The sequence below is a fragment of the Chamaea fasciata genome, unplaced genomic scaffold (assembly GCF_029207755.1).
Source record: "Chamaea fasciata isolate MVZ Bird 193981 ecotype frontalis unplaced genomic scaffold, bChaFas1.0.hap1 SCAF_15, whole genome shotgun sequence".
NCBI lineage: Eukaryota > Metazoa > Chordata > Aves > Passeriformes > Sylviidae > Chamaea > Chamaea fasciata.
This window is the reverse complement of record NW_027094100.1, coordinates 4,531,985-4,676,163: the sequence shown is the minus strand read 5'-3', so window position 1 is coordinate 4,676,163 and position 144,179 is coordinate 4,531,985. Positions and strand designations below refer to the sequence as shown.

The 144,179-nt window shown below is 37.3% G+C and overlaps 1 protein-coding gene across 2 annotated transcripts; it reads left to right on the top strand.

Annotated features, from left to right (window-relative positions):
- Positions 1-37,365: 37,365 nt before the first annotated feature.
- Positions 37,366-101,861, top strand: GABRG2 (gamma-aminobutyric acid type A receptor subunit gamma2). Of its 2 annotated transcripts, XM_066196863.1 has the most exons (10): positions 37,366-37,484; positions 61,743-61,891; positions 63,498-63,565; positions 64,327-64,547; positions 67,157-67,239; positions 67,856-67,993; positions 94,697-94,849; positions 96,401-96,606; positions 98,392-98,415; positions 99,861-101,861. In XM_066196863.1, the coding sequence occupies exons 1-10, from the start codon at positions 37,378-37,380 to the stop codon at positions 100,134-100,136; spliced, it is 1,425 nt and encodes a 474-aa protein (XP_066052960.1). In that variant the 5' UTR covers positions 37,366-37,377; the 3' UTR covers positions 100,137-101,861. The 2 variants fall into 2 exon arrangements, with proteins under 2 accessions (XP_066052960.1, XP_066052961.1); XM_066196864.1 differs by lacking the exon at positions 98,392-98,415.
- The last annotated feature ends 42,318 nt before the right edge of the window (positions 101,862-144,179 follow it).

Genomic DNA, 144,179 nt, shown 5'->3' with positions numbered 1-144,179 from the left:
GCTGTGCTAAAAAACCAGCAATGACTAATCCTTATTTTGTGGGTTTTAGCTGATGTGACAGTCACCTCCAAATGACTGTTTGAGTGCTCTTCACAGACAGAGCACCTGCTCCCACGCCCAGCGTGACTGTGGGGTGGCTGCCCACGGGCTTCAACACTGCTGCTGCAGAATTCACCCTAAACATCTTCTCATCTCCCTGTACTGCAAATGGGCTAGGAACTATCACCACCTTCAGACATACAGTAAAGCCACCATTCTTGCTGCACTAATTTGTCCATTTGAAGTATCTGAAACACCAAAACCCAGCAGCTTCTTTTGCTGAATGCAGTCTTGAAGTTCATCTTTAAAATAAGACTGGCTCACCTTCCTCAGCTTAGTGAAATGGAAGCAGAACCTGGCAAAAAAATCCAGAATTTGGCAAGGAAAGGGAAGTTTTTACTTCTGCAAAAGAACAGCTGAGCTTCTAAAATACCATTCCTTTTGGATTACATTCTCTAAACTCCCTAGATTAAACCAGGAATCTTACAGTGTGGCACTCCAGAAACAGCTATTGCTATAGCTTGCAAAAGATTTCCAAAACATACTTTTCTGTATGCCTGCCTGGCTCTTTTGTAAACGTGTTGTTTCTAAAACTAAGGAAACTGGTCTGAGAAGGGGTAAACTGATATATTTTGGTCATAGCTACATTTTTATTACAAACAAAAGTATCTGTTAAATCATGTGTGAGCTGCTAACTGGGATCAGAAACAGGTTTGCCCTGGCAATGGTGCTGCACAGAAGTGTTGGGAATGCCCAAGAACAGGATCAGGACATAAATGATTTATTTCAAGATTATATTTCCTTTTTTATTGTAAGTTGTACTTAATGTATCACCTTGCTTTGCAATTTGTAGTTTTTCTTCATACATGGGTATTTTAAGAAATTCTTCCCAACGTCTAAGTACAGCAACAAAAGAATTTTCATATGAAGTATCCCCAATCATCATGCATGGCACTGAGGAGCTGCATCTTGCAGGCCACACTTCTTCAGTTACAAATTGCTGCTGTGTTTAAAAAAAACTGGCACATCATGATCTCCTTCCCAGCCAAGCTGTGGGATGGGTGTGGGACTGGCTTTAAGTCAGCTTGGTGCTGGTTTGAGCTCTTGAGACTTAGAAAAAAGGCTAAGTGAGCTCAAAAGTTCATAGTGTGCCATGGAAAGAAAAGAACAGACATGTGGCCTACCTTTAAAGGGTTAGAATTCCCCTGGGGACCTGAGTCCGACAGAATTGCTTTCACCAAGAAAACCACCAATTTAGCAGTGTGGGCCTAATGAAGACATTTAAAGGAGATACAATGGAGGGTGCATGTGAAAAAGGATGTGCCATGCCTTACTCCAAGATCTCAGTTTCCAAAAGTGCTATTCAGTATTCATAAATCTCTCTTTCAAAGCCTACACACCTTTTTGGACATTCCAAGTTTCTCACTGCAAAAGAAAGTCTAGGGACTCCCACTCAAGCTCTGCCCAAGCTGAATCTTAGCACAGACACTTTCATCACTAAAACAAGGCAATCTTATAAGATAAGGCTTTCTGCTCTGGGATAACTGAAATACATTTTTGGAAATATGGGACCATGTCATGCTTATGAAAGCATACCACGAACATCTAGAGAATAAATTGACTCCTAAAACCCAAAGCAAACTAAAATAACACACTTGCTAGATGATCACATGGTTCAAGAGTTCCAGCTTTAGACTGTCTAAATAAGTAGGAGCAATGGGTGTGTCTGAATAGAGGAACAGAAAACTGAGCTTTCTGGACAGGTCTCAGTATATCAAGTGACAAGTGAGAATTCAGTGTGTGGTGTCTTTATCACCATTCACTGCTCTTTAAACTATGCTGCCTTTTACACTATGGACAAAAAACAGCAGAAAAACCATGAAGTCTGACAGGCTGTCTCAAGCAACAACTTCAGCAGCTTCCTAGTATTCTTTCAATTATCTATTTTTGGCACTATCTGCTATGGATAGAAAAAAAATAAATTCAGTTGACATTTCTGTAAAAACTCTGTCCCGTACATCTCGCTTTTAGATAATTTAGGGTGAAGCAGAGCTCCTTTAAACAGGGCCAGGGTGTGAGGAGGGGTCATCTGCAAAAGTGAAAGAAGTAGAACAAAAATGATATGAAATAATGCAAATTAATCACAACAGGAGCATGTGAGAAACTGGACACTCATGAAAAGAGTTAACACAGATGTAGTCTTCAAAAAGGCTCACTAGTTTTGTCAAACTAATGGCGCACTGATTTTAAATAAAAGTGTTTTTATAGCAATGAAATTTGTAATTGCATTAATCAGCTCATTTAATTGTCGACAACATTTCTACTAAATTAAATGAGGAAAAGTATGCATTTGCTAGAAATCACACTGCACAGAATCCTGTGGCAAAGATTCTCTGAGTCAAAAGTTGAGGCTTTATTTCTACCAAATTGAAAACTGAAATAAGGACCAGCCTGATTCAGGAGACTATTTATAAAATTGCACAGCAGTGACTTCTAGACATTAAATGTTGTTTATTGTCATGCAGGAAGTTATTATGCAGCACATACCTTGTCTTGACACTGCATGTGGGAATTGGAAGATTTTGCTTGTCTCAGCTCCATTCCAGAGGAATTCTATTCTTTAAAGAACAGAAGAGCCTAAAGCCAGGTCCTCTGCATGTAGGACAGCAGTTGAGAAAAGACACCATCACCTACAGGGTGCACTGAAGTGGATCTTATTTTACTTCCAGAATGTTATCTGGTGTTGGAACAGTTGTCAACCGTTATGTTTTCTCTCAATTGTGCAGTTCTTAATGCAAAGGCTGGAGTGACATGTGCAGAAAATCAAATGCTTTTCCCCCAGATTATGCTGCAAGGGTCTAAGAATCAGTTGTACAAGTGCTTTGAAACTGGGGAGATATAATTAACATTTGATGAAGAGGGACAAGACAAAGGGAGAACAAAGACACAAACAAGTGAAAAGATCAGACTAGAAAAAGGTCCTTTGCCCGAACAGAGAACAGAATAACATGAAGCAAACTGTCCTAACAGGAAATTATATGAAATAATATCCCTTACTTTTCATGCTGATCAGTCGAAGATACCAAGTTCATAGGATGAACTGGCAAGTGAGAAGCACATAGTAATTAAGTATTGATGGAAGTATGTAATTAGTAGGTCCTACTATATATGATTAGTTTAGAAATCAAAATAAGTCATCTCCTGCATCATTCTAGAATTGAAGTGACCCTTTTCAGTACCAGAATTGGACAAGTTAATTGTAGCAAACATTAGTTTAATTAATTATTTTAAATTATTTTAACAGATGAATTAATTGAACTGACATCTAAGCTATGCAAATTTGCTCATTTAAAATTATTTAGTGAATGATTTATGCACCATAATTATCCTGAATAAAGGTAAATATTTAAGTTCATCATCTAGATACCCTGAACATATTGACTGTGTAAACAGAATGACACAAATGTACCCTGACTGTTGGAAGTGGCCTTCTCTTAAAATGACTAAAGAGGAAAATTATATATTTTTCCAACTGAGATAATTAAATAAATGAATTCTACTCCAAGACCCTCTCTCCATGAATGAAGACTGAAGAATCAAGAGCCTTTCTCTTTATAGACAGCAGCTAAGAGATCTAAGAAGTTGTAAGACCTCACATTTGGTATGAATAAAGATTCTAGAGATGCATATTAGTTGTAACACACCCCTCTTCAATGCCAGAAAAATTATACTTCACGACTACCCTTTAACTCATTTCTGACTCAGCTTGTGAAGAATGTTTTACCACCACTTCTCAGAGACACAGAAGCACAGCTCCTGCACAACCACGCTCAAATGCCATGCTGTAGTCTGCCTGGTCTGGATTTAGTCCCCTTTTTCACCCTGTCTTCCAATTTATTTATTTAAATATTAGACCATTAGAGATCCTCATACACTGCTCTAGCTCAGTCAGTGCTTTCAATTTCAAAGAAAACTGAAAATAGAATTGGGCCTACTGTGATTTAGCTCAAAATCACCAGCTGTCTTCAAACTCTGACGTTAGGAACATATGCCATTTTTATTTATCACAGCCACCCTTTTGGAATATGTAAGAACCAAACATATGTACACATTTTGGCCAGGAAATTAAAAACACTCATGGAAGAAGTTAGTGAACAGATTTGACTTATGTTAAACCTGCTTTTTACCTTGCACTTCTCTCAGTATGCAAATCAGATAGTGATTATCTAAATAATGATATACATCACAGGATTCCGAAAGGGGTGGAGAAACTCCAATATAAAGCTGTACACGGTTCTTTTGACAGCTTTCAGCAGAAAGACATCAGGTATGAGCAGGCTTGTGATGGTGTCCATCTGTTAAAAAGCCCCTCAGAGATTATCACAGCTGGATGTGAAACAGCAGTCACCAGGGAGCTCTTATTTACACCTGTGATTGAAGTGCCCAGCAGTAATATTGTGATAAAAAACTGCTTTTGCCATAACTGGCATCTGTTTCTTTGCCAAATGTAGTCCCACTGATTCAAACGGCCCTAAAACTTACCACACGTTTGTACAAAATATGAGTCTTTAGTCACAGCTTGCAGAAATCACTTAATCATAATTCATTAGATTACAGTAACTATTTATTTTAACAAGATGTGATTATTTCAAATTTGTTTCAAGGTGACTCTGCTCTATATTGAAAAGAAATAAAGAAATAGAATAGAAGCCCAACAGTCTCTCCCTATCAACCTGCTCCAGGCTGCTGTACCCAGCCAGCCCATTCTTTTACTGGCGACAGCTTGAATTAAAACACGTTCTCCATATTTGTGGAGAAAATTTTGTCATCTTAGATTAAGATTCTGTTTTGTTTTCCTTACCCAGACCAGTGAGTAGAGGCACACATTCAGCCGAAGTGAAAAAGCACTGGGATCTATAGGACTGGAATCTAGAAGTCTTTATTATAAGCCAAATATTCGATTTAGTCCAGCCATCTTTTCATTGTGTAAATGCTCCCTGCATACAGATTTGACTTTGTAAAAAGAGCAGCTTTGCACACAAGTTCCCGCATGCTAATGCAGGCAGAGAGAGGATGCATTTGTGATCAGCTTCGTATGGCACTCAGTGTTTCCAGAGACACTCCCTCAAAAGAAAAAATCCCCCAGTTTTTGCACATACCTGAAGAGTATTAGAACAGTGGCAAGCATGGATTTCACTGTAAAATAATCTGCAGAAGAAATTCATGCTTTGCTCTGAAACATTACCAACATCATTGTCTCAGACAAGGTGTACTGAAGCCTTTCAGTAACATCGTGAGACATTTCAAATTAGGAAACACAGAGTAACAAATGCAGGAAAATTTTCCCATATTCCTTTTCCAACATTTTTTCCTCTTTCTTTTTTTTTTCTCTCCCCTACTCCCTCCCCCCTTCCCTGCTCCATACATCCACCCCCTGTTTTTCTTTTCTTTTATTTTTTTCTCTTTCTGTTAGCTCCATTAGGAGGAGCTCTTGCAGTATTTGGCCTAGATGGAATGCTGGTTTGTCTAGTAACATCCAAACTGATCATCACCCTGTAGGAAGGGACACACTAAGATTTAAAAGTCAGAGAGAATACATTGCAAGAAGTATGACTTCAACCATACAGCTTTCACTAACATTACTTGCAGACAGTAGACTGGCCAGTAAAAAGCAAAAACCCACTATAACAAAAACTAGTGCTAATATTTTTGTGTTTTAGGGCATGTGCACACCTTCAGACATTCCCACAACACATCAAGCTTCAAGCAGCATCACATATCTATTTACATATGTTCAGGAAACATAGATAAATGCTAAATCATTAAATACAGAAACAGTCACTCATAAAGCACAGCCTTTGCAGGACAACAGTGAAAATATATCTTCACAGAAAAGTAGCATGACATTCTGGCATTGCAACAAATATGACGGCACTGTATGGTTCAATTTCTGGTATATTTGCTAACTTGTTCTCCTTAATGGCACTGAATTGGCAAACCTCAATGGACAACATTCTAAAGGTTGTTCTGGCAGATGAAACGAAATTCATCCAGCTCCTACTAAACAAAGACAAGTTACAAATGTGCAAACTCTAATTTCTGCGCACTCTAAGCACAGCAGATAAGATCTCAACATATTTATGGGATGATGGGACAACATTCAGTTCAAAAACTGGTGAATTCAGCGCTACTGACTTCAGCAGACTTAAATTGTTAAGTAATGGATACTGCTACCCTGAGTGTGTGTTTCTACTTATTTGACTGACACAGCATCTGACACTTCTTGAAGAAGGAAACAATCCCCCACACAAAAAATTCAGCTTGTTATAAATGACTTGAACCCCGGGCGGGAATGAGTGAATAAAATTTAATTAAAACCGTTAAAATTACAAAGCAAAGGGAGGGGAGGGGGGGACAATGCTGGTAGCATAGTGAGACTCTTCCTGCTCACCAGAGGCTCAGCTCACAAAGTGGTGTCTCTGCCTTTTATGCACTGAGAGTAGATCAGCCTCATTAATATTCATGAGCAGTCCTTATATGTCCTTGCAGCACCTCCCGCAATCTGTAGCTTTGCCCATATATGGATACTTGGTCCTCCCAGTCTGTGGCTTTGCCCATATATTGATACTTTGCCCATCCCACAGCAAGTGGCATTGCTCATATATGGATTCTTGGCCCCTCCCACAGCCTGTGGCTTGCCCATATGTGGATACTTGGCTCCTCCCACAGTCCATGCCTCATCCTTTAATGTACATTTGGCTCCACCCACAGCCTGTCAATCAGTTCTTCCATGCCTTTCATTGGTGGAGCCCTTCTTGTATCCTGATTGGTCATGCTGCCCTGCCATGTTACCCTGCTAGGTCAGGCAGCAGCAAGTGTTGCCCGCTCCCTGCCTTCTCTTGAAAGGGGCAAATATAATCCTTCCCCAAATGTTTTTGGAACCCTGGCAGCCAGAGCTGCCAGGCAGTAACCACAAAAGGGCAGGGGAGGATTGAAGGGAGCACAGAAAAGGGTTCAAAACCACACTGGAACAACAAAAGTACATGTCAAAAGAACTGTAAACCTCAACAGAATTCCTCACCACACTTGATAATTCCTCCTTGTTTGAAGGAGCCAATCACCTTATTCATAACAGGCTGCTGAGCAAGTTGCTTCAGATATTGCAGGGCTGTGTGTAAATCAAAGGAGGAAGGATGGGAGATAGGAAATATGTAAATGTCAAATCGCATGCTTACATGCTAATAAATACATTATCAGAGAAGTGTAAACCTCTTCCTGAGTCCAGTCTACAAAATCTCTAGATGCAAGGGAACTTAAATTTGATTTAATATTTCAACAGCAAATTTCATAAAAATGTCAGCTTTGGTTGTGCTTGCATTCAATGACATGATGATTCTTTTTATGTAACTCCACTTGACAGAAATGAACCATTAGCTTCTTCAGTAAAATAACATTTATTGTACTTTTTGGAGAAAGGTAGAATACAGCATGTCATAAACTTGTCAGTCTGATGAAAATATTTAATATGGGGATGTTTCAGCCTGTGCTTGTTTTTTCAAAGTATCTTTTATGAAGAAGCCTACAGACTACTTTTTTAGGTCTGTCAAAATAAGGATCAATAGTAAGGAAGAATAGTGTGAAATAAACATTTGTGAGTACTGGAAAGCATTATATAAGTCTAACTACTCAAGCTTTTTCTTTTTCTCTTCCTTTTTTAATTTTTTTTTTTTTTTTGTTCAATCCTGATACTGTATCTAAGTCCATATAAAATTTCAGGGCAATAGACAGTTAATTTCAGTCTCAGGATAAGGATTCTCTTTCCACATCCTAAATACTGAAACATGGATCTCAGCTAGATTACAGAATGCTGCATAAGTGGGGAAAACTGAGAGTTAAATTTGATTTAGCAGTTCAGTAGCCTTAATATGAGGTTCCTACTGGTAATATCATTCATTTGCACAACCTTTTTTTGCTATAATTCTATAGAAAAGATTTCTAGTATTGTTCTTACTTGTCTCTAATTGCAAAAGTATAATCTGATAAAGAAAGAGTTGCCAGCTTACCTATGGACAAATACCTAAAGCTACATGCTCTGGACATTTTGTTCTCAGAAGTTATTGGCTTAGACATTGTACCGTATCACCTTGGGATACAGAAAATCCTTCTCTCTGTTCAATGCAGAAAGGCCTACTGTCCTTTATCGCCAGCAGCCCTTCCACACCAGCTCTAAATGATGTCTTACACAGTTACTGGGAAAGATCTACAGGCTAAGCTAGGGAAGGAAAAATTAGATCAAGTGTCTCTCAGCAGTTTTCACCCTCTTCAGCTCCTGCCATCTGCTGCATTACACAAAACCTCCACAGATCTCACAAATTTCAATGCTTTGATTCAAACAGGAATGTGATGGAGGGCAAAATTTCTGTCAACAGCTTCTCCCAATCTCTGACTATATTGTTCTTTTCTCTGAAAGACATATGTGTATATAGTAAGTAAATAGTGGGATTTTTTTTTACTATATTTGCACCATTTTAAAAGACATTTTAAACACATTTCTTCATCTACAGACTAAAGAGAAAGTGACATTTACCTCAAAGAATTTGTAAAAACAAAGTCTGCAATACTGAAGGTCTTGTTTCAAAGGCAAGAGTTTTCATAGTTTATCTCCAGTAACTATAAACAGCCCTGCAAATACATACCAAAATTTGAAAAACAATAAAACTAAATCCTTTCCACAGGGCAACAGCTATTAGGCTAACAAGGGCAAAGAATGATTTAAACTCTAGCTCTCCTAGTGAATTAATTTACTCCTGTTCGTTCAGAGCAAATTTTTAATGATGTGCCATAAGTTTTTACCTAATATAAGTAAATAACAACAATGTTAATTTTAACTTTCCAATGTCCCATTCATTTTAAAAAACTCCAAATATATTGGCTAGACATATATATTAATATAATTCAATAATCTGAACATAATTTCTTATATGACAAGTAATGAAGAAAAGGAATTACCTAGATGCTATTTTTCTCCTTGACTCAATACTGTTCTTCTGAAAACCCAGAGTAATTTAATGGTTGCTGGTTTTGAGACACTGTTTTCATTAATTAAATAAACACTTCACAAAGAGAAATATAATGAGGGATTCTATCCTGTGAGTCAAGCTTAAAGAACAGCCCAGTCATTTCTGCCATCAGGGCTGTGACTCTGTTGGTAAATAGTTTATGTAGTGCCATTGTCCAAGTACTATGGAATAACAGCTCCAGTCATAGGGGCATTTGCATAGCAGTGCTTTGATTTACCAAAAACCCCTCCAGAACGAAGAGGACAGTGATCCACTGCTGCCTCGCAACAATTAAAAGCTTTTGAAAGAGAATGATAAAATATGGTATCCTGAGAACCTCCACAGAGGCTTAGTGTAAAACAATTTAGCAACTAACTGGAAATAGTAGGACAATTCCTGTCTCAAAGAGCAAAGGTGGAGATGGTTACAGACAACCCTCTGAAACCTAATTTAAAAAAAAGTTAACATAACTGTGCATCATATTTCAAAGGGGTCTGTGTGTGAAATGCTGGAAGACAAACTAACAATGGATAATATCACCCTGCAAGTTCATCAGTAGTCATGGTGTTGTAGAAAACCATACTTGTTAACCATTTTCTGAAGTAAATTCAGAATATTTAGCTGTGACAGTTTACTTTACTAGAATTTTCATACCTCAGAGTTGATCTGGTAAAATTTAAAAATGGATATATGACAGATAAGTCTGTCACCACCATTCCATGAAAGAATTTGAAAAATAATGCAAACAAAAATCTGAGCTTAGACAGAGGCATGAGATCCCCTGAAACGTCTGCCTGAAGTACTTGTGCAAATATGATCACACCCAACAATCAATAGAGCATTTCTTAGCTTGAATATGTAGATTAGAGGCTGACATCACAAGTGCAGGATGAGATGACTGACCTCTTGGTTTTGACTGACTTCTTATGGAAAAGTTGACTGTAAAGTGAAAATAGAGAAAAGTAGCTTGTGTTTGATGAAATAGGGAAGGAAAGGCACATCACTAAAGTTACAGGGTAAGGAAAAACATTTGTGAGGCAAATTACTTTTCACAGTAGTATTCTGGATAACTCCATTAAGTGTTTTAGGTGAACGGTAATGTAAATTACAACAACTAGAGGCCAGAAGAAGAGACTGGAGAATAGGTTTACTGATTGCATAGATAAGAAAGCCTATCTTATAGTTCTTGGTTCATGGTAATCATTTCAACCTGGATGCAAATGCCTTGATAAAAGCCTGAGCAAAACAGTGATGCACAGGAGACAAATCAAAGAGCTGCTGTCTTTGAGAAAGGAGACAGCAAAAGGAAAACACGTATGTTTTTGTCTAAAGAGGAGATAGAGTTGTGTGTGAGGACAAGTCAGAAAAACATGTCATGATTTTCCATCGAGCAGGTGGAATCATGTCACACTGTCATTCTAGAGGTGGGTTGAAACATCTGTGCTTGTAAATAAGAACCTCCATAAATCTGGCACGAAGCTAGAAAATAAAATAGCAAAAGTTCTGGGAAATGTGTAAGAGACGTTGAGGAAATAAGTGGCAGCAGATCAAAGGTCAAGAGAAGAGGACAATGACAAATAGCACAATACATTTTTAATACATGGAAAACCAGAAACAGATTTTTTTCTCTAACATTCTTTTACAAAACTACAGGAATGCTTACTTATGCTGACTACAAGTTGTATCCTACCAAGTGACTTAATTTTTCTGCACTCTTTAATTATTACTGAATGACACTAATTCCGAGCCAGATCATCCAATTTCTGCAAATATCAAATTAAAGGCTTTCACTTGACCTTATTTTGTGACATTAAACATTTTATGCTGTTCTTTTACAGTAAACAGTGATGTAAAATGCATCATCAATCCTTGTGTGAACATTCACAGTGTCAACATTTATTCTTGTAGATGTGTGTACAAGCTACTTAACCCCTAGAGAAGATAAGCAGACATGTACATGAGAAATACAGAGAAAACTAATTATTTTGAAACATTTCACTAATTCTAAAAAATTATAAGAAACAACTGTCTGATTATACTATTAAGTGTTTGTCTTGAAGTAGAAGTGAAGGGACATTGCCTGAGGGACACACATTTCAAATGAAATGGGAATGGCAGTGGCAGGCCAGGCTTTCAAGAAAAAAAACTCCAAATCTGTTCACCCAAAGGGATGTTCACAGAGGGTATTAACATATTTAGTGATTTCACATTCCTTAAAAAAAAACTCATCCCATATGACAACCTCAGCATTTGGTAAAAAGGTTTCATTAGTCAAATTAGATGAGAACTGAAGAACTGGTTTTCATGAAAGTCTATTAGAACACTTAATCCCTTGAAGAATATTTTGACACCCTAAGAGCTCTTCTTTTTTTCCTTTAAAAAGAATGTTGGTAAATTCAATTGCCAAGTTAAGCTAAAATAAAAGAGAAACCAAGAAATTCTTATGAAAAATTGAATCCCATTATAAAAATATGAAAAGACAAATAAAGAAAAAGTATTTAAAACCACACAAAAACTTGAAATCTCCAAACAATCCCATTTATTACAATCTTAGGGCAAGTCTATTTGAACTAGGTTGATCTCAAAATCCTGATCTCATTCTTGAACATGAAGACAGACTTCTTCAGAGGCTGATGCAGTTTTGCAAAAGGATGTTAAGTGTTCTGGTGGCGAAACATAATCCTTTATAAACCTAAAGGAGATGAATGGGATCAGATCAGATGCAGCTGAGTTACATCTGCTGTGGCCACTGCTGTCCTTAGACACCAGTGATGGATCAGTAGGAATGGGCTGACCCTGCCTGTATTATTTTGAATCTCCCTCATCCTTAACTTGACTCTGGTAGCAACACAGAGCTTTGGAAAATGTAATTCCATGACACTGTGAAGCTTGGAGACACAAATATTACTGCAGAGTCCAGAAAGGACCATATGGATCCAGAGAAAGAAATTAAGAGTTACAGCAAAATCATGGGCAGAAAGCAGTCAAAAAGGAAAACAGGTGCAGTTCTACAGATTTTGAAGACAGCCACGATTAGCATGATACGGGAACCAAGTTTTCAATAACTATAGTTTCTAAATCTACATCATTTACAAAATCCAAAAATTACCTACTCATGAGAAAATAATTTTTCTAAGTTTGCTTTTCTTATCAGATTTTCTTTAAAAGGATGTTTATGCTCTACAGAAAATTATTTTATTTTTTTAAGTGTTAAAGTTACAATAGAGAAAAATCTCGTACGTGTCCTTCAAGCATCCAACTTCAGAGCTTGTTGCAGTGAAAAGGCTGGACTCTAATCATGTCTTGGTGAGATACCTACATGCAAATAAGATATACTTGAAAGTGAGTGAAATGATAGGAACAGGAGCAGGAAGGGTGTTGGTTTAAAAGGAAATCTCGCCCATGATGTTTACATTAAGAGTGACAGCAAAATTACGGAGTGACTTCAACATTCATAAATTTGGGTGGCTTCAGGTTAGTCAGCATAACAGACACAGCAGCAGTGCTAGACTGTTTACAGACATTAAAGTTCAAAGGATTCCTAGATCTACAGCAGACCTTTTTTTTTTCTGTAATTTTTTTAAGTAGAAGAAAAAGGATTTACAATATAATGCATTTCACATAATCTGCAAAGGTTGATGAAACTAGAAATCACTATTCTTATAGCCAGAACAAAAGATATTTCAAACCAAGCATGGAAAACCAATCACCTGTAAAACTCAGAAGTAAAATTTTGCTTACTTTCTGTTAAATTGTGCTGCTAAATCCCTGAAGAAATATCATAAGTCTAATTTGAATTGGTTTCTATAATATTTTTCTATTTCCCTTGTCTTTAGCAAAAAATGTTTGGCAACTCTGTTTTCAACCATGAGCTAAAGAATTCTCCAACATGATTTTCCTTTTTAAGCATTCCTTGATTTCCTATCTTGGTGCTAAAGCCTGTCCGTTTTGCTCTTAAACTTTCTAACCACAAGAAAAAAAATCTAAAATAATTTCAGAGGAAGTTGCCATCCATTATTTCCCAACTGGACATTCATTCTTGAGCAAAGACTTGCTATAAATGAGCATCCTGACCTGAACAACCTGCATCTCTCCCAAGGGTGAGGGACACTCGGCATTTGGATATACTCTCAGTGCCTCCATATGAAGTTGGAGGGGCAAAAGAAGTTACAGTAGCTTACAAACAGCAGAGAAAAGAGAAACAGTAATAGAAAGAAGAGATATTTGAAAGAGTAATTTTTGAATTTATTTTTCACTCGGCAGATGAAACAAAGCTGGTTTAGTTTTCATATCAGATCAGGCTTAAGTATAAAAAAGCCCCCATAATATATAAACCATGACAGTAAGGATAGAATTGCCTCTAAAAACCAGTAATGAAGTTATTTAATCTTTTAAATGTGAGAATGCACTCATTCCGTCTATTATTTTAGTCAGTGGGTTTCTTTCCCAAAATAGTAGCTTCAAGGAAATAATTTTGCCATAATTTAACATTTTCAAGACAAATTATTTTCTTCTTATAATAATTAACCATTTACCCCCCCTTAAAGTTCTGTATTATTTAACATTATTTATTAAATCAAATCCTCTTCCATAGAAATATATTTCTTGTTTCCCAGTCTTGCTGAACTTTTCCCTACCTTTGGATCATTTCCATGTGAAGTGGCAGGTAAAAATATTTTTCCCCCAAGTCTTTTCATTTAGTTCAGTGAATAATTACGTCCAAAGTATCCTAGAGGAGCACTTAAGCAGCATGTCTTATAAATATGTAATATTAATTAATAATTTTACCTTTATGTTTATTTATTATGAGAATTATCTGGAAAATACAAGAAAAATTCCAAAGTATAAGCCAGTGACTGGAAAAAACACAATTCATCAGCAAGTGACCTTTAATGTTGATTGATGATGGCCCCTGAAGGAAACTAAACTTCCATTTAAAAGTTAAAGAAAAATTAATTAAAATTTCAAGAGTTGTCTCATTGCATGCATGGCTTTATTCTACCAAGAACAAGTTTTGCCAAAGGAATGAATGAATCAGGCAGACACAGAAATCAAAATAAACTTTTGGGTGTCTATTATTTAATAGCATAGAATGTTCTCTCATCAAGGTCACCTTACTGTTGTATATCGTTGCTGAAGGGGAACATTAATCAAAATCACTGATGATGAATACTGCATCTTTATATATTAATAAATGAAGCTAAATGCTTGTTAGATTTTCCAGAATTCAATCACAGCTTTAAATCAAATATTACACTAAATACCCCAAACTGGCAGAGTGCTTTTCTAAGGCCAGTATCAGAATGCAAATTGAACAGAATGGTACATTAATATATCGTTCTGAGCTGAATTTTTTTAAACTTATTTTTTTCTATGAATTTCAATAACTTCAGTTTAATATTTTTCCCTGTTATATGATAAACTGATCAGCATTATCAGTGTTTCCCATGAATCGCATATCCTACGAATGGTATGTCCCTGTTAACCTTGGGCACAATCCTGTCACACGGGATGTGAGATTGCTATGGAACACCCCACAATTTCCATTTATGCTCCCTGTCCTTAGAAAAAATCATTTTAGAGCCAGTGCATTTTTCTCTCTTATCTTTTTCTATTAAAGTCAAGGTTGCAGGATTCTTCTTCTGATTGCTTGTATTTTTCTACCAAGATATGAAACATTGTTGTGCTCATCAAATTCAACCATTCCACTTTTCATTCAGTTCTCCATTGTGCTAAGTAAAGATTTAATTTTCTAGAGCATTAGCATGTTTCGTACCCTTACTGTCACGTGTGCAAGCCAAACAAGAGTCCCAGGGAATGACAACCCCACTGAAGCAAGTAACAGGCTCTAAAATAAATAAACCACCACGTTTGAATATTTAGAGGTTGTGTCTGTTCTCACTAACACTGTGTAGCATCTTTCTTTCATGCTGCTTCCCTCCAGTGTCTCTGTTTAGAATTCAGAGGAAGGGGCTGGCAGTCAGGATATCAGTTTACTCCTTGAGGAGCCTTATCTCAACTATATTCTCTGCTATTGTCTTGCTGGTGACTGAAGGCAACACATAGGCATCAAAACCCAGTCTGTTGTCCAGCTCCTATTGATTTCAACAGATTAATAGACTACCAGATGATAGTATCTCCATTAATATGGATTTACACTTAAAAATATCCCGTTTTTCCTGTGACAGACAGTACATCTCATCCAGACACACAATTTATTAAGAGTTCTGGAGCCCCAGTGAATGTTGCAGGTAGTTACTCTCTCAGTTCTTTATTTTTTTCCATGTTACATTAGTACTTGGGACCTAGAGTCAAATCTTAATCTCAAATCCAAAGTAGTGCATAACGAAAGACAGGTTCTGCTTTATCAGGAAGATATCATGCTCTGAAATGCTTTTACTAGGCTGTAAGAGCTTTAAGTGCCTCAAATTCTTAGATTTCCTAAGTAAATTCCAGTGCATCACTTTGTTCATTGAGGTTATTATGCAATGATATAAAAGTAGGGTCTATTTAAAATTTCTCTTCCTCCCCTGCTCTAAATAATGGCTCTAAATCAATCAGGTTCACCTTGCTCATTAATGTGGCTTATCTCTTATCCCTTGACTATTCAGCCTTCCTTTTTATTTTGTTAGCAGCTTCTTTTTTTTTTTTTTTAATCTTGATAAAACCATTTTGTTATATTCCTTTTTTCCCCTCTTCCTCTCCTAAATGAGAAAAAAGAATTATTTACCCAGTGCTATCATAAAACAGGCAGTTAATAGAAACTGTCTGCATTTTAAAGACCATTACCAAATGCTACATTTGCCTTCCTTGTACATCATCTCCCAAGTTCCAGGAAGGAGATCATGGGAGTGCAGTACAGCTGGGCAAGTTATTCAGGCAACAAGGACATTGCAGAGAGAGAGAGAGAAACTATGTAGGATATGATGGAATTACACTTTCTGCAGGCTGGACTTCCCTCAGAGCATTGTGAAAATAATTCCTATTTCTGTTACAAACGCTTCAGTTAAAGGAATGCAATACGTTGGGATATTCAGGTAAAATACTTCACTTATGTGTATTACTGTAGAATGGAATTTTTAAGAAAGAACTCATGAGAAAACTCTGAAGCAATTAAAATTAAGGAGTTTTGCCTATTCTATCAGAGCTGTACACAAGTCCTCAAAGCTTATCTGTAGTCCAGGGTTCTCAGTTATGTAAAATTTCCAATCTGCCACCCTTTTACAACACCATTGTGTCAGACCTCTGGCATCTGTAGAATATTGCTGGTCCCATACATAGGAATTAAAACAAACATTTTCAAAAACAAGAACTGTGAAATTAGGGGGGGAAAAAAAAGGGGAGGAAGCTGGCAGAAGGCAAAAATAAGGTCAGTTGTCAGATAGAGCCTCTTTGTCCCCTCCATCCTTCACATGGTCACCTGGACACTCTAACTGTTCTCGCAAATAAGAATGTTTTCCTTATTGAACTGCAAATGTGGGATCTTGTCAATACATGCTGAATAGTGTGCTGTTGAATTTTGTATCAGCTGGCCCAGCTCAACTCTGTTCCATACTCTCAGCTAGACATCTCCTAAAGACTCAAAACTGGAAAGCCCTTGTGCATTTAAGGAATCCTGCACTGCTCTCCAGGAGAAGCTCAAACTACCCCCATGAATTCCTGCCTGGGCACAGGGGAACGCAAGAAGAACATCTCAAATTTCTTTATTTCCTCAGTCACTCTGTAGGAAGAAAAATAGTAAGACAGAAAAATCACAAGTTGTTCCTAAATAAAAATCTGATAGAAATGAATGAATGTCATTGTCGATAAATTATCTGAGCTCTCAGATAAGTCACTGACCATCTGGCAGCTGACAATGTAGTAACTCATGAAGCTACTTTAGGGAAACTGTGGATTGAAATATGACATTCTTCATTTCTTTTGCTTGTAACTGACACATAAAACCGAACATCTTACAAATTCCGTCACAACAAATGTAACAGCTCCTTTCTTCCTCACCATCTTAAATTCATTTTTTAAATAGTACTTTTCAGCAATCCACAGTGACATGCTGTAGGTGGGCTAGTGGCTCAGAATAACTTTTACATACCTTCTGATTTCATGAAGCATTTGAAATAGAAGCCTGTAGGAGGGAAAACCCTTTGCTGATACATTAGTTGCAGGTCAGCCTGTATGTGGCCCTATATAATTGCAAGATGACAATGTTAACAGTGCTAAAATTAGGTATAACATTTAGGAAAAAATATGCATAAGAGGTTTAGCAGTTTCAGCTTTCCAGAATATCATGTGCTTGGCAGTTGATACCAAGAATACAGCAGATAATTTTAAACATAACCTAAAATTGAAATTGAGCTACAAAAAGAACAATCGAGTAACAGACTGCTGCAGACATTTGAACAATAATACTGTTTTCAGCCAACAGAATAGAACTTTTAATATGTATTTGTTTCTCTGATTTTTAAAAGAACTGATGAATTTAGATATTGACTAGTCAGCTCTGAAGACACAGACATAATAAAGCACTTAGAATTGATAGAAATTTTCTTTGACGAGTATGACAGCACTTGTCATTTTAGAAATTCCTTCCATAATTTTCGGAGTTTTCCAAAAGCTTGTGTTGAATTACATTGCTAAAAATAAAATTAAATAGACTTTAAGGCAAAAAGCAACAAAGGCTGAGTAAGCAACAGAAATACAAACATATTGTAATTGAAATGTATAAACACGAGTAAAGACATTCAGAATAATGCATAATTCAGGATTATGTGATGTAAAAGCAAAATCTCACTGATAAATTGAATACATCACTTGTTTTCTTAAATTCCTCAAATTGTATGCATTTACACCATGATATACATTTCTTTCACTCAGGCTGGCTGCACTGCTGAGTTGTGTGTAAGCCCTTGACTTGATACAGATGGAATTCCTCCTGCCTTTAGCTGTGGGCTAGGACTGCTCCACTCACAGACTGCTGGTCCCTTTGCTCACCCACTCTCCAGTGGGATCACAGACTGACAGGGCAGCATCTCACCCATCCTCCCTCAGGGATGCGGGAGCTGATGTGTTGGGAACTCTCTGGCCACCCTCTGCAGGTACTGGGAGTTAATTCTCTTGTCATAATCACAACTGCCTTTGTAAATGCTCTTGTAAGATGGGACTGGTGTGTCAGACATCTAGAAAAGGGGCAACAAATGTCATCAAAGTCAAACTCCTGCTAGGGCAAACAGGGCCAGAATTTTACTCCGTGTGTTCCAGTGTGAGGTTTCTTAGTAGGAATTTGAATTGAGAATTTGAAATAACTTCTTTTTATAAAACCAGAAATTCCAGCCTTTCTAGCAACGAACAAAAAAAACCCATACAAAATATAGAATATAGTGCTCAAATAGCATAAAATAGACACAGATGAAGCTGTTCTCTGTTCTCTGCTAATATAATACATGTCTAGTTTTCTTCCCTCTATGATTAAATCTTACCTGTCAAATTAATAAAGAGAATTTATCATTGTAGCAGCTACAGCTGTTTATTTGCAGAAAGTAAAATTCAACTCTCTTGCATCAGAGGAAAACAAATTTGCACTTGAAATGTCCTTTATAGTCTGATTTGCTGCTATTTCTCACACATGCCTGTTACTAAGAGGGTTAAGAGACCACATATTTTGTGTTTAATTAAAATTAGTAATATAGTGATTTATTAGAGGCATCATAATATCAATTGCCTCTTATGTTTTCTTATGATCTTCAATCAGATTGAACAAGAGGAGTAACAAGATGACTTCTTTCACTGAGTGGCACTTAATGTAGTGTGAGAAACATCTGAGTCTGAGACGTGAGTGAAAAGAATATAGTTACTGTTTCCTCACAGGAGGCTTTTAGAACAAATTTTTAAAATTTAGACACCATCTGATATCACAGGGATGGTTGATAACTCCAAAAGGAACCAATACCACCAATTCACCTTCATTTCCTTCTGGTCTGACTTGCAAAAATAATTATTCAGAGTTATTGTCAGAACTGCCCCTGGAAGCAAAATAATTCCTCACTGTGAAATAAAACCACAGAGAAATACACGCTACAAGTGATGGAAACATCTTCTTAGCAGGTAAAGAAGGAAGTAAAACTCCAGACCAATTTTCTTACACCTGGTATAGATGTGCCAAGTACAGAATATTATGTCTTGATTTGAAAGCTTCATGGAAAAAAGAAAATTACGTGCTTGTTGTGAAGAACAGCTCATTTAATCATCAAAATTACTTTTAAGTGTCACTTAATAACACAACTAAACTGATAGAGGAAATGGTGATTTGATTATAAGTGGCAAATCTGCATACAGTAACTCCTGTCATGGTGTCATAGTGTAACTAACAGGATCCAGCTTGATTTTGAGCTTAAGAGAGAGCCAGTGTAATCCTATGCACAGGAGAAAAACTCAAATAGTTAACAAATATTTCTGTGGCATTTATAAGCCTAATCTGATTTAAATTCCTACTATTTATTTTATCTCTATTACAATAGGACTCACGACTGAGAACAGAACTGGCACATATAGTTCATGTGTATATCCTGAACTGAATATTTTTTTCTGGGATCTTAAAATCAGCTTTGTAAAAACAGAGAAACATGTGATTATTAAATGTCTTTACGGGAGAGAAATGAGACATGCAAAGCTGGTGGCAGAAGAAGCAACCCAAATTATTTCCCTGTCCCCACAAAACATCCAGACAGTGGAAAAACTACAGGCCCACCTCGTCACTCAGATGAAAAGGACCAAAATATAAATCTTTTGTCCTCAGAGAATCAATCACACGTCCAGAGGTGGTTGCAGTTCTGTTACCTTCTTTTCTCTGCTCGGCCCATTACACAGGGGGTCATCAAGTATGGACTCTATGTAGAGTGTCAAAGCTGTGTGCACTTTTAGTATTGTGAATTTCATAAAAGAAGAGCTGATTGCTGGCACTGTGATCCTTCAAGGAGCAGTCAGAACAATACACAAATTAAGCAGCTGGTGTGTGGGCATCGATATCGTTTGCCCGAACATCAGGAATTATCAAGCAGGCAGCGGCCGGTTACTGCCTCAAAGTAATATTCAGCTTATGCCAGCAAAAGATTCTTTAGTATTAGTGCTTCCTCCTGTTACTTTTGCTTGTCCTGTTAACCAGCCGAAGACAAATGTATGGATAACTTTAGCCAATTTAACATGATAAGATACTTTATGCTTGGCTACAGCCTCTCCTGGAAACCCATTTTCTACTTGTCTTATTGGTTTACCTTTAGCCACATTGTAAACTTCACATTATTAATTTCCAATAATAAAAGAATTGTATCTTATAATTTAAACAAGTACATTTTAACTAACTTGAAACTAATTTCACTGAAACTTTACGTTACTTAGATATAAAAGAAAGGACACCTAAGAGAACTTAAAGTTTGCATTACTGAATTGACCTTAGCAGAACTTAAAATAACAGAACTTAAAATGAACAACACTTACATTTAACTTTGCTTAATCTTACTGATATTTCAGAAATTAATCTTAGCAGAAATTAACTTAACACTACTTAACCTTAACCTTAACAGAATCTTAACTTGGCAGAACTTCAAATTTACAAAAGGTAAACTTAACACCACTTAATTCAACAATTCTGAACTCTGACAGGAAACATTTAGGTTATATGAAAGCTTGCACTAATTCAAATTTCCTTTCTGTTAGATAGCTGAACTGAAACCATCATTTTTATGCAGTTTTAATAAAAAACCTGTATACAAAGGAGTTCTGAATTCATTGCTGAAAAACCGTTATGTTTAAAAAAGCCATAAGCATCATATGAAAGTAGAATGGATGAACTTGGAAAAAAGGTACTGTAAATTATTTAACAGATGAATGTTTTATATCAACTCACATGTTCCCTTGTATTCATTGTGAATATTTCATGTTAGTATTGATTTAGATTTGGCTCATAAAGTATTCTGCTGCCTAAAATCCTAGCAAGAGGTAGGAATATTTTTTCTTGAAGCATATGACTTGTCATGAAAATTTCTGTAGCAAATCTCTCTTCCCAGTCACAAAAAAGTTTATTTATTACAAGTTTATACACATTACAAGCTTATTCAAATTAATAATTTTTTAAAACTGTCATAAGCGCACTTTGAAATGTTTTGAAACTTTCCATTCTTACCCTCCTGCACAGAATCAGTCACTGGCATTTTAATTGCTAATGGAGTTCATGTGAGATTGGTAAGTAATCATGGGGAAAAATTGTGTTATTGCTAGGTTCCATTACAGTTGTCCAAAATGAAAAATTCTTGTAGTTAATTCATGTCTCCCTTGTTCTCATTATTGAAAATAACTATTCAAAATAGTGGAAAATAATCTATTTCTAACAAACCTGAATTATTACCAAGGGAAATAAAAAAATATGAGAGAGAAAACAAAGCTAAAACGCATGTAGGAATTCAAAAGCAACTAGAGAAGAAAAATGTAATCTAAATGTAACCAGTGTTTTCCTATTGATATCCAAAAATATGCAAAGACTCAATGCATCAGTCTCACTTTTCTTGCTGATGTGGTCTGATCATCAAATAACATCTGTAGAACTATGCATATTTGTTGTCACTGTGTTTACAAACCCTTTAACCCATGACTGAAAAGCAGAAAGGAGTTGATTTGGCACAAGAGATTCCTGACTCCAGCAGATGTTTGATAGATTTGCACACAGCAAAAAGTTTTAAGTTTCTAGAACTACAGGAACCAAATACATTCAGGACTGAAAACCTTCATGGCATGCTTTTTGCCCAGTTTTCTTTCACCAGTTTTCTTGAAATGCCTATCCAATCAAAGGGAATTAACTTAATTAAAATTAAAAATAAAGTGTATTGTTCCTTAACTATAAGAGAGTTTATAAAAGAATTTTAAGTATTAGTTTATTAACATGATATGAATCATCTATGGCAGTGAGGCACTCTTCTGAAAAAGAAAAATACACCTACAATAACTAACACAATTCAGGTGGTGACTCTGTGGATGATAACTGACCAGTTAAAGCGCTTTTTCTTCTCAGACCCACTGCTGGATCAATAATAGAATGGTAGATTCTTCACCTTGCCTTAGGGCTCGTTTATTGTGTTTCCACAAGTGTTTGTCTCCCTCTGATAGGATTAACATATATTGCAGGCTCAGCAGAGCCTGAACAAAGTTTACGGGAACATTTAAATCAAAACCAGTTATATTTAACAGATAGTGTTATTTTGTTCAATTGCTATAGGAAAAACATTGATTGTCTTTTGACTTCAGTTTTTCTTCTCCACCACTAGCCTAAATGGGAATTATTTTGCAACAAAATAAAATTAGCCTCCCTGGAAATAAGTCATTACCATTATTATGACCTTCTAGGAGGGAAGCACATGTAGATAAAAGTATAGTTGAAAATATATATACTTGTTTCAATTATAGTTCTCTTAGTGTCATAAAATGATATCAACAATAATATATAATAAATATGGCACACAGCTAATAAATCAGGCCAGATGTGAAAATATATATGTTTCTTAGCTAATAAATTAGTGAAGAACATTTGACTTCAATACAAAGTTTACCATCTAAAGATGCAACTTATACTGTGTTTTGGGCCTTAATGGATTCACGAAAATGCTCAACCTTTGGTAGGTATATGCTTATCATAGAACTATTTCTTTGATTTTAATTTCTTAACTCTTTCTTTGTCTTCTTTTCCTTATTATATCTGTCTGTGTATTTTGGCAGACTCATAAAAGGATGCAAGGACCTTGAAGGAGTTTTGATTTTGGGTGGAGGCCCCTTTATTTTTGATGTATGACTCTGGGCAGCAGCCATTCTGCTCCTGTGTGACAGGGATGGGGCCCAGGTGCTGTCAGCAGGAAATTCCTGATACTTCTGGATCTGCTGTTGCTCCCAGTGCCTGTGTGGACCATGCTGACCAGGCTGGACCTGCAGAAGCAGCACTTTGTGTCCTGCTCCCAGGCTCATCACCAGTAATCACACTGGTCAGTTTGGGGCACGAGTGGGGAAGGATGCTTTGACAAATCTCAGATATGGCTGATTTCTTCTCTAACATTAAGATACCCCACCTTTAATAATTCAGTTCTGCTCTAGGTTCAAGGCCTCTTATACCTAAATAAATTGAAATCTACATTGCATAATTCCAAAGATCATATTCTAACCTGTTGTCGAAATGCTGAGGACTTCAAAATGCCCCAAGGTTTTGGATTTCCACTTTCTTAGCAATGATGGGCTTATTAATCATTCTCTCAGATAATTTTCAGAAACATTGCATCTCTGGGACTCTCCTTTACACTTTTAGACATGACCTACATTATTTGATGTTATATATATGTTTGTGTTCTAATATGATGCCAATGACAATTTAACAATCCCCTGAGGATGTATCTAGGTTCCAAATACTCACACACATATAAAAAAACTTTTGTCTTGTCCCAGCTGGTATGTTGAACAACATTTCTCTCTTAAAAAAAAAAAAAAAAAACCAACAAAAAACCACACACAAAAACCCCAAAAACCAAAAAAAACCTCCACAGAACAAAACCAAAAACAAACAAACAACCCCTCCCCCCCCAAAAAGTGCAAGTGAATCTATTCTGTTTTTCTTTTCACACAATAAAATAAGAAATGCTCCCAGAATTCACCTGGAAGTTTCTTGGCAGTGTTACAAAAGTTTGGGTAGTAACTGAGCTCCTAAATAAAGAGTCAAGCATTGGAGAAGTCTCACATGACGTGTGGTAGACAGCTTCAAGCCAGAAACTGCAGACACTCCTTTGAAGACACGTTCAGGCAGAGTGTCTCTGAAGAATATTATTGTGCATTTAATTTGCAAATCAGCCGTGCAGATCTGATCGTATAAAATAATAAATGTTTTCTTTCAAAAAAATGCAAGTCTTAAAAAACCACACAGATACTCTAATTGTTGTAGGTATCCTTACAATTCCAATTTAACCAATTAACCAGTTTAATATTGAAATTGGCATTATTTAGCAGTGTAGTTTTCAGTTTTCATATCCATACAATACAGAGAGAGTATCAACAGAACACTTCTACTATTAAAAAGGTTGGTATTTATCTTTTTAGTTTCCCTCCTACCACTTTATATAATATAATATCTAAAAATGCTAACTTGGGCCATCTGTTCTTATTCCTATTTCCAGCCCACTCTTTTTTTTTTTTTTTTTTTTTTTTTTTCTGTTTCATTCCCCTAGTTAAACTGATTATAGCTCATTCTGTGACATTTTGCTACAGGGAAAATCCATGTTTATTTCCATACAATTTCATAGACCAAATCAAACAATGAATATGCAAATTCCAAAAATAGCAAGATTTTTGAAAAATAGCTGTGAAAAAAAAAAGAAAACTATCTATTTATAAAAACAGAACCAAAACGTTAGAGAGAAATTGTAATGGATGTTACAACATAGAACAAGGAGTATAATTAGGCTCTAGACCCTACGAAGGAATATAAGAGTCACTGCCCAGATCAACAAATAGAATAAAGAAAAAAATGATTTAATTACACTAAAAAAATGTTTGAGAAAAGCACTAGAGCTCTTTGAAGTTTTACATATTAATAGTTTATTCACTGCCAAAAGGAGAACAGAAGTGACGAGATATATTTGCATTTGTGGATGGCACTGAAAGGAAGAAAAGGGAGAATTCTCCCGACATTTTGCTTTCCATGTTGTTGGGAAGGACAAGGAAAAGTGGCAAAAAACATGCCATCACCTTGGCTGGAATTACCTTGGGATCCTGATGCCAAGAGTTCCCCAGCTGCTTAAACAAATTTCTGCCCATACTTTGAAGTAGTGCAAAAGGACCAGGGCTGGGAACATGATCTGACAGAGCCCATCTGAAAATTCAGTTCAACCACCCATAAACAAAATGGAAGGAAGTAACTAAGGAAATGTTGTTGTGCATAAATAACTTTGGGTAGTCATTTGCCTGTTTAAAAGAGCCTAATTTATTTGTTTTCCCAGAATTTCCTTTCACAGATGCTGCAGAGACTTTTTCTCCTCCTTCCTTCTGCAGGATTGTGACTGCAATGTCCATTAGGGAGGATTATTTTGAGAAACAGTCTCCCCATCTGTTGTCTCTTTTAAATGCCGTTAAGTAGTATTTTGCCTCCCTGGAAAAAAAACTGTCCACATATCCCATTCCTGCTGTTCAGCAGCAGCAGCAGCCTGGAATGAACACCTAGGAAGTGCAACTGAGTGGAGCAGGTTCAGAGAACGTTTGTTTAACTGAAGGTAAGAATGGTCTGACATTATAGAACATGATCCTCATAAACCCAAAGAGTGCACTGTACCCTGTGCCGGCAGTGATGCACAAGTATTGGGGTAGGTGCATCTTCCCCTTCCTGGGTATTTCAAAGCCAAACTCTGAGCAGTGGAGTGAGCTTGTCTATTTCAAGATGGCCAGTAGGATGATCAGCTTTAAAAGAAGTTAAAATTTCTGAATTTTTGATTTCCCATATCTTTTCTGAGGTGAAATTTCAGTTTTGATTCTAAATGTGTAATATTCACCACACATCTTTGTATTCCTAAAACCTGTAACATAGACCCTGATAAATAACACATAAATAAAGAATTGTTTTGCTCGTGATTATGCAAACATGTTTACTTAGAGGCATAAAAAACTGATTCCATTTTTTCCTCAGGATTCCTATGAAACAATATAAAACTAAGTTAAGTAGCACCTCTTAAAAACTCGACCAGTTTAATCTCCATTTGACTTCTAGCTTAAATGATGGTGCAGGTGCCCACTGCTAAACTTCCAGGCAGAAAAGCAGCAGGTTAACCTCTCTTTCTGGATTCACCCTGATATTTACTGCTGTTGACATCATCTGACAAAGATCAAAGTGTGCAGTCCATTAGTTTCTGGGCTTGTTCTTTGGGAGAAGTATGAAAGATTAAATCAATATTTGCTGAATGGAAAAAGATCAAAAGTTTCAGTAAAATAAATCTTGGTTTACAGCTCCTGAGACATTATTCTAAATAAAGAGGGATGTGTAACATCTCACCAGTAATTAAAAAGCACTTGAAGGCCTCCTTTGAATGGTCTCTTGCTGCATCAATTCCCTGGTGGATTCACTGCTTTGCCAGAGGAGAGGACACTTCATTTTTGAGGGGAAACATTTTTTGATTCTCCTAATCTAATTTCTACCTGATTTTATGTATCTGACAGTGACAATGGATAGAGGAATATTCAAAATGAAGTTTTCTCATAGTATTTGATTTAATTAAATTTTTCCTAATTTGCTTTATTATTAATATATATACATTAATATTTAGTTTAGTCCAAGCCCCTGGAATGATAGCACACACATCTTTTCAAACTAGACAATGCTGTCTCATCATGACTATCATATGATGAACTTTAATAATAGCACAATTGTTTAATAATTACCATTGCAATAATAATATGTAACTTTACCTGATTATATGTTACACTGTTTTATATGTTTAAACTTCTTTGAACTTTTTTTTCCAACATTTTTGCTTCAAAATGCAGTTTAATTGACTGAACTGCTAATGGGATTGTGTTGCAACATGAGCATAGCACTGTATGGTCTCATTAGTTGTAATAGCACCTCTGATAATAAAGCCTTAAGTGTAAAAGAATGAGGAAACTAAATGAGAATCCTTTGAAAATAAAGGCATTTAAGATAAATTATTTTAAACATTTTTTTCCATAAGAAGACATACAAATAGATAACATTCATAGCAGGCACAAATAAATAAACTAAAATATACTCCTGGGAATCTCCCAGTGATGGTACTTTACAGTTATTTCTTTAATTTTAATTTTTTTAGTGTAAAAGGAAAATTAACATAGTTCTTATCCATCTAGTTTAGCTAGAACCTTTGGATTTTGCATGTTGTTATTTATAAAATTGTGCACTAAAAGAAACTGGATGCAGCCCCATCAAGTGTGTGGATGACAGCAGCTAGGGCATGGTGTCAATGTGCTTGTGAGTAGGGCTGCCATTCAGAGAGGCTTCCTTTGGCTGAAAGAATAACACGAAATTCAGTGAGAATGGCGAAAAAGTACTGTTTATGGGATGGACTAATCTCTCCCCAAACAGAGCTGGGGACTGGGCAGAGAAACAGGAATCATGGCAGGGATCAAGGCAAACCTGAGGATGTCATCACTCACCTTTAGCTGGCCTTCATCAGAGCACATCTGGACCATTGTGTCCTTTTTGGGGGCTTCAAGACAAGAAATTGCACATTTATTCAACTGATAGACATGAGTGAGCCCCCAGAGGAGCCCCCAGCTGCACATGGAGCAGCTCCCTGGGGTCAGGAGGGGGCTCAGAAGGCAGGGCCAGAGAGATTAAGGTCGTTAATCAAAGGGGGAGAACAAATGATCCCCTCCCAGCACAATTAAAGATTAGAATAAATTGCACAGAGAGGCTGTGAAATCTCTAACCTTGAAGCTTTTCTAGACCTGACCAGCAAGGTCTGGTTTAAATTCAATGAGCACTGACACCTCCTATGAGCAGGAGCTGGATGAGGGATATCATGCCTTCCTCTCCTGCCTGTCTGATTCCCTGTGTACCCAGGCCTCAGGCTTCAGCCTGGTGATGTTACATTTTTCTATGACAGGTTTTTAGAGAGATTTTGTGTTCTCTGTCCCAGTTCTGAGAGCTTTATAGTGCTGAAAAGAGTCAAATACTGAATTCCTACAATTTCTATACTTCCTGTCACGGCATGGTCTCAAGGCAGCTTCTGAAGCTTTATTTTGTCTGAAAAAACAAACTCTGGTAGCCAGTTAAGGGCAAAGAAGTGAGCAGGAGCCTTCACAATTTCTTTAAAAATGAGCTTGGCTTATTAAGTGGAATATGTGGAACTACATCATTTCAGGGCTTTTCCCTTGATGCGTCACTGCTTATATTAGGAAATTCGTATTTTGGGGCAATAGGATTCTTAAAATCTTGAAACCATAGAGAAATATTGAAAGAGAAATCTTTTAACATAGGTAAAAGCTAGGATCTGGTCTGCAACCGAGATCATCACACAATCTACATTTCACAGGAGAAGGGATGATTCAGATGCATTCTTTTGTCACGAGTATATGGGCCATGTCACTTAGAGATGCAAAAATGCACTATATATGCAAACAGGAAAGAAGAATAAAAGACATGACTCTTGTAGTCCAAGCAGTTTGAAGAGATTTTCGATGCAGTTACTGCTCTGAGTATGTTGTAAGTTATACAAGATCAAATAGCACGAAAAGTAACAGGGTTCAAGATCTTCTTAGGAATATTTTCCTGAAAGTCATTGCTTAGTGGTGAACTTTCATGTCACAAAACTGAACTTAAGAGACAGAGATAGAGAGAGGCTACGAACCCAATATAGCATCCTTGGAAATCACTTTTTTCCTTCCATTTTCTTTTGATCTTGCAAGCAAAATACTTTTTTTTTTTTTTTCTCACCTAAATCATGAAAATTGCATACCTCTGTTTTTGTGGCAACAAAAGCATTCTTTGCCCCTTAGCCTATTAAATGAATTAATTTTCATTAGTTCTTTCAGATAAAAATATATGTATGAAACTGCAATTTTCCTTTTTTGTTTAAAAGCTTAACTGAACAACTCTGTTTCATTTCAGCCCATTATTTAGCTTATACAGAGCACTTATCTACCAGTCATAGAAAGAAACACTGAGAGCACTTCATGTTTGACCTCAGAAAACTGTTCCAGTGCTCTGGGATTCCTGCCATAAGGCATTTTTTGACTTATCCAAAGATAATTAATCTAAGAAGCTGTGATAAATCTCTATCATCCTACAAAGCAGAAACACCAGCTATTCATGGCTCATTACACCTGCACACATTTGAAAACTGGACGTAATTCCTCTCAGACTAAACTGTATTTACCCCCTTTTCTCATGTTTCCTTTGACAACAGTTTTCAAGATTTCTGGCCATTCTTTCTGAATGTTCTGATTTTATTTCACATCTGCTTTTGTTTTTTTAGGTCTAATCCTATTCCCACCACCCTCCTGCCTGTGGCTGTACTGAATATAGTAAGGATACTATTCATACAACCATCCAGATCATTACTTAATATACTTAGTAATAAAAATAATATTCCTCTTCTGTATCCAACTGCACTGAAAAGCAAACCACTGAAAATTATTGAGGAGAAATTTCTAGAACTAGATCAATTATCTTTATTTGCCCAGAAGAATGTCATAACGTGACACCAAAAGTCTAGAGTCAAACAATGTACCCCTGCTAGCACACATGAACTGGAATCAGGTATTACTCCCAAAGTGCATTTGCATCCACTGCACAGAAAGTGCAGATCCTTCCAATGCTGAAAGACGAAAAGAGTTTACTCTGAACAGAAACATGGCCAAACTATGAGATTTCATCTTTATCTAAGGTTAAAAAGATTAACCCAAAATAAACCAAGCTTATAGCTCAAATGCAGACACGAAAAACAGTCGTTGAATATTGTATTGAAAATTATGCTCTTGTGCATCCTTGCATTACAGAATTAATATAATGAGTTAGCATAAATCCTTTTTCTGTTTCTTCTTCTTTCTCAAAGAAAGAGAATGGACTGCCTCCTTCTGCATGAAGAAAACATTCTTTATGGCCTTTTACTTCCATCACTTCCTCTTTTTTGGAGGAAGAATCAAAAACCATTTGCAATGATTATGGAGAATGGACATGATATTCCCTTGGCAGGGCCAGCTGTAAGGCTTTCACAGACCTCAGCACCCTGGATCCATTCCTGATGCTGCTCCACTCAGCCTATATGAAGCCATATTTGTGTCCCAATGTGATCCTAAACAAATGGCAGGGAGATTTCCTCACAGAGGAAAGATTTCCTTTGGGAGGAGATGTCAGTTTGCTGCTGGAAATAGACTTTGAATATTGCAATCATAAGAAATAATGACACATCAAACTAGATCTTAGGATTACGTAAACTGTCTAAAGGAAATACCGAATCTGGCCTGGAAATACAGAGCTTTTGGATCAGTGTTAGCGAACACTAAGCAAAATGCCAGACCTATAACATATGTCAATACAGATTTTCTATACAAAAGGGATAACAACTACAGAAAGTCAGTGATGCTGCGTCTGATAGAAGGAGTGGCATCCCTGAGTGTCTGCTATCACACAGGCTTTGGAGACTGGTGTCTTAAATTATTCACTGCTGAGAAAATTCAGAATTTATATTGCCAAGTCTCACCTTTTTTTACTTTTAGATCTCACTTTCTTGTTAAGAGAGAAAACCAGAAACAGTAAAAATATCTTTACTGAAAATACAAATATTACAATTGTGAAAAGTGACATTCTGAGGCATAAGTTTTCTGTCCAGTGGTGGCCTTTTCTTGCAATAATGAAAAAGAAGGTTGCACCTCCTCGTGCAAAGCCCTGGGCTCAGACAACAGATTAATAGGCTCTTAATTTGCATCAAGGTTTGTTGAGGTTTCCTAAGCATGCATTTCAAACTGCTTCCTTTGGCCTCTTGTCAGGATTTCTAGACTACTCTTCTGAAAAAAAAAAAAAATCTATTCATGGAAAAAGTGATAAAAGACTTCTTTTTGAAAGAAGTAATCATTCTCTTAAGGTAACCAAGCTATTTTCCTCGGGCAGAAACCAAGCATCTGATTTTGATGTTCTTGCTGCATTATAGATTGGGAAAAACTAATACATGAATGCACCATATTTTCCTGGTCTGTGGGAATTTTCATTCTTCATCTGGGAATAAAAATAATACTGTAGATGTGCACAGTTTAAATAAACAGATTTAGCAGCCTCAAGAGCACTATTTCTTTGTAGTAGTAAATAAGAAAAATTATATATACAATGAGTTTGAACAAAAACATATCATTTACAGAACACATGAATCCTGCCAAATGTGAGTATACACCGATGAAATTATATTTGCAAGCATATTGGTCCATGAAATGTGCTCTTTCACAGCTGATTTGAAGAAGACCTGTTTAATTTCATTCCAATACACATATATTCAAGTACTAGAACACATTATGGAAAAGTACCCTTTCAAAATTTCTAACGTGTCTTTCCCTTTGGTATTTAGTACTGACTGTGCACATGGTATTCCTTTCTTTTCTCACTGCTAAATAGAGAATATATACAATTACAAGTTACATGCAGGTAAATATCCAGACCAAGATGCAAGTAGGTTGAATGGTCATGGGTAATAATCATATTTATGAGGAATAGAATTCAACTTGTCCCACTGAAAGTGTGAATTATGTAAAAAGGGTTCCCTTGTTCCTTCATGTAGAGATTCTGTCATCACCCCAGAGAGGAGTCCAGCATTGCCCACCCTCTCTCCACCCCAGCAGTGAGAGGGGGACAACTCCAGCATTCTCCTTTCCCCTTCACCTGGTGCTCTGCTGGAAGCAGAGTCTGGCTTCCTGGGATGGTTTCAAAGTGCTCTTAGACTCAGAGATTCAGCACAAGGCAAGGAGGAAGTTGCAGTTTGAACACAGGTTTAGATTTAAGCTCTTAGTATAAACTGTGTGAAATACCGCACACAAAGCCGATATGTGTGAACACATATTAATAAATGACACCTCAAAACTGTCCTTTGAAACTCCTGTGGAGCAGAAATTTCTCCTAAGCATTAATAAAACTATTCAGAAAAAAACCCCTTTAATATATTCCTCAGAATGTACCTTAACCTGGTGATTTCTTCACGTAAGAATTTACTGTGAAGGAACTGGGCCCTCTAGGTGATGTTACAGGGTGAGGAAGCTTAATCAGGTCAGGAGCAGGGAGATGGGGAATGCAGTTTGCTCCAAGAGTTCTATGATAACGCAATCTTAGATGTTTACAGCACAAAATAGCAGTTGGTAAGTCTGTTCCTGGCAGGAGCTTGTAAATCTAAGCACAGTGAGAGAGCTCTTAGCCAACAACTTGTTTTCTTTACTGTTTTAGCACAAGATCAAAGCACATAAGCAAACAGAGTATTTTGGGGTTGTGTTTCAGTTGTATTTAGGCTACCAGAATTTTTTAAGTCAAATACTTGGAAAGTGATTGCTTTGAATAGAAACCTGGTGATACAGATTGAATCATATCTGTAAAAATGTTCACTTTGTGTAAAATCCTGAAATACCACTGTATGCCTGTCTTAGGAAATACTCCTCAATTTTAATTGCTGAGCTTTAAAATAATTCTTTAAAAATAATTTCCCAAGCGGCACAAGATTTTGGCTTTTTTAATAAATGCAGTAGGTTGAATACTCTAAGAAGGTGGCTTCAGCTTGAAGGGTTTCTTGAAAGAATTACTATTTTCAACCTATTTAGTCTTTTTTTTTTTTTTTAAATTTTATTCTGACAGTTAAATGAATCATCTTCCAAATAAACAGGGCTGAAACAATGCTTAAACAATACTTTTTTTCAGTTAAATAATTAAATATACCTTAGAATCCTACTTCAAAATTCTGTGGCATCCATCCATGCTCTACGCAATCATAGGCAGTATTTCTGACTCAATCCAATATTTACCAGTGAGATTCAATGCGAAGATGAGACTATTTTTTAATACTATAACAAATAGTTATATTTAGGTTACATTTGGCAAGATAGGCAGAACTATATTTGGATACACCGTGCACTATACTTTTGAGTTCACCTACTTGGTACTGACATGAGTGTATGTATTTGTGCAGATGCAAAAATGGCGTTGGACTTGGTTGGCAAAGCTCTTTGGAAGGTCCAGATTTCATGTTGATTCAGTCAATAATCATCTCTAAACTATCATTTTAGTCTAGCACTTATCTAGTGCAGTTTTTGTTCAGCCCACCTCCATACCACTCCTTCACAGACTCACTGTATTTTGGGCACATGGATTAAAAGAGGACTAGGTGTCTGGGTATTCTAAATGAAATCCTCCCATGCAGAACAGTAATAAATGTATAAAACCATGACCTGCCTTTCTCCTAGAAGTGTTTCAAGATTAATTTTTAGGTTTTCCATGTTTTAATATACATTTGTACACCTATTGATGACCAGAAAATGTGTTAGAAGATAGACCATGGGAAAAAAAGAGAGATTATATCAGATCCTGGAATTCCATCAAAGAAATGCTTTATATTGGATGCTATTTTCCTCAGGAATTCAGTATTAAGGTATTTCCCCAGGGCTAAAATATGCTAGGAGAATCTCTGAAGAAAGCAAAATGTTATCGATGCTATAATTACTATTATAAAATATATATTTATATATAGCTTTATACAAGCTATTTTTAAAAATATGTGGGTTCATGCAGTTAAAAAGACTTTTTATTTATTTATAACTAGAATGTTTTATTTCAGAATAGGAACAATTTGAAACAGTAGTTAATGTATTTCTCTAAGCATCAAAACATTACTTGATATGTAATAAATAGTCTCATAAAGCACAGTCAGAGAAAATTTAACAAACTAGATGTTTCTTTGTTATGCCTTTAAGAAAGCATCCTCAACATGACCCATATAAACCAGTTACCTCTACCCAAATCATGTGCCCTATGAGAGTGAAATTAGCATCTTATTTTTGGTGATTTGCTTGTTTGTTTTTGTCTAAAGCAACACAAGGGACAACAAGCTGAAACAGAAAGAACTTCCAGATAGGAGCATGTGATAAAAGACAATGTGGCAAGATATTGACATTGAGAGTCCTTTTTTTCACTTTATGCATTTTTTGTAACACCTACTTTTGCATTTGCTTTTTTGCATCTATCTTTTTCTTCTTCCTTTCTGATGTGTGATCTAATATTTGATATACAGAAAATAAATAATTTTAGGGTAAGGAAAAGCCATGTTTTCCTTGGGCTTAAAGATACAGACACATAGGGAAATCATAGGAGCTGAGAACCCCCGTGCAAATGAGCCTAGTGTCTGCCAAATTTAACTAAAATACTCTTATAATATTCTAGTCTGATGCAGAATACATCTTTTTGGAACAACAACTTCTGTGTTTAATTTTTCTTCATAAGACTTTTTCAAAAATTTGAAATTATTTGTTGTGAAGATACCACATTTGTGCCCAGGGACAAGTTGCTGTGTGGGATTGGTTTATCACACAAAAGGTGTCGGGAAAACATTTCACACTAGGCAGTGTCTTCATGTAAATTTGATCCTTTGTGATAATTTATTATGATGGAATCCTAAAACATCAGTGTCTGATAGAGCTTGTGGGCACAGAAAGAAGAACACTGTGCTTCAAAGACAATGTGTCTTCAGAGAGAAAACAGCTGGGCACATTTTGATTTTCTATGGCAGTTCTTTCAGCTACAGATAAACAAAGTTCTTCCTAGCAGAGGTTATCAGCATAATATAATAATATTGAAATTCTTTAAGCATAAAATGTGGGTTTAGTCTCCCTTCCTTCAGACTGAGGTTGCAAAGAACTGCAAGGACATGTTTGCATTTAAAATTTCTTGGAGCCAAAATTGGTATTGCTTGATTATTGGTGGATAAGTTTTATGTATTGGGGTCAAGTATTTTTACATTGAAATGATCTTACCTAGGGAGCACTCAAAAACCTGACTTGGCCAATGTGTGGTCCACTGACTGTATCAGAGGCCAAAGATTCCAATTCCCACCACCTAAGTCAATGCCTAAATGTCAATTGCAGGCAGCTGAGATAAAAATTAAAGCTGACACATCTGGGATGAAAAATTGATCATAATATGGTGACGCAAGTTTTAATATGCAGAAAAATGTACCGAATCTTCAGAGTATGCGTGTCTATTAAAACCGCAGGTCTCCAATTACCAATGTGAACAGAAGGTACAGCTAGTAAGGTACCTTACAGCAATAATGTTATCAATGGTCTCCATACCTTAATAACCTCTAAGCAATCAAGCACTGGCATTATAGTTTCCAATTTTTTTTTTGGACATACCATCGATGTGATGGGAAGCCTGGAAAACTCTCTCAAGCTTTGACACCCATAGGTTTTTCTTCTAATGCAGATCCTTTGCCTCTCTCAGCAAGAATAGTGAGCTGACCCACTGGAATGAAAGTGTATAAGAATTTTGTAGGAAAACCAGGAGCTCTTCTCAGACAAGATTTTGCTAATGGAACAAATTTTCAGAAAAAAAAGTGGAGAGTAAAGCTGCTGTGCTTGTGCAGACGCGGTTGCTGTAGCCAAGACAATAAAAAAGTGTTTGCACAGTTCAAACTCTAAGCTATCAACAATTTTGATTCCCTCACCAAAATATACACAGCATTTTCATCTTTCAAAGGCATGTTGTGACAACTGATGAGAGAGATTACAGCAATAAAATCACAGAAGCGTCGTGTTTACAGGTAATGAATTGAACCATGAGCAAATGTGCATATTTGAACCTGCATACATATATATATATATATATATCTCTATATATATGTGTATATATATACAATATAAAATATCTTATGTTTTATATATATATATATATAAACACTGAGAGGAAGAGAGATATGAGGAAAGTATTTAAAATATTTCATAGCTTTCTCTGACTGAAGAGGCTGTTTTTCACAAGTTGGTGGAATAACTCAATTAACAATAAGACCATTGACTGGAAATATTAAGTAACAGGTTTGCAACTTGTTTCTTTGTTTGTAAACACTGATAAAAAATGCAGTAACTGTGTTAGATATTGGCTTCAATAATCATCTAACTATCCAGGAACCAAGATGTATTTAATTCAACTAATAATTGTGATCTATTGATTATTGTTAAAGTTAAATGCATTGTGTTTGGAAACAGAAAAAAATTAACTTGACGCCTGAAGGCTGGATCTATGTTTTTAGAGACTCTGAGAAAGCAACTACTGTAGCTTAATTCTGGTGGATAAATTTCATTCTGCATTTGGACATTGGGAACTAACAGATTGTCCCGGGTATTAGAAGATTCGAGTGGAATCCAAGTGTCAAATTTGGTTCAGACTAGACTAAGTCTAAGGATAATTATTTATTTCTCCCTTAAGTTTTAGAAAAGTGGGCTTTGGACTGAAAAAAAAGTGTTTCTGATCATTAAGTTTCCCCAATCTCCCAGTTCATAAATGTCATTGGGTAGACTTGTTATTGTCTGTATTTACTTTTATCTAGACAGAAAAAACAGGGGAGGTAAAAAAACCCCGTTATTGTAGGTTGTAGTCCAAGTACCTATTTTAGGATGAAGTGCTCTTACTTTAGGAAAACATGAGATTCCCTGAATTTTTTACTCCACTAGTGGTTGCTAAATTGCATTTTTGGGCAATAGAACTTGAGATTCTTCTTACAAAGTGTTCATCTTCCATAGTCCTCTAGTGTTTCCCCTCTGGTCACGAAGTGTTTCCTGTGTCTGTATAGCCTCATTTTATTAGGGGGAGGGGAGATAAAAACCTTGCATATTCCCCCTAATCCTATCACACACTAAATTGCCTCATTCATACTGACTCCACCAATGCTGCTTTCCCCATTTCCTGGGTTACTTAGCAACAGCCATCCCTCCCTTTTCCACTCCCCCATCCAACCTTTCATTTTTTTCCCCCTTTGCAATCACGATTTCCACGCTGTTTAGAAAAATGAGGATGCTCAGCAGCATTGGGCAAGCTTTTCCTTCCAACCTCCTTTTTTATGTCTGCCAAATCCTTCCCAGCTCCAAAATGAAAATCCAGACTGCCTGCATATGTGTAATCAAAGGTTAAAAAGCACCCTGGCTGACACCACGCATGTGTTAATCTGTGCTGCAGCAGAGTGCATCATTTCCACTTTGACCTCAGAGTTAATCTGCATTCAGGCAGCAGCTCCATTGCTTTTATTCTTTTTTTTTTTTTTTTTTTTTTTTTTTTTTTTTTTCCTCCCTCTCATTTTTACTCTTTGTTGCCTTATTGGATTTTGCTGCATGTGTGTCAGTGGTTCCGTAAATGTGTATGTGCTCCTTTCCTTGACTATTTTTATTCTGTGAGTGTCTGTGATTTTCGCTCTTTGTTTGGGTTTCATTTTTTTCCTTTTCTCCCAATTATATTATTTCCCTAGATTTGGAAGCTGCTGCCTGCCGCCTGAGCTGACGTTTTCTGATTATATCTGCAAAGGGCTTGTGTAGATCTAATTTCTCTCCCCCTGCATATTAATTCCCGCAGCTGGGCGCAATGTCTCATCCCACTGACGGGACCTGGTAGGGAGGAGGGAGAACTACTACCGAAAAAAAAAAAATTAAAGAAGGGGACGGATCCATCTGCAACCAAGAGGAAAGGGGGAAAAAAGCTGGGGGGGGGGGGTGGGGGGGGGCTGGAATAGAGATGATTCCTCCAAATCCAACAAGCCTGGGGAGCACTGCATTCTTGAATCCTGCATTTTCTCTCAAAATGATGGTGTGGGCACTTCTGTTCCTCTCTCTTATCCAGCGGTAAGATGTGCTTTCTGATTCTGTTTGGGAGGGTGGGGGGAGAGGGAGGGCTGGGGGGGGGGGGGGGGGGTAGTGAAGAATCTGCGAATTTGCTGAGCTGTCGTGAGAATGCCAGAGGTTTGGATTGTGGCATTGCATTCATCTATCTCTAGCAGCTTAGAATGTTTTATTTCCCTTAACAATTGTTGTCGCTCTGACATGGGCAGGGAGGGTGAGCGGCGGGTGCGTGTGATGGTGGTACACGCCGGGGTGTCCGTAGAATTTGGTGCCATATTAACGAAGCCTTTTATCTCGGAATTAATTGCTTGCCCCAGTGCATGGAGTCGTAGGGCAGCTGTGTTTTGCGGACGGCAATGTCCGTGCATCCCTGCTTGTTTTCCCGGAGCGGGCAGCCCCATCATGGCTGTGCGGGGCTGCGCGGCGCCGAGCGCGGGCAGGGCTGAGCACCAAGGACAGGGATGCGGGTCCCGAGCAGCTCCCCCCGGCTCCGCACAGCTCCCCCGGGCCTCTCACAGCCCTGCCGGGTCCCTCACAGCCCTGCCCGGTTCCTCACAGCCCGCCGGGCCTCTCACAGCCCCCCGGGTCCCTCCCAGCCCCCGGCCCCGCGCATCCCTCCCGTGCGGGCGGCCGCGGCTCCGCGGGGGATGCGATAGTTCTCGGGTTCGCATGAGCTGAACGTCTCCAGCAGCATCTCCCCGCACGTTCTGCTGGCAGACACCCCGTGCTTGCTGCATACGTGCATCATGCACCTCAATGCAAAGGGGTAAAAATCCCGACAGCACAGGAAGCAGGGGTTCGTGTGTGGAGGGCGGGAGAATTGCTGCAGTGCCAAGGTTTGCGCTGGAGCAGACATTCCTGCAAAAATGTGCGGACTGTGCATTTAACAGGTTTGGTGGGGAAATATCAGCACGGCAAAGTGTGTGTGGCCTTTCAAGTGGCGATAGACCGCTCCCCACAGCTGCATGAGCCATGTTGTCACTAATACCTTCGAGAAGTTAGTGCCCACTCTCTTTGCTGCTGCTAATGCTGGACTCACACAGGCTCCTCAAATTTACCTTCTTTCTCCTTCCTTCCTTTTACCTGGATACTACCATACCAAAAAGTGGGTTCCTTCTGTTTGTTTGGGGTGTTAAAATTTTTTCTTTAATTTTGTTGTTTAATTTAAGAAAAAGACAGACTTCATACCTGCAGTGGCAGGATCTTAGTTCTAAGCCAAATAAAAGGCCAAAATGATTGGCTGGGTAAAGGAAAAGTTGCTAGGTTTTCAAGTAACTTTTTTTTTTTAATGCAGAAAGAACTTTGTAAAAAATTCCTGTGAGAAGAAATTAAAAATGGTTGAAAATTCAGTAGAAAATGAGATAAAACTTGATGAGCCTACCATGAGGGTAGTATGGTGCTGGGAGTAAGACAAGTGTGAGGTATTTTTGACCCTTGTAGGAGCAGTTATGGTTACTACCTGAATACAGAAATGGAAAATTCAATCTTGACAGGATTTTATGACACAGGCTTTCATATTATTTTGACAAAAAACTTCCACTAAAATAATCCCAGATACTTATTTTAGCAGACTTCCCTCTTTTTACTCATCTTTCAGAGAAGCATCACTAGAGAGGAATTTTGCCAAAATTATTTCATAAGCTTTGAAAGAAACTCTTCATAATGCAGCTTAAAATTTTATCTCAGCAAAAAGTTCTGCATTCTGTTTACAGCTATCTAATAGCCAAGATGGTTTCCTCTGACAGCCTCCTGGCCTCATAATTTTAAAGAATAAATCATAGACTGAGAAATAATAGCTACAAGTAAAGGGAAAATTATTCTTAGTGCTTTACAGAAACATTTTTAAGGAGTCAATATGCATATATGATTTTAATTCTAACAATCAGGACATTTTTCTCTTCCCATTGTGCAAGAAGCCTTGTTATTAGTTTTGGAAACTCAAGGACCAAGACAGAGGTATAAAAGTTGAACTTAGATACCATTTATTTATAGTCAAGATGAAAAGTTTTCTTTGTTAAAAATTCATCAAACACTTCAGGAGGAGGGGAGTATCATTGTATTGTGTATCCCTTTTCTTGGACACTGAAATCCTGAAGGGCCAACTGAACACTAGCAAAGGTGCTCCATGTTAAACATCTGAATAAATGTGTTGGCATCAATCAGAATACACATAGACGTTTAAATATTTGCAGACTGTGATCAAAGTAATTGAACACATTTGATTACCATTACTGTGCAGAAGTTTGAACCCTATGAATACAAAAAATTACTGTATAGAGAAATTTCTTTCTGCAAAATCATTAATATTTAGAAGATTGAAGAAAAAAGAGGAAAGTTAAGGCATCACTCAGGCATTAATGGAAGTAGCTAAAATTCTAGCATTTACTTTAGTAAATCACGAACGAGATCAGCAAAAATGTCATTTTACAACACTATAGTACTTTACCTTTGCAGAATTTGTATCAGTTTTACTAAATGCACAAAGTACATCCTTAGAGCTGGGCACACTAAAGTTTTAGGAAGTGCTTTCTCGACATTCATAACTGGACTGTAAACTTCTTGCATAAAGTTCCCTCCTCATCCTACCCCTCAGGTTAGTGTAACAGCAGTGTGCAGTCCATCACATGGACTTGGACCTGTGCTCAGTGAAAATTAGTCAGATCAAGCTCCCAATTTCTGAAAATTGTACATAAAAATATCTTCGGATCAAGAGACAATTTAAAATTATTAAGAAAAATATATTTGTACGCCTGATGCAGTTTAATTGGAGCTAATTGTTTGATCGCCCTTATTGAATATACAACATGTATTTAAAACATTGTATGTAATAGAACTCACCAGCAAAGTTTCAAAATGATTTAAAGCTGTACCCTGCATACTATTTATATATGTGCTTTATCAGTTATTTTTGCAGAGCTTTAACAAATTGCCAGAAAAAGATACATAATACAGTGGAAATTAACGTTCAGATTGGAAATGTGGGATTTTCTTTTTTCAATTGTTTTTGCCCAAGTAGTTTAATGGCAATGTTTTTATGCTGCCGCTACATGCCTAAAATTGAAGACTGTCAAGACTGATCAAAAAACCCCCATAAGTAAAGCAATCATTTTAGCATCAAAATAGTCTGGTGCCTAAGGAAGTGCATGTATTTTTGTTAGTAAATTAATGAACATGGGTGTAAATAAAATTCTTTTGCTACTGTAAAGTGATGCAGTATAATAAGAAGGACTAAAAGAATATCCTTCAGATGGACAGTCACTTAGAATGACTGTAAAACTTGCTAATATCAGTTTGGTGTCAGTCCTGCAGCTATAGTTACTCATACACTTCCAATAGTTTCACACAGTGGATAACAGTAAGCCAGAGGTCCCATTACTGGAATAAGGAGTTGCTCAGCAAGAGGCAACTGGTCACCTCACCAGGATTGGTCCCCTTTAAAGAAGTGTCATGATAGAAGATGTGGATCTAATTAAAATATGACTTTATCCTTGTCTATACCGTGAAACTGAATATTTTGTATACTCCAGTGTTTGTATCAACGGAGCTAAAGCTGTGTGGACACAGGACCTGCACTGCTTGAGCATGTCAGGGGAACAAGGCCTATGAGTTTTTCATAGCCATGCTGCACTTCTGGCTGCTATGAGCTGTAATGCTGGGACACAAACTATTATTGTTATAAAAGAGTACCTAAACTACTGACCTAAAGTAGATTTTGAAATTAAGTTAAATTCTATGATTAATAACTTGATGGGGCAGAAAACCCCACTACAGTCACTGTTTCCCTACTTGAAAATATATGATTTAGAAATATGGATGAAACCCTTTAACTAACTTCTGCTGTAGTGACTAAACCACCTAAACAGAACCTGCATGCCAAAACTCACGTATTCCAAAATACTCCAGTGAGTATGGAAAGTGATGTTCGATGTCTTTCAGAAAGTTTGAATCTTTGAAAATCTAAAAAGTAAAAGCTGATAATAAAAACTATAGACGCTAACTATAGTAAAAATATCTGAGGAAATTAATCTGCTCTTTTAATATATTTCCCATATTATTCATATTATATGTCTTCTTCATGACCATCCAAATCATGCTTTAGGGTCTTTAGGGTTTAAAATGTTCATGATTAATGGTAACCTGAAAAAAGTATATTGTTGATTTGGGCTGTGTTTGCATTGTTTTCGTTTATGCTACATTCGCTCTATTGACATTTGTCACTAAATTCTGTAACAGTTGCACAAAAATTTAAAAGGGAAGAACAGGACTGAATGGATGAGATGAAAAGAAGCAAATGTCTTGTCAAGGGGAACTCTTTCCAAGTCTCAGTCCCAGTACAATTAAACTCCGATACGCTTAAGTAATGACCACCTCTTTCTCCAACAGAGAATTGAATTGTGAATTGAAAAATGAATTATTAAATTATTAGATAAAGCATTAGACACAGGTGACCAGTAACAGATGCACATACTTATAGGATGGTTGATTTTTTATGGTACTTTGTAGACATACATTCAAGTGAGCTCCAAAGCAGAGGCTCTTTTAAGGTCAGTAGCTCTGCCTCACCCTGTCCTGCAGAGAGAGATGCACTGGCTCATTTGAAGCTGGCTCAGTACCCTGCAGCCTTCCCCTTGTTAGAGTGAGTGTCAGCCACTCCAGCTGGAAAAGTTATATATATTCCTGCATATATATTCCTACCTTCTGTCGGGGCGATCATTTGATTACTTGTTTTTTAGCATTCATCAGGATAACTGGAGTGCACTGGGGTTCTCTGTTGGCACAGTTTGAACTGCAGCTTTGCAAACCACTGCACCTGCAGCCCCACTCACAGAAAACTTTAATGCAGAAAAGTAGGTGTTTTGTGGGAGAATGGCAGTGACTTGTGTAAGACTGCAAGTGAAGAACAGAGTGGAAGCTGGGGGCTTGGTTAATGTGAATTCAAGCTCAGAAAATCACAGACCCACTGAATCAGTAGGGTTGGAAAGGACCTCTGGAGATCATCCAGTCCAACCCCCCTGCTACGGCAGGGTCACCTGGAGCAGGTGACACAGAAGCATGGGTTTGGGATGTCTCTAGAGAGGGGAACTCCAGGAACCTCCCTGGTCAGCTGTTCTAGGGCTCTGCCACCCTTAACATAAAGAAGTTCTTCCTCATGTTGAGGTAGAACTTCTTGTGTTTCTGTTTATGGCCATAACTCCTCATCCTATTGCTGGGCACCACTGGAAAGAGTCTGGACACAGACATATAAATACAGAGATTAAAAAAAACCCACTACCTGATACAAGATGTCCGAGCTGAAGAGGGTTTTTTTCATCATCATGTTCCATAGCATATTTAGTGTTGTACTTTTTTAAACAGATTTCTATTGCAATACCGATTTCTTTTAACATGAATGATAAGATATAATTGTCCATTTTCCCAGTTTTGCCTACTAAGAAACCAAGATCCTATCCAACACCTAATGCTGAAAATCTCAGCAGTTCTGGGTGTCTTCTCACATGACAGGCCTCATCCTCTCAGTAATCCCTGTTCCCTTGAAGTCAGTCTGTTCCTGAAGGAAAAGCCAGGGCATATCCAGTACAGATTCTTGCAGGTAGTTTTATGCTCATCTAAGAACTGGGAAACAACCCAAAGTGAAAAAGTAAGGATCTTCAAAAAGTGTTTCTTACACTGCATAATGCTATTGCAGAAAACTCTCAACCTACATTCCAGATAACTGATTTACAATACCTCTAAATATTTTTCCTTCATTCCTTCTTTTTTATTCTATACAGATAATCTGCTAAAACTTTACACTCCACTTCAGCCAGCAGACTGTAATGTAAATTGATCTTAAGTGGCACATAAGTCTTTTCCTGGCCCTCTGGACAAAAAGGAATTTCTCCCTTCTTGAAAATGAGTTGTTTTCTGTGAATGGAAGTTCTGAACAAGCACCAGGGAGGCTTTTTGACAACACAGGAGAAAGAGATATATTCATGTTCTTTTCTAAAACGATATGACAGCTGATAGAGATGGACATCCAGATGTAAAAGTGGATGTAAACTTACTGGGCTCAAAGCAGGAAGCTGTTTACCTAGAACAGGATACATTGTCTATACAATGAATAAAAAGACTGCAGAAAGTACCACAAAAGAACCATAAATTACACAAGAAAAGAGTCCATCACCACAGTCAGGTAACTATAATTATTGTTAGGTAAGGAAGATCCTTTCTCAAAGAGCAAGACTAAAACTCATTGAGCACCAATGAAATTAGGGGCTACAACTGCCCCTAGGGAAAATATCCAACACACAAAAACCAGGGTGAAGAGATATTTTAGGTGATGGAGAGATGAGAAAGGAACAGTCTAAAGTGCCCATTCTAGATATATTGATCTTTTAGGACTCAATTTAATGAGTGACTTTTGATGACTTTAAATTCTTGCATTCACTGCATGCTTCCTTGTGATAATGGATTATGGCCTAAATTATCATGATGCTGTAAAAAGCAGAGCGTGAGAGTCTGAATTCACCTAGAGTGTACACTTTGTGGAGGTGTAATGTCTTTACAGGCATTTTGTTTATGTGAGCACCTGCCTCAGAAGAGCTCTGGTGCAGTAAGTAGGAGCTTTGCTGTTTGAATTTGGTCTGGTTTCCTGTTTTAATGTCCAGAAGTAATCTACTTAATTGATTCTTCTAATTAAGAAGAAATTTAGCTTTGCATTAAGACAAAAAGTGAAGAAAACAGCAAAGCAAAAAATAATATTACTTGCTTTTAAGTTTTTCATATGAAGTGCTGAGAACTTAATATCAGAATGTTTAACCATCTCCTTCAATGTGAGAAATTTCCTAAAGGACTATATATATATATATTTTTTTTTTTTCATCCATATGAAAAAAGAGTGGGTAGAGGGAGATACATATTTTCACAAGTTCCAACACCTGCCAACTGGCTCAGACAAACTGAGGTAAAAGATGGTGGTAGGTTGAAGAAAACTATTGAGAGAATAGTGAGGATTATATCAAGTATGATTCTGGGGTATTTGTATAGTTGTGACTGAAAATTAATATGCGAGTCTTGTCAGACTGAATATTGGATATTCAGTCTGACACACAGTGATATCCTCTTATTTATATAACAGTAATATTTTTAACACAACTGCTGTCAGAAAAGGAGGCTTTAATGCTGCTGGAAACCAGAAGTGACTGCATAAGCAAAAGGGAAATGTAACAAATACTTTCCCATGTAAATGACTACCTCAACTGCATAATGTTTTTCCATGTGATGTCCTAAGCAACATGGAAAAAGTTGCCTACAGCAGCTTTACTTGTTTTCTCTTACATAAAGGGCGTAGAGCATGCAATGATATTATCCCTGACTGTAAACTTACGAAAATGTTTTTGTTTTTAATAAGTGAGGTGATGCAGATCTCAAATATTTATATAAATTCAAAGAGAAGAAAAATATTTTAAAATCCATTAAACTCAGTGATAGCATTTCATTATAGGAACTCTCTAGCTGCGTGTTTCTGGAAGAGGAGAGATTTTACCAGGGATATTTTTGCCCTAATCTTTTGCTCTTATCCTCTGCTATTGGCAGCTGCCAGATGAAAAATACACGGCACAAAATACCACTGATTTGACCCAGAGTAATTACTACATTATGGTATGACTACTACTGTAGAGTGATAGCAGGCAATAGAAATTCAGTAAATCATACGAGAACCTTAGTGAAACAGTTGATCACCACAAAAAAAGAAAACCACTACTGTTTAAAGCAGATTTTTGTATCTTGAGGATCAGTTCTATTTTTTGAGATCTAGTGGAAGGACATTTTCACACCTATTCAGTAAAGAACAACACAATGTGTAGGCTTAGCTGTGAAATCTGGCCATTGTGTATGAAACGAAATATTAGTCGTACAAGATAGAAATTTTCTCTGTTTGCAGACAGCCAGCAAAACATTAAAGAAATATAATTTTTACCATACCTAAACCAATATACACATATTATTACCAGAAATAAAAGATCAATATATGTAAAGAAGCTATTTAAGGTAAATTAAGGATAATTAGGATCTTTTAGAAGGAATGGAATAAGAAGTTATTTACTTTTTAAGCTTGCATTAGCCTGCATTTAAGCCTGAAAATGATGCAGGTAGTCATGTATGAAATTGTATTTTTTACTGAATGTCATCTTGGACTTTGACGTGAACTCTTGAGATAAAAGGCTACCTTCCTTTCTGAGCTATTTATCATCTTCAACTTTTTGAATGCTCCATGTTCTGCTGAAAAATATGTCTGATTCTGTACATTGGTGAGAAATGCACCTTAAAGGGGATCTCATACATACCCATAATAATCTTCTGCCAGAATTCCTCCCCTCCAAAACGTGGATGATATGAGAAAATGAGTGTTTTCCTACACTAGTGGCTCAATGTTATATTGTGTAACACAAATAGCATGTTCTGGTCATATGAAGCTTTTGTTAATCCATAGCAAGATATCTTCAGATACAAACAGAACTCTGCCTGCTGCAACAGATTGAGGATTATCCACTAAATTCCACTTTCATTTAATTCCCTGAGATTATTTTTCAAGAGAGAGAAAAAGTGATAGGAGGAGAAAGAACGAGAAAGATAACCATTAAGAGCAATTAATCAGATAATTCTAGAAAGCCTTACTAAACTAATCAATGTATTAGTCAATATATTATTAAGTAAAGCACTTCTGGGACCTACTCAACCACATATATGTGTGCTAAAGGTAGAGAAGTGTCACCAAAGCAGAATGAGAAGTGTCCATGATAATCAGACACAAAGATCAGTTACCTCTTGGACATTTTGTGTACATCCCATGGTAGGGCGGTAGAGTTTGTACTCTGTTTTGCCTCTCCAAAGACTGGTGAAGAAACAAAAGACTTCACATTACAAATTAACACTATAAGGGTGTCGGTCAGGTGGACAGCAGATACTGAAGCAGGCACAGGGAAACAGTTTATCAAGGAGTCTACAATGACTTTTCCCCTCTGCTACCCTGATCAATGCCTCTGGTTTCTACTTTTATAGCCCTTCGAGCTGTTCTTCCAAAATTTAAGCTTTTGAACTGACTCTCTGTGCAGGAAAATAATCACCTCACCCCCCCAAAAGTCAATAACGTAGTTGTATACTTAAACCATTAGCTCATTCTTATTTTTGGGAATGGACAATATTTTCAAGACAATTGTGATACTATGGCCCAAACAGATCAAACAGGAAAGGCAAACAGGCACACAAATGTCAGTGAATGAAGAATGACACCAAAAAATTGATGTGTAAATCAAATTACAGTCAGCTTGACCTTCCTGGATTAATTACTGATAGCCCTTAGAGTTACTTAATTCAAGGAGTAAGGACTTCAGCTATGAGTCCAGGAAGGTTGTACACGTGCAGTGAATAAGAGGCAGAACTGTACCTGGTCTGGAAGGGAACTATGAAGACCAGAATTATACAACACACTTAACATAGTGATAAGAAGCCTGCTATGCTTCAAGTAGAAAACAAGTGCGGGGATTGGGAAGATGAGTTATTACGTTCAAATTAACAAATGCAGAACAGCCATTTGCATGAAGTGAAGACAGCCTGGGTGTAGGCTTTGGGAGTCATAGACCAGAGACATTCCACCTTTGAAGAAGAACACAAGTGAGAAAGCTGATAGTGGCTTCAGAAAGAAGATGGAGCGTGTAACCCCTGTAGTAATATTTACAATGCCAAGAACTCTCTTAGTAGCTGAACTTGAATACTGAAAAGACACTTTTTGGCTTCTCCATATGTAACTTATATGATGCATTCTGCTCCTTTAGCCTGCGAGGGCTCTAATGTGTTTAAGTATTAAAATTTTGTTTTGTAATGAAGTAAAGAAGTCACTATTTTCTGGAAAGGTGAATATTTGGAATAGGGGAAGGTTACCAGCAGTAAAATACTTGGAGGTCCTTAGAATACAATTACGAATATTGCTACTCTTTTACTGAAAACAAATAATTAATCAGCATAACAGACAGTAGCACATTTTATTGGATAAACGTATTGGATATTTGTAAGCTCTTTGAGGCAAGAACAACCAACAATACATTAACAATGACTTTTCTCGTTTTATTTCCTGGTTTCCAAAGGAAATGCTAAAAAACCCAACTAAGCTGCTTTGAAGACTTATAGCATGCATTTAAAATTACTTAAAATCTTAATAAGGCTGTAATGTAGCACATGAGATTAAAGTCATGACAAATCTTTTGGGCCAAATTTCTTAATTCCATGTCCGGCACAACTAACAAGTCTCTGAAACTCATATTTATGAATCGATGGTGAACAATATGAAAATATTCTTCTCTGCACTGGTTATTGTGATCCAGATGCAGAGCTCCACCTCCTTGATGTCAAAAGATTGTAAATCTAAGGTTCTGCTATTTTGTCCAGGTGGGGACAGCGTATCTTTCCTCTCACCACGCGCCACTAGCATGAACCTCCAGGGACAGTTCATTGCTCTGAAATTAAATTAAGCAATTCCAAATTACCTGCTATTAATAGCTGACTTCAACCACTGTTTTACCCACTTAATGCATTTTAACCACTTAATTGCCAATCACTTTTACTCAGGTATACCTCTTAATAGGTATTATTTCTATAATGAGTTCCAAAATTTACTATTCTGTCATGTAGGGATTATATGTGTGAAAACAACTCATATATACATTTGGTATTAAAAGGGAATAGGAATAATTTTAGCCTTACTGATTTCAAAAAGTGGTTTTTATTTTAGCCTTTGAAATAAAATTAATCTTTGGCCAGAAACCAAGAAATTCAGCTCTTATGGTAACTTTTTCAAAGTTCTGAGTATGTGAAAGCTTATGGAGAATACTAGAAGGGAAAATTGTTAGCAGCTTTAATTATACAATTTTTTAAAGAAGGGAAAGAAAAAAAAAAAGAGGAAAGGTACTATATCTGTGAAATAAATTCTTCTGTTACCATCCCCAAGGCTCTATCTCTTTTCATCTCTCTATAGCAGATAAGCACAGACATGATTAAATTCAGTGCAACATATATTCGGACTAAAAAATGAGAAACATTTGTTATCTGCAATCATTACCTGCACATACAATGTTCTGAGCTCCTCAATAAAATAGTAATGAAAGGATTTAATGAAAAGCCCAGAAGTTTAATGGTCAAATTACCTCCAATCATAAATAGTGTATATTTTAGTTAATGAGCAATAATTCCAGGTGGTATGTAAACAATGTATTTCTTTAACAAAGTTGTCGTGTCTGCAATGACACCTTGGAAAACAGGCTGAAGCATCTAAGCTGGGCTTCAGTTTTGCAAGGTTTTAAGCATTCAAGCCTTTATCCAGGAAAACACTTTCATTTGTGTTTAAATGTTTACCAACATGGTTTTCTGCACAAGGATTGGAATACTGAGCAGCTGGCAGTATGGAAAGCATAATCCTGGAAAATCAGACAGATATAAGCTAAAAATGCAGCATTTTCCAGCAAATGTATTCCATTTATGTCCTCTCTTCCAAATTATTTCTTTGGTAATCTGTCCTGGAAAACTGTAGAGCTTAGAATACCACCTGCTTTTTATTGAACAAATTATCCTGAGGTGTGTTTGCCAAATTCCCCAGGATCTCAGGAGGATAAATTGCATGCACAGTTTTACTTCAGTGGCTTCCAGTGGAATTTCTTCTTATCAATACCGTCAGTTATTGTGCATAAGTCTGTAGCTCATAAAAAGCTGCTGGATCTGTCGCAAGGGAAAACTGGAGATGCATTTATCCATGTGGGAGATATGCTACGATTAGTAAAACATCTTCATCCTTACCTTCTGCTCATCTCCCATTAATTTTAGGGGTTTGCAGATTTCCATCCTCACCTGATAGTCCCATCAGCATCTGTTCAAGTCATGGAAAGACTCTTGTTTGAAAGAGTTCCTGATTATGCAGTTTGGGCAAGATTCATAAAGGACCAACATAATCTCTGAAGCCTCATTGTGCCTCCTCTGTATCACAGAAAATGGGGTCTGAAACCCTCTGCATTTTGCCAATGAGCCTATTCTGAGTTGTCATGATGCTTTGTGCAGCTACCCTAAATTCCGTTGTGGACCTTGCTTCAGTGCTCACAATAAGCACAATCCCTATAAATGACAGTAGCTGGTGCTTACATCTCTTCTGAGGAGACCCCACAGCTGGCCATGGAGTAATCCAGGATGACCCAGTAACGGCAGATGGAAACATCTGCCCATCCCTGCGTGGTCTTGTATTGATTCACCTTTAAAGCTTCTTGCTGTCATGCCACAGCTCCACAGAGCTCTGATGGAGCCAAGGAAACCTGATGAGGAACTGGACATTGTGGCCTGAATATATGGACACTTAGGTTTTCAACTGAAACAGTCTCTGCAGCACATTTAGTGGATGCTTTGACTTAGCCACTGTACAGAGCTGCAGGAGATGAGGAGACAAGGAGAAAAGGAAATCCTCTTACATAATCTCTTGTACTGAAGGAAACATTTTCACCACTGTATGTCTTTCTGGACTTTGTACTATTGTCTGTAGCGTCTTCAGCACCCTATATTACTCCATTGCTAAACATATTTTGAAACTCTAGTTACATCTGTTGGACCTTAATATGGTTTCTTCTCTCCAGAAATTTCAGAAATAAGTTGGTAATAGTGATGGATAAACTTGGCTCCCAAAGCAGTGCTTCAAAATAATGCTTTTGGAATATGTCCATGGTTACATCCATACTACTTCTGACCCTTGCAGCCAGTTGTACACATTACTCAAATGCACTCATAGCTTCTGCTTGCACTTGGTTATTTTCCTTATTCTTGCTCTCTTTTCCAGTTATCAGGCATCCAGCTTTCTCTAGCCCTTAACAACATCTATGTATAAAAGAAATTTCTAGTGTCTTTCTCTGTAAAATTTTCGTTCATTTTACAAGGAAAAACTCCTCTGACCATAATCAGAGCAATGACAATTCATAAAGCAAAATTCTGTAATGCTGACAAGAGTAAAAAAAGATATGCCAAAATATTTGTGGAGGAAAAAGAGAATTCTGGGAGATACATATTTGTATGTGTATGGAAAAGAAATTGCTCCTACTTTCCTGGTGTTTTGACGAGCCCCATTCAAATGCAAGGGATGGGAAGATAGGCTTTGCAGTGATCATTATGCCTAGCCCACTCAAACGTCAAAAACTTCAGAGGTAGGTAGAATTTGCATGTTATGTGCCTTATATTTTACTTATTGGAGATTGATAGAAAAACAAAAGAGATAAGACACTGAGTGAGCCCATACACTGTTTTTTCTCCCTAAAATAAAGTTACAGAATCACCATAGTGTTTATTAGTTAGGATCTTTAAAACAATTGATCATTTTTTCAGAAAAAAGGTTCTGAAATTCTTGCATATAAAGTTGAATATGGTGACATAGCTGAACACAGCTGGATAGTGAGATTTTCTTTCTATGGACTACATATCCAAAGTAAGCTTTTTAGAAAATTTTCAGGAGCCCAGCATTTCTTTTTGAAATTGTCTCTGGAAAAGTGGGGCATAAATAGGCAAGTAAGATGTAGCAGCTTTGCATGACAATTTATGTGATGATGTTTGGAAGCATCATGTGTGAACTGCAGCTGCAGTCCAGCAGCACACCACAGCCACTGCTTTGCACTGAGCCTGCCTCAGGACAGAGGCTTGCCAGGGTCTGAACTCCTCTTGACCTGCCCATGGCTTCGTTTTACTTGCTTTAGCTGCCACAGACATTTATCTAATTGACCAGGCATCTATGGCTAATTTATTTGACTTTTTGTATGGTACAACCAGAGTTTTATTTAGACAATAGTTACAAGCCATGACTCCTTGGAGAACGAGTTACTGACATCACTTTGCAGAGAAAAACAAGGCTGCTGCAACAGGCATTGAGGAGTGGACCTGGAATAGAGCACAGCAGGGTAAAGGCACAGAATCATGGAATCATTAAGGCTGGAAAAAGCTTCAAAGATCATTCAGTCCTGTCATTAACCCCATATTTCCATGTTCACCACTAAACTATGTCCCCAAGTCACCATCCACTTCAGGGCTGGTGACTCCAGCACTTTCCTGGCCAGTTTGTTCCAATGCCTGACAACCCTTCCAGCGAAGAAATTGTTTCTAACATCCAACCTAAACCTCCCCTGGTGCAACCTGAAGCTGTTTCCTCTTGAGCTATCCTTGTTACCTGGCAGAATTTACCAACCCCCACCTGGCCACAACCTCCTGTCAGGGAGCTGTAGGGAGCGGTAAGGTTCCCCCTAAGCCTCCTTTTCTCCAGGTTAAAGAGGCATGGGGTGAGTTGAGAAACCCTGCCTGGGTGCATTTTAGAGCAGAGGTTCTGACAGTCCTTACCCAGAAACTGGCATGCTCATATGTCCCATGGGACTGAGGAGACCCTGACATGAAGCCATCCTGATAGTACCACCAAAGCAAGTCCATCAAAACAAATAAATTCCATAGGGGAATTACAGAACACTTGTTGACGATTTTCCTACTCAGCTGACATAGAGACATTAGTTTGCCACTTACATTCTTAATGTATCACACATCTAGCCTGTTATCAGAACTAAATTCCACATCCACCCCTGCACAGTCTGTTTTACGAGCATGAGTGCAAACAGCGTCTTGCATGATATAAGTTGGTTTATGTGGGAACACATGGGTTACTATTGGTTACCATGCATTAAAAATGGAGTTAAATCAGAAGCATTGTTTAAAAAAGAAACAACAAAAATGAGTTTAATTTTCACCATTTGCTTACTCTTATTTTGTGAATGAATTAGCTACATCATGATGTAATTAAAGACGTGCTTGAGCAGCTATTTTCTGTTCATTCAGCTCTTTCTTCAGATGCATTTCTATCTAAAAACATTCCAGTAATAATACGTCCATGATCTGAGAGAAGTAAGAATTATTAATACACTCAGAATAAATCTATACTAGATTCACATTTATTTTTGGCTCCCTAAACATTGAGGACTCATCTGACCCACTTGCTTTACCCACAATACGGGCTTTTATGTTGCTGGCAAGCACAATGCAAAGTCATTCCCTAAGGAATGGTCAGGGATTGTTTCCTCCTCCATCATGAGATGGTTTAGCATCATACCCAGTCTTCATCAAACACAAATAATAAGGTACATTTATGTGTTTATTAATGTAAAAATGGTTTACACTTATATGCAGAGAAGATATCACTTGGCTTAGCACAGCAAGTAGGACACTCACTAGTCCTTTTGCTGGGGTAAGCATTCCATGTTCCTGGCTCCTGGCCCAACACCAGGAACACTTCATTATAGTGCTCTTCTGTGTACTGAGATGCAGAAGATGAGAATGAAAACATTCCCTGATAGACTTAATTCTAATAAGGATTTATATTCAGCTTGACTTGAATTTATGTTCAGTCTAACTTGAATTTATAGCTCACACTAGTAGACCAATTTAAAAAAAAAAAGGTATTTTAAATTTCAAAAAAATGCTCAGGAGTGTTACTCAATAAGCAAAACTGCTGACATTTCTAGCACCTCACATGTTTGTTTTTAAACATTGAGAGATAGTGATGAGAAGATGACTACATCATGAGTGATTGATTCCAGAAGTGACTTCCTTCTGGGTGAAATTACCATGCAGACAAAATACAGAAAAAATTGCGCAAGAATTTTGGAAAACCACAAATATGAGTGCCTCATAGGGTGTTACAGAACAAGAACCTATTTTTTCATTTCTCAAGTCTAATTGAGCAATAGGATTGGGAGTTTTGAGTTAATGTTGTTTAAATAGATGGCTGGAGGGCATCCATGTTTTCCTAATCTTACTCACTGAGAAGAGAATTGAGCTTTTTAATTTACAGTGAGATTTTAGAGCAATCCTTCATAAAAGCAATGTAGATCATTGGGGAAGAGATATCACATGGAATACTAACAGATGACAATTATATACAATAAAACACAGCCAGAAAAAATGAAGTGAGCTCAAGCTAAAACAGACGTAGTCAAATCACATTTCAGTGATGGTCGTTTACCCCTTCTCTTGAGAATTGCCAACTATAGTGGAAATCTGCAGGAGCTGAGTTATAGCAACTGGCAAAAATCATACTCCAGGTGCCTTAGATTTCACATTCAGAGGTGCATAGAATGGTTAAATGAAATAATAAAATAGGAGAGAAGGGGGTTGGGAGGGGAGGGGAGAGGTGTGGCAAAAAGAAGAACACAAAACAAAAAAGAAACCTTCTGAGGTTTCCATAATTCCAAGATTAAACCATTTACTCTTAGATATAGCTAGATACTTTCAAATGAAGCAGATCAACTCAAGCTAACCCTATGATTGATGCAGAATAGCTGTAGCTATTTCTTCCTTTTCTGTTTGTTTCTAATGCTTTTGCTCACTGCTAACATGAGTATCCATAACCACTGTGAAACAGACACAGAAGTAAATTATATAACCTCCAGTAAATAAAATATAAAGAAATATAGTCATAAAAAATTCCAGAAAAAAAAAAAAAGGAAAGAAATAATCATCTTAAGTTATGCAGGCTTATCTGAATCATCTGATCACATCTTAGACTCCTCCAGAGCTCTAGTAACTATAAATGCTGCACTTCAAGCGCAGGCTGTTCAAAATGAATGATGTATGCTTGTTTCTATAATTATCTTTCTATTCCTTACTGGCCTAAAGTTTCCTTCATCCCTTTACACTTTGCTATCCTCCCTCAGGGTAACATACAATTCCTCTTCATACCCACAAGTTTTATATTGTGGTGTAATTCAGCTTTGGTTAATAACACCAATCTGCTCTGATAGACATGGAGATGGATATTTCTTATCAACTTATTTAACAATATACCTCAGTGTTCTGCTGAAGAAAGAGGTTCTAGACTGGGCGCTACATTTCAGCTTCTGGTTCTTTTCCAGGGCTGCTGCCACTGGTCTCTGTTTCTGGCAATTTTTTTGTGACAACTGGCTGTGAGCCCATGTTGTTGCAACCAGAAATATTTTTAAAGGGACAATAACCCTCATGGTCACTCATGACTTGAATCCAATCAGTTGTGCAAAGTAAAAATTGCACTACAATTTTTCAGCACAGTGAACTAGAAAACACTGTAAATACTGCAAACCAGAATTTTTATTGTTAGCACTCTCTATAAATGCACTCCATAGGCCTTTTAAAAAGTGTTTTCATGAACTGACAGGAATGAAACAAAACATAAACCAAGTTAAATTTTTCATTCTAAACCTTTGTTTATAAACACTTGCTGTAGCCAAATTCAGCTGAATCTGAAAAAATGGAAAATAGATGCTCTAACAGTGGTTACAAAGAGCTAAAACTAATTACATCTTAAGTGCGATAGTGCATGTGAGTGCACGTCTTGGGCAAGACGTAGAAGGACTGTAAGATAAGCCAGTCTGCTATGACTGACAGTTTTATAGACACTAATACAAAACCCCCACTGCCATGTAACATTTTAGAAGTCTGTGAAGAGGTCTAAGAACGGGACTGCTTTACTCAAAATGGCTGACAGGCACCAGTGATGTTGCTGGGATTGCTGAATGGCTACAAGAAAGTTTGTGAAATCCACAGCATGATCCACAGGTGCTGTGTTGCCAGGTATCATCTCTTCAGGGGAACAAGAGTGTAAATGTTCACGAGAATCCAGGCAGCCTTTAAATCTCGGGGCAGGCGCAGTTTTCAGAAATGACTGATTGCTGGCAGTCTGGGGCCTTCATGTTCAGTAAAGATGACTGAGAAATCATTGCTGGGAGCATTCATTCGTGCCCCTCTAGTAATTTCCAGCTCTTAAAAAACCATTTTGAGACTTGTGTGCTCGGTCCCATAATCAAAGTGTTTCATCTGTACCTGTTTCTTTATGAGGACTGTAATATTCTTTCAATAATTGTTTTCATATGCACTTCAGTCCCTCTGTGACTTAGGGATGACAGAAAAATCTAGCTTTGCTTTGTTTTAAAAAATCATTTCATGCCAAGATTTTAACTGCATTACATAATTTGAGCAGTACATGGGATGATAGCTGCAGCAGAAGCAGTGCCTGGGAAATAAACTATCTTCTCCAGGTGACCTACCTAAAATCCACCCCAGCCAAACCACTGAACAGAGGTCAAAACTATTTTCTTTCCTACTGTGAACTTCCTCAGCCTCCCTCAGCACATGACTACAACAAATGCCCAAAATGCAGCTTATCCACCCTTGTGGTCATGTGAAAAAAGCTTTGCTGAAAACTGTGAATCCAGGATTTCAGGCTCTTTTGGAACATTATAGTTTCATCCAGAATTGTAGTTGCAGCAGCGCCACAACTCTAGGTCAAGGGTGTAGGAATACAAGACAGTTTCTCAGTCATTTTTTAGTCCAAATTTTTCAATTTCATTTTCCGTTATGGAACTTCTGACAACTGACTGGATCTTCTCCTCTCTAAGATAAGCGTCCGAGTTTCCATCTTTGATGTGGGAAATGATCTGGGAAGAGATTAATCTTTGCATTACATGATTTTCAGTCTAATAAAATCTAAGGTTGAGGATTTGTGATGAACATTTAGTAGTAGAAGAGAAAATAGGTGCCATTTTTACAGCAAGAGCAGTCCTGCACATAGCCTTGGGATTTAAACAACAAAAATGGACAGAACAGAAACACAAACAGGACAAGAGAATCTGTGGCACAGCTTTTGTGAAAACATTTTCTGCTTCAGTCAAGATACCTTTACTTGAAATGTGAGTCAACAAGGGAGAATTTAGACTCTGTTAGATTTCCAGAGACACTGAATTCTCTTCCACATCCGCTGTCTCCACATCCTCACACGTCACATCTCCATACAGCATCTCTGTATCCGCAGTGGGAACCTGGGAAACATCTTTCCTTCCCACTGACCCTGTTATCACCATGAATAATGTATGACCTATAGATTAGGGTCATTTTTCATGCACAGCAGAAAATGAATGGAGCTTGACTCTTCATTAAATCAAAGTGCTAGTTAAACAGTTAGGTGAACCGGTGAGCCTTGTTTCTGTTCTTCCCTGGGAGGTAGAAAACATTGGTGCTTTCAATGGAAAACTCAGTTTCTGTTCAAGTAGTTCGTTAAACCTTTGCTGAAAGCTCTATAGCGTACTTTGTAAAAAAGATGAAATAGCCCAGATTTTTTGATAAATAAACTTAAGTTTTTAATTAGATTTAAATTATTTAGTCATTAGCTATTCAATACTGCTACTATAGGCCTTTCCCTGTAGGCACTTTGTGGGTACTCTGATTCTGCTTGTAAACAACGCTGCAATATTAGCAATTTACTCTTAGGTGAAGTTTCACAATAAAATTCTTGGTAATAGTTAAAATTAATTTTGTATATTTAGAAAAATTAGAGGACAGACCCACAACAGGTGCAAACTGGCATAACTCATTTAAAGTCATAGGAACTACAGAGATTTTGACAAGTTCTTATATGACCTCATATCTGAAGGCTGACAAGCCATGGAAGGTTTTTTTGCCAGAGAAGAGTATCCTGCCCCTTCTCCTCCTTGTAACAAGTTGTGAAAATCATGTTCCTGTGGATTAGGAAATAATACCTTATTTCAATGGGATATCCTTTGTCAGTTACTGCTCACCACTTAAATAAGATGTGCCCAATCTGTCCCCCAATTTAGGCCATAAAATTATTGCTGCTGTCTGTGATATTAAATAATTCATGGCCTACCTCTACCAACACATGGATGTCTCTTTCTAAGAAGCATTACATGTGATTCTCCTGGAAATCACATTGGAATGTCTCTGATTTAAGGATGAAAGCAGTGAGCATCCAAAGTTATGTTGACTTTATGTTAGCAGTTTATTAAAACACAGTAGATTTGAAATGGGTAACCTATGTTTGTATTAATTTTTGAACTAAAGAATTTAAGCCAAAAGGCTTGAAAGAATAGTAATGTAAGACAGTTATACACTACTATATTATACTATATTAGTGTACTATATTATACTTAAATTATTTGTTAAGTTTTACTAAAGTGCAGATTAATTTTACATAGGCATCAAATTTATTTCCAGGGAAATAGAAGCACAAAAGAAAAGAAATCATGCTGAATCGTTTAAAAAAAGAGAAAAAAAAAACAAACAAAAAAACCCACAAAAAACCAACCAAACAAAAACCCCCCAAAACCCAAACAAACAAAAAACCAACAACAACAACAACAAACCAACAAAAAAACCCCCCAAAAACCCAAACAAACAAAAAAACCCAAAAAACAACAAACTATTCCCAAACCATAATGTGGACTTCTGTGGCTTTGGGCTGCTAAGAGAATGGTGTATCAGCACATTAATGAAACATTTAAGTAATGGGTTTGACCATGCGTCTGAAGAAGGATCAATAAAGGAGATGGAAAAAAAAAAATTGTTTTCCTAGTGCATCAGTGATTTCCCAACAGAGATATCCTTTTCTACAATTTTAATGTATTTCCAGTATAGAAATGATGCCTTTAGTGTTAAGGGGCCATAAAGGAGGCTATAACAATGGCAGTGAGCATCATTTCATTAATCCTTTTTCCCTTGGCTGGTGACCCCAGGTCCACCTGCAGTGAGCACCTCTGCCCACAGGGATTACACTTGCACCAAGAATGATTAAATGGTGCCCAGAGAGTGTTGCAAAGAAATGTACGGATCAAATGCACTGGCAAAGATGTGAAGAATAAGTTCCTGAATATTTATTTTGCATCAACCTCAATTTGTGCTAAAATTACTCATCACCAATGAGCACTCAAAAGAACTATATGAGATTTATGAATCGAGCAACAGCTTCAATGCAGGATTAAGAGTAGTATGTGTTTGTTTTAGGAAGGAAGATAAAAAACATTCTTTCAACCCTGTTTACCCCCTGACATGGTAAAAATCTCATTGGCAGAATGAGGTTTTTATGTAATTGTAGAGCGAAATACCATTTTGTAGATATTTTACTATTAAGAAAATCAGATCGAAATTAATAAATGCTTATTTTAATGCTTAATTTCTGCCTTCTTCCTGCTTTGTGAAGATTTATTTCAAGTAATTTGAGACACACAAATGATTGTTAAACACTTGTGGTTACACATATGTTATATATATATGTATACGTGATATTACACATATCTATAAATGATTACCATCAGACCCACCACACGCAGACTCAGCTGGCAAACTGAGAAGGGATTGGTCCAGATGACCTCCAAAAGTGCCTTCTAACTTTAATTACTCTGTGGCTTGAAGTTTCAAGCTTGGTTTCTGACCCTCTTAAGTAATCTCTTTTCCAACTAGGGAAATGTATGTATTTATGGATTTATGTAAAGCAGTGTTGCAGACATCTTGCAGTGGCATTAATATCACAGTGGGAATATCTCAAATGGCGAGATTTTTTACCAGTATCTGAAAGATGAACCTTCAGAAAATTATAGTTTAGTCTGCAAATAGCTAAATATGTGTTTCTTTACATATCTATTTTACTAGATTTGAAAATTTCTAGCAATCAGAAAAATAAAAATAGATTTCAATATGCATTTGGGTATAATCTAGGCTTTAACAAATTTGGGTTGGATATTAAAAGCACTTGCAATATTTCAGCCATATAATCAGAAGGATCTGAAAATCTTAAGGAGATGAAAAGGGTTTTGTCATAATTTTCATTGTATTAATGGCATTGCATGGCTAAAGCTCTGCTTGTTTGGATAGAGAAGCACCTCTGATTTTTCTGGCTGGAACGCAGACTTACACAGACAGACAATTTCATACCCATGCTAACTCACGGTCCTTGTGTAACTCTTATAAAAGCTGGAATTCTGTAGCATTTTTCCCCAGCTCCATTGGCTGTATTTTCCCTCCTCTGTCTCCCACTAATTTCATAAAGCATTTGCTGGTTTTGGAGATGTGGAGGGCCAAAATGGCTTGAGATGAGAGATGAGCAAACAAACAGCTATCTCTGTCATACAAATAATTTCCAAGGAGGAATGGAAGCTTCAGTTACTGTGGGCTGCTGTTCAATACGGCTGTTTTAGATCTAAGAAAACTTCTAGACTAACATACTTTTTAATCCTGCACTGTCTAGTAAACGAGACTCTGCTAATTAGCTGGTTTGAGTTTTGAAGCTGTCTCATTGTACTGATATTCAGTAACATATTGCCTTTGTGAATAAATGCATTTTATTTATTTTCTTTTCCATTCAGAAAAAGATATTCTTTTCAGAGAATGGTTTTTTGATTGGTTTAAAACAGGAATAAGGTTTTTTATAAATAAAGTTATTTGTCTTCATTCACTTTGCGTAGTTTGAAAACATATAATCTAGTGCCTTCTGTTTTCAAAGACTTTATTTAGAAGTATTTCCTTTCCTCCAGGAGAGAGAAATTGGCTTCACTTATGTTTCTTTGAATTACAATTAGATCTTTGAACTCCAGACAACTGAATTAAAAAAAAAAAAAATCTCCCAATTTAATTAAAGTGGCCTGTTTGTCAGTACCAGCAGAATACTATGGACCATATTGCAAATTAAAACTTTGCTTTTGATTCCTAATAAAACACTACAGGTCCAGGCTTGTGCAGCCAGAACGAAGAGATTGCGCTGCCAATTCTTGACCTGGGAAGCTGAAGCTCCCAGGCTGGTGCAAGGTGGATGAGGTGGTGCCTGGGGGTTGCAGTCGGGGGCTGGTACCCAGCACACCTAAGAAAGGTGTAGATCACATTCATTAGCAGCTTCCGAGCTCAACCCAGAGCAAGTCTAGCTCTCTCTCCATGCTACACATTCCTGGTTGCTGCAGCCTTATTTAGTCTCAGGCCGCTTCAAATGCCCCTGTGCCTTCAGCACCTCTTGGGAAGCAGCATCCCACACTGAGAGGCAAAACCAACTGCAGCTCTTTTCTCTTAGGCTCAGGGGAAGAAAGCCTCAAAACCTCTTTTCTAGTGAGCTTGTATTTGTGCAGTTGGCTAACAGCTCCTAAATACCCAACACAGTAAAGCCTTTGGACCATGCTGTCTGAGTGGGTACAAGCTGGAGGCAGCAGGAGAGCACTGTAGGGAGGAGTGGGCATGACCTCAGCTGAGTGAAGGTGGCTGTTAACAAAATGATGCTCCCAGGCTCTGGGACAAGTTGGCCTTTCACTACTGCACCCATGACCATGACCAGCTGTGCCTCTTCCAATCTTGTGTTCCATGCAGAAGATCCAGCCCCCAGGAGAATCTGCTCTTTCTCATTCCTTTTCAAATTCCGGCTGAAACTGGAAAATAATTAATTTTCCTGCTTTTCAGCTATTTGTATCCAAACTCTATCCACTGGCTTAAGACATTTGCAGTATCATTAAGATTTTCCGTATCTAGCCAGCAGCGTTCAAACTTTGTCACAGAAGCAGGGCAGGAAAGAAGGCCACTGGCATATTATGCAAAAAACTATAGAGTTGCCTAGCACTGTTCAGCTGATTACCACTAATATTCCGAAATGAAAATATCTTATTATGTCATAGTCTGAAGCAGTTTCAATGTTCTCCTCTAGAACTGGAGGCACTGATTTTGGGAAAACAAAACATCCATTAAGACTACTCTACACATTTCTGACTCTGAACTTGCCTTTTTTACTGTGCTAAGCAGGTTGAATTAGATCTGCTGTCATACTTCTGAGTAGCAGAAAAACCCCAGCAGACTTTTTATCCTCTGTGGGTTCTGGTTAGCAAAAAGGAAAACCCTTGGCAAAAATTTGTGCTCAACTTTCCAAATGCACAATAAACTGAAGTTCATCAGAGTGGAGAAAAGCTGCATGAGAAGTTTGTCTGAATTAATCTAATTATTGGTCTTGTCAGCAGTGTGTTTCATCAAATCATTCCCTCCAAAAGAAGTAAAGCAACAACAATGTGTACATAATAATTGATATTTTTGGTGGAGAATTGCATAAGCTAAGTGACAGATTTGTTTCATAACAGGTCCCACCTGAGCCAGTGAGAGAAAAAAATAGCCATGGCAAAGGTGATAAGCACCGATGTTCCTCTGAACAGACAGAATGTGATCTCAACTGTACTGAAGGGAAATGCTGATTAAGTGAACTGTAACCTCAACTGATATTTGGCATCTATACTGGGAGTCTGATTTTGAAAATGGGAAATTTTTTAAAATGTTTTTACAGTTTTATTAAAATCTAAAACGTGTGTGTGTTGTCTTCCAAGGAAGTTACCTCCAAGTTTGTATTTTTCAAGGCTTTTTGTATCTTCATTTTTGTTTCTTTAATAGCTCCACCCAAAAGGGAGATGATGATTATGAAGATTACACTTCAAATAAGACTTGGGTTTTGACTCCCAAAGTCCATGAGAGTGATGTCACTCTTATTTTAAATGGCTTGCTGGAAGGATATGACAACAAATTGAGACCTGACATAGGAGGTATGTTGGTTTTGGTTTTAGACCACTTTTGATTAAGCAGTGAAGAAAAAGAATTTTCATGTCATAATATGCTACTTGAGAAGCAGAATCCATTCAAAGTTGTTACGAGAGTGAAATGCAATGCAGAAAAACATCAGAGGTATGTAAAGTAGTCATGATTTTGGAAGTTGACATAAATTAAGATTTCTGAATCTACCCTAAGACATCTAATAAGAGTGCTATAATGTGCTGAATCAGGCAGCTTGATGATTTACCTGCATAGGATGTTCAGAATTTTACTTCTGTGGAATGAAAAAACAAGATTTTCTCTTTTTTTATGCACCTGAGAGAGGCTGTTAGAGAATCCCATATAATACATTGGAAAGAAAGGCCAAAAAGAGGCTGACAGAGCCTAATCCTTGTGTGGCGTGGTGGATACAGAACCTCCAACAGTAGCAGGTCTGCACAGACTGATGGAGCCTGGGCCCTCACTTGCACAGCAGGGCAGGAGGTGACAGAATAGGGCACAGAGGAAGAGGTTCACCAAAGATAACTCCAGTCAAGAAAAGCCAATCTGCCCAAATGATTCCCACAGCCAGTGTAAGCATATAGAGCCTAGCCTGGACTCAGACGTCTCATTTGACCGAATCACCTTTTGGAGGAATCTTCCTCTCCACTGATTACTGAGGTAACTCGAAGGAAAACATCTCCCTGAATTGCTGCAAGTCAGTTTGGGAAGCCCCATGAGTGCACAGAGCAAACAGAAAATACCTCTGAAGAAGAGGATACAGCAGTAATAAGATTGTACAGAAAGGCACAGATTTCATGGATGAGGCAGACAGAGGAAAGCAGAGAGCAGCAGGGTTAATGAAGGTAGTTTATAGAGGCTTATAAACTAAGGAATTTTTCACGGTGAAGGATAGCATGAGTCTTTAACCTTCAGTGTAGGTATACAGTGTAAATTAGCAGAGTAATTAGTCTTCACTTAAACCAAGACCTTAGAAACAGAAAGGAAGTAGAGCATTCCTAAAATCATCGGGGAAAAAAAAACCAAAACATGCTGTAGCCAAGGTATGTAAGAAAAGTAAATCTGAAATGGAGTAATTTCAAAATAAATTGATTTAACAACTATTCTTAATTTCTGCCTTAGAGCCTTAAATATTTTGGCTTTGGGCTCATAAAATCGTTACTTATCTACAGCCACCTATGCAGGCAACAGCAGTCAAGTTGCATTTGGCATTATAATGTAAAACAAGTGATGCAAGGCATCATAAGAGAAATAAGTTTCCTTTTGTTGATTGTGTTTTATTTTGATGCGTTGTTGTGACCTGACACAAAATGTAAATCCTCTCAGTCAGATGAGCCTTTCTAGGCTATCAACACTGGTTTCAGTATTTGTTCTCATACCATAAGGGAATGTGTTTTGATAGAGTAAATGATGTAAGAATTTGTCTCAAAGTGTCTCCAACTAATTTCAAGATGTTATAAATTTGTATTTGTTTTATATGCACATTTAAATGTGAGGCAACCACAGAGGAGAGATGCCATAGCAACATGCTCGTGCTTGACTTTCATGTAGTTGATTTTGACCTTCATTGGTTACTGATTCTTGTTGTTTCTCTTGCAGTTAAACCAACAATAATTCACACTGACATGTACGTAAATAGCATCGGCCCTGTGAATGCTATCAATATGGTAGGTAAAGGATTGCTCATTTTCCTTGTTACAAAGTCTCCATCATTTTGACATTACAAAGCTTCCATTAGTTCTTAATGTTGTGGCATACCTGTAATATTTTAAAAATCTCATTTTAATTATGGATGGGAGTACTCTATGAGCTATAAATCTGTACAAGCCAGAATACTGAGCTATATGCTGACAAAATGCAAAAATAATAGTCTTAACATATCCTCACATTTTTTACGTGCTCTGCTTTCAAATGCTTTGTAACAGTTTAACTCCGGTAAAACCAAGCTTCCAGATTGCTACAAAATCGGGAAAACCATTAATGAGTGATATTACGACTCTTGCCACCAAGAAATAATAAGTAAAAGGCCTAGAACTTCTCCAGAGACTTCTCCATTTCTGAGATAACCAGAGGCACAGGCAATTAAGTCAGCTCAAGCTTTTCCCATCCTGGATCCAAGGAAATGAGTAATTTTTCTCTGACCTGAGCAGGTTCAGGCCGAGATGTGGGGACACAGAATAAGAAAGGTGCATACAACACTCACTTGCACCTCAGTTTTACCGTCAATGGTAAAATGATAAATTATTTTTATAATAAATGTTTGTAAAGCATGCCTCAAAGCTTCACCAAAAGAGATTGGTTTTGTTGTCTCTAGTATCACCTTTGGTAGCTCACAGTTTTTTTCATATGAAATTAAGGAAAGCATATCAGGAGTTGTGTGGAATGCTGAGTGCTATGTTTTCATCAGTATTTCTGGTTAACACAACAGGAATATACAATTGATATATTTTTCGCCCAAACGTGGTATGACAGACGTCTGAAGTTCAACAGCACTATAAAAGTGCTCAGATTAAACAGCAACATGGTTGGGAAGATCTGGATACCAGACACATTTTTCCGAAATTCCAAGAAGGCTGATGCCCATTGGATAACAACTCCTAACAGGATGCTCAGGATCTGGAATGATGGCAGAGTCTTGTACACATTGAGGTATTTATACCTAACTTTCATTTCATTTTTTAAGGAATGCCAAAAAGAAAAATCCTGTGAATTTGAGTCATTTGACATTACCCTCAAGGAAAAAAAATATTGGCTTTTCCTATATATTTATGCAAACAACCCAGAAAATGGGAAGAATTTAGAAAATATCAATTGTATGAAATTTAGTTTATATTGGCACAATAAGAAGTTTTATTTCTTCTTACAGATTGTACTGTCTTGCTCTACAATACTCACCTTCTTATACTGACATTAATATAGGCATTTTTATAGTTACTACCCTTCATTTTCAGGTATTTTATATTGTTTGCCTTTTAATTTGTTATTGTGTTAAACTGATAAATGGGAAATCTCCTTGAATTAAGAAGATGATATAAAAGGAGCTGTTACATACATCAAAGGCCTCTTATTCTGGATTGTTTACAATTTAACCAGATGAAACTCCACCCTGAAAAAGCAATTTATTCCTCAAATATCTTAGACAACTAAGATTTTGCCATCCCAGCATTGAATATTTAACTCTGACATATGGATATGCCCCATTCCACCAAAATTTTTGTGGATGTGAACTTGATATGCTCAACCTGTCCAGGTTCCTCAGTCTCATGTATAGTTTTTCTTTTAAGTGAAATCAGCTTTTCAATAATTAAGTTATGCATATGCCATATATAAAAACTTAAATATCATACTCCAAATGATCATAAGATACTTCCTACATGTGAAAATCCTGTGGGGTTTTTTTTATACTTTTTCTTGCATGTGATATAATATTCAGGTTTATGTAAAATAGAGATAAACACAGCCTTTTTCAAGAGAATTTTTATTTTAAAATGAGAATATAGAATCAAAGATGATAGACATAAGATTACCTGAGTTTTAGATTGCATTTTGTCAAAGTGTTTTTTGCTTTTACTTCATCGGGTGCCAAAAATAAAGTTTTGGAGAAAATTACACTCATAATTTTAATGAATAGATGTGAGGCTGTGGTTAAGACAACCTTTTAATGTTGCAACTGTCTGAATTACAAAAAGGAGTCTTATTTCATAGTGATTTCACATTTATTGTATATTGCGTTTCCAGAAGAGATAATAGAATAATCAGAATTGAAACCCAATGCAAATTAAAGTTAGTCTGATAAATATGAGCCTGGATCCACTTTTTGAATGTTAAATTTGGACTTGGCTGCACTACTAGTCTGTTTGGATTTTATTACCTTCCTCTTCAAATTCCTCGGTTTCTCTCACTAGAAAGAGATTTATCTGGTGGAACTTGGAAAGAGGTATCTGCTATGAATGTATATTTAGTTGTGCTGGTGAGTCACAGCAAGCACCAAGGATTCAACCTCAATTAACCCAGAAATGAAATGTGATCGTATCACAGCCAGGATTCTGTCCTGAACAGGGATCCTGAAGGACTGGTTGTATTTTTCTCAGTCATCTCCCCCAGGTTTAAGAACCACCCTGCCCAGCAGGAAATCAAGTATCTTTGGTACTGAAGATGATGAAAATGAGAAGAAGAAGGGAAATAGGGAAATTAGATTTCTTCCTAAATCCCTAATGCAGAAAGGTCGCCTTTGGACTTCATTACCTTGGAGGTTCCAGCATTCCTCTGCATCCCACAGAATGAGACTCAGGGTCATTTGCCCACAACACCTTCATTCAGGAACCTGAAGACAAACCAGGGCTCATCATTTAAACACCCCAGAATCAGCAATGACCAGAAACCTACAGCTTTCCTAGAGACACATCGTGGAATAAACATTTTACCCCGCCCTTTTCCTTTTTCCATCTCTCACCTCACCTGTTCCCTCTCTTCCAAAGTCCAAGTCTCCTGCAGCTCATGTCTGGGCTGGGAGTGAATGAAAAATGGGAGAGTTTTTAGCTGGAGAAACACCAGAGGGTTCATTTCATCTTACCTGGGATTTCTAAAAGTAATTGTCTTTACCTGAGCTTAGTACCTACACTTCCTGAGTTATCATTGAGACTCTTTTCATATTCAGTGGAGACAAACACCTTTTGGTACATTTTTTTTCTGGTTAAATTTAAATGTCTTATTTTGGAGTGAGTGGAAGTGTATCCTCAGAGCACCTCTACAGTAGCTGTGAAGGGAGTCTAGATGGCTGTCTTGGATGCAGATGTCTAAATTTGGACTCCTATCCATCATTTCTGAAATAGAATTTTTGTCATGTAAAATACATTTTCCTAGTGCATTATGGCATGTTGTGACACAAAGATTTGTCACTGCTCATGAGATGACCTGTAAATCTACTTATGGATTTGTCAGTCATGAGTAATGCTGCCATTTCAGATGCACAGGAACAGAACTTTACTACCTTCTTCCATTACACAGTCCAGAAAGTAGATGATCAGGGTCTATGGAACCAAAAAAGAAATATTGCTTAGCAGTAACCACGATGTCTTCCTATGCTTGGAATATTCCAATAACTACATAGATGGCAATAGTTTGCTCTCTCTATATATAGCGTTTGTATATTTTATAGCCAGTGTCCATATTAGTAAGAACCTTGCTTTGCCTGCCATGTAGCTTTCAGGACAAACTTCTGAAGTGTATTCCCTATATCCTGATCTCTTTCTTCTCAGGCTGACAATTGATGCTGAGTGTCAGCTACAGTTACACAACTTCCCAATGGATGTTCACTCCTGCCCACTGGAATTTTCAAGCTGTAAGTAACATGCTTAGAAATATTCCTTTTTCTGACCCACACTGAACTTCCTATTATAAATTTATTTTTACATGCTTAGAGTCAGTGAAGGTCATGCCCCACTGGGTTTTACTTTTATTTTGATCTTTTTGTCAGTACATGTGTCATATATGTTCACAAATATTACGCTTTTATCTGAACATAAAACAAGAAATTTTTACTTTCAGCATCAAGGTATCCTTGCCTTCCACTTTCTGTCTGTGCAAAGGTGTTTTACTATCGCACAAGTTGGAGTCAAGAGTTTGCCATTTTGTGGTTAGATCAAGACGTGAATTCCTGGTCCAGCTGCAGATGGATCAGGAGGATGGGCAAAATTGCATCCTATTAGGTCCGCAAAAGCGGAAAACCTATTTTGGAAAAATTTATCTCAAGTGTTATAATTTATAATTAATAAAATGTGACATTAAATAAAAGACACTAGTTAGAAACTTGAGAAAAACATATCTATAATTTACTTGCAATATGTTTCTCCAGTTTTTTTCCCAGAAATAGATAGTAGTATTTTTACTCCCCAAAGAACCCTAAACCCTATCAGTGACTATGAAACCAAGCATTCTGTGTTTTCCATTGCAATAAGATGGGTACCCCAGAGAGGAGATCATTTACCAGTGGAAGCGCAGCTCGGTGGAGGTGGGGGACACCCGATCCTGGAGGCTCTACCAGTTCGCCTTCACAGGGCTCAGAAACACAACTGAGGTGGTGAAGACTACTTCAGGTAAGACAACTGAAGGGTTTGCCTCCAGGTTCAATTGGGATTTTGTTAACAGAATTAAACCAAGAAAGAAATCTCCGGTTAGAACTTAGCTTTTACACTGCACTGAACAATTATGGGCTTTTCAACGTCTATGGAACCATCCAGGCTTTGGCATTTCTGAACTCTTCGCAGAAAGAAAAACCAGTTGTTGTCTGTTGTCCATTCTTTTCCTCCAAAACAAAACTCTGTCAGGAGAAAGCCACTACTGCAAAGAGTGCGTGGGTGACTGCAGTGATGGACTGCACAGCTTCTGTGCAGAAAACAGCAGAACTGAGCCACTAAAGGGTGATCTGACACTGAACGGAACATTTGACAACCCCCTTCCCACTGCCAGACACAGAAAGTAAGCCTGCACAGAAATGAAACTCAAGTAAAGTCCCAACCTCTTTACTACAGAGGCTACAAGTTTATTTTGTTCCTAAAAATAAAGCACATTCAGCTCTCATTAAAGAGAACAGCCTTACAAATCAGAGTCTCAGATGGCTTTCCTTCGTATTTCTATCTCCTTGGAAACAAACAGTAGAATTTAGAATGATAAATGAGGAAGTACTCAGTGTTTAATAAAAATACAATTTTAACCCTACTAACTAAACAGAAAAGTATATTTTTCTAGACATATATATTGTTTTATTTCTCAGTGGAAAGAAAACCATTGACAATGAGGAGGGATGTAAAGGGGAACTGCATATTAATATTCTTGTATGTGCATGATATCTCTTGTGTATCATTTCTTACTTTCAAAAAGAACAATGGAATGTAAGCAGGTTGGGTTTTTTCCAGGCTGCTTCCAATTTTTACCTTACTTTATAGTTCTGGCAAGTATCTGATTTTAAATTCAGACATCTGTGTTTATTCTGACTTTATAAATACCCCCACCCATTTTATTTCTAAAAGGCAAGCATTGCTGTTACATTCAGAAAGGAAAGCGAGATACTCCAGAGTTGAGAGGAGCCTGCTGTACATTACAGAGGAGAACAAGCAAAGAGATGGAGAATTAATTCAAGTTCCTACTCCTGAATCTCTGGGCATTAAACACCAATGATGTGTTCAGTCTCATGAGCAGGGCAAAACCAGAATGCAGCAATGTATGCCTCATGTAGTCTTCTGCCATTTTAGCCAGGGAAAGTATTTAGTCAAGTATTCAAAAAAGCATTTAACTTTTCTCATTTTCTCAGGAAAACAAACAAAAAGGTGCAAAAGAGGATAGGAGAGCAGCATGTTTGTGAGCCATAGCTGCTAATAACCACCATTACACAGGGCTCTCAAAGCAAAAATATAAGCAGTAATAAATACATCTCCCCTCAGACAGCACAAATGGCAGCATTGCACCCAAGTGTGCTTCCAGCCTCATCCTGCCCACGTTGAAAACTAACTGTATTTCAGACTTAATTTGAGTTTCTTCTATTTGCTATTTGCTTTAATTTTCTGCTTGAGCCATTCTCTAATCAACTTTTTTTATTTTTATTTATTTTTATTTTTTTTTTTAGCCAGAGACAGAAAATAATAAAATCTTAACAAGCTTCCTACACCCTGACTGAGTGCACTGGTGACTCAAAAGCATTCTCTAATGTTCTGTTAATGTGAACAGGGTGCATACCGGGAAATTTACAGTAAAACATAAAAGAGAAAAAACATCCCTTTCTTGTGCAAAGAAAACCTTTCTTTTTTCAGTCTATAGTCATTCAAGCTTTGAGTACTCCATAATGTAGCATCCATAGTTTTTAATATGATGAAACACACAAGTCCATTTTATTTGCATTAAAATAACGTAATTAGCAGCTAGCATGCACTTTAAAGCAGCGACAAGTTCTCACTCAATTCCTAAGTCAAAAAGCACATGAAAGTTACTCAGCCGGCTGCTGCTGCTTTCACATGCCTGCTGTGTATAAAAATTTGGAAAAAATGTCCAGTGTATGCAGTATTTCTTCTGTTGCAGTTACCCTGTGTTTGATTTTCATCACTCCTCTTGTTTTTACAACCGCAGATATGCAAAGCTAATTTTATTTTGATCTAGGTGTAGCATAGAAATAATTAGAAGGCATGGAAAAAAACCCAAGAACATAGCAGTTGACATGAATCTGGTCTATTTCCTCCAAATATTTTCTTAAAGCCTGCAGAGCCTAAAGGGTCTTCATGGCTTAAGTGACTTACTAGCATGCTGGAAACTATATTAAGTCCAGTATTCCTCAGCCAGACTCACAGTCTACCTATAATTGCACTCTTAGCATGCGCATATTTTCAATGGTTTCATGAACAGTAAGGACAGAAAAGGATTCCAAGTTTATTAGCAACCTAGGTGCAGCCTGAGTACCCCAGCTAAGTGTTTGAGCACCCACAGCTAAAATAATCTTGACTTTTTATGCGATTACTTTCAGTGCAGAATTTCAGTACAAACTAATGCCAGTGCTTTGGTGGAGATAGAATCTGAGGTACAGTGGAGGAGGTAATGGAAAAATTAATGAGATGTTGGAAAGAGGACTATACTATACTCCCACAAACTCTTCCCCAAAATTAAATTTAGGTGAAAAAAAAACCCCAGGGAAACCAGAACACAAGAAGGGGTGTTAGAGAATACAAAATTGAACAGTTAGAGAACAAAAGCATCTTGGGGCTAGTATTAAGGCATTTGAAACTGGAGTAAACTTTCAGTGTCTCGATTTACTCAGTTTCAAAACAAATTCTTGTCTCCAGATTTATACCTTGCAGCAACCAATACCTTCTCCTCCTTGGGGGCTATTCTTGGTTGGTGTCTGGAGAGAGAACAGGATGGCTCAGATTTGGCCATTACAAACTCCACCACTCTCTTTCTGTCGTGTCAAAGCTGAGCATTTGAGCTGTGGGCTGGGTTATGTGCAGAGTAGGACAAGGCTTGTTTGAGTGTAAGCTTCCTAAGACCTGATGGTCTTGCTGAAATTAATACATTTATCTGCTGCTCTTCCTTTGCACGCACTGCACAAGATTAACTCAAAGGGCCAGATGTCAGAATTCTGTCCCTTAGTTAGCAAATCCAAGCAACAGCTGAAAAAAGCCAACTGGATATTACAGACCATCCCTCTACTTCTCTTTTCTGGAGTAAGTCACCCTGAATTACCAGCTTGTTTCTCTCCAAACTGAACACCTACATGCAACATTAATTTTTTTTCAAAGTCACTGACCAAGCAGTAAGAAATGACTTAGCAAATGGAATCCACTGTCCAGTAATAGTGGGGACTCAATAAAGTTATAAAAAAGCTATCTCGTCTGCCCTATAGACATTTCATTAAAATAACTAAATAGTCTATATACATTACCTGCATATATTTTTTGCTTTTTCACTAAAATCTACTTTCTCTAAACAGCATTGGTTTAGTTTAGATTATTGCCAATAGAGTACACGTTGAGACAGTATCATCTGAGTGATATAAACTATTACAGTTGACTTCACACTCTTCAAAACTGAAATGGGTTTAAGATATTTTGTATTATTGAGGCATGTCAATAATCACTGCTCAAAGAATGGGTATCTTATTAAGAAACTACCATTTCTTGGGGATGACCTTTTTGCTCACAGTTTAAAGCCCCATCCACTGAATGACAATCAGATTCTCCAACAAAAATGGGATGAACTGACGGAAAAGTCGTGAGAACAAAAATTCACCAATTGCAAAATTTGGATGCACGCTACTGCGAGTAGTTCTTACAAAGAATGCAACAAGTGATACAGAGGTATAAGATTTGCAAAATATAGTGCACACATGGTTTATATCAAGAAAGACATGTTGCACTTTGGGAACAGGAAAATAGGACATTTCAAAAATTTTAATTAGTTACTTTATTTAAAGAGGGAAAGATTATAGGAAGGAAATAATCAACTGCACAAATATAAAAACATCAGTAGCTTTGCAAAAGAAATTGGAGGGCTGTAGTAGTCCACAAAGGACAGAGAATGTGATATTATTGCAAAAACCTGCCTCTGGGATGTATTACTCAGCATTGTGTGTTGACTTGAGAGAAATATTCAATGTGCTGCTCTGTGAAAAATGTATGTCAAATGGTTGTTGCATTCTGCTTGATTAATAAAAAAACCCCACTCTTAAGTGCAATATTTTGAGAAAGACAGGGTAGTGCAGGGGAATATAGCAAGTAATGAGTTTAGAATAAACATGACTTATGGAAATACTTGGAAATGTGGAACTAGTCTGGAAGAAAATATTATTGATGATCAAAGGAGTAAAACAACCATGCTGCTTTTAAACCATAACAAAGATCAACACTATAGAGAGTATTTAGGAAAATAGTGGAAACACTAAAATCAGAGAGTTTACGAAATCATACCACAGACCAAGAGAAAAGGAGCAGCTTAAATCTTTAAATTCTTTCCATCTATAGGTTTCCGTGAATTTCATACAACTCCTAGATAGAGTGCACTTCTACTCACCATTCCAGTTGTTTTGAACATACTAAATATTGTACTATGCAAAACAGTTTGTAAATGTGTAATTATTCAGGACAGATGGAGTTTCTGGTATTCCCAGTTCATTTCTGTGACTGGGTAGTTCCTTTTTTTAGACCAGACATTGTCTACTGCTTATTTACAGAGCCTGCCCTGAATTTTTAATTAGATACAAAGGCCTTATAAGACTAATAAATAGCAGTTCAACAAGCTGCACAGGAGCCACAAGGTTGGTCAGGCAATATTTGTAAATACCTTTTATCTTCTTCCTTTTCTGTGTTTTAGAAAGCTCTGCAATAGAGACTATCCATTGCTCATAACGGATAAAAAAATCAGGAATTAGATATTCATCTTGCTATGCATCTATTAAACCGCACAAGTAAATCTTGGTCTGGTTTCTGTTTTATCAGGAAAATGTGGTCAGGGCTATTATTTTGTGAAAGAGAATGTATTTTCAGGCTTTTATACTTTATTTCAATGTTGTATCCTAATGAATTGAACTGTTGGCAGATATGCAGTCCCCAGAGGTTTCATAATGCTAAAAAAACCCCAGGAGTCTTCTTCTGCTTCTTTATTAAGGCAAAATATGACAGCTGCAAATTAGATTTGTGGATCTACATTGGGAAAGAGTCCTGGCATTAAAAATGGGCATGAGTGGATTGCCACTGCACCAAGAACCTCCTGCCAGCCCCATTCGCAGCCTCAGGTTCTAGGATGGGTTGCCTGTAGGATATGGCATTACCAGGGAGATCCCTCTGAGGACTCAAAACATTTCCGGTCTGAAGATTTTGATCTAGTGAATGGGTACAAAGTACTACTACCTGCATCTTGCTTTTGGCAGTGTTTAAACACATTTGTGTCCATTTTACAGAGGAGCAAATAATGATGTAAGCTGTAAGTCACAAAAACCCAGATGACTTTTAAAGTGTTCTGTGTGTTGTTATTGTTCTCTCGACGGTATGGAAAGGTATTTATCCCAATATCCTTATTTTTGAAAAAGCTATATTAAATTACTACCCTAAACATGCTTGCTGAAAGAGTACTGTCTCTGTAGGACAGTGAAACATTTAAAGTAGAAGGCAGACACAATGGACTGAAAACCCTATTTTTATGTTTGCTGCCTCAATGGAAATCCTCAATTCTAAGCCAATATCCATAAAATAACCCTAAAACACTTTAATAGCTACACCTTAAGATTTTAGTCCCATTATGAATAGCTACCTATCCAAATAAGAGTGTCAACAGGGAATGTTTTGCTTATAAATTATTATTTTTTTTATTCAAACTCTCTCTTATTTAAACTTGCATGAACCACCACATAACTTCATCCAAATATCATAATTTGAAAGAAAACACAGGAGGAGTTGAATTATTTGACTTTCATATTATACCATTAAAAAGGGTTACAGACAGTTCAGTAAGCAGAAATTCATCTGTGGTGACAGCTTACAACAGCTTGATATTGCTCTTAGGGGATAAAAAACAGTCTAAGGTAACTACATTTGCATATTCTTTTGGAGAATAATGGATGAGATATTTCTAAAATGTGAACAACAAATTTTTCGTAAAATAATCCACATACTCCTGCTGGTCAGTCATGCATCAAACTATACTAATTAATGAACATTTACTAAAGTTTAGCTGTTGAATAATTGGTTCACTGAAAATAATCTACATTTCAGGATCATGTCTTCAAAGAGTAAAACTGAGATACAATTCCCTTCATCCCCTGCCTTTTGTATATTCCAAATTATTTTCAGTTGGTTAGTTGTGTGGCAAATAAGAATTTACATAAAAATTTAAATGACTGAATAAACAAGCTAATTCAGTAAACAGGCATTTTGAGTCCTCCCTGTCATGCAGACTTCCAAAATCTATGTATGTGTACTTGTTTAGAACTACAAAATCAGAACTGCTTAGTACCATTTATCCTTATGTAATCCCTGTAGGTACAGACAAGGCTACAGGGACAACCCAAAGGATTCCCAGGACAGTGAATAGCAGAGGCCTGACCTGGAAGGGCTGAGAAGGACTCAGGGACAGTTTGAGTCTCTTCTGTTCTGGCTGCTTCAACCCTTGGCTAAAGATCTACACAGTTGCCTTCCCACTTCTTTAGTTGTTTAAACACCTCTCTGTTTATCCTTTGCTCTGTAGTTTCTTTTCAAATCACCCATCCTGTGACAGCACAGCAATAGGAAAACCAAGGCCATCTTAACGGCACAGGCCAAGGCCATGGAATTTAACACTAACGCCATATCCAACAAAAAAGCCTGTGGATCCAAGCAATAGAGATAATTAATAGGCAGGGTTTGCCTGGTGTCAGCTCTGTGTTATGACCACAATAAAAATGATCTTGCCAGTTTCTGTGGCAGGGGCAGTTGCACGTACACTCCCATCACCCTGCTGGCTGCTGTGAGAGTCCTGGGAATGGTCTGGATGGGAGAAGGGAGAGCCACCCAGCCAGGAGTGGCACTGCAGGGACATCATCACCCCTTGGAGTCACTGCAAAAAGCACTTGGAGCACACTGCACTCTGCAATCTCTTTCACAGTGATGAGTTAGATCTTTGTTGGTTTAATAGGCAGGAAAAAAAAATCTAACACTATTCCTAGGGAATCAATGTGTTTAAAATCCTCACAGACTGAGAGAATCTGACTTTTCTGTTCAGGTTTGTATCTACAGAGATTCAGGTTTAGGCATTCAAATCCAACTGCTTCTAACTAATCATATAAAGAGTTGAAAGGCTCTTTGATGATTACTTTTCATCATTTGAGAGAAGTTAAAGACGTTCTTCAAATTCCAGTCACTTTAATTCAGCCTTTTTTTTTCACTCAGTTTTTTCTAGACTCAATGTCAACTGACTCACCTGATCAAAACAAAATCATGACTGCCCTGGGGAAATGGGTTGTTGGGGCCTGAAATCCTCCTTGTAATCACTCCCCAGTTGAACAAAGATTCTTGAGGGTCAAGGTTTTTTTCTAAGCCTGTCTTTCATAAGGTTTTCCATATCTAAAAGCATGCTTGCTAGAGCTTAAACTGAGCTTCAGAAAGGTCAGATAAGGATAAAAAGAATTAATATACAAGTAACCAGAGAATGAGGGATAATGTGGGATCTTACAAGCATTTTCACTGAACTTATTGCTGAGTAATTACAAAAACACAGATGTTACAAGCAAGATTGGTTTTGCATTAAATATACTTCTGTAGATGTGATAGAACACTGTCTTTAAATAATATTTGTTCATTTAATAGCAAGAAAATAATTAGATCTTTTCAGATATTTGAATTATTAAAAAGAAAGGAAAACAGAATTTTGAATGTTTCTAATTTTATGACAAAATCAGCAAGTTAAGAGGGTGAGTCCATATCTTAAAACATTTCCTGGACATAACTAAGCCTAAAAATTCTTGTGATGCCTCTTATACCTCTATGAATATATTTTCATAAGTACTGGTGACTCCTTGAGACAAAGCATATTATCCCAACTCCCTTCTGTAATTCCTGTTTGGCAGTGAAATCATCCTGTTCTAATGACTGAGTGACCTTCAAAAACATCACAAGAGAAAATCATTGCAATGTCACTCTTGCCAGTTGCAGCGAGATCTAATTATAATGAATTGCAGGGAGAAATCTTTGGTTCAAAAGGATCAGACCAGGCAATGTGGTAGTGAAAGAATAATGTAGAGTCACAATTACCTTAGAATTAAAATAGTCTGAATATTAGGCATTTTTAAAACAGGCAATAACCATGTTTAAGTAACTGATATAAATAAATATTTTTAGTGTGCTGTTCAAATAACTAAAGTTCAAGTAATTCTATGATAAATTGGAAGGTTCCTGAGCACTTCATCCTTTCATCTGCAGAGTACTAGATAATCTCTGTAGCCTGTAAACTCATCAGTGTAGCACTGACAGTCAATTTCTGTATTGATGTTTCACTTCCAGATCCTTTTTTATGTCAAAAAAAGATGTTTGTTGTACAGTGATTATAGGATAAAGTCTTGGACATTTTCTTCCCTTGGCCTAATTTTTATTATTCATCATCTTCCTCCTTTCTCAGTGGAGAAAAATTAATTCATTAGGATGTTTGAAGATGACGACAGCTTATTGTTCATAATGTGTATAGAGTAGGGATAGTTCATTTGAAATAGGTTTAGTTTTGCCTGGGGCACATATATGTCCTAAATAATAAACATATTCCTCTACGGCTGTTCTTACACAGTTAAATCCCTTCACTTTGCAAGTGCAATTCCTAGTTTCTCAAACCCCTGTCATTACAGTGCATTTTCAGTAACCTACTTATCCAAGATGCTGTTTTGTTGTTGTCACTGTATTTGAATAGATATAATTGAAAGGCTGGTTGGAAAGAAGACATACAAGTCTGTGTCACATGTAACGAGATCCAGGCAGCATCCATGGGAGCTAATAATACTCAAATCCAGCCGTATGTAAAAAAGACATGCAAAAAGAAAATAAAACTAAAATAACGCCACTAACTTTGAAGAGACCTTCACAGTGAGTTTTGATTTTTGATTATTTTTATCAGACAAAATGGGAGAAACAAAAAGAAAATACATTAGGGTGTTCAACGAAAATGTGTACATGATGTACAAACTACTGAGACTCTCTGCTGAACCTTGTGACTACAAAATATTCTACTTACATTTTTAGAAACATGCTACCTACAGTTCCAAATTCCATCCTACAGTGCTGACAACACACTCTCACAGAGGAATAGAGTAGCCTAACACTATGCATGGTCATAATGTTCAAATAGCTGTCCTCATCATTGTATATTTCTCAGACATTAACTCCTCATTTTGCATTGTTAAAACAAATTCTGATTTGTAAATAGTGTGTGTTTTAACATTGCCTTTGAAACAAGGCATAATTGCCCTCATTTCAATGTACATTACAGAAGCTAAAAATATGCCACTTATCTCAAAAAGTGATACAGTCTATTAAGTGAGTTCTTTGCTACACTCAAGAAGATTATATAATTAAGGCTAAAGAGCTGCAGGATAAAATTTATGTAATAATACTTTCTTGTATCATGCCCTACATAGGAGAATTTGAAAATATTTTTCAAGATTTAATGTGTAAAGTGCCACCCTTCGTGTGCCTGAATGCTACAGACTAGAAGTGTTTATGAAATTTGTCTATAATTGCTATTTTTGTTTCTTGTCTATTGTTCCAAGAATTGAGAAAATTATGCAAAATTTTGACTAGTGCAAATAATGTATTCTTTTTGATAGGAGATCAATTTCTTCTATTTTAATCTGAGAACATGACTGAAGAGGAAGTAGAGTCACACTGTGTAGGTAACAACACATCACACAAAGTTGCTTCCATTCTTGGTGCACAGGTTAAAAATACTCCCGACAACTCACTTCCTCTGCCTTCACCCAAAAGTCCTACAATGAGTTCACACCCTACCCACTCAAATTACAGAGAGCAATAACTATTTGACCTTAACACTCCTCTGCTTATGCAAAATGCAAAAACACACAGTCAACAAAGGACAAGCATTGGTTTGATTATCTTCAGCTGCTACCAAGTAACACTTAGGCAAAACCAGAACAGAACAAGTTTGAATGCTTTCAACGATCCTTGTACTTCATCAAAATTTCCTTTCTTATCTTATGGTAGCAAATATCTGGTCTGAAACAGAGCTAGCAGATTGTCCTTGTTACAAACTCCTAAGGTGAAGCAGCAATATCTTGGATCTGCATATGTTGACTTTGGTTATAAAGATGCAAAGCAATAACCGGGGCATTCATGGCAGCACACTGTCACTCCAGTTTGCCCTAGTGTTAAGGATTTGATCTAAGAAAAAGAGTTCTTGAATAATTCTATTATTTGATTTCATCCTGGAAAAAGCAAAAAATATTATTGAGTATGAAGAAAATTATTAATTTTCTTCCCTTTATTATTTTGAAAAACAAGGATTGTCAATAACATTATGACAATATTTAGAGAAAAACTAGCATTCTTTCAAGTATAGGTATAGGAAAGTGTTTGGATATCCTTCCATTCTGAGTGAAAAATTGTACCTCTGGTGAAAAGTAAAAAATTTCATCAAAATAATTTATTATTAGAGACTAATACAAGCAGTAAAAAGCTAAAATCAAAAATAAATGTATGATAATCATTAGTATGCCTATCTGAATGCAGCGCTGCAAAGACTACCCATGGAAAAGAACCTAACTTACAATACAATGTAAATATAAATCTAAAGGAAAAAGTAGCTTTTCAGAAAGCAATGAAGAGTATTAATTTTGTGACATTTAATTAATTTACTCTAGAAATGTAAACGTGAGAGATAAAAGCTCTTTTTTTCTTTGAGATAAAATTCCCGTGATAGTGGAATTATACTCCACAATCAAGGTTGCTAGCTCAAGGTAATACAAATGAACAACAAATAAATTGTTTCATGTTGAGAGCTGCTTGAAGAACTTTGTTTACACCTGTATTCATATTTTCCAATGCTCATTTGGCTTAAAAATGTGTTCACATAGTGATGTTAGGATCAAGAAACAAGGAGGAAACTACATCAGCAAAACACGTGTTTTTCAAAAACTACCATCAGTCATCTTCTTTTGAACTTCTAGAAATAATAAAATGTTTAAAATCAATTTGGCTGGGAGCTGCTGGGATGCAATTTGAAAACACCACTATCATCGACACATTAAAAACTGAAAGTCATGTTAAAAATGAAGCCTCTGAGTTCAGTACAGTAAAAGAGAGCAAAGCAGTATTTTAAATGCTCTTTTGGCCACTCTTGCTCTCCCACCTGCAGTATGTGCACAGGAACAGCCAAGTGCATACCAGGGAGTGTGGCCAGCAGAGCTGAGCCAGGAGCAAACCCTGCTGCTGGGCATGGCACCATGGAGAAGCAGCGCTGCATTTGCCTGGTGGGAATCTTGGTTTCCTGAAGGAAACTGGATGGCATTTCCATTCCTACCTCACTTCCAGGAAAGTCATGAGCCCCTTCAAAGGAAACATTTTGTTGGGTGTAAGAAGTTAATGTTTACAATTTTATTGCTTTGTCTCTTGGGCTTTGAGTATCCTTCTCTCTTTATGGCATCTGAGGTAACATCATGTCCCAGGGAGAGAGAATAACCACTGCATCCTTTCTGCATCCAACCTGCCACCCTATCCTGAAGTCCGGCAACCTCTGTAGAGAGACAAATGCAAAACAATTTGAAAGACTCTTTTGAGCATGTCAGCCTTTTCTGATGCCTGTCCCTTGTCGCAGCCTTACCTCTCTTTTACAAACACAGCACCCGAATTTCTAAAAGAATAACATAGGAGACCCCAGAGAGCTCTGGTTTCCAGTGACATCACAGTACATTGTGACCTGTAGGGTTCACCCCAGCTTACATGGTACAGCTCCACCCACAGCTCCCTCACCGCGCTCCTGTGAGGCTCCAAAGGCATCCTGGTGTTTGCCACACAGTGCTTCGCATCCAGAATTGCCAGTTCATTTTTAAAAGCTTCCCAGGGCATAATATTTTCAAATGTTAAAAGAAAAAAGCCTTTAAAAAAGGCATTCCCCATGGGACTTACATTGTTGCAACCTTGCTTTTAAGAAGATATTAAAAGGTTGCACTTTTGGGCCTGAAAACATACAATGTGATGGCAATACACACTGTGACATGGAATGGGGGCTCCCAGGGGAACCTGTTTTGTAGTAGCTGTGGACTTTTATCCTGAATATGTCTGTTTGAGAAATAAATAGTTCTTCAAAGGTTTCCTCTTGAAAAGAGTGGGCCGTTTAAATACCTCGTAGGATTTGGACTAGGGTGATTACATACACCTAGAAGCTTTGCCTCTACCTGTGAGGCTGGTAACTGAAGCTTCAAGATCCTTATCTGTAGTCTTTAAAGATTTTTTTTTCATGTCCAAAGCTTGATCTATTTGACTTCAAATGGCAATACTGGGTATAAATTATTCATGATGTATACCTGTCTCTTTTGAGGCATGATCTTCAAACCAAGCATCCTCTTTATCTCTATTCCTCCCTCCAGGCCTGTTGCATGCAGGCCTGTGGCCTTACCCTTGGTATTAAGTACAATTTTAGAACATCATCTCATTGTTTGCCATTTTTTGTAGTTTCTCCTGCTTTCTTTCTTCCTTAGTTTCTTGAACACCTCTGTTTTTAAAACTCTACTGTTATTTACTATTTTAGTAATAACCTAGTTCCTTCTACTTATGTGCCTTTATTTCTTCTCTGGCTTGAAAAATCTTTAATTTCCCCCTTCTAATAGCTAGAGAGATAATGGTTTAAAGGCTTTTTCTTTCCTTCAACACTTTTACTTTCGACCTGATGTCAATAATATCCTCCTAGAAAGTTCAAGAGGTTAAAAACACACCCAAACACATTTGCCATCTCCTTTCTTAGCATATAAATACTGTTCTATTAGAGCGAGGTTTCTTTCCATTGCATTTCCTCACCGATCACACCTTAGACAATTTTGCAACACCTACTTTTGCCAGCAGATGTTTCTGCTGCTACCTGTTAACTGTGATTGTGAACAAGATTAATTTCCACACTGCTGAAGGTTTGCACCTGGCTTCTGCAAGACATAATACTTAATAAACCAGAAACCGTTTGGACTCTGCACACAGAGCAAGCCTTGTCCTCAGGCAAACTGATATAGGAGGAGAATGAAAATCATGTTTACCTCTCAAATACTAGTTCACAATAGTCTCTTCTAGAAGAATGGCTCATGTTGAAAAGTAAATATATTTACCATATTTTTTATTAAAAATTGTTCTAAGTAGTTCTAAACACCAAGAATAAGAACATCATATTTTTAATAGTTACGTATGTGAACTCTGGAGGACTCTCTTCCGGGGAATTTGGCAATCTCTTTATATGTTATGGTTTTAAAGTATGGTTTTAACAGATTTTAGATACTTACAAAAATGTTTTAAAGAGATAATGGTTTTAAAGTATGGCTTTAACAGATTTTAGATGCTTACAAAATGTTGAAAATAAATGAGTTACTCTCAAACTAGTCAACCTAAACACAGATCCAGATGCTTCTATCTAAAATATTTTCCTTTTGTTCTGAGCTTTTGTACATAGGATTTGTGGTATTTTAAAAGCAGAAGTAATGTCTGTATGGCTGTATGCAATATACATAACACATCACTTATTTCTGTAAAACATGTGATTTCATACTAAGCTCAAGTTCATGGAAAAATGTAACTACAGCTCTAAATCCTGTGTGGCAGGCACCGTTCTTGAAACATGCACATTGATGGGAGCAGCCTGCTCCTGTATAGTCTTTCACATGTCCAGCAGGAGAAAAGCACAGCTCACGTGGGAGGGAATGCACTTGTGTGAGACAGCGTGTTCTGCTCGCAAAGGATGTAGGCAACAGCTATGTAATCACTGAGACAGAAGGTTGTTCTTCACATGCCTTCAACAGACCATGCAAGACGAAGCAAATCGTTTTGTTCTTTTGAGCAATGTAGAACTCTGTTAGAGATAAAAGCTATCACAGTTACCTCAGCATCAGTTTTAGGCAACCACATATTAATAATTAGAGGAAAACAAGTGCACTTTCATCCACCTTTTTAAAAGACTCCAAGGTCATCCACACAGACCTATCACCACTGTCACCATAAAGCATATGGGGAGGAACTCAAAACTGGAGCAGCACTGTAGGCTGCAGGCATTGGTGGGAAGCTTCCTTGTGCTTGATAGTCCAGGAAATCAGTACCTTTTCCAGGCAACTGTTTCTAAGGGTCATTTTACCAGTGTCTGTGTCTCAAGAAAAGTAATCATTCTATTCCTAAACAGTCACATGTCATTATATATCAGTGATAGAGTGAGAAGTGAGAAGAGAGTGATATATATATATATATATATATGTGATATAGTTAGAAGAGAGATAACCCAGCCTACAAATGAACAGTAGTGATGCTGGGAACACTGGCAGCTCTGTTGGGCTGTGCATTCAGAAAAGTGTCAGGTAACATCTTGCCTGGTGTACAAAGGGACCATACGTTGCTACACACAGGTACTGACATTACCACTGTAACGAAAATTATAAATACAAACTAACAAGCAAAACAACACCCAACACCACCTCAACAAAACTATGAATACTGAAACCTCACAATAAATGTATCATTCTTCTCTCTTCTTTCCCCTTACATGAAACGCATATACACAGAAACGTCTAGGACTCATTCAAACAGCAGCTCCTCCTGATGCACCCAATTTCCATGTCCACCTGCTAAAGTAGGCACTGAAATTCCTACACAAGAGATTACCATTAGAACTCAAAGGTGTGTGAACATACTCCCTTCCCACCTGTGTATCTGGGTAAACCACGGGTTTCTGAAGAACTTAATATATCAACAAGTAGCCATGGAAAGTTAATTGGGAGAATTCCTTGCAGATTTCTGCAAGCTTTTCAACATCGAAAGACTTTATAATAAATCCAGGAATTTTTAAGCAACAGAATTATCTTTGCTATGTAATTTCATTTTAAGTCAAGATTCAACAGAGTCAAGTAAAAGAAGTTAAAAATGCATTTATGTTTTGCTGCCAGCTGTATCTTTCACTGATAAAAGGAACAGAAAATTGTGGACTGTCTCAGTCAATGGCATAATCACTACCTGGTTTATGCACTTACTCAGATTGCAATTAACTAGTAAATGAAACATTTGGTTACTCTTCAACTACATAAATACCCTGTAAGAATCAAGGGTGTCAGGAAGTTCAGAATTTCCACAGTCATTCGAGAAGCCATATCACTGGGCATTTTGTCGTATTCTGAATATGGAAACATTTTTTGGGGAAAGGTGCAGAAATCCAATCCTACACATCAATGACATAATAAAACACTCATTAGCTTTTCACATTTATTGTTATTATTTTCTTTCAAGGCCCAGTATATGGCAATTTTTATTACTTTAAAAAGTTCTATTTTCTGAAGTTTCTTATGATTTATAGGCATCAACTTGTTTCCATGTTGTCTAAAAACTTCTTCAAAACATACAGTCTGGCTGATTTCTGGCATCCAGAACCATGACAAGGCATGAACTTGAAACTGAATGAAGTTTGGTTTTGCCTTGATATTATAAGAAAAATGTGTTTGGAAAACAGCAGAAAATTTCAGACCAACTTTATTGCACTGATACAAGCTCTGGGTTTAGATAGAAATATTTGTGAATGTGTCTTACTTTGTTTCTTTGGATGAATGTGCCTACACTGTTACTTTTTTCGTATCAAAGTAAGCAAAGTAACCAAACATTTCTGAGCTTTCTTTCATGTGAGAATCCAAAGAAAAATTATTATATAAGTATTAAAAAATCATAAATTTTATTTAATTACATTATTTTCTCATTTTCCCTCTTTCAACTATTCATGTTAAATTTTCCCACATAAGTTTAGAGCAGATTCTCCAGATGTTGTTGGACACAGTGTGTGTGTGTTCCCAATGACTTTCACGGGCTAAGAGGAACAGCTGTCCTACAGCTGCGCCATCAGACAAGTGGGACTAGACCTGAGATCTCTTCCCTGCTGCTTCAGTGTCCTGATCAATAATCCACTCTGATTCTTTGACATGGTTTTGGCTACAGTGTTTTCCAACAGGACAATTTACATTTTACCAATTGAAGTTTTATCTTTGTTGGATTCTTGTGCTCAAAGACATTTTCATTTCTTACTGAGCTCTCTGAAGCCCACAACATCTGGTAGGTGACCACACTGCATTGGGTTTGATCTGCATAACTTTGGCTTTTTGGTGTTTTGCCTTCCAGGGTCTCACACTCAAGTGAAATTTAGTCTTTTCTTGGTTAGTTGAATTGGTTTCCAGGGGGTTTAAATCTAAATATGCACTGGTGAAATATTGTAAAATATTTAATGAAAGCTAAAAATGAATAGAATTGAAACACTAAAAAAAAGAGAAAAAGAGTCTATTTAAAGCCAGAAGCTGAGCAATAAAGCCGGATGTATCCCTCCCTCCAGCACCCCTTGGGCTCTTTGTTTATGGCACTGTCTTCCCAGTCATCTCCCTGTGCACCCACTGGAAGTGAGATGCTGGTGTTTGAGTGGTGCTTCCTTGTATAAATATTTCTGCTGCTGGGGTGTTCAGACAGAATGGATCTGTGAAATCTGCAGCTCCCCTGCAGAACATTGCCTCCACGCAGTCATGCCTTCTCTCCTCCAGAGAGGAAGTAGAAGAAACATCACATTTTATTGCAGCCTCAGGTTATGTACTACTGCCTCCTGGCCCTGAAAACAACTGGAAACATCAAAACCAAAGATTATACGTACTATATCCTCAAATTCCTCTTCTCTCCAAATGAAAGGCATTCAGAGGATTTCAAGACTGACCTCTGCCATGCAAGACAATTCACAAAGATATAAAAGCACATGTGAGAAGGGGTGTTTATGAACTACATTAGTCATGTGCAGTTATTTCAGCAACCAGGACTTACACAAAACTCATGAAACAGTACTAAATTCGAGGGAGTTCTCCAACACGTCTTTGAGACTGTAGTTACTTAGACCGTAGCTATTAAATACTTTATTTTTTTCCTCCTAGCATTCATCAAGAGACCTGTATCTCATTTCTATTAGTAGCTTTTAACCTAGACCTCAAAGTCTAATTTATTTATTTCCAATTTTTACATCTTACATTTCTCTTATTAGCCCTGGACTTGCCCAGGCTCTCTTTTCAGACAGCCCAAATATGTAGACACACTGCATGGTATCAATCTTATGCTTTGCCATCCCATAAAACAAAAACAATCACCATTTTGTGCTTTCTTCTCAGACACAATCCGCTGAAAATTTCAACATGATAAAATTTACATCATTTTGACAACCCTTATTCCATGCCATTTCATAATTCTGATAGTGTGTTTGATCTAAAGTACCAGGGAAGTGTTGTACTTCGTGCTTTGAAGTGCAGAAACAGAAGTTATTTCCAGTTCTCCCTGCAGCAGGCAGGTTTGGGTGCTGTCAGAAAGTGGTTATACCATCTGGATACCTTGAAATGAATGAAATATAATAAAACACATTTCTTAGTTGCTTACATTGGTGATTGCATTATATCAAAGCCTGAATTATTTTGGCAATTGGTTAAATAATCAAAATTCAGCAAGTCGTTATTTTAAACATGAACAGAGTCCTGCTATAGATGCATAATTTTCTTGAAGCAGACAGCTTTTCTTGAGGTATTAAGATAGCAACCAGACATCCAAAAAAGCCAAGGACACAGGATGTGTCAGGCACAGCAAAATTCCTGACAGAACAGCACCCCAGCTGCTGCTGCTGCCTGGAAATAGTGACTCCCTACCTTCTCTCCTTACTTGAAATTTCCTCAATTTCACTCTCACATTTTCTAATCTCTGAACTGGACGGACTTTTTACCACAGTGAGTCAAACAGGTTCTTTAGAAGCTGAACGACTCCGGAGCATTCAGTGATGTGACATTGTGCTCTCATCCTTGGCTGATGCTCCCTAGGCAAGGGGGGAACGGGAAAGAGAGCAGCAGGCACTATCATTTGAAGATGATTTGCACACGGGAGCATAATGGTTCACTCACAGAAGTTGCAACCTATTGCTGCTGTCACTTCTGAATACTAATCTTGCACAGTAAAATCCCTCCTGTGTTTGCTAATGCCAATGTAATAGCTTATTCACCTCCACAGACAAGCAAAAGAAGAAAAAGTTGTTTGCAATTATGCCACAAACTAGGAAAAAAAATCATATCGTGGGCAAATCTATAGGGTCAGCAATGTTCATTTTCCTTTCAGACTTCTGGCACTCACTGATGAAACCTTAGAAACAAACACACCTAAGTTTACATTCAATCCTTCAGCACATTTCCACACACTGACATTTTTCAGCAACAAAAAATTCTCAGGCTAAATCTTGTCTCTGTGATTTCAAAGAGAAGGTGCAGAGAATAGATAGATTTTAATTACTGCCTAGTGTCATTACATTCTTTCCTCCTATAATTAGAAACTAATGAGACATGGAACACATTCTGTCAAATGAACTGAGAAAACAGCACTTCAAGTGGAATGAGTGGCCAAGGACCAAACAAAATCCAGAACTGTTGGGCAGAAAGTCATGTCATACATAAAGAAATTTCATTTGCTTGGGTGAGTGTAATGATTCATCTCATTTTGCAGAAGTTTCATCAGCTGAGATTGTCATTTCACAAACATAAACTAATTGCAGCTCTCTTCTGCCTGCTCCCACAGGAAATCAAGGTGTTTATTGTCAGACATATTAACACACAGACATACACCTTACTTCCTTACTTGTTAAAAGCTGCACCAAAAATAAAAAAAAAAAGCATATATCTCCTCCCATCCCCTGCCCTCCATCCAGCTGTGCAATGCAGTTAGGATTCATCCCTTGGAATGTAAATTGAAAACCAGGCTTGCAGCTATCTGAATCCCAGAGATAATCTTATATAAACGGACTACAGTGCAAGCTTTGTCAAAAATCTTAATATTGTTTTACCTCATTGCATAATCAAACTATAATCACAGCTTAGAAATGGATATTAAGAATTTCTATTATTAGATTTTTTGAGGAAATCACTCAGTGGAGTTGCTGTTCTGTACCAGCAATGACCATGGCTCACCCCATTGTTTATGTCATGCCAGCAGTCAGGTAGGGAATGGCACTGTTTCCTTGAGAAAGTCTGTGAAAAGCAAATACCTGCATGCCATGGTGTGTATTCTTTCTTTGTCCTAAAGGCTAAATATTTACACCATTTTATTTCACATCATGACTTCTCTGTGACACAATTAGTGATATTTTGCAGCTAAACCTCAGAGGGAAAGAGATAACTGAGCATTTTTGGAAAGAAAGAGACTCAATTTTTTTTTTTTTTTTTTTTTTAACTCTCTGGCCCTTATGCAGTCTAAAAATCTGTCAATGAAAGAACAAGAAGTTGTGAAGGACAGAACCAATAGAAAAGGCATTTGGGAAAGAATGAGATAAGGAGAAGGTCTCATGGAACAGTATTCCCTCTGGTTTTATCTTTCCCCCAGGCTTTTCATTTCTGGCTGTGGGAACAAATGAGTCTCATACATACCAGCTTATGATTAGTACTATGATCAGATTTCTGTCTTTATGAAAATGAATTCAGTCATTCAGTGCCCAGTGATCAAATACTTCATCCAAAATTATTTTCCTGCCATATATGTAAAAAATATTGCACTGTAAGAGGGAATACAATTTTTACCATGTGACAAAAGACCAGTTTTAGAAGTACATTGGTACTGAACTGGACAACCTTATGAACTTTCTGATCTGTTGGAAAATGAAAAAAAATATAGATAATTTTAGGTTTCACAAAAGATGATTATTGGAATAGGTTGAATCTGAATCCTCATAGAAAAATGCGTGTTTAGAACAGATATCATATTTTCTTTGTGCCACTGTAACAGTGTAAGACATCTCACTGAACCGTATCTGCAGGCTGACTCAGTACCCTCACCAAGACAGTAAATGCCAGCAAAACTCCAAATATAGACCCTGTCAAGGCAAGAAAAGAGATGGGCACAAAAGCCAGATGAAGATGCATCAGGACAAATTCCCCAGTCTTAAGCTATTTACATGATTTTTCATCCTAGATTAGAGCTGCACTGTACAATGTAATCCACAGTCTGATATTGTCTGATTTGGTAGAGAGGTCTGATTCCTGTCTCCCATTCTCCCTTTTTCCTACCTTTTCTGGGGGCAGGGATCTGTCTCCAGCCGCTGCTGAGCAGAACATACACCAGAGCTCTGGTACCAACACCTGACATGGAAGAGAAAAGGCTTCGTCCATTTTCTTTTCTTTCATTTTCTCTTCACTTGCAGCAGCTTTTGGGTAACCTTGCTGTCCTCCAGCGTGCCAGGAGGGCACTTAGTGGGAAGGAAATCTACTTTAGAGGCAATGCCACACAAGATTACCAATTATTTTCTATTATTGCAGAATATCTGTCTAAAAATGGCACCAAGCCCGACTCTTTCATGAAGAAGGATGAATTTTGAATCCTTTTGGTCCCATTTACTATTTTTTTTATAGCAGCAACTTTTGAAGAGACATTTAGAAGCTCCTATAGAAGATGTTCATAGACAGCATGCACCACTGTTTTAATGGTCTTTCCATGTACCATGACTAAACCCAAGAAAACACCTCTATTCCATCAAGCCACCATTTAGCCATTTCTTCTTTTAAAATAAACCCAGAGTATTGGCTGTGTTCTCTGCCTAACAGAAAAGGAGACTGCTGGCCATGCTAACAGTAAAAGGGAGAGAGAACAAGGATGTATCTATTAGCTATTTATGAGGAAAAGAAAATAAATTCTGCTGCCACTGTTGTTCTTCATTAACAATTGATGCAGTTTATATTCATTACTTGTAGCACAAAGGTGATGCTACTTTGGGGATATTTCTATCACACAAGAGTTGGTTTAGTCTCTAAAAGTGCTCCTCTAATAACAGAGACACACAAGTCAGTTGTGCCATTTCAGTGTTTATATAAACACTCAGTGGCAAGAGTAATTAGAAATTTTTAAGATTCGGTTTTCCACTGGCAGACTTGCAAGCTTTTCTCATTTCTATTCTGAGGTGACAGTGCCCTCCTGTGGCACGAGTTTTTTTTATTTGCTTTTTCCCCTACGTATACTCCATCCAGAAAGATGAACTGGATAGGGTTTCCCATGTAGAAGCATGCCATTTATTTATATACTCGTTTACAAGAAGTACTTTTGAGAAAAGGTTCCATTTCTATCTGTGTTTTCACATGTCTCTTTAAACAAATATTTTAAAAAGTGCTTGCTCTTCTCTGTATGGTTTCTGTTCAAATTTAGGGGAGATAAGCCCATTGGGGATCTGGACAGCTGGTGCATCTCTGTGTCTGGAGGAACCATGTGGTTGTTATTTGCTGCACTAACAAAACTGTGCCTGTTACACACCATATAATCTGTAACCTACATCAATCCTAGTTTTTAATCATTTGATCTGTCCTTAAGGAGCAAATGATGGATAGAAATTCTGGGAGAGTTTGTATAATGCATTGCTCTTCTCCTATCTGAATTTTTTTTTTTTTTGGGCAGTTTAACAAATTCATGTAGTGGAGAAAAACTCCCAATTTTAAAAGGATATAATGAAGATACTTGGTAGCTTTTGCTGGCAATTATTGATTCATTACCAATATTCTCCAACATAATTTATTTTCTCCACCGACTTTAAAAGTTTAAGCACAAAATGGTTATAATGCTGCTAATGTTTATAATGCTCTACATTATAAACATTATCAGAATTACTAAAACAGACATTGGTTTTTATACTACTAAATATTGACAAAAATATTTAAGGTAACTAAATACTCAAAGAAAATACTGTTCAGACCTGGGATAGAAGTCTTGTCATTACTCAGGGAGAAAAGCTCCACAAGGAAACTCCTGACGCCATGGAGCCAGCATGAGCTGATGAGCTCATGTGCTGTCAAATCTCAGCAACACAGAGAAATTCTGGAGATTTTAGGTAGTGGAATATATAAAGGAGCAAACACAGTTTGAGAAGAAGAGAGCCACTTCTACCCTCCATCTGTATCTGTGGTGCCATTCAGAGTGGTGTGTGGCTTTGTAAGGAACAGAGAGAGAAATAAAGCCTTTTTAAAACCCTCAGAAACCTTATTCATATGGACATGTCTATGCACACATTCACTGTTTTCCAAAGCTTTTAATTTAGCCATGAATTACTTAATATGGTGAACCCATAACAAGGCCAGGACTCCACCTAATTGAATTTCCCTGTTCAAAACTCCACATCCTTAACAGAAATGAAACACTGAATTTTCCCCACTCAAAAACCATCTGAGAATGAACTGAAGTAACACATACAAGTAACTTGACCATGTAGCCAACACATGATTTTTGAAGCTCTTCTTCAGCTCTTTCAATAATTTAAATCCAGCAGTGTTTTAAACAACAGAAAGAATCTTATAATACTGAGACAACCTTAGCTCTGTGTTGCTGACCTGAATTTTAACTAAGCCACCAATTTCTTGTGGTGTTATAAAGCTGTTCTTTTCTCTTGCATTTGCACTAGCTTCCAAATCACTTCTGAGTACAAATTAGAGGCTTTTCCCCCCAGTGCCTTACACTTTGCACAGTCACTTAAACACGCATGAAGAGAGCACTAATGGGTGTAATTCCCCATTGGCTTCGCACAGGTATAAAGGACTCTTCAACCAGGAAGCAATGAAGGATCACACCCACTGTGCTGATTAAATCACTTAAACACAGTGTACATTCCCCCTGGCTATGCTTCCTGGCACGACTAATTCCTTCTATTGAACCTTTGGGACCTAGGCCAGCACATGTGCACAGACGGTTCCTCCAATCAGGAATTCACTTCCCCTACTGCCTAACAGAGCCTGAATCCTGGTGTTCAAACCACTGTGTCACACAAGTGTAGGGGAGGAGGAAGAGCACAATTTCCACAGTTCATACAGACTGCTATGAGCCTGTGTAAATTAGGATGGAACAGGACTGTTGGAAATAAAACCTTTCGCAAGGGTTTACTAAGGTCACAAGCATTGAATACTGATGGATGAATTTAATTTACAAATGATCTCCTACCCTGGAAATGACTTAAGGTCCATGCATGTCCTCTGTCTGCCCCAAGAGAAACATTGAACTTCCCATCCAGTGTGGCAGCAGGAAGATTCTGTGTCTCCAGTCAGAACACTGCTCTGCATCTCTTGATCTTTCTCTCGATCTTCCAAACATAATTAGGAGGAATATTAACTTAGTAGAAAATATGATATGAGCATTTATACATGAGGACAAATATGACCCAGATACCGTTTTCCTGGGGGATTGCATTTGGGTTTAAATAAATGTCATTGAAGAAACTGGTTAACTTGCTATTGTATCTTCAGATGAAGAAGACTATGTCTGTCTATATGCAGATACAAACGCAGATGACTACAGAGAAATAGGAGAAATATTCAGAGAAGGACTGGAAGGATCTAAATACATGAAGGATCCGTTATTATGCTCCTCAGTGTAATAAGATTATTTTTTCCAGGGAAATTTTGTATTTCTTTAAAAATCGAAAATTATTGAAGTGTTATTTTCTAGACACATGTAATGGAAATAGACCTCAGAATGGACAATAGGAATGTAAGGTCTCTGGTGAAAGGCTAAGTAATCCAAAATCATCTAATTAGGATGCCAAATGTTGAGTACTTAAGTATGTTGTCTTACAAAGATACTGCCAGGTTGCTCTATCATTCATTTCTAGAAAATTCCAAAAGTGTGTTAGTGCTCCAAACAGCAATCTGGCAGTCTGAGAAGCTTTCTTGCTGCAGCAGACAATATTGGACAAACAAGAGCCAGAACTCAGGGAAAGAGGATGAAGTAATAATGAAAAGATTATCAATTTGCCAACTGAGGACTAATAAATGACATTGTGCTGAGGATCAAGTCTGGCCATTTTTTACTAAACTAATGTCTTAGTTTGACAGCTGCATGCAGGCATCACCCTAGGAGTGAAAAATCACCTGAGGCACAGAGATAATCAGAAAATAACAGAGTATTTAAGCTGGTCTCAGCTAAAGAGCTGAGAAGTGCATGAACAGAGTCAGAAAATAAACCAAATCTGGATAAAAACAAGTCTGGGTCAAGATTCCATCATGAAAGGTGTGATTAAAGCAAACTACTGTCAAGTCCATGTTCCACAGGGGACTTAATGCACTTGACATTTTGGATATCTGTTGTGACAACTGAGACTGAGTCCTAAACTTCACATCTTAGGTCTTGCAATATTTTGTATGTTCAGAGTACTTTTTTTTAAAGACCTGCTGCTATATCATTCCAACATTAAGTAAACTTGGCAATGCCAGCAAGACACTTGTCTGGAGTCCTCCACCACTTAGTCCTGTTTTCCTTATTTCATTACTGTCACAGTTTTCCCTGGCTGGCAATTCAGTACACGTGGCTTTTCACTCACTCCCCACCCACCACCCCTCCCCAGCAGGGAGGAGAATCAGAAGGATGAGGTCAGCCTCATTGGCTGAGATAGGAACAACTTCATAATTAATACAAAATATTGCTATTATTGGAAATATGCAAACACTAATTAGAACTGTAACAACAAGGGGAGAAAGTGACAGTGCCCAAGAGAAGCAGGTGATGCACAATGCAGTTTATGCATCCTTGAATGACTCTTCATATTGGTCAGTTCCACACTGCCTGGCAAGTTATAGTTGACACTGAAGTTTTTACTTCCCCTGATTTAACTTCTCCATTAGTAGAAACCTTAAAACTCTTATAAAATATATACAGTCTCTTATTTTCTTGAGCTTTCAGTAAAACATTTCCAATTCTACAATGCATGAAAAATAAGGTCTGCCAGAACAGTGCTGTGGACTTTTAAACACCAGAAACTGATAGAGTTTCCTACAAATATAATTCTGGAGTAGTTTGGATTTTTTTACGCAAGTATCAATTTTTATTGTTTCGTATTATTCATTCCTTATGCTTCACTCTCAGAACCAGCCTGAAAGGTACAGAACACAACACACAGCACACACAGAACAGTGAGTTGGGGATACAAGTATCACAGTCACCCTAGGACAATATTTCATCTCTTACTTCTGGAAATTCTTTGTCCCATTAAATTTATGTAATAACAGTGAACACAAAATGTTTGCATGGAAGTAATACAGCTGCTGCTTAAAGTGATCTCTGCCGTATCATAGCAGAAAAAAAAATTGAAATATCAATGCTCTTAATAGCATACATGAAGGTGAATGAATAAAGGGATAATTCCAAAAAACTGAAAAAATAATCACTTCTTGGGAAGTTAATATATGATCCAGAGAGATAAAGAATGAGTCATACTGTAATTTTATGGCTTCAGCTTTGCCGTGCTGCTAATGAGTGGTGGTTTTTTAGTAGGTTGGTTGGACATTTTTGGTATATGAAAGACATGCACATGTAATGCAAAATTATCTGTGAACTAAGGAAATAATCAGACTGTACTTATTACAATTATTTGCTCATGTCCTGCCACATTATGAACTGCTTATATGAAATTTGGGGACTTTTTATTTTTTGTTTAATTATACCATAATATAATTAAATTAAAGCCAGTTAATCCTAGGAATATGGACATTTAAACTGAAAAAGTAACAAAGAAGCACCAGTTGAAAAATATCTCTGAAGTTTCTTTTGTGGTCAGGTTCAAAGAGATTATTCTGGGGGAAATTTAAATTTTAATTATGCCAGAAAAGAGGGAACTCAATGTTAACCAAAGGTACTGATCTAAGCAGAATTTACATTAGCCACAGAGTCTCTTTGATAATGCTGGAAAACTACCTTACTCTATATTTGCAAATCATATCCTGTTTCCATTAGAGACTTCTCTGGGCTGCATTTCCCTGAATTGCAATGAGGTCTTTGTAGCCTGGGGTTCTGTAGTTCCTTTGCAATCAAGATTTTTCCCAGGAGTGCTGTAATCTGAAGTAAAGGTAAGAACTAGGGTTTTTTTTTAGTTTAGAAAAAAACCCACAACCAAAACAGCAACAGCAAACTCCCCCCACAAAAACTGTCAACCAACCCCCCAAAAAACCACCACCACCAAACAAACAAAACAACTCCCCAAAAAAAAAACAACAAAAAATTAACCACATCAAAAACTGAAGCTTTCCTCTGTCCCTGAACCCAGATGGAATTTATTTAATAATTTGAGAGGGGAAAAGTACCTGAAAAGACAATCACAAACTACTGAATAAGAATGATGTGTTATGTGTACCTGAGTAACTTTAGCCCAGCTTCTCCCACTAAGGAAATGTGGGTTCAAATCATTTTAGAGGAGAAAATACAACAGAAGATCGGCAGGCAAATAAAAATTACCAGGCAGCTCTGGTTATGAGGAATGACTTGGGTAGAAGTCATGCTATGCAGGGCAGGTCACCCTTGAAATCACATGGCAAAGGCACCCGAGTGAATCTGCAGGACTGGTAATTTTCCAGCTGTGGAAAATCCACCAGCACTTGAGCTAGAGCTGTGTTGAAGAAGATGTATGGGTGTATTTGTCATCAGAATATCTGGTGAATCAGTTTAATATTGATGCACACACCCCCCAGATGTGGAATAGGAAACACCTAGCTCCTCTATAAAAAATTTATATTGGTTTTCTAACATATTATTCTATCTTGTTTTGCTTTTGATTTACAGGAGACTATGTAGTCATGTCTGTCTTCTTTAACCTGAGCAGGAGAATGGGTTATTTCACTATTCAGACCTACATCCCCTGCACACTAATTGTTGTCTTGTCCTGGGTCTCTTTCTGGATTAATAAGGATGCAGTTCCAGCCAGAACATCACTGGGTGAGTTTATCTTTCCTGTTGTCTTCAAGCATTATGATGTTTAACTGACACCTCTGCAGATCACCAGTGTGTAAGTTTGAGAGCAGACAACTTCACATGAACTCTCCTCTTTTAGAGGAACGCAGTAATTTCCGAGGGATAACAAGCACTAAGCTATATTTGCATCTCTTCCCTTTTGCAGTGCCAGATTCTGACTATTGTAGATTGTCAACAATAACAGCTTTCACATTTTTTTTCTGAATACAAAAGTATTTTTTATAAACATCAAGAGGATGGGGACACACAGCTGGGTTAGAAGCAGGATGCATTAGTTTCACTTGTTCTATTTCCATATCACAGTGACTGGCAACACAAATTAAATAATTACCAGGAAGGAATCCACCTTTCTGGCTGTGTGTCCAAGTGGTAATAAGGAGAGAATGTACGACCATGACCACTTTAGAGACCAACAATCAAATGCAGACTTCAGGCAAAAAAATCAACTGAATTTGGTGGTATCCGGAACCTTTTACATGAAAATGTGACATGCAATTAATCAGAATTGGAAATTTCTATGCATTTAACAACTGCTCCACAAATAAACTAAGAAAGACCAAATTAATCTTGCTTGTGCAAAGCAGCTGTAACAGTAGGAAATAGCAAAGCAGAATCTTTCAGCTAGAGAATGTTTAACACTTTTTCTACTTCTGCATTAAATCCACAGAAGTGAGAATTATTTCAGTTTTTCCTTCTGTGTTTTCATTTCTTCACAGAACCACAGCACAGAGCACTGGTGTGTAAAATAGGGGACACAATTTTCATTCCAGACGTCCTAGAAAGAACAGAACAACAGAGGACCAGTGTCTTCCATAAGAGAAACCATTAGCATTTTATTGTTTTTTTACACATCCTCTTTAAAAAGAGCTGACAAAATCTGCTTTAGAGAAGTACAAATTTAAAAAAGGCATTCAGCTGTTATTTTAAATTTTATCTGGATACACAAAACAGACTTAGCTGTCTGTTGAGAATTAGTCTGTTTGCACCATTAAGAAGGTAAAACCATAGGTGGAAAATTTGCCATATAAAATGTGGTAGATTTTAACTTTTCTAATGCATTTTTAATGTTTTTCACATCACAGGACATGCAATAATGTTCTGAAAGGGAAGGAATGGTGAGGCATGTCACAGTACTTCTCTCTTGTAGATCTTTCTCTTGCTCTGTTTAAACATTTGAGCACATAAACCCTAAACTTCAATTTTTCAATAAAAATAAAGACTCTCCAGAAGTAAGCTACAAAACCAAAACCTTAAATTAAATTTTTTAGAATTCATCTAATGAAAATATTCTACAGAGAGCCCTGGCAGTGACCGTGTAAAGATGTTGCCTCCCCCTGTTAATCCTCTGGGCTCCCATTGAACTGGCATTTGACTGCCAGAATGTGCTACTGAATATCTTTGCAGTATGTTTGAACTCCAGGCACACTTCAAAACCAATCAGAGGGACACAACTGGCAAAAATCAGGTTGCTGCTTGAAGTAATATTATTTCTGTTGTTTTCTATCTGTCTACTAGGAATTACAACTGTCCTGACAATGACCACCCTAAGTACAATTGCTCGTAAATCTCTTCCCAAGGTCTCCTATGTGACAGCAATGGATCTTTTTGTGTCAGTCTGCTTTATTTTTGTGTTCTCTGCACTGGTGGAATATGGAACTTTGCATTACTTTGTCAGCAACAGAAAGCCAAGCAAGGATAAAGACAAAAAGAAGAAAAACCCAGTATGTATCTTTTTACCAGCAAGGCCTAAAATTTAATTAGTTTTTCTGAGAGACCATTTAAATCCCTCTTTATAACTGTACCTTTCTTCATACTTTTTTATTGCAAATATACCTGTCCTTCGTAACAATAGGAATGCAAACAGTCACTTTGAGAATCAAAAACTTTTTTGAGCACTTTGAGCTCATATATAACAGTTTCCTGGATGTCAAAGTAACTAATTTCTTAGGATAAAGGTCTTTTTAACCAAAGTGTTCTGAAAACCACAACTACCAAAGCCATGATTTATGCTAAATATAGATCTCTTTATAGAAAAGATCTGTTTCTCTTAGTATTAGTAATATTCTATGCCATTATCTTATGTCTACATTGTTGACATGATTATCTTTCTTATCAGGACTACAGTAAAACTTTATATTCAAACTTTAGTGTGTGCTTTTTCGAACTTCCCCTTAAGCATCTGTGTCCTTTCCATTGCTTCCTTAAATCCTTTTTCTTATATTTCTTGCCATATTTACCTACGTCTCTGCCTTAGAAAGGGATTTTGGAGTAGTTTGTAATGATACTTATGGATATATGCTACCCAATAGTTCAAATAATGTATATAATAGCAACTATAAAAAAATCCTGGAAATACCCTCAGCAGTGATTTGGGCTTTTTCCCACACAGGAAAAGAATTTTATGTCTATTTTGTCCAGGACAGATTTCTCCTTGCCTTTGGCAACTGAGCTGACAAATGTGTTGTCTAGAATCTCTAGAATATTTAGCCTAATCATCTACCAAAAATAAAACCCCAAACCCAAAACACCCCCGTGAAACAACAACAACAACAAAAAACCCCGAACAAACAAACAACTCACAAAAAACCCCTTCAACCAACCAACCAAACAACAACAAAAAATGATGTGAAGAAAAAAGGTTTTACATTAATAAAGAGTATTTTCATCTCCATTTCAGGCATCTAACAAGGAGTAAAGTAATTTGTATTTGCTCTGCTAAAATATTCAAGGACTTTCGAAGATATCCTCTTTTAGTTTTAAAATATATCACAAATATGGACATAGAAAAACTTAGCAATTAAGGAACCTTTCACTACATACTATTCCTATGACTTTAAGTTTAAAAGCTACTGAGGTAGACTGTAGAAAACCAAAGTAAAATAATAAAGTGACGGAAATGTCCTGTGTTAGATGGAAAAAAAAGTGTTTGTGTGTATGTTTGTCTTATGCAGTCAGGTAAAGGAGCAAAACTAAATGCACCTCAGATTTAATTGTTTTACTTTAAGGTGTCTATATAAGGACAAATAACTTGTTCTTTACATTGCTTATCTGTCAGCATCTGGGAAGAAACAGAACTATAAATGTTTGCCTGAATCCTAATCACAGAGTCTAAAAACTTTAGAAGTAGACTGTTCAGGGCACAATCCCCAGGTAAAAAGTCTTCTTTCTAAAAAGTGCTTCTATAAACTGTGAATGGTCTTTTTCTAAACAGTTCAGCATAAAAGACTAGAATCCCCTCAGGATATGAAAATCTATCAGGAGTTTGATATCTCATACCTTTGGCCCAGATGTAAACAAGACAGTGACAAGTTGAAAATGTGGGGGATTTTATGTTACAGATACTTGTTTCTATTGCTGTAATCCAAATCTTTCTATAAATTTAGTTCTTTTTGACTTACAGTGTTTTAGAAACATATTTTTAATTTTCATTATTTTTGTCTCTTTCTTTCCTTTCTTTAATTTAAAACAAAACCCTCTGATTCTCTTTTCTGTCTACAAAATGAAAGCTTCTTCGGATGTTTTCCTTCAAGGTATAATGTTTTTTGGAATGGAAATTCACTGCATGCGACTGCTGAATTTAACTATTAGAGCTTAGATGATAGTGGTGTTTTGTTTGGTCTTTTACTTAACGAGACAACTACTCAAGTAGAATGGTTACAAATTTCTAAGCAATTTGTAGAGTTGATTCAGCAGCCCAAATACCAATGCACTACAGTTCTGAACTTACTTAAGTTCAAGAGTGACCAACATTATTGGATTGCATGAATTAGGAGAGTTTAATGTTAAAACATTTCTGCTCCTCTCAGTTTGCCATGGGATCCAATAGCACCAGCTATCCTAAAAACCTGCAATACACCCTTTTAGAACTCAACTCTGACCCTGGATTTTTAACCTTTGTGATTTCACTCCAAGTTATAAAACCAAATCTGTTGTGATGTTGACCTGAAAAAAACTCAATGTCACCATCAATTACTCAAATGCTGTTTGTTATGAAAAAAAAGTCTGAGTTTTGAAAGGGTTTAAGATGCATATAGATTTTTAATGTTGTCACTGGATCAATACACTTAGAAAATTAGCAAATATGTCTAGCTGTGTTCCACATCTGAACCCTATCACCATTCAGAAATGCAGAGATTTTATTTTTAAAAAAAAAAGGGGGGCGGAGGGGACAGAGGAGTAGCGGGGGAAGAAACCACATGGAATAAATGACATTGAGTTTACATAATTATGGAATGGTATTGTTATGTTTCCCTAATAACTATCAGCATGAAATTTCAATGCCTATCATCCCAGCATTCACCCAGTGCTCAAATGTGTTTTAAATGCTTAACTTGCTCAATTCATTCTAAATATATGTATGTATATATACATGTACAGCTACTATATAAAATTTGGAACATGTTGAACCTTCTAGCTGGTGAACATTAGTAGGTGGTGAGCTGCATATATTCAAATAATTGGAGAGTCTTATAGAGATTCTCCTAATCTTATTCAAAAGACCTAGTTTTTGCCTTTTTCCTGTGTATACATATTTGCTTTTTTCTCAACATGAAGCACCCCTTTTAAAATCCTGCATTTCCAATTGGTTCAGTTCCTTTCATATGCAATACACAAAGTGCCTTCAGATATCAAGCAGCTACGTGAACTATAAAACAAAAAGTCAAAATGCCATCAATGACATTCCTGGATGTTTCATTCCTGGGTGTTTCATTTAACCTCTCATGTTTACTCAGTTGAGCTTTGGTGCTAATTGCCCATAGCTGTTAACTTTAGATTGATTTGTGTTGCTTTCCTCTAAAGGGTACGATGCAACTGATTTTAATAAGTTCAAGGTAATATGGCCACTAGAACACCTCAGCAATTTCCCATGTACCCCAGGCAGAACCACCCTGCACATGTTGACCGTGTGGTCTGGTGATAATAATAAAATTTCTCCCTCTACCATCTTTTTCTTTTTTTCGCTGCTCCGCCTTAGGCACCAACTATTGACATCCGCCCGCGATCAGCTACTATTCAAATGAACAATGCCACGCACCTGCAAGAGAGGGATGAGGAGTATGGGTATGAGTGTCTGGATGGCAAGGACTGTGCCAGTTTCTTTTGCTGCTTTGAGGATTGCCGGACAGGAGCGTGGCGGCACGGCAGGATACACATCCGCATCGCCAAAATGGACTCCTACGCCCGCATCTTCTTCCCCACCGCCTTCTGCCTCTTCAACCTGGTGTACTGGGTGTCATACCTGTACCTTTAAAAGCAGTAGGAAATCAGTGATATCAGCCTTACTCACTGGATTTCTTAGAGAGATGGTTTCCTAAATCCACTTGAAGTATTTATGATGCGCTTTATAGTGGTCTTTAGTGCCATAACCCCGTAAATATCAGTCGTATCATTTGTCCAAAAAATTGCCATCGGGTTATTGTGAATTACATGTCAGTTCCACATGCCAAAATAATTTAAAAATAAAATCATGTCGATAGATTATATATGCCTATACCTGCTGGAATAGAGAGAAACAGGGCAGACAGGGCAAGGGGAGCACAGCATCACTTAGCAGTTGATACTGTGATTCCAAACAGAAGTGAGAGAGAGGAGAATTCCCAGGTAAAGTGCTGTACAGTTTGTTAACATTGGCTATAATTATGCTATAGCTTTATTCTCTGTGGGCTTTTCTTTTTGGAAGAGTCATCTCTCACTTTGAATAGGTATTATTAAGCTAGGAAAATTAACTTCTACTCCCACCAAGATGAACACAGACCTTTCCCTTTGCCATCCCTTTAAGAGCACATGTACAATGCTGTAAATATTTCAATACCTTATAGTACATAAAGTCTAGTGCATGCATCTTTTGGGGGCCAAAATAAATGAAAAAAGGTACCATTAAGGTTTTGTCTTTTATTTTGTGTCTCTGGATGTGCTATTGTAACTGAAATGTGGACAAACCTAATTTTTTTTTTTTTTTATTAAGAAACTGCCCCTCTCCCTCATGCATGGAAGACCCAAGCAGACAGCACTGTCATGCAAGATATTAGAGAAGCCTTAAGGATTCAACTAAATAACATATAGAAAAATCTGTATGGCCAATATAATAGCTCATAAAGTGTAATGTATGTGTCCTCTGCAGTTGTAGTCTTCATTTCCCATTGATAATGTTGCTATATTTCAACTGAACCTCCAGTAATTATACACTGCAAGATCAGCTTCCGAAATTAATCCGTGTGCTTCTATTGTTCTTTTCCCATGTTGAGATCCACTTTTTTCCTTACACAAGTGTTTGTGGGGGTCTTTTATTCTTTAATCCAGTACAGGAAATAGCTTTCATTCTAGACGTTATTTTTACATAAGAGCTTCAAGTTAATTTTGAAACATTAGTCCTTCTATTGTATATACACACACAATTCTCTGCCCATTCATGTCCTTGATCAGCAATAGTTGTTGTCAGTGCTGCTTTCACTCAGTGAGTACCTTTACTAAAACAAACCTTCACCATGGCTAGCACAGAGTTTATAGATAGCCTTGAAAATAAAAGGGAACAGATGGTGTCTTGGCTACTAAATCACATGTATGCAGTTATGTATGTATTTAAAACCTTCAGCCCACCTGGGTGAATCTTGAAAACCCCTGGTTTTCAGAACCTGTATGATGCTCAATTATGCAACCTCAAGCACATGTAAATATGACTGATGGTTTGTTTGTTTGTTTGTTTTTTTAAATTGTCAAAAATGCAAAATGCCACCTCCAGAAAAGTGGGCTTGCAGCTCGAAAAGGGAGACCTATAACTAATCACTACAGAATTATTATTAATTGAAATGGAGGAAGAGGAAAGTTTTCCAATGTTTGTATAGTTTTGAAAATAAAAATGTATAAAAAAGGAATATCTCTTGATCATCAATTGCTCCTAGTCCAATGTATTTGAAAACATTTTAATAAAGGAATTGCACACACCTGTGGACTTTTTCAATAAAACTGCTGCACTCAACTCCAGTTTTTCTGTGATGAGTTTGTTAAAAGCATGCTATGAGAACAAGCCTGCTTGACCAGTTGGATTCATCAGCTGCCTAAATATAAGTGATTATAATCCTTATAACCCTCTGCATTGTCTCATTTTGTAGTAAAATGGCTCACACATAACTTTCAAGAATGGCGACTAACTCTTTTGATGGTTATCTTATTCCAAATTAAAAAAAAAGTTAAAAAACCACTGAATTGGAAGCACTCTAAAGAGAAATAACCTTCCCTTATCTACTTAGAGTCTCCACTCTCTGAATGAGTGCCAATCACCTTTCACAGGGGAAACTGTTTCAACTGGTACCAGACTGATCTCTAATTTATTTCCTCCCAGTAGTCAGTGACTTAGGAGCTTTCTTTTATTTCCTTGCAATTAATAAGAGTGACTAATGTTATAAATTTAAAATTTCAAATTTTCCCTGCTCCCATCTAGGTTTTATACATATCACTATTAAACTCATGAAAACATATGACAGAAAACATTATGCTAATATATGCATTATACATACTAACTCTCCCAGCTGTATTCCATGGAAGAAACTCACTCCAGATGCATCATGCTTGCTGAGATTTTTTCAAGCTCATCACACTGCAAATAAATATTACTGCTCTGGGATGCGTCTGAGGGTGTTCAGATTGGCATTGGAAGTTTTATCAAGTATACTCTGGTGGCACAATTATTTACTTGCTATTTATATTCCAAGAGTATGTAATATCCTGACTGAGACAAGACTGTTGTCCCAGGGATTATGCCAAAAGAGGACACCTTCAAAGCATTTATAAATCTTTATACATTTATAACATTTACAAACCCACATTGTAAATAAAGAGCTGGTGTTCAGGGAGATCATGTGACTCAACAATAGTTTTACTATTTTTTTATGTTAGCCAGACCCAAAAATATATATTTAGCCAAGAAAATATGGAATAATTATAGCCTCTGTACAATTAAAAAAATGCTAAAGATACACACACACTAAAAAGGGGGACAATAATTATAATCAATGATTTTTTAAAATTCACTGTACCTCATTTTTCACCTCATTTTCCCACAGTTAGATAAATCTAGAACACGGTTGGACTGGTCCAATAACAACATGAGTCAATTTCAATGCCAAAGATATTGAAATAGCTATTGGAGGTCCAAATATTTAGACCTCCTTCCACCTGTGTTCCCAAAGCCCTTCAGTATTAAAACACGAAGAAAAAGAAAAAAAATATACTGATAAAATAATTAGGCAAGTAACTGATGTCAGAAAAGGAACAAGAAAGTTCTGTTAACTGCACAGATTTTAGTGGATAGCATTGTTTTATGTGGAACAAAAAATATTTTGGAAAATATAGTTTTGGATGATCTGCCTTACCACTAAATCTGGGTTTGGTAGGACCATGGTAGAGATGAGCTGCAAAAAAGGATTGGAAGATTATGAGCAACGACTTTTCCAGGTTTGCTGAAGAGTTTCTCATGTTTCAGAGAGAAGGTAGGATAATGTGAAAAAAGAATTTGTGGGAGAACTTGGTACTTAAGGAGAGAGACTGAGCCTTGGATATGACACAGAGGTTGAAGCCAATATTAAGCTGATCTGCTCTATCCAGGCTGCAGCTGAGAACTGAGTTAGACAAGCAAGCAAAAGAATTTGTACAGTAATGGACTAAGGTGGCAGCTAAGAAGGCAAATTAGAGGCAAAATGATCTGGAGAAAATAATTTTCAAGGCTAAAATAATGGAAGTTGCGATTTCTGAACTTTTGATAGAGTATCTTTGGGATTCAGGCTTCATCTACATGCACACAGGATCAGTTTTCAGTGATGCCCTGGTAGAAAGTTAATGTTATTTGGAAATTAATAGCTACAAGATGAGGTCTTCCTGAAAAATGAAGTCTGTTTGTGGCTTCTGCGGTTGAGGGACTAAAGTCTGTTATTTTAAACTAAGGGATCAACCAAGGCAGAACCAAGTAGTAAGTGTGAAGATAAGAAGAAAAGTAAAACACGAAGAATTCATCTAAATGCAACCTAATAACAGCCCAGTGGACAAAATAACATTTTTAAAAGCAAGTGTTGTCTTTTGAACAAAATTTCCATTGCTTTCCTGATAATTTAATTAAATCTTATTGAAAGCTTCACAAATAAATGAGTTTATTATACCCATGAGAGATCTATTGTTCCACTTATAAAAATTAAAAGCCAGTGCACTTTCCCTTCCTTTTTTAGAAGGATTCTGTAGATGAAAAGATTTAGACTTCCTACTTACACATTACTGTGGGGCTTTTGTTTTTAAAGTCAAGATTTACAATGGAAAACATACCTGTTGAATATGTAAAAGAAAGCTCATGACCTTTAAAAGATCTTGAATAGCAGACATGAACTAAAAGCTTGCTTACAAGTCAGCAAACACATTTGAATAATTCATTCCAGAATGTCAAATTACTTCACAAAAACATATTAAAAAAGGTTGTCTTTCTTGTGGGAAAAATACCCAGACCACAGTATGCTAGACTGGATAAGACATTCTCATTTGGATTCACATAAAATTCATATTGATTATCAAAATGAGAATAGAGAAAACAAGAAATAAAAAAATAGTAATGTAGCTTTAATTTGGCCAGCATGAAAAACATTAGAAATATTGATCTTTCCACCAGAATCATGCTTTTTAATAATGGCATATTGAAACCTATATCTGATGAGATTTAATCCGCCATCACTCTTTAGAATTTTCAAGTATATGCTATAAGCCTAACTATAGATTCAGTTATTTTGCTGTGAGAAGCCTAACCTTAATTTACCCATAGAAAAAAAAAAGGAACAAAACCCAAAATGCCACAAAAACACCACCAACCTTTCCCTAAAAGGCTCCAAATCAAGACTTCTCATTTCATTGCTAAAATGAGACACAAGCACAGAGACATCTACACAGCTAATATATTTACAAGATGTCCATAAAAATAGCAAATCAGGCTATAAACTGCTCGAAAGTCAGACTAACCTGCTAGAGAGAATTCAGCATAGAGAGATACTTTGCTGTATTAAAGAAAAAAAAAAACCAACCAAAAAAACCCACCCCAAAAACCCAAACAAAAACAAACAAACAAACAAGCAAGCAAAAAACCCGCAAAAAACCCCCCAAAAAGCCCAACCAAATATGTGAATTTACCATGATTTTAGTAAGATAAAAAAACAAAAATTAAAAATTCCCCATGTTTGCATTGACAGAACAATGCACATCCATAAACTCTTAGAATTCATTTCAGTGCTTCCCTTAGGACTAGAAGGGAAAGATTAGACAGAGTTTTAGCACTTCTACAATCTCACAAACCTATTCCAATTTCAAAAGCTTTTCTGCTTCTCATTCTTGTTCTACTTAGATCACAGCTCTTTAATCTGCTGCCACAGTGAGATTTCTTATAGAAGAGAGCACTTTCCTTGTACTCTTTCCAATTCCTTTGCCTTCAGTTACATTCTCCTGAATTTGACAGCTTCCTGCTGATCTAGCAGTTCTGGACCTTTCTTGCACAAACGCTTCTGTCCCAAAAATCACCATCCCACAGTTTCACCTGAATTGTTGATTCCATTTCAACCCTGAAAAAATTATTGCAATCTGAAAACTATTACTTCTGAAGAAGCTATAAGTGAAATCATAAAGTTAATGGACTTGATATCAGGAAACTAAAAAGAGCAATTGCTAACTTCAAGCTCAGCTTTATTTTAGTTGCTTTCAGAAGAGCTGATGCCAGCTCTTGTGAAGGCCCATCCCTCTATGCTGAACTGCTCAGAGAGCGCCCACACTGGCACAATCTGCAGACCCTGAAAACATCCAGGTGTGGCATAAACGTCACCCAAACCGTCCCCTCCCCATGTAGGAGCTGCCCTGCTGGCCTCAAGCACCTGAGGATTCTGCCCACAGCTGTTGAAGCACCTCGAGTATTTCTGGAAAGCAAAGACAATGGTCATGCCAAAACAGATGTCATTAATTCTTTCAAACCTCAGGTAACGCTTCCTTACATTTTTGGCTGGCTCCAGTGTCTTTGCCAGTTTCTTAGGAGTCTTCAGCAGTTCTGTTGGAGAATTATACACTGGGCAATCTACCCTGGATGGCCCTTGGGAGATTCTCAGCCTCAAAGAATCACAGGTAGAGTCAATGCAGGCATGACAGAAGTTAGTTTTACTGTATGTCATGTCTGAATGAAGATAAAACATTTGTTCTTCAGCTCAAATATTTGGCATATAGAAGAAACAAGTCTAAAAAATGAAAACACTCCACAAAATGAAACTGCAGCAAAACCCACTTAAGAAATGGTCATGTAGTTATAAAAGGGTCTTTTTCCTCCATTTTATTTCCACAGATTGTTTTGCAGATGTACCACAGCAAGAAGAAGAAAAAAAAAAAAGCACAATCAAAATGTACGAAAACTAACTACAAACAATTTTAAGTACACCTCTAATTGTGATTTGTCAAAACAATTTGTTTACTTCTAAATTTACTGTAGAAACATCCTAAATCAGGCTTTATTACAAAGGGGAATGAGCACCAGAGAGTGTGACTCTATTTGTTCTGCTCCCCTCCTGTCCTACAGACAGGTCCAAAACACCTCATGGGTGGTTACCTGGAGACAATATCACATGAGAAACACATTAGCTCAAACTACAAATCTATCAAAGATCTGTAAAACAGGAAGCAAAATTATGCCAAAAAAGTCACCTTGAAAACTCTCAGTACACTTGAACGGATTTGTTTCAAACTACTCTGCGTGATCTGCCTTAACTGATGAAAACTTCCTATATTTGAAGAGTCATCCCATTCTAGTACATTTGTCTGTGCTATAAAAAAAACACCAAACATTTTTAGGCACTGGAAACCTTTTCTGTCCTTTGGGGCACTCACTTTCAAGAAGAGGTAGGGCAGTTCCTCCTTCCAGCTCTTGTTGACCTCATACTCAGCACTTGCGTGCAAAGGGATAAATCTGAGTCCCAAATACATCTGAAAGTAGGTCTGAAGAGACCTCAAAAAATTGAGATTTTTTTAACAAAAATCATGGCCTCCTTCCAAAACCCTGTAAAGACCCTTCTCACCTGCCCATGAAGGAATTGGTGTGCTAGAGCCCGTGTAAGCTGGTAGGGTTGTTATTTGCCTGCTACTGGAGCCTCTTGCCTCATCTTTTCTGGCCAGTGTTTTAAACCAGTGCACTAACACAAGCCCTGAGCAGCATGAGAAAGCACAATGTGGAAAAAGTAACATGATTTGAAAGGTTCAGCACCAATGATAAACAGGAAAATTTATTAGCTATTCAGTGTTATTATTTTCTAATAATTTTTAAGAACCGTAAGTTTTTGTTCTTTTCTCTACATCACTCCTGACTGTTTCTTTTAGCATTGGTATCAGCACTTGGGACCAAATATTGCCCAAGTGTAAGCGATACATCTCTTCTGTAATTGCTTGACTTAGAGCAATTGAGAAGGGAACAAAACTACAGGATGCCTGTCTGGTAAAGCAGTGAAGTGGTTGGCTCTGTTCAAAATCTCTGAATTTTGAAAATAATCTGATCCACTTCTTTTTCTTTTTTTTTTTTTTACTCTGTTGGCGATTTTATCCTTTACAGGGAATTAAAAGATAAAACAGGTAATTTAAGAATAAAATCCATCCCAAACCTGAAATAAGATTTGCTATGGTAATATTTCCTAGGGGATAAGCTGAATACAAGCTCATTGCATGAACATGCATTTTAGTCTCCAGAGGACGTTTTTCCTACCTGTTACAAAGGGGAAAAGTCAATAATGCTGAGTTAATGCAGACACACGGGTTTTGATTATGTAAACAGGCTGAAGTTCACCTCCCATGTACATCTGAGATAATTGCAAAAAATCTTCTGGGGATTTTGCCAAATAAATGCTAAGTACTCTGATATTGCTCCTTCTACCTTCCCTCCCACCCTCCCTGGCATCCAGGCACAGAAGAAATGAGATTTCAGTACTCTTGAATTCATACACGGTGGAAAGGAAAAGCACAAGGGGAGAAGATGCTCCTTTTCAAAGATGCCCTTATTTTATCCTGTCATCCAAAAAAAAAAAAAAATAGTATTTGGGAGGAATTTTAAAAAAATAAAAACTCCAAATTAATTTTGCAATAAACTTTTCTAGGTAATGAAAGAGACAAGCGTTGGCAGCTTATTTTCTGTCCTCTATTTGTCTTTCTAAACCTCTTAGAAAAATTCAGACAGTAGTAATTTGGTAAATTAATATTGGTAGTCTAAGATCATCATGACCATTCCTGTAAGAAGTACTACCAGACCCCTAAACCATTTTGATTAGTAGTACAATTAAAGAATTCTATCCTATCTGAATCACTTATCACATAAAAGGATTGGCATTCTGATGTTGCCTAGAAAATGTATTCAATGAGCATTTTGAAACAGAAAAGTACCACTTTCTCAGGTTTAGTAATAAAAATCTTACTAACATGAGAAGTTCTGTTTAATTCACAGGTAGCAGGTAAAATATCAATCAGAATGCTAATCAAAATCTTTCATACCACAGAAGAACAGAATGCATTTTATCCTAAACAGCCACAGATTCTAAAGATGTTCTGCAATTATTACCAGTTATGAGGAACAAGCTTTTCAAAGACTTAAAATAAAAAAGGAGTCTTTTATTTATTAAGAAAAAATTTAAATAATTACATAGGAAATGAAAGTAAAAAGAAAGCAGTCAAAAGAACTATATCCCTGAAAATATGGTAAAATAATGGAAACCATAAATTAAAAACTCGTTAGATACATTTTAAGAATTAACATTCTTAAAGTTTGCACTTTTCTTTTCCACTAATTTGGAATACATTATTATTCAAAAATCAGAACCGTTGGAGAGTTATGTCACAACTAGCTATGAATACATTCCCACCTGAAAGTAAAATTACCATCTGCATTTAGCTCTGTAGATCTGCATTTTCACTTCCTTTCCTCTTGTTCAGCACAAGATACCAATTTTCTTTCAAAAGCTTTCTTTGCACAATGTTTTTTAAAACGTAAATCTCATGTCACCTGTCCTTAGCATATTAAGACAATCAAAACCTAAGGAGAGAAGCTAGGTCACCAAAAGAAGTAAACTGGCAAGTTTCCACTTAGTCATCTGTGGGAAGTTCAGAATTCATTTCTTCATTTTTCTCTGGGTCTTATACAGAGAAAAAACTGATATTTCATTGGTGTATGTTGTAAAATTCAGGGGAAATGGCCTTTGTACTGACAGGGGACAGAGCTACTTCCTGTGACACATCCATGCGTGTAGGGAGTCTTCAATTCCACACACCCACCTTGTAAGGTGGGGAAACCAATGACAGACCAAAAAAACCCCTGCTGGGATCTCCCACACAAGCTCACAACTGCAGAACAATGTTCTAGCCTGTGTCAGCAAAAACTCCCCAAAACTGCAGAACCATCTCTTAGGTGTGGCTTGTCACATTTGGTCTGGGATTTTGCTGACTCCACCCAAGTTCACAGAGATGTACAGATGGCAACAGAGATCCACAGATTAGCATAAAAAAGTTACAAGGTAGGAAACAAGTACAAGGTTCTTCACAAATTAATGAACATTTTTTCCTCAGATTGTTAGACAGGGATGTACAGAATTTTAAAAAGTTGTCACTTCAGATGATACATCGTCTCTTTGTGACACTTTTTTATATACAGGTAAATATTAAGGTGCATAAAGAGTCAATACCATTCATTACTGTGTACCTCACTCATACCTTTAATATGTTTGCTCTACCACTAAATGTTTAAAGTACCAGCTGGGGATACCATCTTCTTACTACAGGTAATCTTCAGTTTGACCGTACTACATGTTTTACAGTAAATATGGAAAACAAGAAAGTGAACCATTTTTTGATACTCATAAACATTACCCAAATATTCTTTGTGAAGCATTCTGCCTGGAGAGTAGGTGAAGTGTTGCTTTGCATTTTCAGGCTGTCTAGCAAACTGCCCAACCCCATTAAGGAGGGGAGCACTAAGAATGTCACCTCTAGACTGAAGCAGACCGATTTGTCCCAAGGGATTTTTGGTTTGGGTGTTTTTGCAGGTTGGAGGATGATATATAGAGATTTACTGCATTATTTCTTCTATTTTGAATCTAGAATGTCCCTTTACCACAAGTTAACAAAGCCTATAGCAACCTATAGCCAACTTTCAGGCTCTTTGAGCTTATTTATTAACCTTATGAAATTAATCACCTTAGTTCCTTACCAGCAGCAGGGAAATACGATCTCACACATCAGAACAGGACACTCATGAGCAGTGAAAATCCCAGGATTTAATCTCTCTGTCCCCACACTGATTCCCTAATCATTGACTAATAATGTTACATAAAATTATGATTTTCCAGTTTCAAGAAACCAGAATCCTCCTCTAGGTGATCACCCTACAGTTGTACCTCATATTAACTCGGGCAGACAATCTTGGAAGAAATTCCATTTGCTACCATAGAAACCAAGGATGTGGACTCTACATCCATCCCTTGAGTTTAATCCATTTAAGACTGAAATACATATTTGGAGGCAATGAGGAATAGAAAATGTATTTCTGAAAGCTGTCTTTGAAGATGAATAAAAGGAGGAAATGAATGTAAATCCACTGGATGGTTTCTGCATTGTCTAGGACAAAATTACAAAAGTCCCAGGGAGACAGAGACTGCAGCAATCCTGGACACCTGCACAGAACTTTCCACCTATCGTGCTCTGTAATCTCCATGATCTGCAAGCAAAACCAGGATAAATTGGTTCACACTGCCAAGTAATTATTCCTACCAAGAACTTTTCTGATGATACTGCTGTTGGGAGAAGTGGTAAATGCAAAGGCCATTTGTTCAAGTCTCTTCTCACTTTTTCTATTCTTTCAGTTGATTCTTTTCCCCCTTGACTTATTTTACAGACTCCGGAAAAAGTGAGAACAGGCCTAGAGACACAATTCTTGTAAATATTAAAATTGTAATCAAAGGACATCAGAGAGCGCTCAAGGAGCCCTTTAAGGTTTCTTAATGTGCAATTAAAAAACTACTTTCTAGTTTCACTAATTGGAAAAAAAATGTTTTGCTTGCCAAACCATCACGAATTAATTTCTTTCAATCTTCACTTGACTAATACTGTCAGTCTAAAAGCTTGGATATGATATAAAGGGTCACACGGCTGCCCAGTGCACAAACCTAGGTTAAATAAAACAAGGCATGTTACTCTCAGGTGAAAAGGAACCTGATTTCATGAGGAGATGAACGGCATAAAAGATGAGATACAAACGAAAAATAACTAAATGTACACATCAAAATATGTTGTCTTTATGTCAGACAATGAGTAAAAAGTAATAGCTTCCATTAAAAGTGTTTTTAAAAGTTGATATGCACTTTAAACTCTGCTGAAGTTGCCCTTGAAATATCCATTGCTGTCTGTGCAGCACCAAAAAGATGAATATTCATTTTTGCTTGTAGTGCAGAGTTAGCAATACACTGAAATAAAAACATACCCCCAACACTGAAATTTGCTGAACGTTTGTACTATGCAAATTTCATTTTGCTAATAGATGCATTGTTTGGTACATTGCATTTCTCAGATATGTGATCCTTCTTCAGCATCAGGAGGGTGTATGGAGACACCGTGAATACCTTGTTAGTCTGACTTCCCACAGGGATTAGGCACCTGCACAACTGCATCCTTGAACTGGAGGCCAGAATTTCAGGTTACAATACAGTTTAGAGTTCCACTGCAAAATACATAATTTTTGATACTATGACATCTAAATAGACAGAGGCTGCTATCCTCACAGAGAAAAGGGAAAAAACCCCCAAAATACAGGCAATGTGAAGTCTAAACTGACACCCGTACAAAGTTTATATCAAAAGATGTAAACTGAACTAGAATCCTTTGAGACCCAATCTATGCCTTAATCACAAATCTGTCCTTTCTATGCCATAAAATGGAAAATCTCCCCACCTACCTGTCAGCCAGTGACAGCATTATAAGAGGATTAAAGATGAAAGGTTTACAGAGTTTTTTAAACTGCAGATCTTAGAGGTTCTTTGCTTTCTCTCTCATGAAGATTTTATATTTGTTCCCACTTTGTATTTCAGTTTTCCTAATCTAAAATGAAAGTCATTGAGACTGAAATGTATGTTTTGCTCTTTATGCACTGAGAACACAGCAAAGCAAGCTGTCAGTGAAAATGCAACTGTGAACAACAACAAACTGCTTAGAGCAAAGAGAAGGTGAAAAGGATTCTTGCATAAGAAACAGAAATAATTAGAAAGAGCAAAACCAGTATGCAACCAAGCAAGCAAAGCAGCCTATTATGCAAGCATAGAAATTTTCAGTTTAATTAAAAATATGTGAAAAATATCACTATCCCTCACAGTGGATCAGTAAATATTTTCTGCAGATGCTCCGGAATAAATGAGGTGTTTTTAACAAATTCTGAGACCCTTGTAATTTTCCCTGGGACTACTCATAGAATAAAGAACGACACAGTGCGAGTCCTGAAGTGATTCACAATATATCAACTAGGCAAGTTCATTTGCCTTTTCTTAAAGTCATACAGAATTCTAACAAATTTTCCAGGAGGGGAGAAGAGGTGTTTTATTGTGGATAAGAGTGGATTAGGACTTCAATGTCTGAATGTGCAAATCTGGAGAGGAAGCATTTTAATGGCAATGTGATAGAGAGCCTTGCACCCCAACTGCTGCACCCACAAACTGAGAACATTTCCACATCTCTTGGACCCCACCAGAAGTCTGTCACAGCATGGACACCCAAGGGTCCCCACTGCCACCAGTACCAAACCTGCTGCCGGGGCATTGCAGCCCTGCACGTTCCCAGGTCAGAACAGAGCCAGAGCAGGGTCTCACTAACAGTGGAAATCAGATCAGGTTATATCATGTACACCAGCCAAAACCCCCGGCCTGTTTTCTTCTCAAAAACACTTTGAAACTTGGAAGATGCAGCAGAACATTGGCACTTGTGTGCTCCGGCGGCACAATATAAAAGGTGAGCTTTTGCAAGCCAACATTTTCTGTCTACAGTGAATTTGATTGAGCAGTTCCCAAGCTGTGTGTCTTGTAGGTTTTTTCTTCACTTTAAAACAAAGCTCCAGCTTTAGACCTCCAGCAAGTGTGACTATTAAATAATTTGTACACGTATTTTTATCTGCTCTGAAGATCTACAGTACCAACAAAAACCCTGAAATCTAGAAGTACATTTAGATTTTCCTCTGAAGAAATCTCGGTAATGTTTCATTTTAAAACTGTTGATGTTTTTCTATTTTCTCTTTAAGTTTCCTTAAGACAGAAAAATAGGGCATCATTTTCCTTCTTTTGAAAAAAATGATCTCAAATTTATTCGTGAATTAATTTAGGAAAAGCATTTGATCTCATTTGTGGGCCTTCTGTAATCCATTATGCTCCTAGAGTCTCCTGATTATTAATTAATTGGGAAAAAATGAAATATCAGGGCCTGATTTAGAGTGGAGAAGTTCAAGACATGGATTTACTGAGGATTCATAATTCATAGCTTGATAGCAGCAGCATTGACTTACACTAAGATCATAAGGTTATTCAAGGATTACACTCATCAGTGGGGAAGTTTATCCTGGGAAAATCTGCATCCTGGCTCTCTCTGCAAACTGCTTGTTCCCACTGCAGAGACTTTTTAGGTGTTTATGAAACACCTGGTGGTCTGGGAATAGCCAGTTTGGTCTTCTCTCTCCAAAACAGTGTCATATTACGAAATTAAATACAATTGAATATGAATCTATTATTATGATTCTCTTCCCCATTTTCAAGCCAAAAATTGTATTTAAAAGTGTTTTAACCGTGTACTCTCCTTGATTCAGTCTACAGACAGTGTTTTGCTGACACAAGGCACTCTGTAGTATTATCTCTGCCTGAAAAAAGTTGCTTCACATAATGGGAATATTTTAAACTTTTCACTGGAAAATTGGAAAAAGTGGGTGTAGCTGAATTACAGAGTCTGACTCCTGAATATCTGAAAGATAATGCAGGAAGATACTTGGCAAGTGATGCTGCAGGCAGCAGCTTTATTTGAATTTGCACTGCGACTAAATCAGCAACATCATTAGGAAAAGTAGGACTCCAAAGCATAAGACATTTAATTAGCATTTCACTCCAAATAGCTGATCTTCCACACCAGGGTTCACGTAAGTTGCTCCTACAGAAATTGGCACTGCCACCATCTGCTCTGTGGATGAACAGCAAACTTCACAGCCCTCACCTTTGGGGAGCAAAAAGTTCAGATACTTGCAGAAAAGTGGTTTTCAGAAAGCTTCACACTCTGGCTGTAATCCAGGAAAATGGCCCTTTGTAATTAACTGTATATGAATCCATTAGAGAGGGACTGAAAATCACAAGTTCCTGGGCTGTCAGTGACCTAGAAAAGGCAGGAGAGTATTGACAGCTCTGCTGGTCCTGCCTGGAACCTGCACTGCAGAACAGACCTTAGCCAGAAAGATCAGTCACTGCAATGTTCTTCAGAGGCAAAACTGGAATTCTTTGTGCAACTGAAAGACCAAGACAGCAATGTCCAAGTTACCTAATTTTGTCTTTTTTTTTTTTTTTTTTTTTTTTTTAAATTATTTTTTTTTTCTTATAGCTTCTGAGCACTACAGCTTCTATTGCCTTCAGATTTGAAATTCAGGTCCTTAGAAGTGACCAAAACCAGTTTTGGGCCAAGTTCCCAGTACCAGTTAGGTGTCAAATATTGTTACTGAGGCAGGACAGAAGGAAGGAACTTGATGGAGAAATTTTGACTACTCATGCTGCCAAATAAACCCAAAAGCTCTCTGGCAAGTTGCCTAAAATACTTCTAAGATGTAATGGATATGGTTAAAAAAATTGTATTAAAAGAATAGGGTGTGATTTTGGGGCGAAAAGAAAAGAAACAATGAGGATATTTAATGAAAAAGTTTTTAAATGCCAGGGGATTGGGCTCAAATTGTGTTGCCTAAACTAAAGTACAATGCCCTTAAACATCAGCACAAACAAACTAAACACTACGCACGGCTGACAAAAAAGGGCTTGTAGATCTAAATAGAAACTGAAAAAAACCCATACTGGACTGGCTAAGAGAGTTTTCCTGTTTGCTTCTCCACAGTCAGAACAACTGCAGGAAACATATCAAGTCAATTTTCTAACTCCTTTTTCAAACTCTCCAGAGCTAGCACAAGCAAATGAAACAGATTTAAAACTAGGTCATGTAGAGTACACAATTCCTAAAACTTGACTTTGAGGAGGGTGGCATATTTAGATGTCTTCCTCATTGCACTGCTATAGTTGGAGGATTTTCCATTCAAGCATTCCTTCTTATCTCAGCTTCCATAGACAAAAATGCTGTGACATTACTTGAAAAATTATACTAAATTCAACTCAACCAAACCTCTGATTATTTTACTAGAGCTACCTTCTCAAAAAGTACAATTTGCTGCTCCAGCCCTCTTTCTTCTTGCTTCCTTTCCCACTCATATCTACGCTGGCTTTTAAGCCACCTAAGAAAACAAATAAAAAAAATATGCCACTCTTCCAAATCCAACCCTTCATCCTTTATTACTTTTCCTGACACAAGAAAAGATTTTATTCTCTTGAAGGTGACAAACTATACAACCCAATCTAATTCTCTAAAGGTAGTTTTTAAGAGAGCCATTCAAACCAGAAATAAATAAAGTGGCAGCTGTGTAGGAGGAATGGTTGACAGGAAGTATCTGAGTGGTTGACTGAAACCCCTCACTGAAATACTCAGTAAAGTGATACCAGAGTTCTAGAAAGAGGTGTCCATTCTCACATTTTGGTTTGGTTTTTTTTTTTGGACATTATCCTATGGACTAGTCCTAAGGGACTTCCATTCCCTTCCATGTTTGCCAGGCTCTTGTTCCTCTGTGTGCCCAGACCTATTTTTCAAGCCCCTTGTCAGGGATTTAGGTCCTTTGATGTGCCTGGCTTGTTTTCAGTCCAGACAACTCCTCAGAAAGGCATTTTCCCAAGCTGTTCCACTTCATTACTGTGAGAAAAAGCTCTCAGTCAGGGCACTCACACATCTCCCACCTCTTGCCAAGGTGACTGCAGCTGGCACAGGGACAGACAGACAGAGTCAGCTGTCACTGCAGAGCTTTGTGCTTGCACTGAATGCACTGACTGGAAACACACAGAGCAGTGAGAAAGCCTGAGCACCTTTAGTCCCACTGTCCCATAATTATCACTATCCATTTCATAGAAAGAGGGTGTTGGGCAATGCCATTTTTGTCTCTTTTCAAACCATCTACATCTTCATACAGCACAGAACCTGGTCAATGGCAGGCATTTGGAAACTTTGTCGTTTGAACAAACACGTATTTTCATGCCCCTTTTTGTAAAGTTATAGTTTGATATTAGAGCACTTCTACTGACAGATACCAAGTCTCTGTTAAACTTGAATAGAAATATACCCCTGTTCACAAACAGAAAAAGCGTTTTATTGTTTAGATTAAGCCTAAAGCAGAGCAAAGTAGAAAATCTTCCAGTGTCTTCCCTTCTCATTCGGGCTGACCAAAACAAAGCAACAATAAATAAATCAATGTTAGAGTTCATAAAAAAAAAAAAAAAAAAGTTGGGAAGAAGTTATTCCTTTAAGTCAAATGGTCTATTCTCCTGCCTCAAAGCAGGTTCAGATATGCCTAGCTACATACTCCCACAAATTTTTAATCTAAATTTTCCTAAAGATTGGCAGTGATGCAGAATCTGCATCCATTGATGTAGAACTGTTTTGAACAATATAGTCAGTTACTTTTTCCTCTTTCCATTCTCAGGCTGCCTGTGGTTCCCCTTATCAATTGAAATGTTCAAACTTATCCCTTAGCAGACAATTGTGAATCCGTGAATATAATTTGGAGAAGTTATCACAAGTGCTTCATGTTCAAAATATGTATGAGGTGTTAATAAACTAAGTAATGTAATGTAATTATTTTAAATTTCTGATTAGGTTAGTTATATAAATAACCAATACTGCTTCAAGTGAGAGCATTCTCTTCGCTGCAAATTACATTTCAATTGCAAATGCATTTCTGTGGACTTTGGCTTAGCCTTTTAATCCAACAAGAACACAGTAAGTTAGTTTCTTACCTTGAATATTAGAGAAAAGTCAACAGAAAAAAAGAAACAGCATGTAAAAATTTAAAATATGAGAAAGTATTCCTGGGTTTGTTTCTCTTTCAATGTAAGTTTTCAGTTCTTAATCAAGAATAAAAAATGGTTAAAATCCAGTTGTTTGTTGCTTAATATTTATTTAGCTTACTGTCAGGGCTAGGGTGGCTTTCTCTGTTCTTCCTTCCCACCCCTGCTCTCCTACTTTCAGCTTAAAGATAAAAACAAGTTTTCCTGTTGGTCTTCATCTCCTAATATTGCACTGCAATGGAGGTTCCTAACCTGGGTAATTCAAGAATTTGAGGAAATTATCTCATGAGGGCCTATAAAAAAATATGGTTTTTTTCTATAAAACAACCTAATGAAATAAAACAAAGTTAAGAATCTATAATATACAACATTGTCACTGGAATAAACCCAAGCAGAAAAAAAAAAAAGGGAAAAAAAATAAAAAAAGGAGCTTCCTGGAGAGTTGCTAACTTTTCTGCTAGTGTAACTATTCCAGATAAGAACATATTTTCTTGCCTCTGGATGCTCTTGGACCTGATTTCTACCTTAGCTTGCAGAAGCAGCATGCTGTTACTTCTAAATAATAACATTTCTTATTTCTTCTATCTATATATGTCAGTAAGGGATTCCAATGCCTATCAGTACCCTCTGTAGGATGCAGTTTGGGGTTTTGGTTTTCTGTTTGTTTTCTCAAGCCTACTCCCACTTCAGCTCCAGCTGTATAGCTGCCCCATAGCCTCTCACTGCACATCATTATGTCCAATTTATTGTCTTCACTTGACTGCTTTCCTTACGCTCTATAGTTTATGGCTCAGCTCAAGTTTTGAAAATGAGGAAGAAATGAGTCTCTGTGTATGCTTGGGAATAGTCTTCAGTGCTGCGATATGAAAATTCTGGCCTTTGCACTGTTACTGATGCCCATTATGAAAATAATACAGGCAACTTCTTCACTCACCAAGTATTTACTCTGATGTGAAGTTGCCAAGTTTCTAATTCCCTTTGTACACAGGAGGGTCCTGCTAGAGCAACATTAGCATAAACCTTACAAGATCATAAAATTATCAAATAATATTTTATAACAACATTAAAATATCTGGCATGTCTAGATATTATTATCTTCATAAAATGCATGTTCTCTGGAACTGTTTCACAGTTAAATAGATTTGTGCTGATATTAAGGACTGACAGGAAAAACTGCCCTAAATAATGTCTCCAGGATCCAAAACACAATATAGCTTTAGTTACAAGATATGGAATGCAAAAAATTAGAATATAAAAATATTTTCTGTAACTTTTTTCTGATATTTTGATCAGATCAAACCATAAGACTGATGTTTTCATGTACTGTCCCCTATTTAATAAAAATTAGGATAGAAAACTTATAATGGATTAATGCTTCTTATATATAAGTAGATTTTGTCAAAATCTACTTAATATTATGCTTTCACTTCATATGAAGACTCCTGGGATATTCTTTGTATGTGTGTTTACTTGTGAGCTGCCTTGCAATGATACCCCATGTAACTGAATAAGCACCATTGCTCAAAATCCTGTATTTTTTTTTTTTTCTGTGTCATTTGGGAAAATATTAGAGAAGTATTTATCTAATTTTACTTTTATTATTGTAGTCCATGAAACTTTATCCTTCCTCAGTACCGTCACTTCTATTTCACTATTTCTACCCATGTTTCTTCCTCTCTGCTTTATTGAGGGGTGGAAAAAATGTTTGCTGAATACTGTGAAAAAGCACAGTTCTTTCAAAAATATAAATGTATAATTATTCCTGTTGAAACAACTAGTAGAGATTGAACTCTACTTGTTGAAATATTCTTCTGCTTTTTTCCTTTTTCCTCAACTTCATTACCGAGCTGTAGCTTTTATCACATGACAAATCGAAGTTCCTGATCCATAACCAGAACAGCAACTCACACTGTAATTGTGAATAGAAGCAAATTTTTCATATTGCTAACTAGGAACAAACAAACATTCTGTTACACAAAGAAATATTGTGCTTGGCAAACAGATCAGTAAAATTCAAATTACAGTTGTCTTGCAGTTTATGGATCACAAGCCTTAAATATTGCATTTTGTTGAACCTATGTGGTACCAATCTCTCATAAAATAAGAAAATAGGCAAGAAAAAGTTGTGTTAAGAGGTATTTACCCTATATTGGGCAGGATACAATGTGGGTTTGTTGGAAAACACTTTTAAAATGTTAACATTGTTAAAACTGGCGTGTAGCTCCAACCACTCCAATTTTCATTATTCTCTGTAAATTTCCACACAGTTCACATGTAAGCCAGATAAAGAAGTCTGCAGTCTGTTATCTTGTGAATAAAAATGTACGACTAAACACTAAAATCCCCTCAACCTTTGAGATAACAGACAACCTGTGTCTGAAAGACATTTCTTACAAATAATGTTCTACTGTTTAGTCCTTGAAGATGCCTTTGACCATTTTAGGAGCAGAGTAGAATCAGAAAATGAGCCAGAGATGAGCTAAGTCTCACGAGGCACCAGCAGCCCTGCTGGTTCCAGGTGATGGTTTGATTCTTACTTTACACTAATAGTGTGAGGGTGTTTCTGAACTGCTGTGCAAGGGCATCCTTTGTGAAGCTGTATCATTTGTTTCAGTTTATGATGCTTATTCAACATGATTTATTTAATAAAAATATTGATCTGTATAACTAGCTGAATATCTGGAGCCTTGGAGTCTTTTTCTAAATGAAAAGAATCTATTTCCAGAGTTCATAAAAGCAGTATCAAGTACAAGCACAGAAGTCTTTGCTTGTTTTTGTTGAGATGATGCATAATAGGAAGCAGCTCTGTATCCACCCCAGTGCCATAACTGAGGCAGTATAAGACACTGAGCAATTACTAGATCTAGCAGAATAACACATGATGTGGTATTTTAATCTCTCCCTTACTTGTTCTGTTTGTAAAACATACTGGAGAAATTACAGGAGGACCATCACTTTTTCTATATGACTTGATATTAAGCTCCATCATTTTTCACAATCAAAAAAGAGAAAATCTTTAAACTCATCCTCTTCTATGTTCCAAATGGAAAAAGAAGGTCACTGTGTTCTATGCTCACCAGACTGCTAGGCTACACCTGAGAAGTTTGGATTCTGTTTTCAGGTGTCTAATTTAGGTACAGTGGGACTCCCTGGAAGTCCAAGCAGATTTGTCTGCCAAGAGCTGCAGCATGACGTGCCTGTTGCCAGGCTGAATGTCACCACAGCCCCTCGGGTCACTGCCAGCAGAAGGACACTAGGGAAGTTCTCAGGATTCCAAGGAAAACCTGCACAGTGCAAGTCCCTGCATCATTTTTACAGTTTAACCCCAGCCAGCAGCAAGGACCACACAGTTACTCCTTCACCCTCCTGCAGTGGGACAGGGGGAACAACTGGGAGTGTAGAAGTAAAAAACTCAGTGGGTGAGGAGAAGAAGCCCTGATGCTGTGCAAGCACTGCTCAGCAGTATCTAAAATCTAAAACATCCCCGTGCTAGCAGCACTGTTCTCAGCACAAACCCAAAACACAGTTAAAATTAACTCCACCCCAGCCAAAGCCAGTGCAACAATCCACACTCTTTCTGATCTATAAGGGGCAGTGGTGCCAGAAAAAACAGTTTCAGCAGACAAATTTGCCAAAAGAAGCAAAGCAGAGCATCCTACAGTTCCTTAGCTGCTCTCTGAGGCTGCATAACAAAGCCACTGTGAAGATCAGCAGATAATATCTGGACATGCCAGATTAATTTTAAAGGGGTTGGAAAATATCTCATTATTTAAGAATGTGCAAATTAGTTGCCATTCTCAGATACAGTGATGCTCTGAGTTAGAATATCTGGGTGCTGCTTGCTATTAGAAACAGCCACTTGCAGGTCCTTTTCGCATCATATGCAAATTCGTATTTTGATCAATCAGTTAGATAAGTTATTTGATGTTGGTTTTTTTCTTTAACTAAACTGCTTAGGGCAACTGAAGTAGAGGCTGTGGTTGCCTGGGAGAAACTTGGCTGCCAACGAGGCTGTCAATTCAAACAGATTATAAAACACTTGCAAACAAATCAATGCATGTTTTGCCCTCCTGGTCTGTAAAAAGAGTAACTTCTTAATCTGTATTGGGACTGAGGAGGAAAGAAATTCTAGAATCTTCAATACTGATCTTGTAATAGCTTTCTACCTCTATTAACAGCACGAAAATAACAGGTAATGTGCACTAACATTTGTGAGGACATCTGTACACTACCATTTATAACCCATGTGGAAGTCAGAGCAAACTAGATAAGCACAATAAACTTCAAATGAGAAAGAAACTATTACAATTGCTGACCTTCACAGCCATAAATCCTGCTTGGACAGCACCATGCCTGTTTTGAAATACATCTGTCACATGAAAATTCCACTGTGCCATTAGCAGCCATTTCTGTACCAGATCATCACTTCTGGAAAGAATTTTTAGATCTTTATTCTAGACAAATATAAGATAATAATATTTTAAAATAAAATACAGTTCCACCTCTTCATAAGAATAAGGATTTGTCTATTCATGAATATAATTAACTCCCTAACAGAACTGCTCTCACTACCAGATCACATCTACCTTTTCTTACTCAGCTGCCTTATAGAGTGGTAAGTTTGCTTTTGACATCACAAGCTTTAAGGCTTTATTTTTCTTTTAATCTTCTATGAAGAAACAAAAGATTCACTCTCTTCTCTAGCACCTTACGTGACCACAACTTAAAAGGTTATGTTTATGTCATTTCTCATTTAGCTTATACATCCATCATTCCTTATCCTGTGACGGTACAATGGAGTTGTCCAAATCTCTGCCTTGTGCAGTGTAATAGACATCACAAGTTGGAAAGTAACTTCACTGCAAGTCTCACCTCTAAGCCTCATCTGTGTAGTAAGCAGGTTAAATTCAAACACTTCACAATCAAATTAAAATTAAAAACCATTCACACGTGAGAAATTAAATGGAATCCTCTGATTTGAAATGTGCAAATATTCCTGGGAATACTTTAAACTAGCACACAAGAAAACTATTTAAAAACTTATTTTAACTTACTTTCTTTAAAAGCCTTTCACTAAATCTGGGGGCCAGCGCTACAGTCAGCACATTTTGATTAGATTGCAGGACCAAGTTCTCATTTTCTCAGTAATGGAACCGAACTTTGTCACTATAAAAATCTCACTCTGGAGCTTACAGTTTTTCTGCCTAATGGAATATTCCTTGTAGTAAGTTTGTGTCCAAGATGATCATTAAGGGGAAATGTTTTATAAAATGTTGAAGGCTTCCTGCCCACTGTATTTCATCTTGAATTCAAAAAAAAAAATCTCCTTGTTTAAACTGATAGATACTTTGGAATATTTTGGTTGTACTTTTTCTACCTCATCTACCCATATATTATCCGTGAAGCACATGCAGACAAACTGTGGGATTTCTTACAAGTTATTTCATGATGTGCACAGGAGAAAGCAGAGACCTGTCACTCACAGTTTATCCTGTTCATACCAGGACAGCACAGTTCCTGCTGGTACATTTTCTCATCAATACAAAGTTTACATTTTCAAAAGTACTATTGATGTTTCATCTCAGCATTTGACTATTTAGATGAGTCAGTAGCCATTCCAACCTGTGTTCCTCCTTATTTGCAAGCAGACTTCACCCTATTCTCTGTCAAGATCTTCCAGACAAAAAAAAAAAATCTGTCTACAAAACAATGATAGCATATTAATAAAAAAGTACAGTCAATCTGTTAATTGGGGATACAATTTCCCACAGATGTCATGTTAGCATCTGTATACTATTTATTAATTTATAAGGTCAAATTAATTCAGTTTTGGGCTGCCCTTTATGTCAAATGTCTTACTTCACCTCATGTAACAAGCAACCATAAAGGTTACAGACCAGGAAACAAAATTTGACAGGACATGGTATAGTCTTTCTCAAATCAAACAACTATGAGTTTTTTGTAACACTGCAAATTTAAATTGGCAAGTGAATTATGCTACACAGGATTCCTTTAAAAACAGAAAAAAAAGAGAAAAGCATAAAACATTATAAAGAGAACTTTGCCAACTGTGGGCCTGCAGAGGCTTTCTAAAATGCCTTTTACTGTGATGAAATAAACATTTTAGTTCAGCAGTTATGCTCTCCAATTCATCATCATATAAATGTATGATCTTAGCATACTTCTGGGTTTGTATCATGAGTAAGATTGATTACTCAACCACTGCACCCAGTGATGCCAATGCCAACTTGGCCAGACCCCACGTACAATAGGCACTGGGATTCCAACAGAAAATTTCTCCAACTGTTGTGAAGGCACAGTGTGTTTTCCATACCCACCTGAACTGTGGTTTTCTGGGGGTTTTCTATTAATTCATCATGAAAAATAACCAAAAAGCATTTTTAAAAATTCCATAGGCAAAAAATTTTTAGCAATCAAGACAGGAATAAAAGGCAATTAAGGGCAAATTGTACTAAAAGGTCATAAACACATGCTAGGAATTACCTGAAAGGAAAGCTAATTCTGTGGCTATACTGGAAACCAGGAACAGCTGTCTATATTGTAAGAAGGGATTTTCAGCCCCTAATTTCTTTTCATTCCCTTATTCAAATATTCAGTATTGGCAAGCAGATATGAGTATTCGTGGTTCAGGTGCACCTGAAGCTGTGCACATTGGGAGCCAGTGAATTCCCGTTTTTCAGTCATTGCATCATAAAACAGCTGAAATATTTGCAAATGTCACAGGCATTAAAAGCAAATAAAGATTGCAACTCATGGACATTTTCAAAAGAGAAAATCCAGTTGGTCTTCACAAACCAAATAATTTTTAAAAATCCCTATTCCTAAATGCACTTTCCTGCATAAGCTAACAAAGTTTTCAGTGTTTTGTTGGCTCTTTGAGGAGCCTCCAGTGAAATAAACACACAGCTGTAAAGTTAAGACACCAGTCCTCCAGCTGAAAAATCTGAATTTCTTTGGGGGCAAGCACAGACAAAGGAGTTGAAAGGTCTAGTTGCAAATTTGCTCAGTAGAGGGGAATTGTCACGGAATATCAGAGTGCTTCCTTGAAAAACAAACTCTAGGTTCCTGCACAGAGCACTATGTATTCAAAAAGCCTTAAGTCAATTTTCTCAAAGTTGTGTAACAAACTGTACAAAAAGGTCATAAATTGCGAACATAGCGAGATTATTAATATCTTGAATTAAATACTTAGTTGAAAAGGTCAGGGTTAGAGTGAAAGAAGAGGAACAAATACGTAATGAAGTTTTGCCTCATAGGAAGGAAATTGTGGCTCAGGAATAGGAGCTCTCCCTCCTCTCTCCTCCATTCTTAGGGTTGTTCAGAATTAACCAAGACATCAGAATTTTGCACTTTTCAATGAGATGTGTGAAATGAAGTCAATGCTGATTCAAGGCTGTTACAGCACATCTCAGGAGCAGAAACTGAGCTGCCTGATTTAACTTTGCAATCCACCCTAGAGGATTTCTAAAGTGAAAAATGGAGATCATGGATGTTTGTTAAAAGAATATGCTGAAATAGTCTAGGAAGGAACGAGTTCTAGACAATTATTAAAGTCCTTTTTTCATGAGTTCAAAGACAAGGATATACCATTAACTATTTTGCAGTATCTTATTGTACAATGTGCACTGAATAATAGGCCAGAAGGTATTTAAATTTACCCATTTAAAGGCATTTTCCAGGGGCTAAATTTTTTCTTTTGGAAAGACTAAGATGTTTTCAAATAGATATTGATTGAAATACTATCACTTAAGACAGTGAATCACAAAGTATAATGAATCTCCAACCAGCAGGTGCTGATATGTGATTCAGACTGCCACTTAAACCCTCATCAAAAGATGACTGCTTTAAGGACCTGATTTTTTAAATGAAAACCACCCTTTTATAGACATTGAGCTATATTTGCCAGTATAGGAGGCAGCAACCTGCCAGAGATAAACACAACGGCAGTAATAGAAGTGGGAACAATAAATGCTGGAAGAAGTGTCAGTCATTGTTAGAGCAAATTAAAGACAATTGCAATCCTCCAAAACTGTTTGATGTGAGTGTGTGGCTCCCTTCTAAAAGGCACAGGTATCCAAGCTCCAGAAAACACCTTTCCTGACAGAGTCATTCCATTGAGCCAAGAATACTGCCTCATGCATTTGAATTTGAATAGTTTAATAAAACTGCCAGGCTTTGCACAGTCCTTATTCTATGCATGATCTTACTTTTGTGTGTATTGTTTTAGTTCCTGTCTCTGAGGCATTACAAACATGATGTCTTTCCTTCAGGATGCAAAAAGGTTTCTACCTGTAGCTGACTCTACAAAGAAAAGTGTTCCAGTGTTCACTCTGACCCTTGCCTCATTTCCATTCTGTAGCTCTTTTCCTGAGCGCTTGGCTGTAAACTTAGGACATAGTCAGCATATCAATTGCTGGGCTCAAAACCTATTGAGTATAGGCTGCATTTAGGGTTTCTTTAACTGATAGGATAAAAAAACAGGGGTTGTTTCTGGTGGCCTGAAATAAAATCTGAATATCTGTCAAATATCTTTCTGGATAAAGTGTGTAACACATTTTGTACATTCACAAAGGCCTTTGAACGATCACCTTTTCTTCTAGATATTGTACCTGGTTTTGACCTGGCACGAGATGAGACCTAAAAGCCTTTTTATTCTTGTAGAGCTTCAGAAAGGAGCCATATACATTAACATGTTCTTTAAAAGCATATTCATTGTATTGATAAAAAAAGGTATTTCGGCTGGAAAATAATTTTAAGTTCAAATAAAGTAAACTCCTTTTATGAAAAAGCCCAGGAAATTAATATGGGAAATAGAAGTGAAACCAAGAGCTGTACCAGGGATAACTTTATTTTGTAAGGATGGTCAAATGAGCATGTACACCGACACTTGTGTACACCATTAAACAGTTATTTTCTTGCAGAGTTCAAAAGAACAATTACACCACTGAGAGGCAATGGTAAATCCTCAAATTTGACAGATTCTTGTCAGACCAAATCATATAATGAAGCTTTTATGTATTGCATTATTAATGATTTCCTACATTATTCTCTCCTATCTTACCTCCTGCAAGCCTGAAATAATCTTTCAAGTGCACTCCTATTCCAAGCAGTCTACCTGCAGTTCTTCCCAGGGCTCTGCACAGCTGAGGATTTTTGATCACAGCCTGCTGAAGAAGCAGGACCTGACTGTGAATGGTTACAGATCAGGAGCAGTGCGCTGCTCCTTGTTCCTCCTGCAGCTGTGAGCAGAATCCCACTGCTCCTGGCACCACGTGGGCAGCTGCTGGCAGCACCAACCCTCCAGCTCTGGGGAGAAGCTCTGACTCTGGCTCTGTCCTGCAGCACCACGACACGGGCAGTACCCCTCTGTCTGGGCAGGTGACACTGCTGGAAGAGTCAGGCTCGTTCTCCACAAAAAACCATCTTCCCCCCTCTGGCAGACTGCCACTCTCAATAGCCACTGCCCTTGTCCAACCTTTCCTTTCCTTAAATCCTGCACTGGAAGCTAAGCTAAAAGGTGCACATTTTGAGAGGCCAGAATTCAGTTTGCGAAGGACTGTGTGTTCTACCCCTGTGATTAAACCTGAAAGGGCCACATGATTCCATCCTGTGTGTTCACTGGATTCTTTAAAACTCGTCACTCCCAATAAATGAGACAACACAAAGTGACTGTCTAGCTTCATGGTAGTATGATTTCATTTATTGTTTTCAGGTTTTTTGTTAGAAATAGGCCACCATTCTATGACCATGAGACCTACCCTTTTCCTAAATTCATAGCAGGCTGTTGAAAGAAATATTTTTCTGTGAAAGAAGTTAAATGGACTGGATTTTTCCCCCCAATTATGTTTAGTAAGTTCCTGCTGTTCCAACATTAAATAAAACTCTGTATTAATGAATTCTGTCTGTAGGTGGCCAAGTGCATTTGGTACCACATTCAAAAATTCACAAGCAAACATGTCTCTCCTTTAACCTCTCACCATCTTTTTCTCCTCTAATCAAAATACGTCTGATAGCAGCTTTATAATGCAACAATCTAAAGCATGGACCGTTTCTCAGGCTGCTGAACTTACTACAGCTTTTTACCTACGCCAAACCTTAAACGCAGACTTATATTTCCCCCCCCTTCACTCCCCTAGAAGAATAGAAATCTCATATTCTGGTAATTCTTCTGGAAGACTGAATGGAGGATTTTTTGGAAGGCTCTTCAACTCCAAGCAGTAACACTGAAGCAGAACAGCTGAAGAGTTTGCAGTATAGCTGTCTCCTGGCAGTAATCATTTATTCCAGCTGAATGCTAACAGCAATCATTTACTCTAACTGACTGCTAACAATCCTTTCTTGAGTCACGGTGCTGTTATCCTGCTACCTATTGCCTGCAGCAAAGTCAATACAGTGTTTCTAAAAATAATGATAATAGCCATAAACTTTTCTTTTTAGAAAAGATTCCATGCTGCAAGCTAGTTTAAACTTGGGCATCTTGAGAGGTCAAGGAGTTCAGTATGTGTATGAAGGGCCATGTACTCCCTCTCGCATGCTTCTGAGCCTGAGCCAATACCCCTGAGTGCAGCTCAGCGGCAAACCCGGGCCTTTACTGCATCACTGCTCGGTGGATAAAGTTGGCTTCTGACCTGACCATGCCAGTGCCCTCTGCTACCTCCTCTGGCTTTTTAGGAAGATCTCCTCTCAGGAAGAAGACTGCTCTAAACTGCATCAAGCTTTGGTATCTTGTTGGTTGAAACTGAGATCCTTGGAAGTTTCCATGGACAGGGCTTGGAGCAACCTGATCTAGTGGAAGGAGTCAGAACTACACAAACTCATCAAATTTGATTATTTTTTCACTTCTTTTACTTTTTTTTTTTTTCTCTTCCCAAAAAATCTTTAGATGGAAACTTTATATTAACTTTCTTTAAGCAATAAGTTGATGAGGACAAACACAGGAAATTCCCGTCACCAACCATCTCAGAGGATATTATAAGTTTAAATGATGTACTTCGTTACCCATTTTTAGTCCCAGGTGCTTCTAAAAATTTATGAAGTGAATCTATTATTGAAATATTTCTTAGTACCCGTCACTACCCAGTAAAATAAAAATTAGAGCTGCAACTGTAAAAACAGTCATAGAAACCACTGAAGCAAAGAAATACTTTCACATGAATAAAGTAGAAGTATTTTGTACAAGTGGTTAAGCAGCAGTTTACCCCATTTCCAGGTTGAGTCTTGGGTGCTGTAGTACTGGTATAACACATAGAACAAGACCCCCACGCATTCTGTGCATAATCAGTAAGCCTTAACTGACTGACTAATTTATAAGGTGCAAAAGGAGTTTTCTGACAGAAAACAAGTCGTTGCTTTCTGCCCCTGCCCACAGCTCAAGCAAAATGTAGCTTCTATTTGTCGTATCAATTAATCTATTTCTGCTCTTGCCAGCTAAAAAACCTCATTCGTGTTCTGGAACACCTGAAAGAGAAATACATTTGTTTTTACCCCCTTTAAAACGCAGTATGTTCTACGCAGGGTGGTGCATAGCTCATTGCTCTGTTGGCCATCCATGAACACTGATATTTGTCAGCATTCCGGGCAGGCAGCCAGCCATCTTTAGAGAAGATCTGGAATAACATTAAACAAATAAATGCAGCACTTCATAGAACATTAATGATTGTCATAAACAATAGAAAATATTAGCACATAGAACAAAACTATGTGTTTAAAACACCCAGGGAGAGAAATTCAACACCAGTTTCCTTTGCAAACTAAATAAGCGTTGAAGATATATCTTAAAATGGTTGATAAAGCAAGAGGTTTGACAGGGGGCCAAGTTAAGGCAGCCTTTTTTCGAGGTGTGTCTGACTGTGAGCCAGGTAGGAAGTAGCCTGCTTCATGGACAAGTGCTCACTCTCAGGAGTTTTCCCCATAAATTTGAGTTAATGGTCAGTAACAAGAATAAGATTTTCATAGTCATGGGCTGAGGTAAAGGGAGGCACATACTCTGATTCTATGAGAAATAATTTCATTTTCGCTTCCTTCTTGCTGGTTAAAGTTAAGCTATATCTTGTTTAGCAAAATCTGTTTAAAATCAGTTTCCTGAGAAGGGAAAAAAAAGAGGATCAGTAAGAAAAGAGGATGAGTTAGAAAAAAGAGCTGTATCAGGTTACTGCAAACACCGCTAGCGTTACTACTAGCAATCATAATTTTAATTGTAACTAGGGGAAAAACACCCAAACCCTCAAAGCAACACAGCTGCCCCTTTTATTTCATGACAAATTTCTCACTCTTCCTCATTCCACAGTGGTTAATAGACACATTTTGTCATAAATCACAAGAAAATTCCGTGCCCTTCACTGGTGACAGTATTTGTATCAGAAAGAGAGGTTGGGGTTTCTGTGTAAAGAGGGTGAAGTTTTGACGTGGAGAGCTTGTTCACCACCTGCTGTGTCCACATTGCAGGAAGAATTTCTACACAACTTGCTTTGAAAGCAACTGTATGGAAAGCACTTTTGTTATTAAATTGAAGTATCATGCTTAACTCTTCAACTTTATTTTCTTTAAGCAGAAGTCATGCAAAGCTGAAAAACAGATAACTGGAAAAAGCTAAATTTCAGGGTTTAGACTTCAGTCAAAACACAGGGAGAAAGCCATTAGAAGCACTAAAAGCTCTCAAGAGTGGGGCATGGTTTTCCTCTACGTCTAAGAGGTTTAGCATCAGGAATTCCAAGGCATAGGGTTGTGTAATACCTTTATGAAATCAGACACCCTCCTCTATGCTCTTTATCATAAATTGTTAAAAACCATGAGTCATTTCCTCATCAATATTCATTTGTCAAGCACAAATTTGCTTCATTATATCTGGTAACTAAGGCTCTAAATAGTAAAAGGGTGACAAAGAGATGGTGAGTTGATAAACTAGGTCCTGTCCTATTCCTTTGCATATCACCAGGCTGACAGGCTACATCTCATACACAGTTCTTTTTTTTAGGTCCTTACATTTATTTATCACAAGGTTAATTCAGCATGCGTTCAAATTAATAAGCATAATTTTGTCAAGGTCAGTAGGTTTCAGGCTGCAGCCTAAATGCTCAACTTCTTGTCATTGTTTCCCCTATTAAAATCAGAGCCTAAATAGAAGCTCAGTATATCAGACACTTGAGTCACAACCAATTTCATTCCCTTCTGGGGTCGATCCTCCAATTTTCCCATTGGCTAGCTCTGACTCATTCTGTACTCTTCTCATTCTTATTTTTTTTTTTTCTATTTAAAAGCATCACCTTAATGTGAATATTGTTTAGGTGGAGGCTTTTAACTCCAAGAATAGCCACACGAAGCTACACGTCCCACTTTTACACGGACCTTTTTTCTTTTGCTTTAGTTTATTGTACTTGCTTTTATGGTTTAAATTTACATCACTGAGTACTCTGAGCTTTTTCCTACAGCTCATTTCACCAGTAACATCTAACTCACCAACTACTCTGGTCACTAACACAATAAAGCTTTTGGCTAACCTAGACAAAATCCGGTCCATTTTTAAATGCTGCACTGGAAAGAGAGGGGGAAATTCCAAGCTAACAGCAGTCCTTTCTTCAAATTGATCTACTTTCTCACCTTAATACAAAGGGTAAGTTGAATGCATCTCCTAAGATAACTAGCAGTTAACCTGCCCTGAGGGTATGGTATGTGCAGGCAGGAGAGCCCATGTTCTTTGTGCAAAGCAGCACAAACTGACAAGGAATTTTTAACCATCATCCCCCCAAGAAATCCCAAGCAAGTAATGAAAAAATGTCCTTCAAAGTGGTTCCAAGCAGCAATCATTACTGTGGCTTTTGTGAAAAACATAGTTCTCAGAAGCTCTTTGGAGAAAATGAAAATCTACAGTTTGTAAAATTTACCCTCCTTTTTATATAGATGCAACTTCTCTTCACCATTGCAATTATTTTGCTGGTTCTACACACAGGTCCCCCTGGAACTAATAAATGTTACCTACCAAAGCTGAATCTTAATCTGACTCCATCTATTCTGAGTGAGAGACACAACATCCCAAATTTTAATAGATTGTTTGTCAATTGTTCAGATTTACATCCACAAACCATCACAAGACGTGATGGAAAGTTCCAATTTTTACAGAATCTCAGTAGGTTTTGTTACAGGCCTCTGGCACTAACTTTTTTTTTTTTTTTTTTTCACCCACATATTTTAGTCCATAAAATGTTCTCTGGGTCAAAACTTTTAAATGAGATTTGTTGAATAGGTTTTTTTATTTCTAGGCATCTCCCTAGATCTTCTGACGGTGATTTCTTTATTTCAAAGAAGTTGGCTGAGTATTTGTCTGTTCTGTGACCTCTCTGAGGTTTCTTGAGAGGTAGAGAGATGTCAGAAAACAGTGATGTCTCAGTGGTGATGTTTAGCCACCCGCTTTATGAATGCCTGCCTCTGCTCCTGTTCAAAACTGAAAAATTCCCTTTTTGCTCATATATTGTTTTTACCCTTCGGTTTGGGGCACACACATCACTCTGATGGGGACACACAGGCAGAGACAGAGGGACAACTGTCTAAATATTATGCAGGCAGTAGAAAGCAAAGTGTGGAACCTGTAGCAGTGTATGAGCTACTGCTGGAGCACGGGAAAAAAGAGCAGGTATCCTGAGGTTGTGGTGGTAGAGAACATACAGTTACTTGTAAATGCAAGGAAATATACATGCAGAAAACAAAGTTACAGTGGCCTGAACTACTTATTACTTGTTCTTGAAACAGGTAAAGCTAGAAGGAAAAATGCCAGTAGTGCTACAATGCATCACTGCTATCAAACACCTCTAAGTGCTCAGACTTTGGTGTGTATTGTCCTGTAAGCACTGGCATGAAAAATGCTGGGCTTCTGTCACTTCTGTCTTCAGAGCAACTGTCTGAACTGATGCTGCAGTGCAGTGCAGTGCACTCTTGGATCACACATCAAAAAGTCCACACATACTGGAAATAATCCCAGCCACAGCAGTGTGGCCACTGCTCATGTCACGGTATACCAGGCAGCATTTCTCATGCGTCACTCTTTCTCCTAGCACAGGTATTCACAAAAAAACTCATTCAGGGGGGAATTAGCTGATTGCTTCACAAGGTCTTTGATGCAGATGATATGAATATACATGATATAAAGCAAGAAGCAAGAGTGAAAATGGGATTATAGAACAGGAGCAGCTGACAGAGCCCCTAAGGACTTTTGGTGCTGGCCTCACTCTGAGGGATTTACTCTATCAACCACTGCTGAATTTGTGTTACCACCACCTTTTAATGGATCCCTTCTTTGGCTCTAAAATAGCTGACAAGCTTCATTTTGATCAGGGCAATACCTAAAGTTTAATTTTGGGTCTTATCTTATAGGTTATTTTCCCAGTCATACAATTGAGTTCCCCAGAATTATTTTTATGCAAGCTGTGATAGATATCACCTTGAATCTCATTATAAAAACACTGATTTTTTTTTTAAGAAATGATTAAAAATTTATAGCTTTATAAGTAATTAATTGCAATTACAGCTTAGGATCAAAGACTCCCCAAGCAGAAGTCTTAGAAGTCACAGAACATACTAATTTTCTTAAGATCATATTGCCACTTATAGTGTGCAAGCTTGATGACAGCTGCCATCACTCCAATCCTGCCTACACAGATATGAAAAGGAAGTGCTAGAAATTAAGTTTTCTAACTTAAAGTTTCTCCACCCTCCAGATATTAATATTTTTTTTCTGAAACCTGTCATTTTTTTCTGAAAGGTCTTAAAATTTATTCTGCTCCTGCCATCTTTATCACAAGAAGACGGATTCTAGAGGACAAATTTTTAATAGCTATCTAGGGATCATTTTCATTGCTCATTTTACAGTCCTGGAATATTTTCATTTATGGCTGACCAGTTATATTGAAAAAAGACTATAGAAAAGAAGTGCTAGGTCCTTTCTTCCTGTGCAGCAAAATAGAGCAAGTCCAATTCATTATAGTGTAAATAAAGATCTTCTAATGATGTAGATTTCCTATTCACAACCTCAATTCCACCAAAACCATATATTTTTTAGCTTTTCTTATTAAAAGAAAAAAAAAAAAAGTGGACTATTTTTGTCAGCAACTAAAACACTACCTAAAAAGCCTCAAACTCCTCATTTTCAGGTGATGAGCAATCTCCAAAAATAAAATTTGTACATTTGTAAATAAGACCAAAAATTATGTTACCCAAAGGAGAAGCACACAGAAATGTTGCCCTAAAAACAGAGAGCATTGTTTGAAGGTTTGGCTCAATTCTTTCAGGCTCAATTCTTTCAGCAGATTTATTAAAAACTAAAGATTTTTCTCTAAAGGAGCTAGACTTCATTTTACAGAAATCATTGAAGTGCCATGCCATCTAAAATGTAAAAGGTTTTTAGGAGAATTCCCCTGTATTGTATTTGGTATTTAAAAACATTCTACTTTTAAATCCCAGTGATTTATAGGTTTTGTTGTAGTGGAAGAGACACCACAGAGCTACATATGAGTAAGACTTTCTTTCTTCTTCTTTGGTTCCTATTTCCTGGTTCAAGCTCTACTACTTTATTAAAAACCCACCATTTTTGTAAAAGCACTGTCAAACTATTTACAATTACAAGTAGACTGGAAATCTCTTCTTCTTAATCTATCCTTATTTGCCCTATAAAAACAATGGCACAGTGCATACAGTCTGATATAATTACCTAAATCAGACTTTTGAAAGTTTCTCCTGATAAATAAATAGAATTAATTGCTTCGTAATTAAGCTTAACCTTCCCAGTCTCCAGAAGAAGTAATTTCAATAAGTTAATAACCAAATTAAAACAATTTTAGTATATATGATCATGAAAATTTTGCATACATAGATGTTGAAACTTTACAAAGAGAAGCCTGAATAAACAAATTTAATTTATCTTCCTCAAGTGCTTTTCCTTGAATATAAATTTGGTCTTCATTAAAAACCTGTCATTTCTTATTGGGAAGAATGATACGTTGCTTTTGAATTTAATTTTTGAAATATCTTCGCAATTATTCTTTCATCCACTAGATGATTTAGTTACACCTTATTAGGTAATTTTGCACTGGAGTTTGATGCACCTTATAACTTGTATTTATTACCTGGATTGTCTCTGAGAAGGTGACACTTTTATTAAGATTGCAATTAGTGCAGTATACTATACAGGCTTGTGAACTACTGAATCCTTTTTGGTACTCTGCACTCTCTGTGAGGGTCTGATTGCCCTTGCAGCCCTTTCCTTTTACCCCTCAGAGATCACTTTTCTCTTAGTCCGTCAGACTTTTCCATGCTTTTGCTCCTGCTTCCATGACCTCTGCTGGTATTTGCCTCGAACTGCAGCACGTTTAGCTGGATCCACTGGCATCCCACAGGACATGGAAAACACATATTGGTCTTCTGTTATGGAATTCCTGTTAAAGGCTCCCCACACCACACATCCCTTTCATTCAAATTTCCATTCATCGAGTGGCAAAACTGATGGCAGCTCTCTGTTTTTGTGGATGCTTCTGTATTAGTTGCCATCTAATTCTTATGGCATTTTAACCATGCAAGACACACATGTAACTGACCACAAACCCTTCCACTCACAGCATCCTTGCTCCTCTTAGACTGGCAGAAAGATTCTGATTTTGGCTTCCTGCAGGTTCTGAGAGCACAGTGATTATGTTCTGAGCTCTCACTTGGTGCCCTCAGACTCGCCAAGCAAACACTCTTGTGTCTCACACAGGGAAAAACCTGAGCATTGCCTCAGTGGGGAGCAGGTAATCCTCCATGGGGCTTCACCAGTGGTGAAGCAAACCATCAATAAAAAAAGACAAAAAAAGACAAAAACCCAACCAACCAACCAACCAAACCTCAGAAAAATTAAAGATTCAGGTTCTAAGACCTTGCCAGAAAATAACTTAAAATAAGAGAAAGAAACCATTGTGTGATTTCTGGTTTTAAGAAGGACTAAAAACCCCATGTATTCCTTTAAATGCCAGATCAATCATCTTTTTATATAGACTTAAATACTGGTGCTTATGCAAGAAGATTTTTCAGTGTAACTGACCAGAAAGGAAACTGAGGGTGTACAAGGAGCTGAATGGCACATACAGAAAAAAAGGGAATGACCAGGTGGGGACAAGAGAGAAGAGATTCACTGCAGAATGGTAAGATATCATGACAACACCAGGGATACACACACAGGCATAATTTTCCCAAAGATCAATTCAGATGGCATAGCTCTGTCTTGTTAAAGCACAGAAAATTCTTCCAAGGCTTCTTTCATTTTTGAAAATGAAATGCTAATCACATAGTTCAAATATATTTTCCTGTTGCTTATTTAAATTTATAAAATCTACTAAGTATAAAAACACCTAGTTTATCAAAAGCTATTGAATAAGATTCGAGGAATACTGAATAAGATTTCAGGAACATGAGGTTCTGTTCTGTTATTAATGTTCTTTAAATGAGCCACTTCCTTTCTTGTACTTTGTCCCTCTTTCAATCCTGCTCTTGTGATTTCCCGTTGCTTGGTTTTTACATAAATTGCAAGATTTGTGGGAACTGCATCTTCCATGGGGCTGCACCTCACCCTAAAACACAGCAAAAATTTCCAGCAGAACTAAAATTCTGACTTCAAAGAAAATAAAAAATAAATTTTTGTTGCAAGACTACCAATTAGCTCAATAGCCCACGTGCCCTATGGATCTCTTAAAACTCACTTCATGCAGACTGTTTCTAAAATAGAATGACAGTGATATTGCCTTTTATTGTTTAAACTTGATCTTGGTGCTAGGTCTGCCTCGGCACTGGGTGACTTCTACCTCAACCAGTTAGATTTTGGCAATATAATAATAGTCAGTCGTTTGGGAATCAAGTATATAAGGTTTAAAGGAAGATAGTAACAGTCATTTACTACTACAAGGAAAACACCATCCTGTTTGAACAAACAGTTTAGAAATACTCTAAGAATAAAGCATATTTCAGTGCTTTAGTGCTTAGGTTACAGAGACAATTTCCTTTCTTAATATAAGTGATAAACAGACATGGAACAAATGCTGTATGGCACAAAGGCTTTGGCACCTCTGCCTCCAGTCGGTGGAAATTTAAAAAGATGCCTGAGTTATCATGTAACAAGGGAGGATTAGAAGTCACACAAATAGAAGTAACCTAACAATAACCACAGTAAAAACAAACATTTTAAGCGTCCAGAAAGCTGCTTGAAAACAAATCAAAGTTGCTGTTCTTGGATTCTGCCTTAAATTAGTCTTTTCTCTAGCTTGAACTCCAACTGCAGAATTTTCTACTCTGTTCTGCCATGTACACACACACATCTGCTGTGTGTCTGCTAACATATGGTGTTGCACTAATTAATTGCTAGAAATCAGCCAGGCTCCTATTGCTCATATCAAAGTGAATACCCTCCAGAATATTTCACAATAATGATCATTTCACAGGTTCGTTGCAGTAGCCACTGTTTGGTCAGAAAGCAGCTTTCCATGAGAGAAATGATAAATTATGTCATCATTTAAACCTGGGTCTGTTGTTTTAATGTTACAGGTTCACTGTTACATAAAAGGAAAACATCAGAATAAGTGAATGTCAATAAATACCTGGGAATGTGAAAAAATACCTCTAGTACTTTCGGAACCTGGCCCCACTAATGAAGGCAGAAGTGTGGAAAGCACTGGGACAATTTAAGTCATTAAACTTTCAACACAACATTTTAAAAGGGATATGGTTTAGTGCTCGTGTTCTGTATTTTTTCTAGTAAAGAAGCTATTAAAATGTTCACTTTTTATCTCTGGCCACAAAAGTTATTTCTGCATGTCTTTTATGTATTGTGCAATGTCACGTGGCTTCCCCAGTTCTCAGTGTGAAGTAGATTTGGTGGTGACAGAATAACTCCCTTCTGCTGGTGGGTTCATCCTACTGAGAAGCAGTTCCAGAGCCAAGTGACATGAGCCGGGAACTCATGTGGCAGAGCACAAATCTCATCCCAGTCCAACGTGAAGTTAAATTTCTGGAGGCAGCATGGCCCCCTTCACACTCTCCCATCCATGGATTTCCAAATCAAAGCACAGACATAATAGTAACAGCCTGGAACCCTCGAGAGGGGAAGAAAGCAGTTGTGGACTCCACTCCATGGACTCAAAAGTATAAGTTCTGGTTCCTAATATATTTTTTGGAGAGCATCTCACATATGACTCCTGTGTCTGTACAAATAGACTAAGAAAGGGTCCATGCACATGCCCAGGGATCTGCGTGCAGCCAACTACTTCATTGAATTCAGATTTGTTTTAACATGGGGCACCAAATTAAACCACAGCTTTATCCAGATTTAATTTAACTTGCATATAGGATTTTGCATGTGTGGAATGGACTCAGATATCACAGAGACCTGTGTGAGACTGAGCAGGCAGCACAGGATAAATCATCTATATGCAAACATATCAAACCATTGATAAAGTAGCCACTGATAAAGAAACAGAAAAACAAATAGGAGTAATCAGAAGTAAATCAAGAAATATATGGCACTAAAGGCTGTCAAGCCATTATTTGATCTAATACCACAGACTGGGGTGAAATAAAGGAAATAATTCAGAAGCACTTTGAAGGAAAACAGAGTTTTAATAAGAAAAAAAAAAAAAATAGCTTGGCAAGAAAGATTCTTCCTGGCCACATAATGCATCTATTCCTTGGTCACACAAAATGTGGTATCCCAGACCTGGAGGGCAAGAAATGGTCAGGGCCACAGTAGTGGCATGTTACAGAACTGTGAGGGTATGTGTTGGTGTAACCCAACCCAGAAACAACTTCTGCAGATAAGACCATGACATTTGATAAAGCAATTATTTATAGATTTCAGAGTCCAGAACTGCAAGAAACTCTCAACTCTCAGGGTCCAAACAGAAAGACTTTCCAAGATGGGAATGAATTCCAAGATTTAGTCTCTGAAATAATGTTTTCAAAGGAAAACACAATGTATTTTAATAAGAAAAGCTATTTAATTCTACTGTCTGCTCCTCAATATGTCACTGACATGGCTATAGGATACAGTTAAATCATAAAAAAAGATTTGGCAGCATCTCTATTATAAAATATTTTTCATTGTGCAAAACAGTCTTTGTGTTTGTATCTCATTATGACAAATTCTAGCTAAATATAAACTTTACCACTTGCAGTTGAAGGTTTTATTAATAGAAGAATTAACATGACTTTAATCATAGCACCAACGTTATAATTATGAATATTTTATGACTAAACAGTTTTCAGAAGAATGATATGATAAGCAAAACTATTAATAATGGAAAGCAGTGAATTACAGACAAGTAGGAGAACTGCCTTTGGAATTAGAACACAGTTACTGGACATAATTGATAAGACACAATATTCTTAAAGAAGCTTTGAGAATTGTATTGTTTTTCTTTTTAATGATGCAAATCCCTTGGCAGCTAAGTAATGGAATACAAAGATAAGAAGTATTACACAAAGAACTGTTGCCATAGGGTTTAAGAATTGAATGGAGGTGCTGCTCAGACTGCAGGAAGGTGAGCTAGTGCTTTCCCAAAGATCACATTTCCTTCGAGCCTAACTGAATCAAAGACAGCACCTTCGGAAGCTTGAAGAGAAAGAAGAAAAAAGAGAAACACCAGTCTGTGAACGAAGGCCTGTTCACTGCAGTAAAACATGGAGTGATTACATAAGGAATGAAAAATGTCTACAAGCAGAAGACCAGGTTTAGGCAAAACAGCAAGTACCAGTGGGCTGCAGCTCTGTCCACACCTGCTGCTTAAAACCAAAGCCTTGGTGTCATAGAGTTCAATGCAAGCCCCTGCTGTAAAACCCTTTTAGATTAGCCCACAATCCTCATTTAGCCCCATATTTTGACATTGGTGTCCTCAATAGCCTGGTTGTTTTGTCTTAGCCTGAGCCAGAGGATTACCACTTACACCTATCTTACCAGAATCTGCAAACTGCCCAGCAATTAATAGGATTCATTAACATTACAGGACTAAATATGAATTCAACGGACCAGTTTTAGAAAGAAACTTCTTACACACTGTGTCTGACGCCTGTTTCCCAGGACTTCAAGGCAGCCATCTCTAAAAAAAGCCTATTTGATTTTGAAAACTTAATGTTTGTTCCTAATTCCTAGCTCCACCTATGGCCATCCTATGGAAACCTCTGTCCTTTCTAGCCTCTGACAAAGGGTGCTACCTTAGTATGGCATGGGCAGCTGATCTGAAGTAGATGAGAACCAAACCTGGACCTTCATTGGAGGCTTGAATTACCGGTTTTTCCATGCAATGTCCCTTCATTACTCTAAATCCCCTTCTTTTCAAAACACTGAGGCTCACGCTTTTTCCAATACCAACTCCCACTTAATAATCAGTTTCCTCTCCCTCCCGCCCTCAGCCTCTCTAAGAAAAGCAAGACAATGAAGCCTGCAAGGTAACAGAAAACAATATATCAAACAGATTCAATAAGAAATATGTTTATTCTTTATTCTCTCTCTGCCCAGCTCTCTCATTCATCTCACATTCACATTCTTTACTTTTTATGCACTGTACAGAATAGACTTGTTTTTAAAAGAACTTACTGCTATTTGCTCACTGACAGTTTATAATCAACATCTGCTGTATGACATGAGGCTGCCCTGCAGAAATTAGTCCATTTCCATTTGTATGTGTGGGCTCTATTGATCAGAGCTGTGTTTCGTTACTTGTATTTGCTCTTCTCATTCTCACTGTCTTGTCCTAGTAAATGGAAAAAAAATTACAAACGCATTACCTATTGTAAAAAGAATTGAACCAAGTGTCACAGATGTGGGACCTGCAATATATTTGCCACTACAAAAAAAAAAAAATAGTTTCTCATCAAGAAAAAAGATGCAACACTTACTTGTAACAGAAAATGTAGTGAATGGTCCCACGAGGTGTCTTACACTTGCCTAAGCTGAGTTTGTTCAATTTACCACCTAACATGAGAACAGTGTAAAATGAACTTAACATACCTAAATATTTCTGGGGTTGGAATTATTTTTGTTGTTGTTGGTTTTTTTGTTTAAGTTTTTTAAGTAATTTTTTTAATTAGGAATTTTACATTTTTAGTAGCAGAATGTGATGATCATAATATAGATAATAATATAGAACTAGATCCAAATATACAAACCATTGTAATTTCTTTCTACAAAAACAAATCTCTCAAAACCAGTTATTATATTAGCATTGAACAAAAAATTATTACAAAGTCCTTCAGAATTAGGTCACTTTTAAGTGAACTGTGCATGATATTCCAAGACAGCACATTTTTGGAATTTAAACCGCTGTCGACTTATCACTGTAAGTATAAATTAAGGAAGACAAGCTGGAAGAGGGTGAGAACTTAATCATATTTTTTAGCTACTGTCAATTTCCAATAAAAACTCATAGCTGAAGTCAAACTTTTGAAAGTTAAGCTTGCAGTCGCTATGTCAAGGAAGTGACCTGAATATGCCATCATGATCTTTCCTCGTCCCGGGAGGCCAATAAATGGTATGCCGAAACAAGGAGGGAGACTTTTTTCACAGAGTAGTTCCCCATAATTAACTTCAGTGGACCCAGAGACACTGAAGGCTTGAACTAAGCTTACAAAAGTGCCATCACAGCAGCAGTAGGGGTCAAAAGTTCTTGGCTAGAAGCTCTGCCTGAAGACTATAGCAGAGCCAAAGGAAAATGTGTCTGTGAATGATCTTTCTAAAGTTGTTTTAAGAGACTTTTACCATCTACAGAAAGACCTCCAGTACAGCGGAAGTGCTGTTTGGAATCATGAGTTTATCCATCGCCGTAGTTATGGTTCTGGTTCCAGTAATTGCTCATTCTGTGCAATTCATACTGCTCCACTAATGGGGTTGAGTTTGACAAGAACTCAACATAGCACTTATAATACACCGTTAGCATTTTATATGAGGTAACTCTGAGGAGATAAAGTCAAGGTTGCTGAAAGGAAAGCAAACAGATTGGAGGACCTGACTCTCAACATTTATTTTTAATATGATTCTCCCAATGAAAGAAAAGTTTATACAGGTAGCTCCTGTGCTTATATACTTAGGAATAATGATTTACGAAGATTTGTGAGAGGCCTATATGACTGCCTGAACAGTTTTTTGTTCCACAGACGAAGGGAGTTTAATTACTATGTGTTCCTCAGTTAAACATGTGAGATCAAGAACACCACCTGGTTATCTACTCCCTTCTTTCTCACATTCACAATCTAGAGAAAGTATCCCACCAGTATCCTCTCACTTCCTGACCTCAGAAGCTGTGATTCTAACCTCCCTGTACCTGCAAATATTCCTTTCCTGCCTGACCCACGCCACCATTTTAAGTTCAGCGCAAATCTAGCTATGCTATTGACAGTCCCAGTTATGCCAATCTTTAACTCATAACGACATGAGATCCTTGCAATACAGGGCATTTTCTTCAAGGATCCTTTTCTGTCAACCACCAAAACCTGGATGCAAACTTTGAACTTAAAGAGAAATAATTGTGTTTGGCAAATCCAACTCTGAGAAAGGAAAACAAGATTTTTTTCCCACCATGTTGCATATTATGGGCAACAAAACAAGGAATGAACCCCTTTAAAACGGTCATTTTGGGATGAACTGGAGTACTAGGGATCTTAAGTGTTTGGGAAACTGGTTACATAAACTAATATAAAATTTGGGTTGAATTCACCTTAAGCTTCATATCACCTGTTTTCAGTCATAGATTCAGAAAACAGTACTCCAAATCACCCACAAACTCAAGGTCAAATTCTGTGAGAGTTAGAGCAAAGCAATAAAACTAATCATGTCTCTTCCAGGTGACAGCCTGCCAAAGCTTATTTATACATATGATCCTGGTATCTCGTGGATTTATGAGCATCAAAGTTGTCTGAGAACAAAGACATCAGAATAGAACCAGAAAAAGGAGCTGAATCAGCACAAGAGCTCTGAGTGCCACTCAGTGATGGGAAGTGTGGGTCTGAAGAGCAAGTGCCCAACCTCTAGGGAGACCCCACTGTGTGCAGGTGTGGGAATTCCACTGAATTTCAAGTTAATGTGGACACTGAGTAGGATCAGGAATATCCAGAGAAAGGGTTTTCCTCTGTATATCAGCCTGTGGACCCAGGACTAAGCTACTATGCCGCGTGTGGTAATGCAGATACATTTTGTGTGTGTCCAGCTGTATTTTGATGGTATGTCCTTGTGTGCAAACCTATTGCACATAAAGGTTGAGCCTTGCATCTCGCTGGGCCTGGGCACACCCAAACCTCAGCAGCCAGCCTGGGACCAGGTGCAGAGTCTGACAAACTCAGCTCTGCCACAGTGGGAAGGAAGAATCCCTGGGTGAGCCTCTGGCAGCAAGGATGGACAGAAACTACTTTAATCAGAGAAACTGAATTGTTACATGAGATTTTACTGGTATGAATCACCCATAACAATTTAAACACATTTCCACAGAGAGCAGTAACCCTACTGGGATGATGTTATCAGGTGGACATCATACAGAAGTAACACCTTGGGGAAGCAGGCTAAAAGCACTCTCTGATTCTGAAGCCTCTGGGGATTTTTGCATCTGGGTGCTCAATGGACTGCATTGGCCTGCAGCTGCCCCATGGCATCTCCAGAGAAAATCTGAAGTACGGATTTTCTTCTGAGAAAATCTGAAGTATCTGGGTACAACACTAGTTCTCCACGTGGCTGAGCAAATGTCAAAGTTTTCAGTTACTGCTTGGGAAAACCCCACTGGGAAAGAGCAAGCATAGGGAAGACCAAGTCAGCCTAATTGTCCTCACTAAATGAAGAGAAACTGAAAAAGCCTCTCTGATGTCCAAGCCATTATACTTGTTCATCAATCCTTTCAGATTTTAAGTTAGCCATGTAAGGCACAGTAAAACAGGAAGTTATATAGCACAGGCAATTAACCTTCAGTAAAGATCTTTACATGGCCCACTTGACAATTCCATCTTCATTTTGCCAAAGGTTAAATATGTAGTTAGAAATTAATCCGTCTATTTTTTAGTTCAGATCTAGGCAGAAAAGTCAGATTGACACAGCTGAACAGAATATTCTGTGTTCAACCTATGCTGCAAAGATTGTGCTTTGCTGGCAAAATTGTCCAATCATTGCTACAGGATGAGAAGACAAGTAAAAAGAATTCCTCTTAGGACTCATGCTGGTTGAATCCTACAGAATTCATCCAATCTGAAATATTCCTTGCCCAGTATTCCTGTGAAACCATTTGGACATCCTGTCACAACTGTATGTTTTAGTTCAAAACATTTTGGATTCTCTTTCCCTCAAAACAAAACAGTCCAGATTGCCAACCCCATGCTTTAATGCACAAAGAAAATTTAGTACATGATTGCCTAGAGTCACAGAAATAAAATCCTCCTGGACTTTTCCTGTACGCACAAGCTAGAGGTTGAAAGAATGAATATTTTCCAGTATACTGTGCTTATGTTTCCCTCTTCTGAATTTTAACACCCCCTAAGACCTTTCTTTTCTCTTTCCTCATGTCAAATATAGCACTTAAAAGAAAGGCCTAGCAAGAAAAACCAGAATGAAATATCGGAGGTCTGATAACACTGAAATATTGTCTCAGTGTTCTGTATTACAACTATTACATAATGAAGCTCCTCTGAACAGTAAAGACACTTGGAGGCTGTGAGCAAGATCACTTCTATCTTAAGAGAAGGTGCCTTTCACGTTTTTAAATGAAATGTCTATGTGGAAAATTAACAAAAGTTAAGACCTATCAGACAACTACTTAGAAAAACTTATTTGTGACTATTCTAATAGTCCTGAAGACATGAGTCCAGTATTTGGCAAATGGTTTTGGACAAGGGTGGAGTTGTGGGGAAGAGGGGAGAGAGCCACAGGAAAATGTCATCCCCATTTTCAAAAGAATTATGGTTTTTCTGCTTAGACAAGACAGATGTTTCTATTCTTTCATAAGACATATGGCTTACATAAAATCTTTTAATGTGATATAGTAGGGGAAAAAAACCCCAAAAGATTGAAACACTCCCTCAGAGAGGAGACTCAAATCAAATAATGAAAT

Excerpts from the sequence above, each read along its gene's own strand:
- GABRG2 (XM_066196863.1), top strand. The coding sequence starts at position 37,378 with ATGATTCCTCCAAATCCAACAAGCCTGGGGAGCACTGCATTCTTGAAT. Across the intron at positions 61,892-63,497 it reads ATTGAGACCTGACATAGGAG|TTAAACCAACAATAATTCAC; the intron begins GTATGTTGGTTT and ends TTTCTCTTGCAG. Across the intron at positions 63,566-64,326 it reads CTGTGAATGCTATCAATATG|GAATATACAATTGATATATT; the intron begins GTAGGTAAAGGA and ends TTAACACAACAG.